We start from the raw sequence: 144,179 nt of genomic DNA, 5'->3' as shown, positions 1-144,179 counted from the left end.
ACGGTGGTACGAAATACAACCCGCCCGTTGGAACGGCCGGCGGAGGAGTATTTGTTCATTTGGTACCGCATTTATGATGTGAGTTAAATTTATCTATCAGAACCGGCACACCCTTCCAGTGCGTGTGCAGCTTGGCGAGAGTAAGATTTTCGCTTTCAATTATTGCCTTTATTTTTGTGTCGGGAATTAGCTGGAGAGCTTAAATAAATGAAGGGACCGAGTGGTAAACGATGGTACTAATCCGAGATCATTAATTCAAGCAGACACACTTTATTAACACGCAAGCGAGTGACAAGTAACTGATTCAAAGAAAGAGAAAAGGTTTGAAATAGTGTTGTGTCTGAAGAATCTCTTTCCGAAGAATCATTCATATGAATCTTTAGTGAGGAGTCATTCAAATCAAGAAAAGGTTTATAAAACATTCGTGAATTCTCGAAGAATTATAAAGAAGAAGAATCGATGATGATTCATTAATCCTCTAGATTCTGTTTAATTTTCAAAATTTATTAATCTTTAAGAATTCATGAATCTATGAGGCATTATAAATCTTTAGAATAGACAATCAGATTCATTAATTCGGTTCGAAGATCAATTGAGATTCATTAATTTAAATTCTTTAGTGTTTTTTTTAGTTATAATTGTAACGAAATTTTAATGAAATACAGTTAATTTAATGTACAAAAATACAACTTGTGAGAACATGGCCTTTATGTCCTTGATTTTCCACGTCATAAATCTTTTCCCACCCATACAAACATTGCGTGTTATTATTTTATCAATCATACCGACATAATTCCATAACACTTGCAGCATAACGCTGAAAGCAATGAATTGTGCTTCTGCTAGACCGAGCCAACCATGGTGATTGAAAACGGGCTCCCATCTTCACCCTGTTGAACAATGGCGCGAGCCGAAACAATCTCAAAACCAAACAATCAATTCACCGCAAAAGCTGCTCCATACTGTTCCAGTGGCGTAAATTGAATTGCCTCTTTCGATTGTTTCCCCATTCAGTGCCGTGCACCATCGTCATCATCATCATCAGGAACAACGTAAGGTTCGGGAGGGTGTCTTTTTGTTGCTTTCCGTGCTACATCCACCATTGCTGTTGGGCATTGGTATCAATTTCCAAACAAATCGCTTTACTCCTGTCGTCAATGAACCACCGCTTAGACACGGTCGCAGAGTGGTTACGCTTTCATTTGCACAATATTGCTTTTCTTCCACACCCTTGTCATCCACTCGGTTCCATTCTGCCTGCACCAACAGCACTTTACACAACATGCCATGTCATCAGGGAGGAAGAACGTGTATCTTCCAACCACAGCCCACGCACAAATCGGTCGCCATCTTGCGGCAGATTTCGGTTTGATGTTGGTTAAAAAGATTTATTATGGTGAAAGTGATGATAAGAGAGTTTTTCGATACAATGGCTTTCGATCCGTTCCGGGTATATATACACACACACACCCACCTCGTAGAACCGTGGGTTGGGTTCCTTTTTTGTGTGTATGTATGCTGGGAAATTACTTTTCTGTGAGCGGCTGTGAAGGGACGGAGAAAAAAAAGGATATGTATCCAGAACCACCACAAAACCGCCACCAATCTCAATCGAGATTCTAGAAAGAAAATGCTTTGTAACATAATGAGTGTTGGTTGCGCTGTTTGGATATAGCGCTTGTGTTTCGGTGCTCACCTGTCGCCAGAATGGGACCATTGCACCAAGCACGTTAGTAGCATATTTTCGTGCTTTCTTTCCCGTTTGAGCTGCCGAGCTGGGTGTTTTTTTTTTCTTGTTGTCTTTAGCCGAGGCCAAAATACCTTTTTCGGTACCGCGATCAAGCAGGTGAAGCTAGATAAAGTGGAAAAGTTGGAGAAAAAAGAAACACACACCGTGGATAGCGTGGAGTGGTGCGTGATTTATGAAACCAAACAGAAGGGACATAATGAAAAATTGCTGCCCGAGGAAAAATTATGACCATCGTCGTCGCCATCGGTGGTGTGAGTCAGGTGATGCTCCGCAATACGTTGGCAAGGTTCAGGGAATGGAATTTTGGTTCGCTGCAGTTACAGCGCGTCATGTAAACGCTTAATTTTGCTGCAGATTTTTACTTTGTTATAATTTCTGTGCCTTGGGTGGGCCGGTGGTTTAGGTGGTGGTTTTACCCTTTTGCGCAAAGACAAAGAGTTAAATGATATGGAGAATGTGATATTATCCTTCACTAACAGGAATAGTTGCATTTCGACTAAATTATAGCTTGAGAAGAAACGAATGAACATCAAATGTGGTTACTTTGAAAGTTGCGCAAAATACATCTTGGTGAAGGACGATAAGGACTGCTTAGTTGAGAAGTTTGAGGAAACAGGCAAATTAACTAAAGGCTCTTATGTTAAGTATTTAAAAGATGAAGATGGATATAGTTTTTTAATATAGCTTGTCACATTTCTCTCAAAATGTCAATTATTTCCAGTGACTAATATATTCCTTTCCAACAATGCGATGGTCGAGTCATCTGCCAGACGGAAGAGTTAAAAGATTCGTCGTGTATAAAACGTACAACATCGTGGTCTGAAAGTTTCCTTGACGAACATTCGATGTGGCAATGGTATTTTTGGATAGAAGTCCTAAAGGAAATCCAAGACCGAGAAGCGGTTGTACTGCCTAACAAGAGCACTGCACTACTTCAGAGTGTTCAAGGGTTTCAAGGACTCATTATTTGGACAGTGTAACATACAAGTATCTCCTTAAATGCAAAAATACCGAACAACAACAAGGAATTTGGTTTAAGGGTATACTTTCTCTCGCGCTTCATTCTTTCGTCCCTTCTCTCCCATGAACGCTGTGTTACCATTTCACTTAATCCTTGCGCTAAACAGCCAGAGGCTCTTCCTGTACGTAAACTTCAATTATCCGACACTACCTTACCGGGTGTGTTCTTCAATAAAAACTCACACTTACGCAGTGCTGTGGCAGTACTTGCAGGACAGGAGCTTATCATGCAACACAATCTCTTCATCGATCGCACCTCAAAGGGGGAAGGGACGGGACGCGACGGGAACGAAACGGGACCGGACTTCTCTTGCACAATTGGTGTGCAATTTAATGGCAGAAAGGGTCCCGGTCGGTAATTACCATGTGCCCATTGCATCGCTTTCGCCCGATGCATCCTGATGCTTTGTGCTGCGTTTGCCTTCTCCTTTTGCAAGTAAAGTCATTACACGCGAACGAGAGACAGGGAGGGGTTTGCTGACTGGGTGCAAACTTTCCCACTCTCCACCGCTAGTTTGCGCTGTCTTCAATAAGGAGCAAAAATAAGATAATTAATACCTACCGGACCCGGGTGACTGGGTTATGCGCGATGCGAGCGAATTTACCGAGGAGCGTTGAATGATGAGCGGCAGGATGATGCAAACATATACCGCCAATCATCGGCATCGGTTGCCATTGATGGGGTGACGTGGCTTATAACTTAACTCCGTCGAAACGACTCCTGGTAGAAGCCTTTCCAGATTACGAATGAGAAAAAAAAAACATTTCCCGTTGAAAGTCCTATCAACTGACCGTTTCTCGTTAACTGCAACGGTGCACGAGTGTTAAAGTCGATCGATTTCTTCCCCCGGATCCGAAGAATGGCTACAGTTGCCAGAAAAATGCCACCATGTGCAAATGAAGCAAAAATTGCATCGATTTCAACAGTCTCTCCATGAAGTGAAGCGAAGAGAAACCCGACGTGTGGGGGACACACTCAAACACTTCGGCTTAAACGAGCCAAGATAAACCAGTGCTAGAAAAGAGCCTGTCACTGATCGGTAGCATCGGTACGAGATTGCATCCACAGACAACTTTATGCACTCAGCAAAAAGGAAAGAAAAGATGAGCAAATTTATTACTCCCGTTCTTCCATCGCATCGCTTCCAACGCAAAACTGGTACCGTTCACATGCAAATCGTTGGGCAGTCGAATGCCGGCTTGTGTGCCCTGTGCCTAGCTTAAAACGCATCCACTCAGCTAGCGCACCCTCAGCCAGTCGGAGCGGGATGAGGTTGTAAAATTGTCCGATCATTTTATTGCAACCTTTTTCCGAAACCGGGCACCACAAGGGTGCTAATTGCGGGTGGAGAATTTTAAAACGCAAATGGTAGCGTGCCGAGATAACGATGGCAGTCTGCGATGGTGTCCGTGTGATTGTGAGTAATTGATTGCAAGGGAGGAAAGGGGAGGGAGATGCCACTTTGGTGGAGCCGTTGCGTTAATGGTGTGCTGCTGCAGATGGCTAGGAATGAGCAATTTTGCAATTAAACGATCAATGGTTGGTCCTGAGAATGGGATAATTAGATCGTTTGTGTGCTTTAGTGGCCAGTGATGATGAATCGTTTATATAGGAGATTGAAGAATTTGCATACGGAGCTGAAAGATAGGGACGATTTCAAAGGGAATGTGGATAAAATCAAGACGATAGAATATTTTGCTTAATTGAGCGACTTGCTGCATGCAGTCAATTAATGGTTTGACTTCACCATGCTAGTTAGCTATTTTAGTGTTCTTTTTTAGTGTGTTGCTTAATGACTCTTTCGAGAAGATTTAATCGTCTGAATATTTCATGTTAATGAATGACTTATACATCTATTTTGAAAGGAATAAAGCATTTCTAAACCATTGATATAGAGAAGACTGCTTCTAAGCTGATGTATGAATTTTTAAAGTATTTTTAATCCAAATCGTCTTAAAACTTCTAAATGGGTCCTTTGACCTTTGATGAATAATCGTTAGAGCCCAAAAATGCAGTTTTGAATTCTGACATCTTTCGAAGACCATAGAGCTTTCGAGATGTTTGAAGAATTCAGAAAATCTGCAGAGAATCATGAATTTCCATTCACAAGTTTCTGAACTTCATATATATTCTGAGATTTACGACTCTGTGAAACTCGGTGATCTTTTGAGGAATACGAATCTCTAGAGATCTTCACAATAAAGATTCGCAGTGAATCATTCGGTCTAAAGATTCATAGAGGCTCATGAGTCGGAATCAGATTAATCGTTTTAACTATTCTACTTTATCGTCTAACTAATCATGACCTCACCTGGTGCATCGTACAACTCCTTCGCCCTGCCACATCCACTCACATAAGCGCACCTTAATCTCAACTTATTAAGCCATCAATGAACCGTGTCGCTGCAGCAGCATCATGCCGGTTGTGATCGCGGGGAAAAAATATTAATAATTTAATCCATGAATTATTCCCAGCCTATCGGATTACGCACACCCATTTCGCATTCGGCCGTACCCGGTTCGATTACACCGTGGTGAAAAGTTCAACCACCGAATTATGCATCACTAGAGCTTATTTTCTGCATGCTACCAACGCGCTTAACGCACGGTTACACTCCGTACAACACGCCAAAAACCGACACAAACGAGCGCGGCCAAATAAACGAACCCTTCGACCAGGCAACCGAAACTGCAACGTGAACGTGAAAAAACAAACGAGAAATATTTTTAAACTGATTATCGGGACGAAATCTGCAAGACGAAGCGATCGGCGAACAATCGTCTTGTTGCGGCTTCTTCGCTTCGCACTGTGCCTGCTTCTGCGTCCGCGAGCGCGATCATTTGCTGTTGCGTTCGTTCACCACCGCCCTTTGCGCCATCGCGTACCAAACCCCCGCGAAACCCGAGCCACAAAACAACATGATTTGCTGTGACGATCATCATTCAACGCGCCGGTATGCGGCAAACGAGCGAGCGAACGTTTACGTGCGTGTGTGCGTGTGTTTATGTGCATGCATGCATGTGCTTCAAATTATTTAAATGTTATAAAATACGCTCAACAAGACGAGGACCACACACGTCGAATTTCCCATCGCATCCCAGGGGCCCCGAGTTCGCCGGTTGCAGTGCTTTCGGGTGCTCCGTTTTGTGTGCTCGTCCTGGATGCGTCTTCCGCTCCTGGACAGCGAAGTACCGAAACCAATGCTCACGTCGGATGTTGCCGCTTTTTAAAACGATCTTCCTCATCCCGTGCACCCAGCGCTCCCCAAAAGGCGGCGCAGCGACTGAAGCGAGACGCACTGGCAAATGATTGAGAGCTCAGGAAAGGTAGAAAAGGATACAGTGTGCGAGCACGAGAACGCAACTGCAACTGATGCACGGATGCTAAACGGTGCACTCCACTCGCCACGTCAACCTTTTGTGTGTCAACTTCGAACTCGCGGTCACCGGCGTGTTGGAGAAGGCATTCGGAAACGGCCCTCGGGTGGAAAGAGAAACACATCCGTACACGAAGGTGCGCACGTTTTCAAAGGTGAAACATAAAGGCAGAGACGCGTCTTCTCTGATACCGGCATGCAGATAAGTGCGAGCCCCAGTACTCCGGAGCAGCACGATCGCTGCAACGGCGAAGAGCAGCATGATGGAGGAGGAGGAAGGAAAGGTTTACGTGTGTGTGTGTGTGTTGTTTGCAAGTGAAGAAGAAATTGCAACAAAATTCGCCAACCAAGCGGTGCGAATTGAAACGTGTATGATGTTCACGACCGGCAAAGGATAAGCGAACAAGCGGATTTTTAAGCAATAAATGAGTTTTTTAAAGCTCGAAGCGCCTTAAAAGTCGTGGTTCTTAAGATGTGGCAGAATCAGTGCAGGTTTTTGGTTTGATCTAAAGAAAGAGCAATGAAAAGCAGATGAAGGTGGAAAAGGTTTAATAACGTTCGATCATTCAGCCAGATTGGCGCCCTTTAGAACACTGAGGAGAATGAAGATCGCGCCAAGAGAATATGGAAGGATAGACTTTCTTACATATTCAACATAAAAACAGCTTTGAATTGATAGAATTCCTGTAACTCAACACTCAAATGTTCATTTAGTTAATATAAAATCATCTTTAAGTTCCAGAAATTCAACACTCTTTCAGTTATAGGAATCCTAGGATCTCCAGGAACCCTATAATCTCCAGGAATCCTAGAACTCCTTTCCGGGAACTCATGCAAATAAAATAATGTACCATACCCAGGGCAAGCATGTGGCTTTTATTTGTTTGCTATATAAAAATCGTAAAAATTTCGCCCAATCAAGCATAATAACCGATAAAGAGCCCCGGGAAATCCATCATGCCGGGTTCCGGGCGATTTGATGGGTTGATGGAATATATCACATTTATTGCTTTTGCCATCTTTTTTCAAGCTCCCCTGCTTGCATAAACGCTTCTTTAGAGACGTTGCATAGCTCTCGCGACCAGCGCCACAGTATCCTTTTGGTTAAGGAACAATAACACCAAGTACCTGCCTGTACCTTCCCGGACATTCCTGTCAGTTGCAATCGACCCACACAACGGGCACACAGGACCATCAAAAAACTGTTTACCGAAGCAATGTCAACCGATGCGAGCAACGCAAGGGAACGACTTCTACCCTGTGCGGAAAAGCCACCGCCGTACGATTACTGCCGACAGTACTTCGGTACTTGAATGTACTTATTTATAATAAATATACATGTACGAACTGTCAAGTGAACAAACAGCCGAACAAACTTCCATTCCCTCCCTCGGGGGGTAGGTCTTGCAGAAACCCCGAGTCCCAACCAGTTTTTCCTCACCTTTGCTTCGGTGAGTAAGCTTCTGCAACGGGTTCGACCCTTTTCCTGCACAATGGCGCCATTTGGCCATGGGAATTCCATAGCTGGAGGGTTGAAGCGAACGCTTGAGGCTCGCGGAGTGTGGTGCAAAAAAAAAATGGCAATAATAATAAGAAAATAGGGTCCACTTACTCAGCAATATTCGCAGATATTGACAACAAGCTGTTTTGTCGTTCCAGCGTTACCCCCTCCCCCATCACACTAGCCCACAGTCACATCCCCCTCCAGGAGAAACTGTGAGTTCTGAGACGATGAGCGATTATGTTTGTAAAGAAAACATAAGAGAAACCAATCCACCCACCAATACCCTTTGGCGGGGGAGAGAACGGAATCTGGACGAGGAGCTGGAGGATCGCGGCGGTCGTTGTTTCAGCTCGTAATAAATCCAATTCCGTTTATGTCGGTCGCATGCGAAGTGAATTGCACACGGGGCACAACAAAACTTCCCAATCGGTGCACTTTTATTATATGACTTTGCCAATAAACTGCGCATGATTGACATGCGGCCAATTGTATTGTAACGAGATGCGGGGACTTTGCGCTTTACGCTTTGCGGACGGGTTTTTTTTGGGATGGATCGATAATAAACTTGCTTGCGTTTTTGAGGTTAAGCATTGTCGCATGGGAAGGCAACGATAAACTAGATGACAATCGGCACGGCGGAAATGCGGGATGCGGATGGGTGTTGTATAGCAAGCGCAAGCATAAAACATACCCAAACATGGTAGATATGCTCATTAGAATCGATTGAAAACGTAAGCTGAGCGTAATGAAATCGTTAAATAGCACAGCACAAACTGTCAATCTGATCGTGCCTGGAACGAATTGTATTTACAATCCCTTGCGCGACAATGTAATAAAATGATCAACAAAGCTTTTCCATAATTTAAGCATGATTAAACATTAAATCAGTTGCTACATTAATGAAAATGATTATAAATGTAGTCTAAATTTCGCCATACTGCATGAATAAATTAGAGCGCTAATTTTGTATGGCTCGAATATGATCACTTTCGATCACTCGCAGTACATTATGGGGCGTTCGGTGCCTATGTCACGCAACAAAGGGCTGCCCGTAAAATAGTCCATTTCATGACCCGTAAGCTCACTTTCATCCACGTAATAACGACGGGTGACAACAAGCCGCGACTTCCACGGTGAGCTCACGATCGTCGATCCCCTTTACCCACGGTCTCCCTCGTGCTGACCCGTGTTTCAATAAAACCAACCGCCGCCGAGGTAGCATGGGGAACCATAAAAACCCATCAGTGGAGAGAGACAACAGCGCAAGAGGAACAAAACAACTTCCTCCACGCCAGGGCCAACACCGAAACCGTGTCATAAAAATCGGTCTAAAGTGCGCGACGACGCACCACGAACGAACTGGTGTCGATCCTAAGCGCGCCGGCGATAAACCCGCTGCCGCTTACTTAGCAGCCATGAACGGGTCGGAATTTAAGCCACCACAGACACCGCTTTGAGAAGGTTTCGGGACAGCATTCGAGGACACTTTATTGCGAGCCGCCGCGGGTGAGTGCCGGCGTGCGTCCTGCGGTGCCGATCAACGGGGCTCGCGATGAGGTGTGTAATCTTTATGGTTTTATGGCGTCGCGATCGAGCGGCATCGGGGTTTTCATCACTTGTGCACAGGATCCAGCGTACGGGTATTGGGTTTTCGCTCCGAGACCACCGACCGGTTGACGGTTGAAGTCGCCGGTACCGGTAGTTGTGACAGGATAAAACGTCAATTAGCGGCTCACGTTGGATGACGATCAGCTTTCGGGTTGTCGCGCGGTTGGATTTGTGCGATAAACGGTGATCATCGAAAGGGTCTTGACGGACGGGATGGGCGTTGAACAATTGGACCTATCTTTATGGGATAGGCAAGAAAATGAACGGCGCACCCTCTGAGGGAAGCTAAACAATTGCTTGTGTACCGAGCGCCCTCAGATAAGGGTTGGGTTTTTGGGAGCTATACCATAGACTTATCAGACTGGAAAGAAGTTTTCCTATAGCGTTGGTTAAACGGTTGTTTTATCATCTTTTAGGAGAGAGTTGATAATGTATAAGATGCTCGCTTGTTTCATTTACTCCACTTGTGTCATGATCTAGCCACAACCAAACCCTACATTAAGGTACCTGCTAAACGATCGAACACACCGCAACCAAAAAAAAAAGGACACCGATCTGTTGAATGATCTCGTTTACGTGACGTTGCGTGGTTGCGGTTTTCGAGGAAGCGCACGCTAAATTGTTGCACTACACACGCCTGCCCTACGAGCGCAAATTGAAGCTGTCAGGAGGACAAGTCGTTCGTCGTTGATTACCCCTGGCATGTTAAATGCGAGCAGACGGTTGAGCAGATCGTTACACAAATGGCACGTTTTTTTGTCTCTACAGTGTGGAACACCATCGAAGTGCGTCAGAAGCTTCACCCCGGAGTTCGGGTGGTTTGCGTTTGTTTGATGAAATTATTTCAAGGATATAGTTTTTTTAGCCTTCAACAGTGCCATATAAAAGTTGCTTCCACCACAGTAAGAACATCTTCTGTCTAGACTGCAACTGTTGCCGAATGTGGCTAATGTGTTTGTGGAGAGAAAGATATCTTTTATTAAGACAGTGGGAGAGAATGACACTCCAATGTCTTCAATTTTTGAATCCTCAATTTCATATGTGAAGCACGAAAATCTTGATCATGAAACCTGAACCCCTGGAGAATTTTGTATTATTTAAGAAAATTTAATTCGATGTCAGTACGAAAAGTAATGTGGGTCTTAACATTTACAAAGAATTGAGACTAGAGAGTAGAACAGAAAATAGAATAGATACACAACATAACACTACATAACATGTTTGATTTCTGTTTATGAGTTACATTGTAAATGTTTCAAAGTTCTTTAATACAACTTTTCTGTACCACAAAAAGTTATAAAAAACTCAATATAGTTTAGTACCACCATATACAAACTTCTATACCTGTTTGAGAATAAAAAAGCCGTCTTTATATCCGAGCATAATTATGTTGCATCGTTTCTTGAAGAAGCTCATTCCCTCAGCATAACCTAACGGGCGGTCTGCCGAACGATGGCCGTGCCAAATCTGTCCACATTCGCTCGGTGCATACTGCAACGATACTGCACCGCACCACCACAGGAACCTTTCGGGCTTGGATGCGTTCCGTTCTGCATACGAAGGTCAACCGTAAGGTGTACGGAGCGTAAACGTTCCATCCCGCCAGCATTTATCCTTGTTTCCTGCTTCTTTTGTCTTGTTATCCAATTTAAACGTGTATCGGTTACAAGTCATTAGAAGCCGGGAACCTCGGGATGAATCTGTTACGGATCCCAATCAACTTCGCTCCGGTGTGTGTTTGAGGTGAAATCTTCCTTCGCATCGGAACACACGGTCTGTGGGCAGTACGGGCATAAATACCTGACTTCTCCGGACAACCCCATTCGGTACGCATCGGTGGCAATGTTTCACCACAGTGATGGAAAATATTTTGACTTTTTAATCGGATCTTGCATTTGGGTTCTGCTTTTCTTCTTTTCCTTTACGCTGTTTGGGTTGGGATTTCTATCGGATTCGGCTGCAAGTTTTGAAACATCCAGCAGGACTTGGTTTCACCGTTCGGTTCGTTCTGCACAGTTGGAAAATGAAATTTAGAAGAAGTGCAGAGGACCCAAACCCAAAACAAGATCGTATGCCGTGGAGTCTCTGTTTGGGCAGAAAGATACACAAACAAATAAAAGCAGTACATAAATTGCTAGCACAAAAAAAAAACAGGGCGTTAAAGGATAATCTCATTGGATGCAACAATTTGCGCATGGGAGTCTGATCGTAGGGATAAGCGTCAAAGTCAAGGGATTGTGCCAACGACAACAAACATGGGCTTCGATGCATTTTAGGGCTACGGGGTAGACATGAGGCAAAGGATCAAATTTACTTGCATGTTGATGTTCTTTTAAGCGGTTTAGTGTAATTCGACATTCAAGCACGTTAATGCGTGTGCTATTCTACGGAAAGGCATTTATGGAATTATTTAGCATACGGATAAGCGCAACAAAATGCTTTCAGGGTTGTTATTTATAAGTGAATCTGATGTGATACCAGTGCGTTAAGTTTAAGAGCTTTAAATTCATTGTCTTAAGAAATGAAGTTTTGTAATTGTTGATCTAATATAAATTATTCTTTAACTCAATGTCATGGAATATTCGCTAGTCGTGAATGAGACTGGAGATTTGTGATGCAATTTTGCTTTCACTAAATATTTATAATATAATTCTAAACTAAACAATGTAAACAATAACTCTAAACGAAACTCGTATACCTCCAAAAAGTCCAATCGAAAAACGAGCAACTTAACAGGTTATCCAATTAAACTTTGCTAATTAGCACATCTCCGTTTGCCGTCATCAATCAAATAAGCGAATGAAATTGTCTTGACATGCTCTTCTAATGATATAGACGAATCCCCCCCTCAACCAAGCTGGAGCTGTTGCAACCTTTAAAATAAATACAACATCCTCTTCACTGCGCCATTTGTATTTTTGATTGCGCTCTTATTCTCGCGATCGCTTTCATGCCGTCCGAAATGTTCCATTTTACAACCCCCGATATGGCGGTCTAAGAATGCTTGCTTGATCGAGGATGATATTTCGCCCGCCTTTTCGGTTTTGGATCGTACCTTCTATTTGCCAACACTTGTTCAACTGCGATGAAGAGAGCGAGAGAGAGAGGTAGAGAGAAAAAACGGTCCAAAGTTTGAAATCAACCATCCATAAATTAAACATTCGACCCGGTCCCATTGTACGGTGACCGCAGTGTTTAGAACATCCTTGCCGCAAACCACCTGCGCCGCCGGTACCAGCGGTACTCCTGGCTGGTTGTCGACCAAAAAAACCGAAAACACCATCCGAATGTGGACCACTCACCCCGCCCAGCCAGCTCGGGCCCGTCTCCGGGATCCGCGGGGTTCTTTTTGATAAATGTGTCCGCCGTCGTTCACGGGAGGGCAAAGACGCAAAGAAAGAAACCTCAACCCAAGCGATGGGTAACCACAGCGGGTTCGATCTTCGAACAATAACCTTAGCAGAATACGGTGGCTTCTGCCTGCTGATAGCATTCGAGTCGGTTTCGTCGATTGGTGAATTTTGTGGTCGGCAAATAAAAATGTAACAAAACATAAAACAAAGCTCTATTAAGAGTGAAGAATGTGAAGGTTTCGCATGGAAGGATGATGGCTGTTGGGAAGGATCTTGAAGAGGAATGCTCAAAAATAGAACCTTACATTGGAAAACATTTCCATCCAATATGGCTTCTGCAGTTGATTACTTATAGAAAGGAAACTAAAACCTTCTAAAATGACCCTTTGCGTTAAACCATTTTCCGGTGCATTTTCATCCTGATTGGTTCCAAAAGAAAATCAATAATCAATTTGCTTATTGGCTTGCCGCAGTACTCACTTCCTTTCCCACCTGGAGATGAATAAATTACAAACAATATCCATCTTGTAACCTTCCCAATGGCGATTGTCGTAATAGGTTCCATAATTCCTGGAAGCTTGGGCCGCACTGAGGGAAATTCAATCAACCAAACGGCGAGACAGTCTGTGCGCCACTCAATTATGAATGATTTGGTGTAATTTTTATCCCTAAATTGTACTGCTCCGATGCTTCTGGTCCCTTGGGTGGTAGAATAAATATTTGCTAATCAAAATTGTATAAGCACCGCACCGGTACTAATGGAATATCACCGGGCGCTCACTGCTCACCGAGCTTGACCGAGCTTCGTGCATGTTTTTTGTTGATGTTCTCTTTCCCTTACACGAAGCCTCAACGCCTCCTCCCCGAAGGATTAACTCAATTACTTACTTTTAAGCATGCTACCAATGGCCAATTGTTTGCCGCACCGAAAAAAAAAGAGCCGATATGCCGATGGTTGCATTGCGATCACGCAAACATCGCTTTTGTTGGTTTACCGCAGGATGCATTTTTTCCCGGAACTCATCGCATCGTCAGCACATTGGCCAAGCTGGCCGAAAAAAAAATGCTAAAGACAAACAACACTGAGCATATGGTACATTGTTGTGCTGGTGTCTGTGTGTGTTTCAAGATGCAACTGTAGGCTGTGTGTGCATCGGTTAAAGCGACCTAATGAGATATATTAGTTCGCTTTGCAGGACCACAATGCTTACCTAACGAGGTCCTAATTGTCCACCATGCACGATGGTTATGCTGCGGTGAAGATAAGGGTTACTTTCGGAGGGCTTTTGTTTGGCGAGAGAGCTGCCCAAATGTGTTGCTGATGAGCAGTTCCCCACTGCGGTCGATTCGAATGATGAGATCCAACAATAATGTGTGTTAGCGGGACACGGAACTGAAGTTAAATGAGTTTCTGGGAACTGATCAAATGTTGGCTTTAAACCAACTAAATTGTTGTACTCTTCAAGGATTTGCTCAGGATGGTTAAGCATATCCAGTGGTACTTTTAAAACAATAATTCCCTGAACAACGATTCAAATGTGCATTTTCGGAACATTGATTCATATCTGATATTGCAGTGCTTCTTACATTCCTGTTCTCCTTACATGCCTATTAGGTCGTCCTCCAAACCTTTAAACAAACTCCCCGAGAAGCCCTTTACCGTGCCCGAGTTATCTTGTAAGTTGTCAGTGTCCGCAAGCAGTAAAATATAATAAATTGTTCTCTTAATTCAATTTATATATGAATTTATTCCCGATCTGCTTTCCCCATCGCGCTTCTTCGCGTCCAAGCAGCACTCAACTCCTAAAGGTCTGAAAGGCTAAAGAGACAAAAGCAAAGCAGACAACATCGAGGCTCCCTTCATACCGGGGGCCCTCAAACTGCACTTCCCAATGAAATCAAACCAAACGGGCGCGATCCAGCGTGACCATACGTTTGGTGCCTGCGTACCGAAAAACCCCCCACCAGAATGCTTTATTGCTGGTTGCGCTGGGCGATCACATTTCAGGAATAAAATTTATTTCTCTTCCCCGTCGGCAAACGCGCCCTCACACACGCGGTCGCATCGAACAACGGTCGCAACCATCGCGCTGTCCGACACAACGCCGCAACCGTAAACGGCCCCGAACGGGCAGATGAACAGCTTCCAGTGACAACGACTACTACTACTACTACTATTCGTACTACTTCTACCACTATCACCACGGAGTGGGACAACTTCTTCGCCTTTCGGACGACAACATCGTTTGTTGGTGCTCCTTTGGGAGCATAAAAGTGATCAACTATCCAAGACCCCCGATCCCACTCCGAGCCGCACGCCACTGAACGATCACATTTCGTTGGCCGATCCCGTGTCGGGGATGTAGAATTGTTTGTTGCTGTTTTCTTAATTTCGTTCGCTGCGTCGATCGCTGCTCGCTGCTATTAAAATGGCAATGACAAAACAAAACATACATTAGTACACGCATTACCGCAAGGCAGCCATACACACATACACGCACGGTTCGTGTCGCGCTTGAAGAGCAGAGCGCAGCAACATCGCTTTTGTAACGAAAGACTTAAAGCGACGAACCCCCGTGCTCGATGAGCCGTCTGGCGGAACCACGGAGGAAAGATAACAAGCAGTGCACACACACACACAGACAGGAGGACATATCTGTCAGAAGGGGTTAGGAGAAGGGTAGGAGGAGGGGAGGGGAGGTAACGATGGTAACAATTCTGCTCCGCTAATGGGTCCCAAGCATTGCGTCGTGCGTCGTCCACATTGCGTCTCTATAAGCCAGATTATTAAATTGAGCGTTTTGTTCACTGGCTCGATCAGCACCACCGACCGTCCCAGGCTTTCAGTTGCATTCTGCTGCCAGTCTTCTATATTGCAGCCGCAGCCACGGCTATGGCTCGGTACGATCGCGTACGCTTGTATTTATTTATGTCTCTGCACACTGCCTCTCCGGTTTCGCATCGATCGGGCCACATTATGCGCCTACATCATTTTCCGTTTCGTCCCCACCGCTCGTTTCGTGTCTGCGCAAAAACGGTCTACTACGTGGTCTGATTATGCGTCACTAAAGGGTTTCGATATATCACCCGATCGGTGTGCGCATTTGCGGGACGGGCGCACATTGATTCGTGCGATCGTGTGAAACGAAAAGGGTGAAAAAGCGGCTTTGGTCCCAGCATTAACTCCACGCAGCCGACAGCCGTGGCAAACATCGCGCTGGCGTTGCATAACAGCGTAGGGTTTTCGCCGCTAAGATATCTCGAGCATGTGACGGCGATGAGGCAGAAAAAGCAGAATCTATTGAGTGATTAGCTTGCAGCGAACATTACGTGATGGCGATCCGATAGCGAAATGGCGATCATTTAATGGTACTTTGAGCTACACTTTCTCGCTTTTTGTGTGTTTGTTTGTGGGGCACTTCTTGCTAGCTTACACGCTTTTTGATTGGGTAAATGTACGACGTGCCGGCAAGAAACGAAACAATTTCAACATTGCATTGCTGCTGTTGGCTTTAGCGATTCGATTGAATGATGCGAGAGAGAAATTAATATGTTTGATCGTGCCTTGTTTGGTTTATCTCGCAGTATAAATCAATTCCTTTCGCAAATCACCCCAATAACTTTGGCCGCGCTGAGCGAAGGAAAATTGGCACGTTGTTCTTTGTTGCTGTTTCCACTGCTCCGCTGCTCCATGCGTGCTGCGTTAATTAACGTCCAACGGTGACGGTGTGAAAAATGTTTGCCTCGTTCGAAACGCAGACTCTTCCGAACGAAAGCGTAGCGTCTTCTCCTTCCCTCAGTTCTCATTCCAAGTAATCAATTTGTAGTGCTGCACGAGTAGCTGTTCAAGACGGGGCAAGATTTGGAACACACGGACCTTAACGCATCATGAACTCTGATCACGAATCCCTCCGATCCGATCGAACAATTGAGATTGCGTTCGGGTGTTCCCGCTTCCGGAGCGTCTCATGCTGAACTCACGCCTGCCCTGTACAAACACACGGTGCGGAGTGCGGGCGCGGGTAGTTGCCGATGTCTAAATCGATCATAAAACTGACGAGCCATTCGTGCCGTCTTGCAAAACCCGTTGCGCAAAGTGGCGTCCTGTTGTATTCTGCGCCGTCAGAAAATAAAACATTTTACTTCCAAGAAGCGCACCTCTCGTCGGTGCGATCGACGGAGGGCGAGATGAAATTCCGTCATCAAGACGCAACACGGAGGTTGGCATTAAAACGCATAACCACATTCCACCGTTCGGTTCGAATGGTCGACAGTGGTTCGCGCACATTTTGCCGATCTGCAGCAGTGCTTCGTCTGCTTGTGATCGATCGATCGACCTCTTTCACTGACCTGTCCAGTTGCGCGTGTTGGATACGGCATCGCTTTGGACGGTAATAGCAATTATCTCTCGGGCATTCGCGCAATGTTGCCCAATGCGACCGGGGACGATAGTCATAATAATAAGCCACGATAGACACTAATTAATTCCGACGCTCACCCATGCAGCTGACGGGGCTGACGTTCCACGCTCAGTGGGACTTATGAGTTGATCATTAAATCAATTATAATTACCACCACCAACAGCAGCGGCAGCAGCAGCAAGGACCGGTTTAGATAACTCTCGAAAATCACACATTTTCTTAGCGATTTCCTTCCAAACGCATCATATCCGTACGCATCGTTACGATGATTGATAATTGCGGAAATATCTTTAGCGGTGCGCTATCTCCCATGGGAGGATTCACAACTGAAACACTGCCTGGAATGCTACTCCGCCCCGCGGGATGGGGAGTTCTGCACCGAATGGATCACGCTGTGCGCCTGCGGACAAACGCTCCGTACGCCGGACTGTTGATGAGTGCCGATCAAGATTCTATCCCGGCAGGAATCTACTTTACACCGGCCAGTTTGGCCAGTTTCCAGCGCTGAAGAGAGCTGTGCGATAGTTAATACTGCTCGTTTTGCACTGGCCCTGAAAGTGATTTGCGGTGTAGGAAAGTGTGATCCACTCAAGTAAATGAACTCATTGCACCTTTTTATTACATCGCACATTAACATTGACTGCAAACTGGGTGCCCGTACCATCTGGGAAGCTGCCATTAAAAGTATCTTATCATCTGGTTATAATTCACACAAACGACCTTAACATTTTGCTATCAGACGAGTAAGCCAGATCACCAGAACTCGCTTTTTTTGAGTGATTAACTTAAATGACATTTAATCCATGGATATTAAATACCGTAAAGTAGCTTAAGGTCACTGTTTTGAGAATCTGTACCCGTTCAAGATGCTTCAAAATCAGACGAAGTTTTAAACTAATATAATAAAATTGTTGCGATTGTTGTTATTATATTTTAAATAATCTTTCATTAGGAAGAAAAATGCGTAATACTGGGAGTAAAACATATGTAAGGATAATTTAAAAAAGGACATTTATTATTCTTCGTCAATATGTTGGGTAACATTTACTTCATTATTTTTAACCTGCAATAAACAAATGGTCAAATACAATTTTCCATAATTGTTTTGGCACAATGTCATGTTTGATAAGTAAAAATATCGTGATAAATACAATACAAACCAACGATAATGGTACAATTTTTCAAACGCAAAGAAAAAAATGCATTTTGTTGCAGAATCCTGGCTTATCGCTCACACGCATCGACCTGCACGCAATGTTTAATATTAAGCCATAAATTACACTTGCCCTATTATTCATGCCGCACATAATAGCCTTAAAATGGACTGGAAACCCCTGCAAAGCAACGCTCGCTGTACAGTGAAAAGCAATAATTATTTGCTCCCCAGCGCAGCGGTGTGACATTAAAACATTAAAAACATCATTAAAGACATTAAGCATCGCACACTGCACTCCGGTGGCAATTTACCGATTATATACTAAACGGAAGGGAAAATTAAATAAAACTAAAGCTTCACCACGGTTCCGGTGTAATATCGCGCGCTGTTGCAACGCCGAAAAGCAATGCATACTTCTGCTTGCAGCATAGTTATTTGCAATTACCTGCAAACATTCTCGACTCTTTGGCGGACGCTGTAATACATAATTAAGTGACACTAAATGGACGCCCATTCGGACAAACTGCAACTCGGATCTTGGGGTGCGATCGGGCGATCCGATAGCGGGGTGGAGTTTGTTGGTAGTTTTTCCGTACCAGCGTGACCACTGCGTGCCGCCAACAGCGGACTTTTCATTAAACGTCGTGCCGCCGGGACCAAGGCACAAGGGGGAAAAGCCGTCACTTAATGGTAGCGTCAACGTCATCACGATCGTACATCCGGTGCCTCGATAAAGTGGCTGCTATGTTGACAATATGCGGTGTGCGTTGCTTAACATTTTTTTCCTTTAAAAATCTTAACGTTTGTTTTGCGGACGTTTTCATTAGTTTCCCTGTGGCAGCGCACTCTACTGGCCGGCATGATAATGATAATCATATTTACCATCAGCGAAACCCCCGGTCGACGATGACGACAGTGTCGGGATAATGTGTAAGAGGTGCACGATCAATGCGCCCCTTATCGTGCAACCGGTACGTTGGGCCGGTTTGAAGTTTCCCCTCGCTTTTTGCGAGTTCCACGCGAGCGGCAACGGGTGGCTTTACTGCACAGCCCATTATGCATTCCGATCAGCGTCGGATGTGCGGGAACACGTCTTTATCGTCGACGGCGAAGTTGATCGATACGCTCGACGTTGATATCATTTGTTATTTTTCCATCGATTTCCAGCGCGAAGGTAGCCAAACAAACCGTGCCAAGGATCATTTTTCATGTATTTATTTTAATGCTACTCTTTTTTTGCTGCTACTTTGTCTTCTTGTTGGAGTAACGTGCGTTTCGCTTCTTAGCAATCGCGAGATAATGTAATAATTATGATAAACATGTTTATTAAATACTGCCAACAAACAAACAAAAAACCCCACACACTTTAACTCATGTGTTAAAAGTAAATAAAGAAAATCGATGAAAAAGAAAGAAAACGACAATCTCATGTATTATTTTGCGTTACGCTCCGCCTTCTGGTTGGGAAGTTTTCCATCCCCTCGTATACGCACCATTTCGGAGCAGCGCTTCCGATATGTTGCTCCGCCTTTTCCTCTCACGCGGTGAGAAAACCATCTCACTATGGAGCTTCTTTTTCAGGGGTGAACATTACAATCGTGTGGTTTTTTGTTGTTGTCAATTTTCAACGAACAAATTCATTAAAACTATCCCGGCGTGACACAGCAAGCTGCTCATTTGCATTAGAATAACCTGCGACACATTAATTTTAAATGGATGGTTCCGATTTTACGTTGGAGATATAGCAACCACGAGAAAAATAACCCGTTCAGAATTCAAGAATTGATTGCTTCGCTATGTAGACACGTAGTTAGAGATAACTTTTCGAAACAGCAGTTTAGAATTTTAAAGCTTATATCCCATCAGAACTCATATAAAGAAACAATGTTTCCAAGGTCTTCAAATCTTAAAGAATCTTGAAAACAATCAACAAGAAGCCGAAACACAGAAGAAACTTATACATTTCCAAGAAGGTAAATATCCATTTCTTCGAAAATCTTACTCTTGTTTCCTCCAATGTATCCGGTCAACTTTAAACTTCGATATGCTTGCCTGTTCGCTCTGAGCTAATGGAAAGACCAAGATTTTGATGAATTAATTTCCCATCACTTCCAAACCAAATCGAGCCAAATCGTGTGCCATCGTTGGGGTTATGAGACGGTGTGTTGTTTTTTTTTTGCCTAATCTTCCTGAGCCTCTCCGTCCACATCCGTGATCGTCAAACGATCGTCAGTTGGCGTCTCTAAATCGGTTTCTCGTTTTGTCTATATGAGTGTGCGTTGATTGTGTGTGTGTTTTCTTGCTGAGTGTCTGTTAAGGTGAATGTTTTAATTATTTCATCAAGATGAAAATGACGCTGCTAAGGAATCGCGCTGGCATTGATCGTGAAATTAAGTTCCCGGCTACGGGTTCGTGCTCACGTAATACACGCCGATTCAAACCAAACCGGTTTAAAGGTTAATGTGTAACGGAGAAGGATTTCGTCGAAAATCTTCCGAATTTTTTTCTTGTCTGTGTGCCAGTCTCTCATCTCACAATGCTAATGGCTCGTTGTTCGCTGGAAATTAATTTGAAGGATAAAACAATTCAATCAACCAACGGCTAACGCCATAATGCCATAACGCGTCTCATCTTCATCTTGTTTTTGCTTTCTTTTTTGCCCACACACCGACCAGTTCAAGGTTATCGCCGATGGTTGAAGGAATCCCGACAGACCCGATCCTTCCACATTTTCTTAACACACCGTTAATTCACTTAAGACTGATCGCGCACTGATCGCGAACCGAACGTTTCATCTTTCTTTCCCGCCTCGAGAAAGGAGCGATTGTTTTCAGACTGTCTGCCATCCACCACCGGGCAATGAAACGCCCGGTTGCATTCTTTGTCTTCGCTCTGAGCGATGGACAGGCAGGGGAAGGGATCTGGCATGAGGTGCGGGAGGAAAACTGCCGGAAACCGCGGCCAAGCTTGATCGTTGTCTCGTAAATTGAATTCACTCATTTTCACCGCAACCCCGGCTGTGCGAGCGCATGTGTGGTGCGTGGTGTGTTTTGTGGTGGATTTACACGTGTAAAGTGCCGCCAGGCCTTTGTACGGAGGGTTTTTTTTCTGTCTCACTGTGGCGTGAGGTACGCAAGACTTCATCGATTAATCGAGGCCGATAAATCCGTTACCAATCGGTGGCATGATTTGTGAGCGGTGGAGTCAGCAAGCACGGCCTGTCTGCTTTTGCTTTTGTTCTCTTGCCGCCCTCCCGGCCACTGCGATCAACACTGCGCGCTCCGATCGGACAAAGAAGGCAAAGGCGCAAGAGACTTTCCGCTCCCCTGCACTGTGTGAAGTTCGTCCTTATCGAAAAGGCCATTATTTTATACGCGCAACTCGCGAGGAAAAGCCCACAAACAAAGCCATCGATTTCGCAGCACGCAGGGAAATGGTTTGAAAATGCGCTAACCGTCCCTACGGTTACAGCCCACCAGGGCCTTGTTGTTGTTGCGAGATAATTCCATCCATTCCGGTTCGATTGCGATAAAGACCGTGCCTTCTGCGCTGCCAACGCCAGCAGTGTGCGTTGGGCCGGTGGCTGGAGCTTGCGAAAGCTTGATAAAGAAATAATTTAATCATTATTTACACAGCGTGCAAAACCGTGAGCATCATAATGGTTGGAAACCGATCGATGGTAGGAGATGGAAATAAGTGCGATTTTGAAGCGTTTTGAAATTCTTTCAATAGGAAAATATGAGAGAGATCACTTGAAAAAATGTTTGTTTAAACTATGGGAGGCTCTTGAACAAAGATCGAACATGATGAAGTTCCGGCCAGACTTAACCAGACTTCTTAGGACGATTGATTTTGTTGTGCGACAGAAAATCATAATTACGGCTTAAATTGAAACCAAAATCAACCAAATGAAGCCTTGCTTCATAATTTATTCGAAATATCAAATTACAAATGCAGTTGTGAAATCAATTTCAAAACCTTTTGAGGTGCTTTCCTTCATTTGCAGATTCTAAAGGAGGATTTTTTCTTGAAGATTCGTCCCTTAAGTTCATTTTTCACTTAACTTTTCCATCGGTATTCCAATATCCAGCCAAAGACTGGACATTTTACTAACAGCACGATCTGCCAAACGATTGTCCTCGGAAGTCCTTCCATTCCGGTGCCGACCTTCCGACAAATGGATGGCACGCTTCACGCGCTATCACCAATCCGTCAAAAACCTCCGAATCCCGAAGGCTATTGATCTCCAGCTGATCGCCTCGGCCGATCAAGAGGCCACATTTTAAAGCTTCCTAGAACTTGTTCGGGCAGGTCCTCCTGAACGGTAGCATCCTCGGGTGACATCTTCCCAAACACTGCAACCTCGTTCGTTCCGACGACAAGACATCCCGTGGGTATTCGTAGTTTTCTGCCTTCTTCTGGACATCCTTTCTAGACAAATGTTTTTTTTCCGTTCTGTTTTTCTGTTGCTCCTCTTCTTCGTATTCCATTGACACAGTCAACTCCCATGAGATGCCTACCGTCCTTGCCTAGACAAAATTGGCCTTGTAGTTGCACGGTGAAAATGAACCATTAGAGACATGAAAAGTTGGATTCGCTTAGCTAAGCAAAGTACAACCCACAGGGAGCCACACTCGTATGCAAACACTTCACTTGTCGTCATTTAATGCGAGTCGTGCGACTGCTGCTCCGTCATTGCCGTCCTCGACTTCAGTCGATCAAGGTTTAAGGCGAGATTAAGCCGAAGGTTACAAAAACATCCGAATGAGGCGTGGAACTGTGGAGTGCAAACGACTTGCGCGTGGCACACATTATGCGTGATCGTTCCAGTCGTCCATGCTGGCTATTTCAAGGATGTTGTTCGTCCGAACTGTACGCCTCAAACTGTCAATTGTCACTTGTTAAGCAAGATGCGATTGGTTGTTTGGCAACCATATTAGACGCTGCTGACATAAATATCACCGATCGATCGGGAATGTGTGAAACGATCAATCTATTAGCACTCGGGCACAATTGCACGATCGATCGGAGCTATTTCGGGGACGCTAACAGAAATTGATTGATGCTCAATACCGATCGTTCACATAATTGATCGATCAGGGACGGTTTGTGGGATTGGGAAATGACTCGCCAGATCCAGTAGACGAATTGAACGTGGCAATTCACAAATTGATTTGTTTGGTTCGAAATATTGCACCGGTGTGATAAAAGTCTACTCTATTTTAGCGTGGTAACAGGAGTTGCTATAAAAGATCCATTGTAAGAAGGTTTAAAAATAGCTTCACTTGACGATCACGTTTCAGGTGCGACTTTTGGGGGGGAAATCTTGGGGGTTTTCACAAATTCTAGCTTACAATCTCATGTCGTCGTATTATCTGCCAAAATTGGGTGTAAATTGAAACATCATGTTAGTATAAGATCGTTCATGGGAATCTAAAATAGCTCACCACACACTTGGCACCGCATCTCAACCACGATTGATTTAGCTCCAGATGAAAGGTATTTTTCCCTCTTTGAAAAATACCCCATTTGCAATGGCAAATTTAGAAGCAAATTAGATGAAAATCAACCCTTATTGCTTTTTAATTCTTCTTGCCATTACACCATAATTGCTCCAACAAATCACGAAACCGGCGGCCCCGGTTCGATACGCCTTGCTGCACCGAAAATCATTGCGAGGTGTAATTTTCAAACCAACAAATGTTTCCTCCGCGCTTCCGTTCTCATTCTCGCCGGGGTAGGTTTTTATGTTTCTTTATTTGGGGGCAGCAAAATGGAAGCACTCCACGCCCTCGGTCGGTGCGGTCATGATGGCGCACAACGAATCAAATTCTAATCGGGTTAATTGTAGACCATTGAATTCATTGAAGCTGCAATTACGCACCGAACGGTCCTGAAATGGGTTTTGGGGCATGTGTGGCTTCCCATTTGTTCGGGGGAGGATCGCGGGTAGTCGGGCAGTGCTGGGGATGAGTTTGAAAAAGTTTAAATTACACATGAAGGTTTCAGTTGGTTGGTTGGTAATTTTCTATTGAAATTCCGTAACACAACAACCACCAAAAAAAAAAAGAAGGTAACTGACGTCCCGCTCACTGCCAATGCGCTGGCACTTACGCAGGACGGCTTTAATTCCGACAAAAAATAAGGGTGAAAAGAAAAATCGATCCTCCTTCATTGCGCAAACGGGTTAGAAACTTGCTTTGGAATGTTGCTGGTGGGTAGCTGTGGCCGCACCGGGGGTTTTTGGGATGAGTCTTACATTCTTCTTGCCCCTTTTCCATCTTTTCCCCAAACATGTGGATGGATTAGAGAGCAAGTGTTTTTGGGGAATTAGGTACGAAGAAAAAACACAATTACACAAGTGAGCGGCAAATGAAGGCACCAGCGCCTCAGAAGCGGCCACTCAACCGGGGGGCTTTGCAGTGAAGTGCTTTGGAAATGAAAATCGAAACGAAGCAAACCAACAAATAAGCAATAGCGGAGGGGGGAGGAAAAAAGAAAAAAAAGATGAAACTTAATTTTCCCGGCCGGTGTTAATTGAAGAGTCCAACGTACCGCCATCATGATTGGCCGCAATTAGGTTTAATTGTTTATTTATTTACGGTTATTGTTTTTCCCGATTTCCGTTTCACACTGATGGGGGGCGCAGAGCCTGGGAGAGCTTAAATTACAGTATTAGGAGCAAAAAAAAAAGATGGAGTCTTGCAATGAAAAGAAGAAACCTTGCAAACCTAGCGAATTCCTCTCGATGCAGGTGCGTTTACAGGTAGCGAAGGGTTTGAGGCTCCACGAAACGTGGAAAAGTCGGCAAAAAAAGCTTTCCTTTCGCAATAATCTACCGGATATGAAGCTCCGGGGTGGTAGGTCTGGCCGGGCAGAGCATGGTCAGGATTCCAGCGATTCTATTGCACGTGGGGCAGTAAGGAGGGTGGGTTGAATTTTTGGAGCGCAAAACCCCAACCGCGGCGCAATTATCGCGGACCACATTGAAGGCGCAACAACTGTGCTGTGAAGTGAAGTCAACGAATTAATTAGAAAAAAAGCAGCGGTAATAATGATACAGCAGGAACAACAAAAACAAAACCTCAATTGCTGTACCTTGGGTGTTTGATGGCATGGAGCATGGACGTAATGAATTTTCAAACGGCCACCGACAGTGAAGGCATGCATTTTGGGGGGGCTTCAATGTGTATTGCCGTTTCGTGAGAAGGAATGTGTGTGGGATATTTCTTGTTGTTACATGTGGCCTCTTTTGGGGTTGGGAAATTTAACGTTAGTTTGTTAATCTATTTTATTGTTTTGTGAATTTTGTTGCATCAAATGAAGGAAAATTCAACAGAATACCCATGAAGATGGCCATGTTTTGTATGATTTCTTAACATAATATCAGTTTCAAATAAAAATAACTATTCGATGTTAGTAACATATAATAAAATTTGTAACTTATTTAGGTACTACTTCCTGCTCCCGTGTCGTGCGTTTCAAATCTTCATCGTTTTGCAGACGACCAACGAACAGGAAGATTTTTTTTAAAGGAAAAACATTAAAAAAAGAATAGACCACACACCTTGAAACACAACCCACAGACAATGGGCGCCATCTGTTTCAAAAGTTATTTTTAAACACCCGGCGCTTTCTACTGACGCGGATTTCTAACGGGGAGACCACACACATGACGGAAACATTTCGCAAGGCTCCCCTGTAGGAAAAGCCTGTACGTCTCGTGTCGCATTTTTTTGTTTTAGTTTTAACTCAAGCCGAAAGCAGACTTTCTTGCTGTGTCTGGCTAGGAAAAGCCATCTGCTTCCACAGACAGATGCGTGTAACTAGACTCACGCTTCTGAAGGACATGTACAAAAAAGCCAAACACACAGCATTGCGCTAAAACCTTTTCAAAGTCAGTTGCAAGTTCGTTCCGAAAACAAAACAAAAAAAGACGAGAAAATACAGAAGGACAGTAAAAATCCTTCCCGTACAGCAGAAGCAACAGTACGTACGGATATTTCACCCAAAAGCAAACCAACACGGTTGGCGGCGCCGAAACACGTGTGTGCAGTCACATGTGAGGGGTTAATTTCGAAAATTATACAATTGAAAAAATAACATCTCGATTCTGCGGACGACGACGACGACGACAGCGACGAGGACGATGGTTCTGGAAGCGTTCGGGTAACGCAAGTTGAACCTTGAAAGGGGTGGGGAGGCGTGGGGTTGAAAAACACAAACGGCAGCGATGGGGTTGTTGGCGCAGGAAAAACGCACCCCCTTTTCGACGTGTGTGGTCCGGAGCGCGAGCGAAAGAGACGTCTGCCTGCCGCATATATATATGCGGTAATAAAGTTGTATACCGTGCACACGCACACACTCACACCGTTTTTCCCCAACCATTTTCATCTTTTTCTCGCCTTCTTTCTTTCTCTCACACACGGTACGGGAAACACGCCCCTTTTTCCCTACCTGTACCCCACCAACACATGCACACGGTTCGTTCTGCTTCCCGTTCACACCACCGGAGCACTCGGTGTGTTGTGCTCTCTCTTCCGTCGCTCGCCGTTACCAACACTACCGCAAAAACTACCCCTTTGCGTAAGGGAAGGGATGATGGAGGCGCACATGCGAGAAAAAGATAGCACAAGAAGCGACGAATTGTTTTATTTCTTCGTGTAAGGGATACATGGGTGCACGACGGGGGTACGGGGTAGAAAAAAAACAGGGAGTCTGCGAGATTGAGACTGTCAGTCAGGGTGCGTTTGACATTTCATTTCATTTCATTTTCAGACATTGTCACATCACAATTTATCTCGTGCGTCGGTCGAGTTCGGTCCGGTTTCGGGATATTTTCGAACGCGTGATACGACCAGTCGAGTCGGTGCGGCACGCACACGGGAAGTTGAAGAAGCATTACGTGGTGCGCCGAGAAGCGCGGGCAGTGATTGAATATTGTGTTGTTGCTTTGCGCCCCTGTTGTTGCAAAAGGGTCCACACGTTGTGCGGTGTTTTGCAGTGTTTTTGGTATCCTTTGCGAGAATCTCTTCGAGTGACAGTGAAGATTTAAACATTGTTTGCGTGTAGTGAGTTAGTGAGTGGTTTTGTTGAGACCTTTGAGACGAGTGTGGTTCGAACGTTCGGCACGAGTGTATAGTCGGCAAAGACCATGGCCCTAGAAGACCGCTGTAGTCCACAGAGTGCTCCGAGTCCACCGCATCATCACCACAGTAGCCAGAGCCCGACGAGCACGACCACGGTTACGATGGCAACGGCGAGTCCGCTGCCTACGACGACCACGGCCAGTGCAACTAGTTCGCCTACCCGCGACGAGATGTCGCTAGTGGTACCGATCTCTCCGCTGCACATCAAGCAGGAGCCGATGGGCAACGATGGATTGATGCAACCGATGCAACCAATGCCGCCTCTACCTCCGCACCATCACCACCACCACCATCACCTGCCCCAGCAGCAGCATCAGTCCCCGCACCAGCCACAGACCGCCCCTACCGCCAGCATATCGTTCTCGATCTCCAACATTCTGAGCGACCGGTTCGGTAAGACACCGGGCGAACAGCAGCAATCTTCCATCCGGGAACCGTGCAGTCCCGGACCGATCCATCCCAGTGTGCTGCTGCCCTACCCGCAACACATGCTGCATCCGGCCCATCCCGCCCTGCTCCATCCAGCCTACCATGCCGGCCTGCACCATTACTACCCCGCGCCACAGCATCAACCGATCGTGCCACAGCCCCAAAGACCTCTGGAGCGAAGGGACAGCCTGTTCCGGCCGTACGACATCAGCAAGAGTCCACGGCTTTGCAGCAGCAATGGCAGCAGTTCGGCCACTCCGCTACCGATGCATCCTTACCACACGGACAGTGACTCCACGCAGGACTCCACCTCCGCACCGAGCCCCGCCACGTACGGTGACATTGCATCGCCCTCGTCCGCATCCTCCGCCATCACCACACCGGCCACTACCAGCAGCCCAACGGGCAGTGTGTATGACTTTAGTCGCAAAACGAGCGCCCTCGACCATCGGGCCGCGCTGCTGAGTGGGTTCAGTGCGGCCGCCAGCTATCCCAAGCTGCACGAGGAGATCATCAACAGTCACCGGAAGTTCCAGGCGAAGCTGATCGAGTCGCAAACGAAGGCGGCGTTGGCTGCGGCCGCTACAGCAGCTGCTGCCGCTGCCGTCTCCCATCCGGCTCATATTCCGCCACTGGGCAGTCTCTGCAAAACTGTGTCCCAGATTGGACAGCATGTGGCCGGTACGGCTAGCCTTAATGGAGCGAGTGCAAACGGGATTCCAAATGGCAGCTCGGCCACCACCACCAAAGCTACCCCAAAACCCATTCCCAAGCCGCTGAGCTCGGAAGCGAACGGTGCGGCTACGGGATCATCCTCGCAGGATACTGGCATGGAGTCGTCGGACGATGCAAAGTCGGAAACGAGCAGCACAAAGGATGGCGAGAACGGTAGCAATCTGTGGCCGGCCTGGGTGTACTGCACGCGATACAGCGATCGTCCAAGTTCTGGTAAGTTTCAAGACTAGAAAGAGATAACAAAAAAGAGAGAGACAAGGGTGCTGACAAGTCATTGGAACATGCGGACAGTTTGTCATGACAGGCGAGGTGTAACAATTTGATTACATACTAAACTAAGCAAACGATGTCAACTAACGGATGAAGGAAAAATCAATAACCGGACCACCTTTTTTTTATTTGTCCAATTCTCCGTGAGGGTGTTTTTAGTTGGCATTTATCAAGAAAGGGCCATTAATTGGTGTGGTTTCTTCCACAACTTCTTCCGATGTCAACTGTTGGGAGGGCAGCAAACAGAATGTGACGCACTATAATCATAAAGTCAACGGTGGAAAACCGCAACCAGGACGTATTGTGCAAACATCGGACGAATGTGACATTTTCCTTTGGTCTATGGTGGACAACAACAGCGACAACGAAAAAAAGGTCAACGGAATAGTTCTAGATCGATCGATTGTTGATTGTCGCTTGTCGCTGGATAATTGAATCAAAGTGAACCTTCCCCCGCGGGGGATGGGTGGAAAAGGGGCTAATAGAAAGACACTAATGACAGTGACTGCGAGTCAGCAGTACAATATTTATAGGATTTTAATCACGGGGGTCTTCACACGAATGCTGCGGGCCCTTTTACGGATGTAGGGCATGCATAGAACAGCGCCGCTGGCATGTGATAATTTATTCATAACCCTCATATTTCTGTTATCGCCTCCGCGAGCATCCGATAGCGTTGCGTTGCGGACACCCCGCGTTTTATGCGCACGGACAGGTCACACATACAACCAATAAAACAGGAAAACCGGCGGCCCTCATTAGCACCCGGACGCCCTGGAATTTTGACGATAATTTATGGCCCGTCGTCGATAGACGCCCGCGGAAATACGTAAAGGTTTTTAGTTTTGCTGTTGGCCTGCGCCTCGAAACCCAATCACGCATCAATAGATCGGAATAGATCGCAGCCGTGAAGAGACTTCCGCTTTACGATGTTAGCAGCGCCTTTGCTGATGCGATTTGAAATATGGAGTTCAAGCTAATAGGACGCATATTTTTGCATTTGGCGCTCAATTTGGTGCGAAATCGTGGGAGTAATTCGTTGCCGATAAGCCTGCGGACGATTTAACGCACCATTAGCAGACACAATAATGTGTTCGTATCGGAACGAGCGCCCCGAGTCAGGCACCGGAGTTGAGCGCTTCATATTTCCCTTTTTTGTCTTGGCAGCGATCCCTAGAGCCCGCCAGCCCGCAACAAACAAGTTGTTGTTGCTAGCACGAGCTTAATGATCGTAGCAAAATCAAGATCGATCGTTTAATTTACTTAAACATCCCACTGCAGCTCGCAGGGAAGGATTTATTTTCTCTCTTGCTTTTCTTTGCTCGTGTGTTGTGGCGTTACTCCTTCCTGTTACGATCCTGTTTGCTTCGCCATTCTCGCGGTTGGATCTCGGGGGAAAATAAAACCCAAAGCATGCTAGCCACACCGACACCGATCGCGGTACATTAAGAAATAATAAATGAATTACGGGCTCGAGATGCACAACGCCATTGGGCGCAAGAACACACTAAAAACTCGCCCGTCGATTCCCGATGCGAATAATGATGATGATTGCAATCGCGTCCATTTTGACTGTCTCTGGTCGCCGGTGTGTACGCCGGGCCTTTTGCCTGCCATTTGCTGTCGGGTGCAATTGCACGGTTACGATAGCCATCGCCACAAATGCTGCGCTTCTTTTTGCCCTCGGCCGGTCGATTAATTGAGTCGAAAAACATAAAGGTACGGTGTGTTCCCGGTGCTGAAAGTTGCACTGGAATTGCTTCATTTCGCTAGCCAACGACTGCCGCAACGTTGTGCGCAAACGTGTACAAAGAAATGGGCTAGTATCCGCTGGGAAGCCCCAACCGAACGGCATGAAGTTAATTAATTTACTATCGACCAGCTTTCCTTACGCGCCGAGGAAAAACACAAGGCACCCCCGTTTGCCCTTTTCAGGGACGAAGTTTTATGTCCCACGGCTGGGTTGTTCACGAGGGTGAAACTCCAAGATCCGGATACTTCAAGTACACTTTTATGCTCCTGTACACAGGTTTGCATCAGCCAGCCACCGAAAAAAAGGGCCACCAAGCTTAGACCAATAAAGCGGGCTGATATTTCAATTTATTAGAAGCAATTAGAAAAAGTTCCACCCTGTTGGCGTTCGGTGGAATTTAACGCTAACGTATCGTAACGTCGTCCATCAAACATCAAGAACTTTAGCGAGCCGCTGTTACGTGATAGTTATGTACACGTAAACCCCTTTTTCCCCCGACGAGCCACGATCATTAAAGTATGAAAGCAATAAAGCGAGGTCGTGAAACATTAAAGTAGCTTAATAGAAACTAATTCTTCTACAAAACTCTCACGGAATGTTCGGGCGTTCAGTCCAGCTATGCGTACTTTAACACGCCAGAACATGAAACAAAATCGTCTCTTACGATTCGTAAATCAGGGGAAAAAATGTTACCCTTCGATCGACTGATCGGCAGTAGTGGCAGTAGCCACCTTCACTTGTCAAACACATCGTTCGAACAAATTAATCCCCAATCGTAACATCCCTCAGACGACCCTTTTAAAAGTGTTGCCCACAGCCCTCAAATACACCTCTCAAATAGTAGGCAGCTTCAATGCAGCTTCTAAGAAGCATTTTGTCGACAGTTCATCTGTCAGTCGTCGCCTGCTGCGTTTTTCGGGCCTAACAGTGTTTTTTCGCTTCTCACCCATCTCGAAGCAGTCTTTGTGTAGCAATCGTTCGATTTCGGACCGATTAGACAAACGCAGGGCATCTCCCCCGTTTTATTCGGCGTTTGTCTTCGCTGTGTCTTTTTACTAGCTTTTAATGGGGTTTCATTTTTCATCCCAATATTCCGATATTGGATGACCCTCGGCTTTTTTTGTTGGTTTTGTTTTTCATCGGTAGCACACCAAACGGGGTGACACATTTTTCCCTTGCTCCGGGAAGCAAACATTGTCAGCTTTCGTCGCCCGTGTCTTTTATCGATCGGCGTTAAGTGGATAAGCGTGCGTGCTGGCCGTTTTCATTTAATCACTATCAACGATGTTTCCGTACGATTGTGTGAAAGAATGGGGTACACAAACACACACTGGGCGCTCCTAACTGGGAATTGTTTTATTTTTGGGAATGTGTAAAAACTACACAACTAGAAACAAAATGCCAATCTTCTAAATCACACACAACAGGAGCAGAGTTAGTTAGTGAAATTCCACCTCGGCACCTTACAGCGTGCTGGATGAATTTCTTCTTCATTGAGTTCTTCACACGATAGCCGTACCTACCAGGATGCCGGTGTTAAACGGACGACTAATTTGTGGCATCTCGAACTGTTTTGGTTTGTTGCGTAGACAAAAATTGCGCCCAACAAACCGGCCACAGAAAGGCCTAGCAAAACCCCGAGTACCAACGGGGTCCCACCACCCGAACGATTAAGTTCTTTGTTTATGGGAATGCGTCGTCCGTTTGCGTTCATCAAAATTTTATTTCCATCCATTTGTGACGATTTACGCCGTCATATTCGGGGTGGACCTCCGGTTTGTGGACGTTACGGGCAAACAGGATGGAGTTCCCGCAAACGCACCCCTTTTGTTTTTGGTTTCGCTTCTTTATAAGTTCTATTAAAATGTCAAATTATGATAAACCATCGAACCGTTGTGGAAGGGTTTTTTTTTGTTGGTGAAACATCCGCGAGGTGCACAATGGCGTGAGTGAGTGAGCTGTAGCGGGCTTATATCTCCCGTGGTCACTTGCAACAAGACGGGCATTAATATTCATCCGGCAAACCTCCGCGGACCTCCCGAAGAAAGGACGAAGAATTCACGTACATTCTAGCCGTGTTGGTTGGGGCCCGCAGTAGGGCAAAGAAGAACGCCAGAAGTTTGGCTCGAATTAATTATCGAATTAATATATTAATTAACCTTCTATTCCCGTAACGCGGGACCCGGGAAGTGTTGGAATACCCCGGTGCGCAACTGACCCCGAAGGAACTGTACGCCGCTCGCCGGAGCTCATTAATTAGTGCGATTATTTATTTCGACTAATTTAAATGAAGCAAACCCCAGGCGCGCAATAGCGACCAAGCAAACGCACCAGCCGCTAGCGATTGGGGAGAAAAGTAGCGAAGAAAGCGTCGTGTAAAATTTATGAACCTCGGCGAATGGAAATTCGAGTCGCCGGGACTGGGTGGGTTCCTAGTCCTAGGTTTCCCCCCGGGTTCCACTGGGTAATCGTAAAAATGGCTCAAAGTGAAATAAACACATTCTTCTTGCAGTTCTTGCTGAGGCTGACGAGCAAACCCGGCAGTGAGCGGGAGCTTTCTTCCTCGCTTCGAGTGTCTTTCGAGCTCTTTAGAAACGGCCATTTTTATGCCAACGAAGCCAAGAAAACCGAGGAACCGCAACGGTGCTAATGCAAAACAAACAACACCCGCCAGCAATGCAATGACCAATGTCTCGATCTCGTACGCTCGCACAAGACATAAACAAGTACGATCTTTCGCTTTCACCTCTCTGCCATCACTGCAACTCATCTAGGTCCCCTCGTCCCTTTCTACTACCTTCATTTATCTCATCCGACGGTTAATTGAATTAGATAAGAGCGACAGTAATGATTATTTATTCACCAACGTTTGTGCCCCAACCCCCGTGGGGGGGAAGAGACTTCTTGCCTGCATGTGCTTGCCGTTTTGCCGCGTCGTTAAAGTCGGGTGACATTTTTATTAATTTTCTTCGGTGTGGTTGTGCCGTTTGCTTTTTTTCCCTCCAGGTCCACGGTACAGGCGCACGAAGCAACCGAAGGAGAAGGGCGAAAGTGAGGAGAAGCGCCCGCGGACAGCCTTTTCCAATGCGCAACTGCAAAGACTGAAGGTAAGCCGGTCCACCATTATCCCTGCCGAAGCCATATCCCGCCCCAATGTCCGGAAGTCACACCGGGAACGTTGCAGTTTTGGTTTTACTGCCCACACCCGACTTCTGCCCAAGTGTAGTGCATTTGTTCTAATCGTAGCCATTTGTTTCTTCTCCGCTATCTCCCACGCCCCGTTGCTACCCTAGAATGAGTTCAACGAAAATCGCTATCTGACGGAAAAGCGGCGGCAAACGCTAAGTGCCGAGCTGGGCTTGAACGAGGCACAGATCAAAATCTGGTTCCAGAACAAGCGGGCCAAGATCAAGAAGAGCTCGTCGGAGAAGAACCCGCTCGCCCTGCAGCTGATGGCCCAAGGTCTGTACAATCACTCGACCGTGCCGCTCACGAAGGAGGAGGAAGAGCTCGAGATGCGCATGAACGGGCAGATTCCGTAAAAGCGAAACAAGAAACAACTCCTCGGGAGAAACACGGACCTGAATCCATATTTCTCCAAACCCCCTAACTCCCACTCACAGGGTACAGGTAGCGGCCCCCCCCTTTTACCCACCCCGAAGATGGCACCTCGCGAGGGGATGATGATCCACGGGTGCAATAACTAAAGAAGGATCTTCTCCACAAGAAGCACAAATTCATCGCAAATCCGATCGTTGAGATGTCCTGCAGGTGTTTCGGGTGGAGGCGACAAAAGTTAAAGCAATACTATGTAGCAGGCTAGATGCAAAGCGAAGGAACGACAAGGATACCTTTTAAATGTTTAAGCACACATATACTGTAAATTATTACCTTTCTCTCTTAGCAGCTCTCTTAGTCGTGTCCTTTTGGGTAGATTTGCACAAAGCAAGCGGTGTTTTTGGTAGTGTAGTGAAGTGTATATACAGGAACCATTCTGCTTGTTTGCGTTTGTACATAAAATAGTTCCGCAGTTCAACGGTAGCGATCGTTCGCTCTCTTGCTTTCGAGCAATTAATGGCGGTGCTTTTTAGTTTATGGAACTCTTCAACATGTACACGTGAGGCAGAAACATCAGAACCAGTTATTTTCTTGACAGAATCATGAAGATCATTGAAGAATTTAAACAGAATCGCAACGAATGCCTCAAAACGGTTTCAATCGCTTGGAAGGAAGAGAGTTTTTAAGGGGGGAGTATAGGTTTTAGTCGAAATGCGTCCAAATATGTTTCTACTAGTGAGTAAGAGCACTTTTACCGCTACGCAAGCGTAATATCTACATTTCCTACAAGTAAAAGGTTGCAATTTATCGTTCTATTCTGGTAGGACCCTGTTAGCACCGTAAGACACAGCAAGCAAGTATTATTATATTATCTATAATTATGCTATTCTATTGATAAACCATCCACCTTCCCCCACAGTCCTTTTAGCAAGTATAAAGAGAGTTGTTTACTGAAAAATGTGTTGTTTAGCAGGAGCGGTTAGTAGTGGCGTTTAGCGTTCAACACAAAAGTTATGAAAGCTCGGAAGAGGTAGAGAGAGAGATATATATAAATATAAATGGAAACCTGTAGCGTATAATGAAACGTATATTGTAAAACAAAACAAATCCACCCTCGGTAATAGTGCTGTAAGACGGGAGCATTTGCGGAAGATGAACGCAGAGGAAGAAAAAAACCGATGGCATCCATCCATCCATTCATTACACACTTTTGCACACACTCTCATGTGATATTGCGTACGAAGAAGTAAATTAAAAGTATGAAAATCTAATATTCAAAACAAATACGAACGGCGTGGTGTTTCTTTCTTTTATTGAGCGTAGAAATAACGAAGCAAACATAAATATCACACCGGGGGCGCATACAATAATTGACTTTTCAAACAGATGCTGGTAAAGATGCTGCTTTATGCGGGAAGCCTTCGATGGAAACACACTTTGGTAAGTGAATGGGTTTATGACTTGAGAATGCAAATTTCGGTTTCGGTTTGCCATTTTCCATGCGTTGTTGTTACTTCATTGCCTAATCGTGTTTTCTTTCCTTCCCATTTTGTTCTGCTACCGTTTTGTTTTTGCACCGAATGTTACTCTTCAACTCTTGAAAGTCTTGTGAAGTGATCGACGGTGTTCGTGTGTTGCCCAATCGCGTCGGATCGGCCAGCGAGTTGCTACCGTTTAGGTTGATGTGCTGTAAACGGCCAGTCAATTCCAGTAGCAGCCGTGATTGAAAACATTCACCGGCGAATGGGTGCAGCCGCGAAATGGCTGCCCCTTTGAAGGAGGGAGGAATAAGAAATTTGAATATAATATTCCAAGTGCGCCCCATTTCGTAAGCGACGGGAGCATCAATTAATCACAGCCACAAGCACGGCTCGAGCGCCACCACCATGGGCTATGATGACCATCGATTCCACCATTCCAGAGACAATAGTAGCGTCGACGTTGAAGGTGCACACTTCAACCCACTCCCAGCAACCTCCACGAAAGCTCCAAGATGGACGCAACGTGGAATGCGGTTTTTGCGCAAACAAAAGGCACCCTTAGCACCGGTAAGCTGATCCTGCTGGGAAGTGGGAAAACCTTACCACGGTAGCTTCTGTTTTTCTTTCTTGTGTGTGTGTGTGGATACGAGTGACTTATGAAATTAGTGTTTTTCTTTGATTAGTGGCAACATTTCCAACACCCCTGAACATGAAGCGCCCCAAGGTACGAAGGTGCTCCGAGCGAAGGCTGAAGGCCCGATCGATGGTTTGGAGTGTCTAGTGTTTCACCAGTTTGCAATTAATAGGATCACTCTGGTGGTAGAGGGCATAATTAGCATAAACACACATTTACGGTAGCTCAATTCGGGGAGAAGGTGAGTTTCGATCAAAGCGAGCTGATGATGATGATCGAGGTCCCGTCTATTGGGGTTCGTTAAGACAGTGGGAGATCTTCAAGATGGCTCAAGATCCTTGCCGCAGCAAAACGATTGCATTCATCAGACTCAGTAATGAGATCATGATAATTTAGTCAAAAAGACATGCTTCTCTAACCTCAGATCAGATGTATGATTGAAAGATTTCTTCCTAAAAGAGTGTATTTCAACCTCTTTGAAGTTCTATGTAGATCACACAGGCAACGCGCCTAGATGCGCCGCGATATGATCGAACACATCCAATGTTCCAAGGTTTCTTTTTGTCTCCCTCGTTAATGATTTACTGTTTAATTAACAAAAAGTTCTAATTGGACCACCACCATCCAATGTGGGCCATTCGATTCCGGGACCGTGTTCGATGCTACCGGAAGCAAGGCAACCCGAAGCGAGTGGGATATTTCGACGAAACGATGGCGAACGGACATCAGATAGGTTCAGCGTTTGCCATTCACCTTGGTCCATCCTCCGAACCGGACGATCGCCGATGGTCTAATGCTTAACCGCACCCTAAAGCATCAAGCGGGCCAAACCCTTGAGGTTATGCCGAGTACGAGCGGTGATGACGACGATGATGATGATGACGGCAAGGATGATGAGCCGGTGCTAAACGGTTTTCCCGTTTGTTGCACCCCGGTAGACGAACCGCACCGCGGGGTCGGATGATTAATGGAGTGTAATGGTTTATTCATGGTGGACATAAGGCAGAAATTTGGTTCTGATTTAATTAATTGGACAGCATATTTAGCTGCCCTTTTGTTTTTTTTTCTCTCCATCGTTTGCCACGCAGATGCGGAGAGATATGATGGTACTCCCTCCCTCCGGTGGTTTGGATTGATTGAATTTCATATCGAGTGATGATAATGTGCGGCATAAATCAGAATCAAATGATGTTTCTTTTTCATTGTTGTTGAGTGAATGAAGTTACATAAACGAACTGTTTTTAAGCAAAGAAAGAAGTTGAAGAGTGTAATAGCAAGTAAATTATGCAACAAACCATTTTTATCCACTGTATCCGTGTAACTTTACTCATATTACAGAATCTATCACCCTTTTCCTTCATTAGCATACTAGAACCAAGTAGTAAACACTTCGCTTACAATTATCCCACTTCAGTCCATCAAACGACCATATTACATCCCAGGACACGTATCAGGAGTGTCCCAGTTTAAAGTTCGTCTCTCTTGGACACTGTCGATTCTTGCAACTCCCAACGCGTCCAACGCGTCCAACAACTTCCAATCAACGAATGAACGAATGAATATGCAATCCTATATGACATCCTTGCTGCTGCTTGAACTGTTTGCAAATGGGGATTTCGTTACCTGCCGGGCTCGATGATGTCCTGTCCAATGTCCATCACCGAAGCCTGCATCCTGCGTCGAGGGCTGTGTGTTGTGGAGAATTTCAATTAAATTGTTTGAAATTTTAAACTGCAACTGGGGCGATTGATCCTTTTTGCGAAAGTGGACACTACCTTTGGCACTGCAGCCGCTGCAGCGTCATGAAGCCACGGTGAGTCACGGTATAATGTGAGCGAAGGTGTTTTAATTCTGGTGTGTGTAACGCACTGAACGAGGAAGCGATAATTTATGCCGCTGCTATTCTCTTCAATGCCATTTTGCCGCGAATCGAACGTAAACGGTCGGTAAATTTTCATTTCGTGTGTTTGGGTCTCTTACCACTACGTCCTACACATACACAGCAGAATGGTTAGTTCCTTTTGCAGACATCAATAGTCATGCGGCCAGTGTAAACCGCTGCACTTCCGCTTTAATCTCTATTTACAACTCCCTCGATAAGAACGATTATGATCGTTTGCAACCTTCGGCTTGTGTGAATAAATCCGTAAATTCTATCACTGCACCCGGGCTGCACTCGACAGTGGCAAACGAGCGAAGCAGAAAAAGGCCCGGAAGGCGACGGTCAACACCAACACGTCGTTTAACACACCATTCCGGGCACCGACGGTTCCGTGCACCTGATCCGCAAGCAATCGCCCGGATTAGAAAGAGACCCACCGAGACGTACGGGTTCGGACGGAGTAATCCTAATTTATGTGCCCGCTTCCTATCAAAATCAAAAACCCATTCCCGTCCACCAGCACGAGAGAACGATCTGCGAAAACAGGCTCCAGAAATGTGATCATTTCGCATCGATAATCTTCTGCGTTGACGTTTCGGGCCTGGTTTTTACGGAGGCCACGGAGGGTCTGATTGGTCTTCACGGATTTCCTTGATCCGATTGCTTGCTACCGTATTCAGTTGACGATAAAGGGCAGAAACAGTGAGAGACAGAGCGAGAGAGACACCCGGTTGGACCACTGGTGATGACTTTGGATCCGTCCCGAAGCGCTGCCAAACCCAGTAGCCAGTCGGTACAGTTGTTCCACTTTGCATACCACCCAGGTCGTATCGCAGTCGGGCACGAAAGGTTTTGGAATAAATTTTGCCTACCAGGCTGCGCTGGCACTTGTCCTCCTTTTGTGACGAGATGAATCGAGCCAACCACAGCCGTGCAGCCCGAACAGGGCCCTGGAATGAGGAAACTATTTGCAAAGTGGACCATCGACAGATGATAAACTTCAGGCGAAATTCATTAGTCGACGGAAAAAGGGTTTCAGAGAGCGAGTCCAACAGGAACGGATCGAATGATCAACTTTGAGGATTTAGCTGCAAAAACAAGTTGTATTCATTTACACTCAAATTATTAGAAAAGTAAAGAGTGAAAACACTTTTTTTGGCTTGTTAATTAATCATGTTCATCCGTTGGGTTTATGCTTCATTCAAAATATTTATTCCCCAGAGTGTTCAACGTCGTGTGGCATTGCTTTATAATTTTGCTAGTGTCCATTTTGCCAGTCATTTTCCAACTCTTCTCTTTGGTGTCCTTTCTTACAATCCTTCTTAGACAAAGCTCACTCTAAAGGCAGGTAAGGAGATTTATTTTAGAAATTAAAGCGAAAGGGTTTTTTGTTGCTTTAAACGAGATAAATATTTGCTTGAAGAAGTGATTGAAGTTATAACCAAAAAAGGCTTAAGATATGGATCACACCCTTGAGAAATTGGCAACGAAAGCAAACATTTTTCCATTGATATGTCTTTGTGGACATTAAAAATATAACAATTTGCAAGATCATTAATTTTATTTGGGTGAGAAAACTACATCATTTTTCATTCTATTCTGTTTGTGACTGATATATAAAAAAAATGTAGAATTTTATTTAAAATTTTGTGGGAATTCTCTAGAGATACGAATTTAAATACAAAAAAGATAGTTTTCCCAAGCAAATGTCTGTGGTTTGTATCCGATGAGCCATCAGAACAATAAAGAACATTCTATCGATTGGTTTCCTAGCCGTTGCTTCAACAAGAAACCCCATGAAAGGCAAAAGCAGAGGAACTCAAACGGACATAAAGCGTTCCAGCTGACATAAACATCAACGGACAGATTAATCATACGTTGCCATGATCGTCCGGAATTCTTTTCATGTTGTTTCGGTTTGCTTCAATCGCTAGCGATTTTCTTCCAGCAAGCATCTCCCACAACCGGCAACATGATTAGCCGAGACACTTAGACTAATTAGTTTCTCTACTCCGTAGCACAGAACCCGAGTTCCCCGACAAGCGCCCTCTCTAATAATAAAGCGCACACGGTGACTTTTCACGACTTTTGTCACCAATTTCCATCGAATTCGGTAGCGCACGTTTTCCGTTTGATCCTCGCAGTTATGATCCCGCTGGAATGTGACGGAAAGATTAAGTTTGTTTAGGGGTGATGCGAAGCTATAAAGGCCTCAGAGCTCCTAACCGGCACTTCAAGATCGAATCACCCTACCCGCGTTTTTGTTGATATTTGTTGTTTCTAAATTAATTATAGCCGCTTTCCAGCCGATTTAGTTGGCCCCTCGGTTCGGACTCGGAAGATGAAAGCAATCAGCCAGCACAAAGAGCGATAAATACGCGCGGTGACAGACAAAAACAGAGCGAGCGCTAGCGAGCGAACGCACTCACGTCTGCGTTCCGAATTTCCAAATTCGGCACCACGAGACCGCGGGCTTTATGGATGATGAGTGCGACCACTCGTCAACTGGCTTCTCATTAAGTGTGCACGATTTGTCTCATTATTTTCCGCCGCTTTTCCCGCGTCGCTCGCCACCCGAACGTCCTTTCTTTGGTGTTTTTTTTCGGTTCAGCCGGGTAGCTGACGCCAACTGTTTGCAACTGTTGGCGTTTAGCGTCTTTAGCGATCGTGCCGCACCGTCTGTTGGCGGCTCATTAGTGACAAAATTGTGTGCGTAGTGTAGTGTGCTTTTTTTTCGCCATTTTGCTTCCTTTCCGTTCGTTGTTTTATTTGTGCGTGCACTTCAAACGCGCGGAACTCGTGCTAATTTCGCCTCCGTTAGGTAGACTTTTTTTTGGGTAGGAAGGGGTCCGTGTATTTACTAAACGCCAGCTAATTCCTTCTCACGCTTCACGGATGGTTGGCAATTCAATCGTCACCTCACAGCGAGGAATTACGACCCCGGCCGGCCGGCCGAGGAAGTGAAAAGATTCGGGTACGGAGAAAAACGGGTGAAATGTACTACGCGCACTTCCGTCACCTGTCGGGTGAGATCCAACGGTGGGCCTACAGTCTAAACAAAACAACAACAACCGGCCAGAAGCATTTTCTCACCGTGCCGTACCTCCTTAGCCAGCACAAAATGTTCCGTTAGTAATCTGTCATTAATTAGTCAGCGCACGTTTCAATTCACTCGGCCACCGGAGAGCGAATGCTGCGGGCGGGACGAAAAAAAAGCGGGACAATCTTAAAACACGGCCAAATACACGACACTTGGCTCGATTTTTGCCAAAAAAGGAACCTCCCCGGGTGAAAAAGAAACCGATCGACCGATCGCAATGCCGATTCGAGGACACCGATAAGCGGCAATCAGCTATGGTCATGACAGTTTCCATTGCATTTTAGTGCCAAGATCGTGCCGTATTCTGCACCAGCCACCACCACGCCGCCACTGTCAGCGAAAGTGTGAAGAAAAATTCCGTTAGAAAATGCACACACCGTCCGCTGCCTTGCCACCTAACTACCCCCGTTTACTCGCGGCCACCTTGATGCTTGATAAATGATTTCCCGGGAAAAGTGCTTTCCACGACGTCTCACGGCCTGTACGGTGCATCCTTTCGCGCAAGGGTTGAACGCGAGCGTTTGTCCGTGCTCACGGCACAATCATTTGCTTCAATTAAAATTACATTTCATTTGCGGTGAGTAGTGCTAATTAGTAAATCTATATCATAACGAACGTACGAAAAGCGCCGAAGGATGGGGGCTGCTGGGGCATGGCGAACGGGCTGGCTGGCTGGCTGGCGGGGATAGGAATTTTATTCAATGAAATCTAAACGCTTAACGCACGCAGCGCAACTGCTCAATGATGGGCCGATGGGAATGGAGAGCGATATAGATTTCTTGTATGCGGTGTGTTCCAATTTACGCTAGCGTGATGTAAGTACAGCATGATGGTCCGATACACACCCAGAAGCTCAAAAAACACACACAAAATCTGACGTTTATAAAGGTGTTTCTGCAGAGCGTTTTAGCCTGGTGGCCTCATATCCATGTCGAACTATTGACATTTTATAATAAAGTAGCCTTAATCAAGGACTAGACGTGTTAGAAGATTAAAAAAACGTATGACCAAAATGGTCGTACATAATTTTAACCAAGCGTTGACTAAAACATTGACAAGATTCCGGAGCTTTAAAATAAGAAAAAATCTATTAAGAGAATTGAGTACTCACCAAATACTTTTAAATTGAAACATTGAAATGAAACATTGCATACAATAGGATCTGTTTGGATCAATTGGATCAATTATTGGATCTGTATTTTCAACCCTCAACGTAAGATGATGTTAAAAACCTCAGTTTCAGAGGGTACTTCTGTTATCATAAAATAAGTAATAGGAAATAGCTTAAACAGATCATTTCATTTAAGGCAAATTGTGTTTGTAATAAATCATACTTCTAGCAGCTATCGTCGAAACAAACCAAAGAACTAATAAATTACTTCCCTTCTCTTTTCGCTTCTCTAATCATTTTCATGGTGCAAATTTGCAAACCACCTTCATTTGTCTCAATTTTCCGGTAATAAGAGCTTGGAAACAAAATTGGAACTTCCACACTGCCATCCAACCACCTCCAACCATATCGTCGGCCGTCAGTTACTCACCATACATCAATGATTGCCATTAAAAGGCTTCGGTATTTTGGGGCGCAACTCAAGAGGTGCGATCGCTCGCGGGATGATCGCCCCAAATACGCATTTGTATCAAACAATTTTTCGGGACCATTTTCTCACATTCCTTCGGATGACGCATCTGCAACTGAGGCCAGTGGGAAGGGGCCCGGGAATTCTGCCTGGATCGTTCATCAAAGATGCAGCCACACGTTTAACGCCATCCACGTCAAACCAACCATCCATCCATCGAACGGAGAAAGAGACCCCCAACAACAACCAACGAAAAAAAAAAAACATCCCCGAAAGTCGATCCCGTACGATCGATGGCCGTAAACATAAACACACAACCATGCGCGCGGAACAGCAAGGGCACCATCGTTTGCTCGCGCTTTCTAACGCACGGTTCCAAAAACGACCGAACGGGAAGCAAACACACCGGGAAAAAGGCCAAATGGTTTTCTTTTAGCACTGCGCTCCACCACACAACCATCCGTGGTGATGGAAGGGGTGGGAGTGGGAGATGAAGGGAGGGAATTGGGGTGGAGTGGCGGTGAGAAAAACATCAACTCTAGCGGGGTTGGGTTCGTCGGCGCGGGATGTTTGGTGCATGGCTGCTGGCACGCTGGTGGCGCAAGACGGTGTCGAAGCAAAGCAAAGCAAAGAAGCAAAAATCGACGTGTGTGGTCCTCATTTCTCTCACCACAGAGCTGGCGTGTGCACGAACGGTCCGGGGGAAAACGGAAAACGGGAAGCTGGCGAAACGGTGTAAGCCTTGGCGCAGCTCGCGATCGCACTCGCACGGGGGACGCGGCGATTTATTCCTTTCGCGGTCTGATGTTGTCTGTTGTCTTGCTTTCGCCACAAAAAAAAAAAAACGGTGCCTGGGTTCATGCTCCGGTTTTTGCCGTCCTGTTCCTTCGTGCTGCAGTTTTGGCGAACTACCCTTCGGGCAGGTTGGTGTTGGAGGCCCGTGGAGATTGCTCTCGAAAATGCTCAACTCGCCCTGGCCGGGATGAAAATGACTGGGCGCACTCATGAGCGTTCCTCTTTGGCGTTGGGCCGGTCGGACGGACGGGTTCAAGTGATCGTTGGGAGTAATGTATGCATTAGTACAATGCCTTATAATCATTACGCGAAAGAATAAATAAATGATCGCATAGCATATTTCGAGTGATTTACGTGTGCCACAGTACGGTAATTGATTCGAGGTTAAAAGTGGATTATTTTATCGAGTTTGTCAACCAGCGAAGGGAGTCATGAGCGATTTGGATTCGATGTCCAATTAATTATTGAAATATTTTATCCGTTCCTTTACTATAAAAGTATTTATTTCAGTACTATTCATCATTTAAAACCTCATTTTCTGTGTACTATCGTATCATTTCCTATAATTTTCCACCGACCATAATACCACCAGTATCATAACCAAACAACAATAATGGGCATCGCTTAGTCGATTATGATCGAACTCATTACACCTCGGCATTATTTTATGGTTGCCGTTCCTCCTAACTCGCAGGCAGTCTATTTCTGGGCGCCTCAGACCGCAGATAATCACTGTCGCGTCCTCTGCTCTCGCTCTACCGCCTAGAGCTCATTATCGATAGCGAAGGTATTAGTGAGCGATGGGGAAGCATTCATCAAGCCCCCGTTTCCGTTCCCGGCCCAGGCAGTGACATGCATTCCTATGCTGACTGATGAATGGCCCACTGATAGACCGACTGCTAACGATGGCCAGATGCATCAATTCGAATGTGCAGCCAGAAGCATGAACGATCAACGATCGTCGTTTATTTTTATCGCCAACGTAAAATAAATAATAAGTCCCTCTCTCGGTTCCATTCCAAGCCGGCATGGATGAATTTCATGCATTTGGACGTAGGTAAATGATGGAATATCGGTACATCTTACCATGAAACGGATCTTACATCGTGTCAAAAAAGGTCCCAAACATCGGTACAGTTTGATCTATGTGTTTCAGTAGGTCAAGATCAGAAGGCCTGAGACTAGTTTGTCGAGTGACACTTCCGGTGGTAGATCGGGCTCACTTTTCATCTTTTGAACCAAAAAACCAAAAAACATCCCAAAAGAGTAATGTGTTTTCATTAACGCATCGTTCTAGTTATCTTCGTTTGAAAATTTTCGTAAAGAAGAGGTTGAAAATTGCCTCCAGATAAGCATAAATGATATATTCATCAAGCAGCCTATTGACAACTTCGTCACCGAGTTCCGAAAACCTTCTACCAAGTAGAGACATCCACCAACATCGAAAAACAACAGAATATCTTTCGCACTCAGGTCAAATAAAAAGGTTTACCGAAAAAACCTTTCCTGAAAGGTACGTCCCTGCCAGTTATTCGTCACTGTCGATCACAGTTTAATGGTTTTTCAAGGTTTTTTCATGGACGAGAAAGATTGAAGGATTGCACCGGTGGACAACAATGCTCTCGTTGGTAAAGATTAATTGCGACCCAATCGGAAGGCAAACCCTCAATGAGGCATCAAACTAAAGTGATCTTTGTTCTAAGTAGTTACAACACTGCGTTGGTTTATGCTGTCACATTGTTTCAATGCCATCGATGTGTTTAGAAAGATAGACCTGTATGGAGCTTATGTTAAGCTTTTGGTAGATTAGCACCCGGTCACGAATCGGAACGGAGTAGGAACGATGAGCAACTGCTATCTGGTCTCGCTTCATCCTTTCGTTAGGGTCGATTGAAAGGAACACATTTGTCAAACCTCCAAGAAAGGTTTGTTTTAATCAACGCTCAAACTTAGTGTTTGGGATCGATGAATTTCAATGTAACAGAACGCAATTTTCTGAAAAATTCAACATATTTCCTTTGCAGCCATAAGACACCTCAATATCTTCCATCACTCTGTAATGTCTGCTCAATGATTTTTGAGAGAGAAACCACATCTTACTCGATCCTCACCATTCTCCAGCATTGCCAATAAGCCATGCTCGTTCGAGCATTAAAGCAAAAAACGGAATATCAACAGTTGAAGGGAAAGTAAATACAAGTAAGAGAGAAAATTAAGATAACGAGGATTGTAACGGGAAAATGGACGAAATTGACCACACTCATTTCGCTGATCCCCAACGGGTTTGTTCCGATTGCTGCCATTTTGTCGTTTAAAATAAAATGGGGAAGACATTTTGTATAATAAAATGCAAATAAGTTAGTAGATCATTGGTTCCATAAATAAATGAGACGTAATGTTCTCATAATACGGCAAAAGCTTTCAAGATCGTTCATAGCACTCTGATTTCCGACATAATCTTTAAACCCACTCAAACCGCCACCATTTTTATTCATTCCATAAATGAGCGTCCTGTCCCTTGCCGATAGCTTTGTAAGTCATATCGATGTTTAATTAAATTGACCAATAATTAACAACTTTATACCGTTGCTGTAAAGAAGGAGAGAAGAAAAAACCCCAGCAATACATCTCACAACGTCTTCACCGATTCGATTCGCGTCCAGCGATAAGCTCCGTAATGATATATTGTACGTCGCCCATCTTAATAAGTTGTCATCTTGGTCCCGTATACGACCGCTGCTCCAGAACAGTCACCGCTCGTTTGCTCCTATCTGCACCACGTAGAACCGAAAGGCAAGATGCGAACGTGCGATAGCTCTCGATGAACCCGGGGCTCGGCCGAAGAAGAATTGAAGATACGATGTCCGACCAGCAGGAGAAGTTCGGTTGGGCTCGAACTGCTGCTCGCATCATTCCCGGGTGGTTTTTGTTGGGGGTTTTGGTTAATTAATAATATGTTAATTAAAAGTCACCTCTCCGATGTCACACGATTGTCAAAACAAATTCCCATCCCTAATCTACCCGCGAAATGACCGAGAACGGTGGTGAATGCACCACGCAAAGGAACGGTCATCGTACAAAAGGAGAGGGAGAGAATGAACGATAAACATGCACACATTTTGCACACATAACAAATGGAAAACGATCGTAAATGGATCCTGGGAAGGAATCGATCGAAATGCGAACTCCGAACACGCATCCATCCATTTGCGGTGTGGATGATCTTCGCAGTTCATTATTCTTGTGGCGATGCGACGTGCTTTTTTACGGGTTCCAAACACTGTAGATGGTCATCGTCCGTATGGACGTGCGGTCCGGCCGGTCGGAGGTGTGTAGGAGTTGCATTTACACACTCAAGATACCGAATGCAGATACGGATGCAAATAATACGGCCTCAGCTTCCGTCCGGCAAATTGTGCATCCTTTCCCAGGTGTGATGACGCCCATTCGCCCATTAATTCTTCGAACGGGTTGATGATGAGGATGATTGCCCGATGCCGACGACGACGACGACGACGACCACGCCAAAGATGTGGAGGATGATGGCGATGATGATGATGATGTATGATTATTTTATACGTTTGTCCCCAGCGAATGTACCGAAGAGTGCCGAAGAGTAAGAAATAATTTTATCTTCCAACAATTATACTACAACTCACTTCAAGATACGCCCCGCGTTCGAGTGATTCGCGAAGTAGAAGGATCCGGTTGCGGTCTATGGAGCGTACAGTAATACCTTTTTGTATATCGCTTCATTGTGCCGTGGTAGAGCAGGCCTATTCGCTGTTGCCTTAGGCCATCGCACAGGGTTTTACCATGCTTTTAAGTACTTCAGATGAATAATTCTGATAGCGTGTAAAAATTAATCATGCACGCCATTTATTGCCAATCGTATTCGATCGTATTCTGTATTGAAGGTCGAATGGTGGACGACCTACGGAACTGCTAGATCGAGAATAGTTTATTTTGGGGCTTATGGGAATATAACAGATATGTTGGATTCATACCGTGGTTATTAAATTTGAAAGCATATTTTGCATAATGCATAAATCTTTCAAGATCAGTCATGTCTTCCCATCACTATTAACATCTTTCGAACAATCTTTGCTACCAATGGCTCATCGTTGTGCAGCATGTGACTTAATCATATATTCATTTAAAGATTTCGAATTCAATACCTACCTTCCAGCGGCGTTTTAGACTCCCATGCACCGCAATATATCTCAATTAGTGCATGTAAAATAATAATTATTCGACAGCTCCACCTCGTGAAAAGAATAAATAAAGCTTTGCCGGCCACAATCCACCAAGCACGAACGATCTCATCGCGGTGGGTCGCCGAAGACGATCGTAAACATTCCATCCGCAAGCAGCTCCTTACGCAAAAGGATCATAAAAATGTCCAACGAAATCAAATGAACCACCGCCGATTCCTCAGACACCCACACACACAACCATTGTGTTGCTAAACAGCAAGCGATGGGCTATCCAGAAAACCCTACTACACGTGCACCCACCCGTTTCCCTTCGGGTGGACGATGAGGCGCACAGGGACCATAAACCTAATACCGCCCGATGGAGCGTACGGCTGTTGATGAATTGCTGTCATTAGGCAGCTCATTTTCGTTTTGATGATCGCAAAATTTATTGGCACGAAAAATCAATAATAATCCAACCGCAAGGAGTGGAGCGTTGAGTGTGGCAGAGAGCTTTACCTGCGAATCCGCACCGGTGGATCGAGTGAGCCGATGAGCCGATGTGGCAATGCAAAATCACAATCAATTCTACAACGGCCCCGGGGGACGGTGGCGGCACAGGCAACGCTGTAAAGACTTATCGCACGATGAGAGCAACACAGCGAAGGCAAATGGATTTCTTGTCCCTCCCAAAAAAAACAAGAGCCAATCAAAGTTATTTATTTGTGTGGAGCGATGATTCAATCTGCTCGCTTCGATGAAGCAATCAAATTCGGCTCAATCATTAGACTGCAACGAGACGATGTTTGAAGACGCATGAAATAAAACTTATCTCATATTGCCAGCTTATACGATAAGTGTAGCATCGTAAAACCGAAATCACAAATTTGAAAGTCTGCTCAAGCTGACATATATGGATCACATGGAAGATCGCGTGCGAGTGTGTGCTTTCGGATGCTAATCGTGCCGATTAGTAGCTTGTGTATTCGTATCCAGAGCAATTGCATTAAATGTAAGCGGTATACTTAAAGAGTTGCTAAATCAATTAAATGAATCGTTACAACATGTTAAAGTTGAAGGTCTCAGAAATGCTTAATATATTGAATACAAAACCATCGACTAGTAGCGAAGTTAAAAATGGACAAATGGTTGTTAAAACTAAAATCAGAGAAGCTGAGAATCCCCAAGAATTTCATCTTATGTTCTTCCCATAATTTATGAATACTTCGCTCCGATTATGATTAACCAAGAATTAGTTGCTACGAAAGCAAGTTAAAATGAGATACTATACTAAAGATCATCTTGAGAGCATACGAGGCTGGAACTCTAGTATGTATGATGTATTTTCGAACGTGGCACAGGAGATGAGAGCTTCTTCATCATGGAGGAAAGTGTCCCACTCAAGCAAAATAAGGAAACGAAAATGAAGTATAAGATATGAAATGAAGTTTGTAACGTAAATGTAGTAAAAGAAACAAATATTGATCTCTTTTAAAGCATATCAATATCTTTATCTCCCCTTCAGTAATATCAACAGAATGCTCAATAGATTGCCATATTCAATAGAACACCATCTGTTTCTAGATTTCCGATTCGCTTACTCATCAACCTGATGCTTCTTCTCTGCCACATAATGTACACAAAAAATCCACACAAATTCAGTCGGTCAATCGACGCAACTAGCCGCATCCGACCGAATAATTGTCTGCTTGATTAATTATTGAGAATGCATACACGTGAACCGGGCACTGTAAGCTGCACCGTCATCGGGCCGCAGAACGGTTTTGTTTGCTTGTGTGTGAAATCACAAACCTCTCCCATTTCGCTCAACTCACCCTCGACTTACGCGATGCAGATGCAGATCTTGGCCTGCGGCTGCGAAAGCAAAAGGGACCGCGCGAGAAATGCGCGCACAGTCTTCCGTTCGCGCGTATGGCAACGATGGCCTCGGAAAGGAAGCGAGGAAGAATGGTTCGAGGAATGAATTATTCACTTAATTAAATGTACATGCACTTTTTGATTGTTTGCATAAATATTTATTATGTGTCTTTGTAAACAGCCGCCATTAATTAGCCGCCCCATGCTTCATGGTGGGGAGGGGGGTTAAAACAGAGCCAAGGGGAGAGTAAGGGGATTGTTTGGGAAAGTGGGCTGTGGGTAGTAAAGACACAAGTAAGTAATGCTGGCAAAATGTTCTTCCACGGTGTGTGCAGTTATGTGTGCAGGAGGGAGAATGATTTTCTCGGGAAAACTTCTTTCCACGATGAACCGACCGCGTAAATTCCTCCCGGGAAATGAAGCACCACGTTGGGCACGATCAAAGCAAGCGTTGGAAAAGCGGTATGAAAAATTTATCATATTCCGCACATTCCGTGCTTAATTAGCCGCTGCATACTGTCGCATAAGTACTAAGCTGTTTAAAATGTTGCTTATATCATCGTTCGAGATTTATGAGTGCAATAAATCATTTTTATTTGTCTCGTTTGCTCAATAACTCGAGATGCTACCAAAACTTTCATTTTAAAACCATTCTTTGCACAACTATGTTTTGTTTAATTGTTTAGCGTTTCTTTTTTCTTACTTATGTCACGAATGATCTAGATCGAATCGTCCTGAAACGTGATCATTTGCATTAGAACACGTTCGTTCTGTTTGCTCCCTTCACTTCCCTTCTGGTTGCACAAACTGTCGTCTCACTTTCTCTACTACGAGAAGACGTTGCAGTTTTCTTACAACGATACATCCCACAAGGCACAAGGCAAGCGAACGGTCGGCGCTTTACTACTCGCGATCGCGATCGTACTCGCTGACGATGTAACTCAACTCCCAACTCCCCAACGTTATAGTTCCCTTCTCCAGGTACGCGACCACACCAACCGTCTGTTCCAGATCAGCCTAACTGCTGCGAAGATTCTGCTCACCCCCTTTTGCACTACTTCGTTCCGCCCCACCCAGAAGCACCTCCACCAGCTTATACGTTTGCAATATTACGCCCCGGTGCCAGTTGCGCTTAATGCCGACTGCTGTGCCTGGTGGTGCTGCTGTTTCTGCTGCTGCTGCTGCTGCTGCTATGTCGTGTAATAAAAGAGTGATGCCCGCGGACCACCCAAGACGCTGGCAAACTCAAGAGCCGCTTGCTGGCTTGGCGAAGCAGTTGGCGCATGACGCGGGCCGTACGAACCAACCCAAGGGAACGCATGGTGATTGGGAGTGGGGAACACCCGAAGACGGGGTGTGGCAACGGAGCAAAACACTCGCACGGTGAAGGAGCAGCATAAGATAAACGGAACAGAACTCAAACCCATGTCACTACGCAAGGGAGTTCTTTGCGCTCCCATCGGGAAGGGTGTAGTAACGCGGGGGCAAAGTGACGCAGGGGACGGTCGCGCGGATCGTGCCAAGCATCCCGTTGCGACGGGATCGGATGGAGCACACGGTAAAACGGTGGGCAAATGCATGCGCAAGACGAGCACACACCGTTAAAGGATTAGCGTCGAGCTTAAGCCGTTTTATGAATGTATTTATTTTATCGGGAACTTTGGAACTCGAGGATTTGATGCTGGCCGAGGTGGATGAATATAAGGGACGGACTGGACACGTTGGGTTCTTCAGATGGATGGATGGATGTTTGGTGAAGCGATACCCTTCCGAGGGGGCCTCTAGAGCATGTTTGCATCCCCCACCCAGCAAGCCGTGTGGAACTAGCCGGTGGCCATAGGATTGTGGTGGACAGGTTTAGCGACAACCTTGTGGTTGTTTTATTTTGCGATGACGATATTCCAGAGTTGGTCCCGATGGATTGATTCTACATGCGTGAACAAAATAATTGCAGACTGTTAGATACGAATGAAAACAGTTTATTTTCTTCACAATAAAGGATCTCAAGCTTAGTCTTTCAACTTATTTAACAAAAAATATTATTAATTTATAACAACTACTAGTAAATCACTTAAATCACTCAATGCAATATAATTGATTCATGAGCAAACTGAAGCAAATTGTATGAGTGAGTTAGACTTTAGAAATGATTACAATCTCATCAAAGAGTTGTTGTCAGTGGCGGATCAAACGGTAGGCGAAGTTGGCGGTCGCCTAGGGCCTCGCCCCATTTTTGGCCACAAACAATTTGTGCCGATTGTGCGATTTTTGGGAATTAAAAAGCAGAGTTAATTTATAGCAAAAAATATGATCAAAAAGGTAAAAAATTTATCGAAAATATCTTCCTGGGTTATATAATACATTTGTTTCTAAGCGATTAAATTAAATGCAGAGCAGAATATCGACTTTGTGACTTTAAAGTACAAACGAAATTGCACCAGAACCAGGACACTAATTTTCCCGTTAGTCGAGAAAAATTTCTTCGAAAACTACTAGTTTTCGAATGTATAGTACCAGGAGAGCATGCACGGAAGAGGTAACACCTGGTAATTTTTCCCGCCTAAAGGTATGCAATGTTTCAACACTAACTTTCCCGTTGGTCGTGAAAAATTTCTTCGAAAACTACCAGTTTCCTAATGTATAGTACCAGGAGAGCATGCACGGAAGAGGTAGAACCTGGTAATTTTTCCCGCCTAAAGGTATGCAATGTTTAAACACTAACTTTCCATACAAATCAGCTGTTTTCAAATTTCCGTTACCAGGAGAGCATGTTTTTAAAGAGGTAACACCTGGTATCAGCAGAGCAAGATGGCGCGCAAGATGGCGCGCAAGATGGCGCCCAACATTTCATGAAATGTTTCATGAAATATTTCATGAAATATTTCATGAAACTTTTCATGAAAATTTCACGAAAATTTCATGAAATATTTCATGAAACATTTCATGAAATATTTCATGAAATATTTCATGAAACATTTCATGAAATATTTCATGAAATATTTCATGAATGAAATTTTTATGAATGAAATTTTCATGAATGAAATTTTTACGAATGAAATTTTTATTAATTAAATATTTATGAATGAAATTTTTCATTCATGACAATTTCATTCATGAAAATTTAATTCATAAAATTTCATTCATGAAAATTTCATTCATAAAAATTTCATTCATGAAAATTTCATTCGTTAATTTTCATTCATAAAATTTCATTCATAAATTTTCATTCATAAAAAATTCATTCATGAAAATTTCATTCATGAAAATTTCATTCATAAATTTTCATTCATGAAAATTTCATTCATAAAAATTTCATTCATAAAATTTCATTCATGAAAATTTCATTCATAAAAATTTCATTCATGAAAATTTCATTCATTAATTTTCATTCATGAAAATTTCATTCATAAAAATTTCATTCATAAAAATATCATTCATGAAAATTTCATTCATAAATTTTCATTCATAAAAATTTCATTCATGAAAATTTCATTCATAAAAATTTCATTCATAAAAATTTCATTCATGAAAATTTCATTCATAAATTTTCATTCATAAAAATTTCATTCATGAAAATTTCATTCATAAAAATTTCATTCATAAATTTCATTCATGAAAATTTCATTCATAAAAATTTCATTCATGAAAATTTCATTCATGAAAATTTCATTCATAAAAATTTCATTCATGAAAATTTCATTCATAAAAATTTCATTCATGAAAATTTCTTTCATGAAAATTTCATTCATGATAATTCCATTCATGAAATATTTCATGAAATGTTTCATAAAATGTTTCATGAAATATTTCATGAAATTTTCATGAAAAGTTTCATGAAATATTCCATGAAATATTTCATGAAACATTTCATGAAATGTTGGGCGCCATCTTGCGCGCCATCTTGCTCTGCTGATACCAGGTGTTACCTCTTTAAAAACATGCTCTCCTGGTAACGGAAATCTGAAAACAGCTGGTTTGTATGAAAAGTTAGTGTTTAAACATTGCATATCTTACGGCGCATTGCATTGCAAATTGGTTGCAAAGTTAGTGTATAAACATTGCATACCTTACGGCGCAGTACCAGGAGCTACCTCTTCCGTGCATGCTCTCCTGGTACTATACATTCGGAAACTGGTAGTTTTCGAAGAAATTTTTCACGACCAACGGGAAAGTTAGTGTTTAAATATTGCATACCTTTAGGCGTTCTTCGGGAAAAATGGCGGTACCAGGCGCTTCCTGCATAACATCGCTGCTGCTCTGCATAACATCGGAACATTGCATACCTTTTGGCGGTTATTAAGCAAAATTGCTGTACAAGCTGCTACCTCTTCCGTGGATGCTTTCCTGGTATTGGCAATCTGAAAACAGCTAGTTTGTATGGAATTTCGTACCAACCGACGGAAAGTTTGAACGAGATGAAGGATGCTTTCCGTTTCATCCATCTTCCTTACACTTGCGGGATCGCTCGCACGGGTTTGATAGTATGCAATGCAAAAGTGATGAGCAAATTTATCCCAAGCTGCAGATTTCACCTCTTGAAAAACATGCTCTTCTGGTATCAGAAACCTGAAAACAATTGTGTGCGCGGCAACGGTATAGTGGTTTTTCGCAGTTGACATGCTGATTTTGTCACTTGACAAATTTGTCAACATTTTGTCAACTTTCGTGGCCCTGCACCTAATGATTTCAATAACAGTTAATGAGTTTGTTTGAGATTTTACTCTCCAAGATGACGAACAACTCGCTAATAGTGAGTTAATGTTCTCCTAATTTAAAATCCTCACGAGTGAGTTGAATAGCGGTGAGTGGAGATTTTACTTTCTGCGGCGATTGACAACTCACTAACAGTTAGAAAATAGTTCATTATCATTAATCGTCAAGAGGAAATTGCACAATAGTGAGTGAATTACGTTGATATTTAATTCTCAACTGTGAGGAGCAAGGATTAAGTTCATATTGCAACACACTACTAAAGCATACTAACTCACTCCAAACTAATATGCTACAATAATATGTTATTCCCTACAAAAATTCCTAAATTTATCGCCTGCGTTCATTTTGCACTCGACCGTACATTCCTAATTACCAGAGTAGAATGTTTGCCTTCGACGGTTTCCATTTCAACATATTTAGATGTTTATATTATGTTTATTTTGATTCCTGTCTCTTTCCTTGCTCCGTTCCTACTCCACCCCGGGAAGCGAGGGAATGCGAAAGGAGGAAAGGCCAAATTATTCAAACAAAATCCTCAAACGTCAGCTTAACCGATCATGTCCATCTCGGTGGGTACGGACTCACCAGTCACCTTTGGTAATGCAAATTTCTGCATTCTGGTACAGTTTTGTACCTTTTCTAGCCGGATCGAGTTAAACTTCTCCATTCATTATGAAATCGAGCCGGTTATTCATTATGCCGCCGTTGGATTTAATGATGAATGTACTTATATTTGTAAAGCGGATTATTAATAAAGGCCCAATTTGCTTGTTTTGCGGTTTTGTTTTACGCATTTCATTTGGAAGAGTGATGTGCCACGGCCTGACTTCGAGCGAATGGATTTATTTTCTGTTCCAGGGAGTGGGGATAAGTCATGCAAATACATAAAATTAAATACATTGAAAACATAGAAAATAACTTATTTCGTTAGTAAATACTTTTCTCTTTGGACAATTGTATGCACATTCACACACACACACACACACCTTAGGGAGAATTTGTTTCCCCAGATGAACGATCAATCTATTGAATAAATAAAATTACAAACTTTCCTTACATCCTTAATCACCTCCTTCCGGACAGGTCGCGAGACGTCTTCTTAAGTCAACAGCACATACGCATCACGGCGGGTCACTCATTAGTTGCGTTTCGTGAAGTGTGAAGTGAAGAGCAAACACTGGCCACTTGTCGACGCCTGGCCGCTCGGGTTGACCGGGACCGAAGCCGTTTATAGCTGACCGGTTTTGGGTGCCACCTTGAATTATTTACTCGCAAACAGCGCCAGCGACCCGGGCGTCCGGGCGCAGACCATCGCAAACACTCACCATTCCGTACATCACCTCGACGACTAATTGGCCCCCGTGCTCGGGTGGTTCTGTGTGGTCACAAAGGGTCACCATTGCCATTAGACCGTATCCCGTGTACGCCGTGTGTGCTTATGGTAGGTTTGGTCCGTTGATCTGGCGGTAATCGTGCGTAGAAAATTGTCTAAATAACCACCCTAAAGGATCCTCGCTCGCTCGCTGAAAATGATCACTAATTAACATGTAAATGTGGTGGCCACCGGACCACAAGGGTGGTCACATCCCGGGGTGGCGTCGTTGTTCGTCTTGTTTGGAATGGTTTATCAAGCTCTCAGCGTTGCGCAGTGTAATCGGTAGCAAAGTGACACCTAAAAGCTTACAAACAACTACGGGAAACAATCGCGAGGCTATTTCCGGCTTGTGGACACTTATTGGATAGAAAATATGTAGGCAGAGTCGGTGGGCCTGTGGAACTTTCAAGCATTAAAAACAAATTTAAGACGAATGATCAGTAATTTTACGGTAAAGATCAAACCTATTGTCATTCAAAATAATCTTTAATGACAAAACTATGTTGTATCTGAATGGTCCTTGTTGACTTCGAGGTGGTGGCGAGTTTTATAGAAAGAATACTTCTTGGCTCCTTTTAGGCAATATTATTTTTCCACCTTCAATTTCCATGGACTTCTTGAATATAGAAGTCTTTATGAACAAAATTCGTTTTTAATTTTCTTTTTAAGGTTGATCCAACAGAGTTATGAGAATACTAAGTCCACTGAATACATTCAAACGATAAGATTCGACTATAGAAAGTCGTACACATTGATTCTTTAGCTAACAATATGCTTAAATTCGCTCCGATCTTGTATAATATATGTATGCTATCGCTCCATTTTTGATAAAGTGTGCGTTAATAAATAAACCGAACCGATTCCAGGTGTGTAAACACTGATGTAACATGCAATGTATGGCTTGAATTTATTGTGATCCTAAAACATACTTCCTGGGGCCTCTTTTATTACTCACACCGACAGTCGGCCTGAGTCGGCCATACATTAGAGCGTGATAAAATTATTAGTCATGATTGTATTTAGCCTCTACCGGCTGCATGGTGGTAATTTATCACGACAACATTCTCTTCTCGATCGGTGATTTACCTAATCCTAATCTTATGCAACCCAAGTTGTGTGCCGCTCCCAGGCGTGTGTCCGAGTGCTTATGGGTCCACATTTCTGTCTGCTTTTCAATTAGATCCAGAATAGGAACACTCGTGACTTTCTTACCGAAATGCCGCAACGCCAAGCGAAAGAAAGGTCCTTTTGAACAATATGTTAGCCCGGTCGGTTTGGCCGGCCGGTCGGCGTTGAAATATGACTTTGTCGTTGAAATATGACGGCGTTGGCTATGAAGCTTTCCCCGCTCTGCGGAAAAAAGCGCAATGGCCACCGCCGTCTGCCTTCCATTCGGAATCGAACCAATTAAACGTTCCCGAGCGGTGCCTGATGTATGGATTAGCTTTTGAAAAGGGAGGCTGAAAATGGAGGTTGGTCGATGGAATGGCCAGCAAACGGGCGTGTCGTGTGTGAAACGCAATGCGAAACACAACAATTATCCAACACCCGCACGCCAGCACCAAGCTCGAAAGGATCACCGACGCAAAGGGCATATCTGTCCTATTGCCACGACCAAGGGTTCCCACCTCTGTTCGGTGATATATAACTATATCACGCGCAACATAATCACATTAATATTCAACTTAACAACACACTATTCCCACCGTACTCCCTTTCGCTCTTTGTTGCAAGTTTACTCCCACGATGCCGAACAAATGCAACAATCTGGATCGTTGTACCGTATCTACCAACCAAAGCCACACTTTCAATAGCTGCAGTTGTTGCATCTCGTCCGTGGTTTGAAGAAAACGCAACGCAGAGATCACTCCACACAAAGACAGACGAATCGGGCTGAGGGGTGGTAAAAATGAACCCATTGGCTCATAAATAATTCGTTATTAAATTAACGCCTCCAAGCGTTATGATTTAAACAATTGAATCATATATTGGCTAAATGATTACATGATTTTACTTGCACGTTTACATTTACATGGGTGCCCTCCCGTTCCACCGCTCTGGCGAGATGGAAGACATTCCGTTTTGTCGAACCGTTTTGCATTAACCTATGTTTATTTAGCCAATGGACGTTGTTTTGGACGTTCCCACCACCGTGTGGTTACAGTTCCCCGGCCCGATATAATTCATTCTACTTAGATTGGCCGCGTGCGATACCTTACGAACACATTCGTTTTTCACTCTTTCTCAAAACATATTTTATCATTGATTTTATGTTGCTTTTATCCTTCCTCGGGTCCGCAAAAATGTCTCACAGAGTACCGGAGCGGAGCATTTTTGCGGGCCGTAGGGCAGCGGTTTCGTTGTAACGCAGTGAAAACTGTCCATTTGTTATGTTTAATGTGGTGTTTCACATCGATTTCACACCGTGTATCGTTGACGATCGTGTCCGCAAAACGCGATCGTGTGCTTGTTACTCGACTGCGTTGGTTGTCGTACCCGTGGAATAATAGGTGACGAGACCGCCAGCGCTACAGTGTCAAAGCCGTCGTCACTGTAAGAGCTCGCTTTCGCTGACCTTTTGCCATTTTGGTGTCGGTTTGCTCGTGTTACAATCGATCGCTCGATCGGATGGTGATAGGTTATGATTGTTTTGGGGAGAGTTTTGAACAGTGAAACAATGTAGTTCGTTCGTTGCTAATCTTATCGTCGGAAGACCAACATGGAGATGTAGGATGGAGTCCGTAAGGCAATTGAATTTAGCTGTATCAAGAATTTGTAGTTATTAATTTGATGAGACTCTAAACAAGCACAAGGAAGTAATTTCTTGAGTAATTTCCGCGAAAACATTATATCCTTCAAATTCATTTTTTTTATTAAACACATTTCCCTTTATTTAACTTTTTCTCAGGAGGAAAACAATCTAAACTGTAATGTATGGCCTACTGGTTTGACCAGTTTGCATAAAAAGCTAACAGCGATTGAAGGTATCGAAGGCTCCACTACAATCATTGTCGCTAATTTTTTTCTGTACCCGAATTATCCGAGTTTATCCGAATTTTATGTCGATTAAGAACCATTTTTCTCCACAATTGATACTAATAGGTGTACAAATTTATGCATTAAAAAGTATGCGAAAAATAGTAAATGGTAAAATAGTAAAAATAGTAATGCGAAACTATGACTGAGGTGCGATAAGAAACGTATAGTAAGTAAGTTAATTTAACTACACCTAACTGGCAGAATAGGAAATTAAGTAATAAATATTAGCTCACCTAATATCGATCACTGATCGATGCTGAAGGAATATTTCAGATAAGCGTACAGTACTTTCTACTACCATTTTTGCTACAGAGGACGGATATCGCTTTCTCTTGGGCCCGATTAAAACCAACCCCCGGAAGCATACTGCGCGGTATGGCACGGCTCTACGCAAAGCATAATGAAATCGTTAACCACTAAACGCCAGCCATAAATCGACCAACAAACAATCAAAGCGACTGTTTCGGTAAAGTTATTAACCCGGTGGTGAGAGTCTTAAGCAATGGGCACAGCTAACACTGTGCTGGCCTTACATTCTTGCAGGAGTAGCAACACACACGCACTTGTACAATCGCTCCCCCGCAACAGCAACGCAAGCATTACTTCGTAATAATTAATCACACGCACTGATTTCTGTTCAGCATCTCGTGCTCGGCAAGTAGAAAAATGTCGTACCTACACACCGGGAACAGTGGGATTTTCAAACCACCAACCAGCACCCCAAAATTTATGCTCCAACTCCCACCCACGGCCATGGTGGTGCGTTACGATTGCTATCGAAACATGGATACTCACGCTGCTCGTCGTTTCTACACAAACAATGTTTCGCGCTTCCATTTGCATGAACTCACCGAGTAAAAACAGGGAGTGGATGGATGAGGTGGCAAACCGACGGTTGGGGGAGGGTTGGTAAAAAAACAAAATGGATTCCAAACGCGAAGGTGGCAAATGTCCACCGGATTCGATTCCATAAATTCATAACTTAATTTTGCGTCCATTTCCCGCTTTTGTTTTACGAAAGCTCGATAATACCTTTTGCCTACATGGTGGTGTTTTTTTTCACACCCTAATGGCTAGTGAGCACGAGATCAGCACGAAAAAGGTCTTAGTAGGTCTGAACCCTCTCGCAAATGAAACTGTTATTGGAATTGGAATATTTTCACGTCACTCCGGAAGATCATTTCTTGGGTTAGGTTAAGTGAATTCCAGAAGAATGCCAGAGCTCAACGCTTATCGAACCAAAATCGATCGTGCTGGAAAAGACCTCCGTCGGTGCGAACGAGTCCATCGCGTGTTTAGTGATGCTTTTAAAGCAAGTATTTCGAAGGCAAACACAAGAAACGAAACGAATGCTATAAACCCGTCGGCTTTATAGCGTTCCTCATTTGTATGCTTAGATTTGAAGATTTTCATCCAACCCCTAATCTAACTCTCTCGCTGTACTTCTTGAAGTCTCTCTCTCTCTCGATTCCTAATGTATTGATGAAGCAATTCACTTATCAGAAACATTCCGACAAGCGTTCCAGCGTAAAGCCAATTTCCGAACTGATCGATTGCTTTATTAAATAAACAACACCCGGCACTTGCACTAAATAATGCAAACAAAATGGAACGCACCGAAATTCCGCTCGATCAACAACCTCACGGCTAATCACTTACTTACGAACCTTTACCGGGCAGAATAATAGACTTTCTTTCACAGTTTCACTTACAGGAGCGCGAGTTCTTTCCAGCCATTTTTTGCCCCAACACCCACCATCATCAAATCAAACAACACGCAAACCGGCGTTTGAACAGTTTTAATTGAACTATGAATATTTTATTTCCCAAGTTTAGTTTACTCCTCCAGCTCCACTGCTCGTTCGTCCCGTGTCCATCCTGCGTCGCCTGCCGTGAACTATTTTTGCGCTCATCTAGTGTGCGTGTACGTAGAGTGTAGAGTGGTTCGTTCCGTTTGGGATAGTTTGAATCTTTTGCTTCTTTTGCTGGCTTGTTTGTTGGAAGTAAAAGGATTATTTACGGAATGAGCCACGAAACGAAACGGGGTTAGGCCCCGGGCCGGTGTATTACCAGGTTTTACGATAGGGTAAAAGTTTCGCACAAGGATAGATTCAAAAACAACTCGCTCTGTACTACTGTTTCGTGATAGTTCTAGCACGTTTCGGTCTCCTGTTCCACCTAGATATGACTTAATTTGTGTCGTTCGAATGGTTTACGTTTACTTCCCTTTTCTTTTGTCTACCATTTAGGACGATTTCGGTTTTAATAAGTTCATTAACGAGTGGCCAAGCGTGTCTGTGTCTGAGAGAGATAGAAGGAAACAAACCCAACAAAACACGACGCGTCTGGAAGTATTTGGACGACTTCCGACCTTTTCTCTGTTGGAATAATAAATAAAACAGCACCACTATTCTGTACATTGGGACCTTCTGACCTTTTGAACATAGTTTTCTGGACAATCGCGATACAATTACCAAATTAAAATAAAAAAAACATACATGCACATACTCACTTATACGGTAGTTCATTATTTAGTTATCACAGATATTTCGCTTCATTTCTCGTTAGTTTTCATATTGCCATGGGTTTTGATTTTTCCAATCCGACTGGGAGGGTCTTGGCCACACACTCGAGTGTGCGTGTAGACACGAACAATGCTATTTACACACTACACATTATGGGCATATACGTTTGTCCCTAAACCGAGCGCACACACAATTTCCCGCAATAAGGGCTAATAGTGAGCGGGAGAGAATGAGTGTGAGATTAATAAATATATTTTTCTTGATGGAGGATTTTGCGCACGAAATTTTCACAGGCCTCCCCCCCTACTATTACGCGTTGGCTACAGTGGCGGATGCCGCCGGTCCGGCTGATCCCGTGCGTGATTCGGCGGCTGCTGCGGCCGCCGCCTGCATCTCCTGTAGTTCCTCTTCCTCGCGGGTCAACGGGACGGTTGAGTGATTGTACAGACCCTGGGCCATTAGTTGCAGGGCGAGCGGGTTCTTCTGGCCGGATGATTTCTTGATTTTGGCGCGTTTGTTCTGGAACCAGATTTTGATCTGTGCCTCGTTCAGGCCCAGCTCGGCACTCAGCTGCTGACGGCGACGCTCGGTAAGGTATCGGTTTTCGGCAAACTCGTGCTGTTAATGAGAGGAGTGGAAAAAAGGTACCCATTATAGGAAAGCCAGGAAGGAATTGCTAAATAGACCTGAAGCGAGTGCGTAAGTTATAATCTTAAGTCAAAGAGGCTCAAAAGGTGAGAAATATATTTGAAGCACATTATAATCAATGCTCTAATTCGAGCATTTAACACATCATAAATCACAAGAATTTCCGAACCCCGTTAGGTACACAACGAGTGTCCAAAGTAGCCTCTGTTATGTCGCCAATAATTAGAGCACTTTAACCTGTTAACAATGTGCACCGAATTAGTACGACAAACACGACCTTTCACAACCTAGAACTTGAACCGTTTTCCACCCGATTGTTACATTTCACGTCGTTTAAACTAATTCTGAACTGGAAAAGCAACGCTTCTCGATCGAAACCGTACCTTTAACCGGGCCAGCTGGGGTCCACTGAATGCCGTCCGTGGTCGCTTATCGTCCGCGAGTGCCGATGCTGCCGTCTGTTGCGCCGCACTGCTGCTCTTTTCCGCCGGGCTTTTCTTTGGTTTGCGCGTTCGTGGACCTACACAAGGAAGACAAGGAGAAGCACGTTAGGAATCTCGTTAGTATGGTGATGAAATGGGGGATAAATAAAAGTCATCTTTTACGTAAAACCCCTTCTTGTACAGCGCGAACCCTTCGCCGGATCATTGTTGAGATCGTGGTTGGTTGGAAGAATAATCAAACGGTAGCGATGCGTAATAATTGATGTACAAATAGCCTCACCCGGGTGGAAGCGGACCGCTAGGGCGCGAGCGAGAGACAGATACAACGGAAATTAGCCCCCCCAAAATAAAAAAAAAAGCGTCGTTCTCGAGTGATGCGCCCGAGCAGACCACCGTGGTGGGTTTTTGGAAAGATTTTTCCCGCGCCTTTCGTCGAGTGAGTGGTGCCCTATGGCGCCAAACGGTGCCCTTTTTCCCGGTGGTACCATCAAGCATTTCCCAAGCGCCAGCTGGGAACGTTTTACACCATCTCCAGTACCAGAAGGTCTTTAACGTAACAAAAAAAAAAACGCAGCGTAAGGAAAAAGAGACAGTTTGAGTGGCCAGAAGAAACTAAGCGTTTGCGCACAAGCGGGTTCCACAAAAACCCCCATAAAAAAGAAACCAACCAACAATCGTTAACTGAACGGTGGAAGGAAAATCGGAAAGGCAGCATTACACATTGCCTGTCGTCATGTTTGCGCTCATGTTGTTATGGATCGTTTGTTGTTTGCTTTTCCTGAAAGATGTACATAGAGTAGGATGTGTTTTTTTTCTTCCTTTTTATTTCAATGCCCTTCCTTCACTCTTTCCCTCGATGTGTGTGTTTGTTTTCCCATTCCCACCCCCCTGGGTCAGCATCCCGGCTGGCCCTCACGAGTACACGAGGATTGCGTACACGGGAACAATAACTCGCCCATTTGTGGTATTTTTGTTTGTTTATCATATGCACTTGAGCCATGCCTGGGCCATCGTCAACCCTATACCTGGAGGGTGGTTCCGATCAAGAACGCTTCGATTCTATTACATCTGCTCTGCTCATCACGTGATTTCAATCTGTTCCCGCATGCCTCAAGTATCATGTCGTGCATTATTTTATGATCGCGATGATGATGATCGTACACACTCCGTGTGGAGGTAAAACAACATGCGCTTGATTGGAATGGACCTCCGGGACATTGTCAGTGCCTTACCGTGCGGCAGTGTGCCGGTGGCGGTTTTGAAACGGAGGGAATGAGATGATTTTTCCCGGAAAGCTCTCACTTGGGAAAAGAGTTCCCAAGGACTTTTCAACGAACATTCTACAGACGCCACAGATGGTGCTGTATGTGATCGTTTTTCGTGCCATACTGTTAAATTCTCGAGAGGATCTCCCATTTGGATCGCCGAGACTCCCCAAGTTAATACATATCTCGTCCACCATCATGAGGGGTTCGACTGAATGAAAGGGAAAAAAGGAGCTCTGTGCACAAAAAAAACGAGCCATAGGTGTGAATGGATCAAAACTGTGTTGTTGTTTTATGCGTCTAATATCTGTTTTCGTTTCGCATTTCCCTAACCCTTATCGTACCATCTAATTCGTCAAGACACACCACAGCACTTAGTCGTGTTCCATTTGATTGGTGGAAGACAAATCGAAACCTGTGTTGTCGAAGCTCGATCACAACTGACCACAAACGCAGTCCGAGGATTGAGTGCCGGAAATGATCGTCAAACATTGTGTGAGCGATGCATGAAGGTGATAATTTTACACCGATCTGTCTGATCATGTTCGTCACGATGGGCTTTGTCGTGATCGTGGTCTACGTTTAGCTTACGCGATGTGTATCGATATGTTGTGTAGGAGAAAACTTTCCAATATCCTGATTATCTTTCTAAATCAAGCATTACTATCGCTTAATGGCATCGATCGATATCATCAATATGAAATTTCCTTTACTAATTGCCTTTTATACATCTCCGACCGATTTATAGTCCTTCTGCTTAATTGTTTAAATAAACCAAATAAGAAGATCATATTTACACCTTCATATTAGAATCTTACTCATGGCCTCTTAGACCTAAACTTAGACGACTTAGCTTCGTAGAAACCTCCGTCTTCAACAAAGTGAAATAAGTCAGCAAAAGTGAGAGATTGAGCTTAAAAAAGTTTAATTGTTGTCTACTTTGTGTAATGTCTTGAGAATGAATATTGTCTTTATGGAGGATGAGCTCAGGAATCTTCGATCCTTGTTACGTAAGAGTCACTCAGTTATAGGAAGATCCACCTGGAAGGTTAATCTAAAAAAATGGTCTTTCTTCTTTGAATGGATTTTTGAAAAATTTAAACTCCTTCAATAGCGACTAGAAAATAATCTACAATAAGTGTAGCATTAAATGCAACAACGTAACAGCAAATAATTAAAAAGGAATTCGGATGACTCAGCTGGTGAACCTTCGTGCGCACGCAAAACGTATGTCTCTGGTCACTGGATATATTCAACCTAGTTCCTCGATGAAACAACCATAAATCAAACATCCACTACATTACACCCATTTGTCCGGTTCGCAACAGAAAACGCTACTCCGAAAAAGAAAACTGTTCCTGTGTGTGTAAAAACTGATCCCCCAACCCGTCCACGAGACATTGGGAAACAAATACAAACCGCCGTGTGCGTGTCCATTCCTTCAAGACCAGAAGTACTCGCACGGTACAGCGTGATCGACGCAACCGACGGACACGGGCCTTGCATCGGTTCGGTTCAAGTTCCTGGCCGTAGTGGGTGGTCTCGGATGGGACGACTGGTCGTAAAGTCGGCCAATTAGCATTTCTATTACCGATCGCGCCCCGGTGCACCGCTGGCGGGTTCTCGGCTTACCGAGAGTAATTAATTGTTTTTGATTTCATAAACGATGGTTTACTACTTCATTCAATTAAAATCCTTCCACGGCCCTAAGCCACCCCTGCTCAATCGTCGATTCCTTTCCAACCTTTATGTACCCCTGAACAAAGATGCATCTCGCAAGTAGGTGTGGTAATAGCTTCGCATTGATTGCTTCCCTTCGTGTGGCTTCTTGCCATTTTTGCGGCAGCGAAAGGAATGCGATAAAATCGCTTCCAGCATCGGGTCTGGACCGCGACATGGGAAGACAATCAATTGCCATAAGCCATCAAATCCTTCCCATTCAAGCATCGTGTTTCCTATTCTGTTCTGGATCATGTTCACAAACACTTCAAAAACGGATTCTCAACCCTGTCCGCATGTGTTTACTCACGTACTATTCCTCATTCTAAAACGCGCCTCAAGTGAGTGTTAGGAAAGCGTTTTTGTTCCTTTCTTATTCGGCCCTAACAACAACACGAACTACAACGACTTGTAGCTAGATGTTTTCATTTCACATTTATGATCTCGTTCTCGATGACGGTGGCGTTGATCGCCGGGAAAAGGTTATGTTTTTCTTGGTGGTTTTGTTTTTGTTGCCTTAGGTCGATTCTTTATCGAGCTAATGTTTGCGTTTTGCCACAATCGAAAGGTTATTAGAAGAATGATCGGTACGAGCGCCGCATAAACACTTCACCGGGTGACTCACGCTTTGTCGCTGGAGTGCTTGTTCTGAGGGCGTTGAGATGGAGCTGAAAGACGGTATCAAAACATCGATCTTATCTCTCGCAAAAGTAGTTTTCCAAGTGCGGCGTACGAACAATGAGAAGGAGAAGTATTTATACATGAAGCTAAACAATCATTCAATATTTATGAACATTATTCTTCATATAATTTATCTTTAAGCTTCTGCGTGCTTACATTATTTTATTCAAGACAAGAAGAATTCAAGTTAAGGCAATATTCTTGATGTAGCACATTTACATTCCAAAAGCGTTTTCCCTTGCCAATTCTCACATTCAAAGTATCATCTCTCATCAATTCTCCATCAGCCCATCCAATCCTTCATCCAAGGGGGCAAAAATAAAACCAAACCAGCAAAAATATAAAGTCAGAAGTAAAATCAAGATACATGCTCAGGACAGCATCCAACGGGCATTCCGAGCAGCCGGAGAACCGTCGTGGGTGGTCCCGCACATTAACCGGAATTTCTTTATATCGCTTTATTGTAATTGCTCCTGACGGCTGTGGAGCGTTTGCGCTCGACCGTATGCGAATGCGTTCCTTTCTGGTGAAGGGAGAAAGGATCCGGAGCGAACCAAAAAAAAAAAGAAGAAAGAAAAACCCCCTCACGAAAGCCCTCGAAAAAGGCTCCCATACTCCCATTCCGGTCTTCGCACTCTCGCTCAAGATCACGTTCGCAATCAGTCGAACCAGGCATGTTTGTCGACTGATTGTGTGCATCCATAAGCGGACGGCCAAATAAACAAAAAAAAAACGTGCACTCAAACACATCGCAAGCGCTTCGAAATGGTCGCACATTTTAATGCCAGCACAACATTGCAGCAGTTCGGGCTATGTTTTCGAACCCCGAAACCTGACTGTTCTACGCGCGACAGGTTGAAAACGGGGTCGAAGACATCCATTTTGTGTGATTTGCGTGATGGAAATGAGATTGCCGTCGGATTAACCGTGATCCTTGCCAATGGAATGATCCTCATTAGCGCGGGAACGGACCCCGGTCGGTAAATGGTTCGATTATTTATCAACGCACATGAGCGGCCGAGCGAAAGGATAATATACGATCCATAACTGAAGAATGTACGTGGAAAATGGCTTGAAAACACCGTTCGAAATTCCGAAAACCATTTAGTGACTCACGCTAATAAACTGTGATGGAGCAATTATTTCACATTTCAGTCTAAACACATAACTTACGCTAGCCTGCCCCGTGATTCGGTCTATCTCACGTGACGGTTTGGGTTGCTTTTATTTGCAACCAAAATCAAATAATCAATAGTTTATCGATTGTTTAAACCTGTCTGCAGGCGAAAGCTTTCAGCCCAAATAAGGGAAATAACATTTATATCACAGCCCATCACGACGACAGCTCTCAACAAGGCTCCCGCTAGAGGCGCCTGCTACCGGACGGTCCCGAAGTGATGGAATTTTCTAATTAAAACTTAAAACAATTAATTAAATCGAAAACTGTTCAATTCCCTGCTGGCTTTTTGCCGCGATGCCGCCGAAGAATGTGCAGCCTGTCATCGGCACCTTGGCGGCAAGAGTCGTGCACTGCACTGTCCGGACTAGGGAACGCTTTTACAGTGTTCGTACGGGGGACGTTCACTCTACTCAATATGTCTCAATCGATCGAAGTTCTAACCGAACGACTAAACTTGCCCTATGGCAACAAAGCAGTGTTATCGCCGGCCTGTACTACACCGAAAAACAGCCAACGATTCTACTCGACTGATTTGCAATCATTTAACTAACATTCTTCTGCCCTTCTGCCAGCAGACGAACTGTGCTTTTTTGCCTGCTCTCAATGGAGCAATTCGAACGACGCACAAGGGCGTCTGCACACGACAAACGGTTACAAATAGAACAATTTTAGTGGTGCTCCGTTGGGACAAGCTTAATGACATCTGCAACTGTCAAGCGGCTCGAAAATTGAAACCACAAATAGAAGTGTAAAGAAGCGTATCCTTTCACGGCATAGGCATTCGTTCAAGAATCCTCACCTCCTCGCTGGAACGGAACGTAGAAAGTTCGACAGCTAAAATGTGCAGCGAGTCGGGGGTTAGTCGGGAACTGAAGACGTTTCGAAAGGGAGCTTCCTAATAGGGTTGAGGCCCATCCTGAGGTAGGCAGGTAGGTCCGTGGGTGAGAAATTAGCTACACTTTTACGACATCCCTTTCGGGGAGCTCTTCAAGAGAGTTTCCACCGAAACAAAAACGAAGGCCAGAGTCTTTTCGACAGGCCGAACAGGAGTCTCAGTTATTTTAAGGCACTCCTTCCAACTTCCAAACCATGGCCAGGGAAAATGGGGGGGGGGGGGGGTCCCGACCTCATACTGACTCCCGACCAGTGGGCCGGTACTGGAGAGATGCCTACTTTTCCAGTGGCAATTGAAAGTAATGATACTCTTCGACGTTTCGTAGCCGTAGACGAGCTGCTGATTCATGTACCGGTGAGTTATTTGGCTAAAATTTAAATGCTTAATTGCTTTCGGGGTGCCCCCGAAAGCAAACGAACATCGACCGCACGGACGGACAAGAAGTAATGAGCAACATAAATCTTTCCACCGTAAAATCTAACAACCTCGTAAATGGGATCGGGAAGATGTTGGCAGACCCGCTGCCACCCGAGCGTCCCCGGGAAGGGGAGGGTTAACTTTTGCTGGTATCGAACTCCCGTACGGTACAGTTACCAACTCAATTCTGGCTTCTTGAGCCCGTCTGCCCTGTGGGAGGATGGATGACCCGCCGTCGTAAGCTATGCCCGGGAGGGGGGGGGGGGAGGGGAATAGTAAAAGTTTCAAATTTAACTTCAACCTTTTGCTCCAAGAGAGTGCTCTCTCCAACCATGAAAACAAGCCCCCTTCGAAAAGTTTCCATTTGCGTGCACCCTCAAACGGTGCTTAAGGTGTAGTTTGAAGATGTGGCGTTCTCGTGAGGTTTGAATGGTTGTACCGGAGCAGAAACCGTGTTCCGGTTGTGTGCGGTGATTGGGTGATCACCTCCGTAGGAAGAAGGCAATCCCGATCGGCATAAATAATCATCCCGAGCGTTCGGTACAGCAAACACCTAACTTGATGGTGCTTTGTTTTAAGCGTACCTTTACCTGTAACACGATTTCGGAGCGATGTTCTTCAGGTTTTTCTTTTCGGTTCAAAAACCGTCACACCTACACGCGATGATTACATGCACCCTCTGGTCGGAATCGGACCGCTCCTTCTTCGGGGCGGTCAGGAAATGGTGGATAAAAAAGAAACCTACACGGCGCACGCAACAGAGATGTCAAACAAATCACACGAATTAAGCCATTTTATGGCAATGCACACAATGGCGGCAACAGTGATCGGTCCACCCTTTTCGGTGTGTGCTGGGTTTGAAATTGATGCAGCCGGCGGTGAAGGTGTTGAATTTGATTTAATTAGCATTCGACATTGCACACAGCCCGCGTTCGCGTGGAGTTGGCAATCGTGAAGTTTCGACATCATGTCACCATTAGCCTGACAGGCCAGCGTACTCTCAAGCGTTAATCTTCCTTAACCTTAACCATGTGCACATAAAAATTCCACTCCCGTGTTTAAATATGTCAAATCTCTGTGTGCGCGGCACCTTTTGGGCAATCCTCTTTTTTCCCCCCTACTCCGAACCGACTAGGTTCGGCCGTGTAACATGCCATTCTTCATTTCCACTCTATCTGTGCCGCTGTTGGCAATCTCAAGTATCCACCGTATCCACATATATTCCACGCTCATCTTTCTCGCTCTTTAGCTCAGGAATGTGGTTCACCATCATTCATATGTTTGCCACCCCTTGGGGAGGAAAATTTCGCAAATCATTCATACGAAATGCTCGAAATTCGTTCGTTCCGAGCAGCAGAACCCACCGTTTTGCCATTCCCCACCCCACCTCGAGGCGAATTGCCGGCTAAAGGCCATCGTGACGACCGGCAGCACCGAAAACGGAACAGCTCTAGCTTTAATTAACATTTTAAGCAACGGCTAAATTGAGCGTAACAATTAACTCCATTTTTTTTTTTCGGTGCGCTTCTTGCCTGCGTGCTACTGTGTTTTTTCGTTTTGCATCCCTCCCCGGTCACGACGATTGAAACGGTGCACATAAACATCATGGTCAATCGTGACACGATGACACTTGGGGCCGAGAATTATGAAGCGTTGTAAAATGTGCACACCCACCTCCAAACTAGCGTTGTATGCTCGCAAAAACTATCAACTACGCTCACCAATGCTGAGCATGCGTGGTTTTTTTTTTATTGCTCCCGGTCCAAGAAAAAAAACACGTAAACCCAGCAAGGATTGCAAAATCTTCCATCCCTCCCCACAGAAGTCGCATCGTTGTAAAAAATGCGAAATTAAGAGCACCGGTGAAAATGGATTAATTACATCGTCTTGGCAGCACGACAACGATCGTGGACGCGGACGTTTGTTCGACTCGGCAACACACCGTGACACGAACCGTGATGATGACGCACTGCGACACATTCACCAGTAATTAAGCAAATGCGACCTGCCAACGCAAATGCACACACACTTCCTTTCGCCGGCCTTCCACACTTTACAGCGAAAGCTCCGTGCAAGGATCCTTACTCCCGGCACTAATTGCACGATCGTTTCGGACGGGGTCTCGCGGGAGTAAATGAAGGTAGAAAATACTACAGCAGCAGGAGAGGAGAAAAAAAAACAACATTTTCCTCAACCCCCGCGTATCCCACACGGTCATCCCCCCGAAAAGCAGGAACCGAATATTATGCTCCACCGTGCTCACGCACGCGGTGTGTGGTCCGATCTGCCTAGTGCCCAAACGGGTACGAACGAACGATGACGAAATGGATAAAAATTAATTGCGAAAGGAAGCGGCAATTATTGACGTTGACATTTTCTCTCCCCACATCTCTTGCTCCTGCGTAAGTGTGTGTGTGTGTGTGTGTATGCGGTGGAAAAATGGGAACTCTGGTGAAAAGTCTGTCACTGTCTTGAATCGGTTCGTTCACTGCGTAAGGGCATCCGATACGCACACGGGATGCGGTTGCAGAATTCTGTTTCCAACTGCACGCCGTCTGGAGGTGAGCAATCGACTGTGAAATTATCGCACCCGGTCCCGAGTACGAATGGGGTGTCGAATGGGTTCGAAAGATCTATTTCGTTGGTTGCCATTTGTTGTTCACATGAATTTGGCGCAAGAAGTGTATAATAAAGTTAGTGGTGGGTTAAATTTTAACAAAACACCCAAACCGAACCGAAAGACTCCACCTCCAGAAGGTAATAAAAATATCAAACAGGTTTCGGTACATCCGTTCGCTGTTCGTGAACACGTAATTACACGCGGCAATTCGTGATTCGATCTTTAGTGTGAAAGGAGCAAAAAAAAAATCGATCCCGATCGACAGTGTGCAGGATACAAAGAGGTGACAAAAAATTTACACTCTGCCCAACCGCACACCACCACCGGCGGGAAGGGTAATTCGATACGTTGACAATTTTGTGATGTATGACATGAAAGTGATATTTTATTTTTGCACATTAAGGTTTGCACACTTCTTGCCGCAGCTTCGGCGGAGTCCACTTTGCCGTACCACGGCCGGTGATCGAACCGGATCGTGTCCGTCAATAAATGTGTTAATGTACTAATTAAATTGGATTTAGTCTGCCTTCCCCGTGGCAAGAGTTCCCGCGCACCAAGAGTTTCGCACTGGCACAGGAAGGGACCGCAGGATCAATCGAACACACGGCCGACCTTTATCGGAAGTGACAACGGGATCACACGTTGGTGATCCGCGCCGGATCGGGTGACCTTCGCGAAACCGCAGCGAATCGATCGGGATACACGATGACGGTTGTTTTTTTTTCTGATCCAGCCAGGTAATCGATCTGATCCGGTGTTCATACGGTGGTTCTACCGTGGCGCGCTAATACTATTTGACAGCTCGCAGGTGATGGCTTGATTCCGCAATCAACACCAATTCGCAGCACTGGACTCAAGATGTACATGGTAGAAATGATTTTATAGTATACTTACAAATAAGCTTGAAACATCGATGATCTCATCGGGTACTTACTTCTTCCTGTGAACGAAATAGAAACAAAAGAGAGAATTAAGTTTTGAATTTGTAAATAGAAACTTTAAGCTACAATCATTAAGTTTTTACAGGAAGTTGTTTCAGCAAAATTTGATTTTAGATACAAACCATTCATATTAGCCCACTCTGAACCACCCTTTTTTTGTGCAACCAAAATCTTCCCCCAACCGAACGCCGAGTAAGAAGTCATCAAATCTCGCACTCTATTGAGCGGAAGGATATTACCGAACCTTCCCGTTTACACCCCATTCACCACAAATTGCTTCCCTTAAATGGAGAATGATAGCACTTTTGTGCCGCCCCCGGGGTGGAATCGTTTCAATTTGCCGTTTCTTAAAACTTTTCCTTTCCAAACCCCAGCGAAGAATGTTTCCCAACCTTCCCGAGGCGGCTCTCGGTGTGACCTTCAGACAAGTCAAAGAAGCCGGTGGCACATCCGTATGCTCGGTGTAATAAAGCAATAATAATCCTCAAATTAATCCAACAAAAATTTACTCCTGGCAACCGAAACCGGCAAATGATTTCGAAAATTGCCATTCCTCTGTGAGGCCGGACCCGGCGACGACCGTTTGCTTTGGGAAAAACCTGTTAGCAGTGGGCAAAAGTTTCAGCGAGCAAGAAAACACATCCGAAGTTCGTTTTGCCAGGCTGGGAAATGGGGAGGGGAGGGGAGAATATCGTTCTTGTGAACACGTGTTTCTCAATGTCTGGCTGGGGTGGATAAACAAACAGATCGAGGGGATTTAAAGTGTCGTCAGGATCTTTCCGTCGTTGCGGGATGGAATTCCCCGGCGAGGAGTTTCCACCAGAAGTGTTTTAATCTTTATTGAATTACACGGATATAAAGTGACATTAGTGTGTGTGGGGTGGATTTTGCCACTAACCGAACAGGTCCCTGTCAACTGGCAGGCGAAAAGGGTCTGATAATACACACTCGTTGCAAGGGGCTTTTATCACAATAATTTCACACCCTCATCTCGGCGACATTGTTAGGGTTATGATTTTCTTTTCCAACATCCCTTAACCGACAGCGGCCAGGATGCGATAAGCCAATGCAATGCCCGGGAAAGGGGTTGTGCGCTAATAAATCAACATTCGATGCGCCCTTCAAAGCGCAACGCTGGCACTTTATTGGAATCCGAGTGTGTACCATTCCTTGGGTGACGTCTACGGTACCTTCTACCGAACTTCAATCATTTGCTCAACATTTTTAAAGTGTCAATCTGTCCTTAAACCTCACCTAGAAATTGGGGCGCAGTACGTGACGGCGTGAGCGAAAAAAAAAAAACACCAGCAAAAGCGCAAATAAAACACATCCACTTTCACTAGCTGTTTGCGTGCGGGGTTTAAATTCCAACCGCCCCAGGTACGGTACGCCCTTTATTGGCGGAAAAATCAATGATCTTGAAGTGAGGAAAACAAAACAAAAAAGCAGACAATAAATCTTCGTCTCCATCTTCAGACTGACAGGTGGACGTACGAATCACTGGGCGATTGCTCTTTCTCCCCCAACGCTGTGCGCTGAACTTTGTCTGTTTGTGCGAGCGAATCTTATCTGCTTTATCGTCTTGCTTTTACCCGATTCGAATCCGATCGACTTTACGCCGAAAGGAGCAGAACACCATAAATGAAGCACGTCGACGATACGCTACATAGCCCTCCATTTCGGTTCAATAGATTTTGGTCACAGGCGCGGGAAGAATAAAATGGCGACAATCTGTGTAGGTGTTGATTTATTGTTTATTGATTTTATACGGGTAACAACGTCGTCAACGCCCCATCTTACAACACTATCAACGCGTGAGCACACGTGAATGCCGCATCGTGGCCTTTTCGGGAGATGCAAACACTTTCCAGGTGAGTAAAGTCTGCGTTTTCCCTGTGTTTTGCCCGGTGGTGAGTGAGTTTCAAGTGAATTATGTAAAATAGAGCTATAGACCCATGCACACGCGTACGAAAGATTTATGAACTCATGACAACACCTGAATAGATACATCCGTGAATAGATAAACTAAGCTTCTTACTTAGCATTTCATGTCACCTAAACTACGATGCGCGTGCTTTAACGAAACCCAAATCCCTATTGTCTGTTGCTTTTTAAGCCGTTTTATACATCTTCCTTGTTTATGGCATTCCCTTCGCGAAGCGCCCTTGCTGGCGGGGCTGAACGCTAGACCACAAATCGATAATCGTCACGCAATTTCGAGCCGTTTCAACCATCATCATATCGTTTTGGCAGCATGTCACCGTTTGACAACCAATTGATATATTTACTGCCGATTTGGTCGTAAAAAAGGGTACTTTGCCCGAGCAACCGAGTACGCTGCGTATCAACCATTCATCCAGCGGGCTGATCCATTATGCACATGCTCACCACAGGGTCTCCTCCTCCCCAGTTGATGGAGTCAACCACCAACCGACCGGGGGTCTACATAAACAATCGCAACGAACCAGAGTTCGGAACGTGACGATGGTGAATTCCTTACGAGACAGGTGGAATGTCTTTATGAGTAGCTACGGCCCGGAACGGCTCGAAACTGCTTCCTTCAGTAACGGAGGAAAGGACCCTCGAAAACCGCGAGACCCCGTTCTAAGCGCACAAAACAAACGGGGCCACCAACCGGCCCGAAACCGAACCGAGGGAAACAAATAGCGACCAAAACACCAAGGCGGTACGGCTGAGGGTAAATAAATAAAGCGCAACAAACATGGTGGAGTTTATGGCCCCAGGAAACGACCGATTTTTCGTATCGATTTATTCGAAGCATAAATCTGCGTTGGTGGATCGTAAATAGTATGAATTATGACTTGGCCGCGTCACCCGGTCTGGCGGTATGCGGGCCCGATTGGGATCGTGACGGAAGAAAACCCGAACCCGCGCACGAACGATCGATTTGCAAAGGGGCGAATCGAACCCGCGGCCATTAAAGGTCGTTGCGAGGGCGGCTTTAAGAAGGCCTTTTTCGACCTATCGAAACGAACAACCGGTGCGAGCGGTGTAATCGAACACTTTACGAAACACGGTACAATTGTTGTCGATCAGTGTGTCAATCGGTGTTCTTAAAAGGACGATTGAATGCAACTGGAGGAACTCATAACAAGAGCTAAGTGAGAGTTTGGACTCTACTACAACTCTTGAATCAAGCAAACCAGTTTAGTGAGATAATTAAGCGATTGTAATTAATGTGTCGTCTTTTGCCGCTAGTCTTTTGGTTGCCTCGCTGGAGAAGTTGTTAAACAGGAGATTTATTCGGGCGAGTTACGCATTTCGCTACAACAAAAAACCCACACACTCGGGCTGGCAGCCGTTGCCAACTAAATGCCAACCAGTGGATCATACCCGGCACAAAGATCACAAAACACGGATTCGAGTGCTCGAAACCAGGCGTTCTGGTGTCCTGGCGAATGGCGGCGAGGCGACGCCATAAATTTCATAATGACAGTTTAATGGCTTTATTTTTGGTCGATTTGTTATTATTTATAGTGTCACACCGTCGCAGAGTGTGTATTTTATTCTTCTTCCAGCCCAACACCTTCCGGGCGCTGCAACCATAACCAATCAGTATAGGTGGTTCCACCAAGGCCCTCACCTTATACACCTTCGAAAAAGGCTTAATGTCCGTGCTGCTCATATACACCGGACACGTGGGAGATAAAGGTAGCGATCGGAGCGAGTTTGTTTTGCAGCGGCGAACACTGAGTGCGATCATTTCTGGTGGAAGTGCGTTTGCTTATAAATCATGGATTAAGTGTATCGAATATCAAGCGCGTATGCGTAGTAGGGAGCTAATTTATGTCACCCGCTGTGGTCCTATTGTCGGACAACGTACGTGCGAGGCTGTCGTCATCGGGTAAACATCTTTATAAAACTCATTTAAGAACATCTCGATATTTACGTAAGACTTTTTTAATAATATCGATCAATTTTAGAAAATCAATCAAAATTCCATCCCGCAATTCAATTACAAACATTGCGTTGTCAATCAAAATGTTCCACAGTAGGCTAATTTCGGCCTACTCCACGTCCAACTCATATCAGCATCCATCAAATGAAAACGCTCTGCGGCGTACGCAAACAATGGGCAATGCTTTCATTCAAACGCAAGCATTTAACATCACATTCACTCCCATTAACAGCTAAAGTCCCGGTAGTAGCACCGTACTAAAAATACCCGACCCAGTGCCGAGATCATCTCAAGATATATGGCTAATAATAAGGAAAACCGTACCCCGTACCATCAACCATCCACAGCCTGCTTTCCCAGGCCGGGTGAAAAATCACTACCGAAATTCATCGTTTTTTGTTTTGACTAGCACGAGGGGGATGGGCCACCGGCATAACAACATCGTCAAAATCTTAATTAGACATAGTTTAGTAACTAATTATTTGTATTTTAAACCACTCCACTCGCTCGCTGTTCCCTGTTTGTCCGCATCCTAAGCTAAAATGAAAATGTTCTTGTTTCTACATGCACCGCCGCAAGGCGCTCTTTCTCTGAATAACGGAAAAGCGCCATTCCACGTGAATTCCTTGCGAGAATTGTGAGAGAGACAGAACCGTGAAAAACAGCCGTCAGTTAAAAACATTCAAACAAACACGGGATTCAAACAAGTCCGGCCAAGCGGGAAGGGATAGTGGGATAAAATGTAATTTCAAACGGAATCTGTCATGTTTTCCTCTCATTTTCCACCGCTTTCCACCGATCCCTGTCGTGCAAAAAAAAAAGTCACTATTGCAGATTTTGAACATTTAATCCTTGTTGTTCGCGAGCGAGAACGAATCCGGACCGTGTGGCCGGTAGCGCTCCCCCGGAAAGGTCTAGGCAAAATGGGGTTCGGACCCTCGTGAGCATCGTGTACGTGTGTGTGTGAGTTCCAACAACCGGTTGTTGAGGATCTCCCGTTCAACCGCGCGTACCCGTACTGTACTTCGTTTTCATTTCAAACGTCACATCTTAACAAACTGTCATGAAGTTAAATTTAATTAAATCCTTCATGTCGCTGTGTCTGTTCTGGTTGGTCCCGAAAATTGGTTCTCCCCTTTCCCTTCTGGCCAGGAGGTTCCTCGTACCGGGACTTGGTCGAATCGTCTCTCTCTCTCACTGCGCGTAACATTTTCAATTCGTTACGTGGAAATTCGTTCCACCGGGAACCGTGCCATCCATGTTCCGGAAGCGAGCGCATGATTGTTGGAACTTCAATGTTAGATGCAGTTTAGAATTCCCGGGACTTTTTTTGGGGGGTTTTCGTTTTGCAGTTTCATGTACTCGCCTGTTACAGTACAACGGGATATTATCACATTTCAAATGAGAAGTGCAAACAGTCATCAGTCAGCGCGAATGAATTCTAAGCTACCAGGTTCGGGATCGAGTTCTAAATTTACCGCCCAAAAGACACCAATCATTCTACTGTTTCATCAACGTCAGCACAACGCTGGACAACGGCTGAGCCGAACCGGTGGATGTTGTGTGAAAAACAATTAGTGTCGTCGTCCCGTTTGGTGACGCACTCCACCAAGGATGTAATTTAAATGTAAATTTATTTACTATTTTAGCCACACGTTACGCACGATCGTGCTGTTTGCTAAACATGCTCACAAACGATGTAATGATGTGGATGTGGACCCTTCTGCTTGGTTGGGGTTAAATGCGTGCGTGGAAAGTGTCATTTAATAATGTGACACAGTCCCACAACAGCACCACATATTGAACGCGCTATTTTAACGAAACGAAAAGGGATCGCTTTATCGGAACGTTCCAATCACCAATCACCAGCCGTACAATCCTTTGTCTAAACCATATGCCCTCTTTTCCAACCAAACCAATAGAGTTTAATTGAATAATCCACTCACACTTTTAGCTAAATTACTTTACGCTCCGTGGGTGGATCTGCTACCGATGATAAGGCTAATCGTGTCCAATCCAGCACCAAGTGGGGAGGGCAGGGAGAAAAACCACCCCAGCTTGCTTCTTCGATTCCTTCAGCGACTTCGAAACCGCTTCACACCACCGATAGGAAAATAGTCATATAATACCGAACTTCATGAACTTCTCGTGCCAGAAGTGAATCGATCCATTCCGAGGCACTCCTTGGAAGTTTTTCCGACCTATCATTTCAGCTTCGTCCAGCCAACCTACCCCCTAAATCCCCACCCGAAACACCCTGGAACTCGTACCGATTCCATTTAATGGACGATTGCTTCCGATAGAGCTCCCTCGCCAGTCACAACCACCCGCGTCCCAAATGTCCTTGCAATGCTCGATTGCATGAGTTTATCTTTCACAACATAATGTTTTCACACTTCTCGAACCAATGCTTGCACGGGGAGGGAGTTGGAAAGGATACTCTCGTTCCATGCCATTGTGTGAGAACGAGATGCACCAAGCGTTCGTTTTTTTCGCTTTCCTCCACAAGAAAAGCATGAAATCGTTTCGACACACCGCCTTTCACCGCTGGCCGACCTCCTCTCACCCCCTGACTACAACAAAAAAGGACGGTGGCGTGGTAAACGGCAATGATTTTCAATTTTCTCGCTCACAAACCCTCCCCATGGCAACCCGGTGGAGGGGGAGTGAGAGAGAGAAAGAAAAAAAAACCCCATCTCAACTCGGTCTCGGACGAACTGGGAAAAATTAGGGCTGTTTACCCTCGGACACTTTAGGGGCCTTGCCTCCACGCTCTTCATCCCTTCATCGCTCCCGGGGTAATCATCATTGTCAGCCACTGTTTCGCACTCGCACCCTCGGGGTGTGTTTTACTTTTATTAAATTTTTCCCGTACATCGCCTATTGTCCCGGGGAGTTCCGGACGAGAAATCGGTTCCGGAAGCGATGATGTTTGTTTTCATCCCTTAACCGATACCAGCCACTCATCCTCGGCTGTCGGTCGCCTGCAGAGGATGTTTTCGCTTTAAGTGGGTGGTGTGGTGGAAAATTAACAGCAATCTGCCACTCTCTGTTTATCGATAATTGAGAGCTAAATCTGAGTGCGGTATCGGGTAAAGACCCGTGGACCCGTTGAGGGCAATTTTTCCGAATGGACTGACCGATTTTGAGGGTTGTCTGAAAGCATATGCTTGCGTGGTTAGTTTGAGGCCAACCGACCGGTCGTGATTTTGTGCGATACTTTCGGTCCATTCGAGTTTCGCACAGTGAGCAGATCGCGGGTGGGGTACAATTAGCTTAGCAGGCTTTGGGATTTTTGCGTCATCCTGAAAGATGAGCATGACTTCAAGGAAAAATTAAGCGAATGAATAACTCCGGCTTGTACACCATTAGCGTAATAAAACGCTTCGGAATTTCCCCGCCTTGTATCATGGTTTAAATTCAACGCTCACCGTGTTTAGTGATTCATTACTCTTCTCATTAACACTTATAAACCGCCACTCCTTCATAGAAACACATTCCGCATCAGACTCTTTTTACGACCGTTTTATGCAACCGATCTCGGTTTGATGGCTTTTATTAGTCGGCAAGTAAGGCAATAAAAAGATGCAAACGTGCTGCGACAGCAACAGATGAGCATTAGTGTTTTACAGCTCATACGATAATTTCTATTGCTTTTCCTCTTGCCGGGGAGATTTTATAGGAAACCGAATGACTCGTTAATGAATAGCTCATCTCTCAGTAATGCCAGTGTCTATGGCAGTGCAGAAATATGATTATGATAATCAGCTGGGGATCAAACGGTAGACGGAGTAGGCGGTCGCCTAGGGACTCGCCGTGTTGGGAGCCCCAAACAATTTGTGCCGATTATGCGATTTTTTTGGAATTAAACAGCAGAGTTAATTTATAGCAAAAAAATTTAACCAAAAAGGTAAAAAAATTGATCAATAATATCATCCTGGGTTATATATTACATTTGTTTCAATGTAATAAATTAAATGCAAAGAAGAATATCGATTTTGTGACTTTAAAGTATAAACGAAATTGCACCAGAACCAGGACACTAATTTTCCCGTTAATCGAGAAAAATTTCTTTTAAAACTACCAGTTTCCGAATGTATAGTACCAGGAGAGCATCCACGGAAGAGGTAGCACCTAGTACAGCAATTTTCGTCGAAAACCGCCTAAAGGTATGCAATGTTTAAACACTAATTTTCCGTTAATCGAGAAAAATTTCTTCGAAAACTACCAGTTTCCGAATGTATAGTACCAGGAGAGCATGCACGGAAGAGGTAGCTCCTGGTACTGCGCCTAAAGGTATGCAATGTTTATACACTAACATTGCAGCCAACTTGCAATGCAATGCGCCGTAAGGTATGCAATGTTTATACACCAACTTTGCAACCAACTTGCAATGCAAGTTTGGTGCATGCAAGAAACTTGCAAGATGGCGCCCAACTTCATACTTGCATGCAAGCTTGCATGCAAACTTGCATGCAAGTTTTTGCATGCAATTTCTTGCATGCAAACTTGCATGCAAGATTGCATGCAAGTTTGCATGCAAGATTGCATGCAAGTTTGCATGCAAGTTCTTGCATACAAGTTTGCATGCAAGTTTGCATGCAAGTTCTTGCATACAAGTTTGCATGCAAGTTCTTGCATACAAGTTTGCATGCAAGTTTGCATGCAAGTTTGCATGCAAGTTTGCATGCAAGTTCTTGCATACAAGTTTGCATGCAAGTTTGCATGCAAGTTTGCATGCAAGTTTGCATGCAAGTTTGCATGCAAGTTTGCATGCAAGTTCTTGCATACAAGTTTGCATGCAAGTTTGCATGCAAGTTCTTGCATACAAGTTTGCATGCAAGTTTGCATGCAAGTTCTTGCATACAAGTTTGCATGCAAGTTTGCATGCAAGTTTGCATGCAAGTTTGTATGCAAGTTCTTGCATGCAAAAACTTGCATGCAAGTTTGCATGCAAGTTTGTCGCATGCAAGTTTGCATGCAAGTTTGTCGCATGCAAGTACGAAGTGGGGCGCCATCTTGCAAGTTTCTTGCATGCACCAAACTTGCATTGCAATTTGGTTGCAAAGTTGGTGTATAAACATTGCATACCTTACGGCGCATTGCATTGCAAGTTGCTTGCAAAGTTAGTGTATAAACATTGCATACCTTTAGGCGCAGTACCAGGAGCTACCTCTTCCGTGCATACTCTCCTGGTACTATACATTCGGAAACTGGTAGTTTTCGAAGAAATTTTTCTCGATTAACGGAAAAGTTAGTGTTTAAACATTGCATACCTTTCGGCGGTTTTCGAGCAAAATTGCTGTACAAGGTGCTACCTCTTCCGTGGATGCTCTCCTGGTATCGGAAATCGGAAAACAGCTGGTTTTGTATGGAATTTCGTACCAGCCGACGGAAAGTTTGAGCGAGATGAAGGATGCTTTCCGTTTTATTGTTATTGCTTATTAGCGATCGTTCTCACGTGTTTAATAGTATGCAATAGCAATTGTGATGGGCAAATTATCCCAAGCTGCAGATGTCACCTCTTGAAAAACATGTTTTCGTGGTATCGCAAATCTGAAAACAATTGTGTTGTTCATGGTCTTAAACATCAACATGAGCGAAACAGGTTTCTAACAAATTTCTCTGATTGTTACCGTAAAGTAAACCGATTGAAAACTGTACCTTGGGCGAAAAATCGTAGAAGGCGTTGGGCTACTCAGGATTCGTAAATGTACATAAATCGTAAAAAATGTGCTCCAAGTAGTGGCGTTATGGTTCTCCTTAGCGCATACAAACGTTTATATATAGACTAGCTTACAAGGGGATTGATCCTCCACTGATAATAATCCATAAAGTATGAAAGTGAAAGAAGTTGATTGAATTATTGCTCGTAAAAAGTAGCGTTTGAGATTTCTTTTTGATGCCTGCAATTCTTTAAAATTCTTTTGTTTGATCGTTTCATTTTGGATTCATTTTATTCCTTTGTGTAATATTCCACACAGGACACTCTTTTTTCTTTTGCCCAAAAAGCATCCAACCGAATCAGTCGAGATTGAGACATTAAATGGCATCAGAAATACCCCGTCTTTAATTAAATCCTATTCTGCGCCACGTCGAATTCGACTGTTGCATAATTTAGCCGTAACCTTGAATTAGCATTGAATTAAACTCTTATAGCTGCAAAATCCATTCATCATTGTAAATATGCTGAAAGGAAGGGAGGAAAAAAACACACACACACACAGCACCATCCCATGCGCTCCCAACGACCCATTGTTGTTTGCGCACGATGACGTGCGTCTGATGTTCCGATCAAGCGACGTAATGTGTGGCGACGACAGAGCCATAAATAATGCTTTCCAAGCGTTAGCCGCGTGTTTCTTTTTTTATTTTCCGTTGAGCTATTCCATTTCCGCACACCTTCAATCAATTTGCCCGCACGCAGGAGACAGTTTGCCGAAACGGAACCTCCGGGGTCTGGGGTGGAGCATCAATCCTATCCTATAAACTTCCTTTTTGGGGGGTTTTGGCGCTCATCAATCATCTAATGGTGGGTTCATGAATTTGCACAAACTGAATGCAAGTTCGTGAAAGGTGAGTGAACTTGAACCACTGCACAACGATGAGTGCAGTCATCGAGGATGACATTTCATTCGCGCGCGCGCGCTCTCGCACTCTCGCTCGAGGCGATTCCGGACGCAACTATCGATCCCGCGACATAACCATTCAAGGCATCCATTACAAAAGCGCAAAGAATGTTAAATTGTGTTCCAGGAAAACACATGATCGTGCCCGATCTGGCCTATAACCCGTCTCGAACCTCCGAACGAAACGATCCCCTCGAACTAATTAAGACATTAAAGTTTGGCTCCAAACATCAATCAAAAAACGTGCGGAAGAAAAGCATCCCAAAGGAGCGACGACGACGCAACCGAACCGATACGGAGGCGAAGCGTACACAACACAAATGAATACCAAACCGACCGTACCGGCAAACCATTTTTTTCATGCCGTGGCCCAGATCGTGGAAAGACAGGGTAGATTGACGCCGGTTTCATCGCGCACACGCACACATATGCCGCCCAGATTGGGGAGAATTCCACCGAAACGACGATTTCGGGTAAACGGTTCCTAAAAACTGCTTCCACAGTTCCTCGAACCATCGTCGCCGGGGCCGGGAACGCCAAAAAGGCCCATTGATCAAGAACCAAATCTCATCATCGACCGTATTCATTGCATTGTTTTGCACCCATCCCCGTCTGCCAGTCATTCCACCTGCAGCAGCGAAATGCACCGGGTGGCGCAAAAACCCCGACTCCATCATCTTATCGACGATGCAAACTTCATCCACACCCCCAGGGGCAGTACGTCGGGGCCGGGGTGACTCCAATCGAACTGTCCGATCGAAGGTTCGTCAGAGTCGGATATTTATTTACGCTCTCCACGGTGGGGCCCACGATCTGCAGATGATCGGTCGGCTCAGTTTCGATCGATGGCTTAATTGATTTATTTTACAAACAGTTACACTCCAGCGCCTCCGTCACTCCGGCTGCATCTTCCCGCTGACATGGCACGGTGCATGAATGACGCATCGAAGGCCGGCATATGTGCCTGCTGGGTCGAAGAAAGACGGCGCAAACACACGAAAGCAAATCCATTTGACGGATGCATACCTCCCAAGACGATGTTTCGCTTGCGGTGGACACATGGTGCAAAAGAACGTGAAACATTGCTTCGTAAAATCTGTAAATTGGTGTTTTAATAGGTTTGCGACTTAAAAAAAACTAATTTAATTAAAAACCTTTCAAACTTTGCTAGCATAATTTATCATCACCCAAGGTTTTTTTTGCAAAATGTTCTATACTACATCGGAATTATATAATAAATAAATAAAATGGAAAATGATTCATCGATTAAGCAGAAAAACAACAATACTATACTATACTATACTTATACACTGAACAAAAATTTTGAAACAAATTCTAACATCCATGACAACAAGGTACTACTTAATTGTTTTCAACAAATCAAATTCGTGTGAGCGAAGAATAAAATAACAAAACAAAAGTCTTCTCAATGAGACCAAAACTCAACACATGACTGAATCAATCCTCCCAAGAAAGCCAACAAGGAAGGGAAAGAGAAGCAAACCGAAACGCCCCTAGGGCTGGGAGGTTGATTTTTTGTTTTGTGGATCAAACGGTAATATCTTCATTTTCCAGCGTCTTCGGGTGGCCCCCGAAGGTGACCACATGCGAGGATTCCCGGTCGAAAACGGTCCGAAACGCACGATCGCGTACGATCTACCGCAAAACCTCATATGCCTGCGAGCGGCAGTAGCGATGCGATCCACATATGTTATCATAGAAGCATAACATTCGGCTCGAGATTAAAGCGGGCTGCGAGCTGCGAGTGTGTGATTTTTATGCGATCGTTGGAATGGCATACCCGAAAACTCTTTCTCTATCTCTCCAAGGTGTTTACAGTCGGTGGCAATTTTTCTCTACACCTTCAGGCTAATGATCCAAACTTTAAACTTCATGTTCATTACATTGTTTTATTATTAAGTAATATTTTCTAAATTTTAGTGAAATTATACATTGTTTGATGAAAATATTAATGCATTCAATTAAACAGGAATAACAGTCTGCAACGTACCGTAACAGTACGGGATAAGGTCCGAAACAAATCCAACTTTAGGCTACTTCCCGTTCGAAGCCCCGCATGCTCCCGATTGTAGCTCCAAATCATCGCCCCAACATTCAACAGAGGAGTGGTACTACCCTTCGTTCCCTTCGCCTCCCTTTCCGCCCAGCGATCCAATGCAAGCCTTCCGGACACGGGTCTTCCAGAGGGACCTCACACATAATCCAACACGGGGGGCCCAATTAAGCATGTTCACGGCATTCATTCCGCTCGTAATGCTATAATGTTCAGCTCTTATGTGAACCGTACACCATTTATGTGATTTATGTATGACGGCGAGTTCAACATTCGCGCGCGCTTTCCACTGGTCCGGGTTTTGGTGGTGTCGCCGCCTCCCGTCCACCTGTTTTCCACCTTCCCCTCACCCTCTTTTCCCGTACGTTTATTTGGGCTGGCTTTATTTAATTTCTGCTCCGTTTTTTGCCTATATTCGACCCCATCTTTCGGCTCATTATGCAGTGGCCTGCACACAATCGGGCACGCGGGATCGTCGGATCGGATGCGAGGATTTTTGCGTGTTTGCTTTATTTGCATACGCATCATCGTCGTCGCCCTTGTCATCGGTTGCGCATGACTGATATTCCGTCGTTCGGTGATTCCGGGACGGGTGTGGATCGGTGTGCTGTATGCGGTGCGCAAGGAAACCCTTCTCATGATGGATTTTATTTCCAAACCCGGGCTTGATTCCAAGAAACTACAGCTAAATTATCCGTCAGTAGTGCATCAAAGTGACAACGAAATTGATCCAGCCGTTCTATCCATCAACCATTACAAGAAGAACTAATACGCATGCGAGAAGATGTCATCTTAAACAAACAGATATTCACATGTCCCTGAAATCATATTTCATTTATAAAGTTGCCATTAACTTCTTTAGTCCCAAACGCTGTAGATCAACAAATAATACCCATTAAAATCAAATTGAAAGAAAATCCTGTCTTCTAGTGCGGTTTCTTACTAAAACCCTCTACTATATAGAAGATTATAGCTGCCCTTCGTGCTAAAAGTTGTGATCCTCTTGAATCAACACAGACGATCAACAAATCTCTAGATCTCTTCCAATCCCTCCCCAGCGCACCCTATCCAGTCCAGCGCTTGCTTGGCTGCTGATTATTTATCACAACTTCACGTCTTTCGTATTCCGCTTCGCAGCAGACATTCGTGAGTGTGTATGCTTTTTTTCCTTTCCTGTCTTTTTGGTTTTGCCATTCCTATCTTACCATCGTTTCTCGATTCCTCGATCTCGCGAGCCACCGACGGGCACCGCCGATCGCACACGACGGAAAACCGAAACCTAATGAAGACATCTTAAAATTCAAATGAATATAGTAATCATTTTAATGCCCCCATGAATAGTTTTCAATAAAGAAAAACATATATTTATTAAGTCGGAGGCGCGCAACCGCGGGCCATGCCCCGGTAGCGAAGCTCCCGGGGAATGAGGGAATGGTAAAACGAATGGAACACAGAATCCCATCGACCACCGTGCGCAACGATGGAGGTCTTCTGGGATGACCGCCTTCTGTTCGCCTCCCCGGTTTGCTTACACGCTGTCGATAAAAGGGGGGGGATTGAATGGGAATTTTCTGGCGAAACGCAACGCAAGAAACTCCCAAAAGAGGATGGGTCACTACGTCCGAAGTTGTTACGACCATCCCGATGCTGCTCTATATAAGCCTTGCAAGAGCTGGGAATTCGCCGCTGCTTCTCGAAGCAATTCCAGCAGAGCTATGGAAAGAAAACTAAGCACACCCATCAGGTAATGATATTGTACTCTCAATGTTCCCGGACAGATTAAAAACCTACAATCAACGCAGCTCAAGAACTGTCGCTTTGGTACAAGTGATGCCACATCCTCCGCCTTCCTGCTGACAAACACAGGCGTACGTCAAGGTCGTGTCCGACGGTCTGACATCTTCATTCCACCTTCTTAAAGCATTCTTTTTTTTTGATTCTCTCTTCTTGGGCTTTGAATCGCTTAAGATACCTCAGCAAAGTCTGTTCGGTCGATGATTCATACCATACAGCGAGGTTAGAACGTAAAGAGATGGACCAGCGTTTAAACATTTGAAGACTACCTAGCTCCAAAATCGTGGGTCATGTTTGATGGATTTACTGAAGAATATTTTGACAGGTCACACCACACAGGTGAGATGATCGGGACGTCTTTTTTGCATCTCAAGAGCATGTTAAAGTTAATCAGGTTAAGGAGGAAATCACCTTAACCTCGCACCTTTGTTGTATTTATTGAAAGTTATTTCTGTTGCTCAACAAACGCCACCGTTCAAACCAGTACTTCTAATAAACAGGAGATCTTCTAAGGAGGGCCTCAAGCATGTGGGCTGATGAACCTTGAAGATCGGTTACCAAGGTGACGCTAATCAATTTGATGGATCGTATGCCCCCCTGATTAGCTTACGCTTATGTGCGTGTAAGTTTAATCATCTGGATGTTCGGTGGCTTAATTTTTGGCCAGCTCTACCCGCGTCGTCCGCGTCGCATGCTAGCGATATTTAGTTGTGTTTCTGTTTCTTCCAGAACCAGTGTCTCGACAGACTGGGCGAAAAGCCCACCAACGAAGCCACTCGAGACGGTGGCGGATTCCAAAGGCGGCTATGATCAATGCTAGGCGAAGAAAGCAAAGAAACGACACAGAGATTGGAGAGAACGAGAGATTGCGCATAACTTGACTTCTATGGAGAAAACAGGGCAGTTCCGCGATCTCGCTGCCTTGGTGGAGCTTTTATCGTCAATGTTCTCCTGCGCGCACCAATACTTCTTTAATGTTATATAAAAAAAACTCCCCAAAGAGCAAAGAGAAAGAAAAATTAGCGGTAAATTTGATTCCCGTAAATGTCCACCAGCACGCAGCGACACGGCCCCAGAATAAAGGCCTCCCGGCCCGTACCTTATATGCACCGTTGGCCGTTCGAGCAGCGATGCAGCGGGAAAGAGCTCACATCAACATAAACGGTCCCACCGAGTACACAAGGAACGGACCGATGAACGGAAACGTGGAAAAATTTACAACTCAATTAATTTACACCTTCGCAATGGCCAATCGTTCGCAGGGTTTGAAGGCAGGAGGCACGGCAATCTTTAGCTGCTGCACATGCACACCGCATGCATATCGGGTTGAAGTGAACCTCCTTCGATGCAATGCCAATGCACCAGTGCACTGTGGCCACCCACGTCGCTTTGAAGCGATGGAGAACGAGAGGTGAGGCTCCCAGTTCCCAGCCAGCCCACCTCGGTAAGGGCGTGCGGGTGAACGAAACGCAAGCAAAGTGAATTGCTGAGGCAAGTCCCGGTCGGAGAGTTGGTGCTTATTTCTTCACCAACCCCATCACACACGTACCAAAGCCCAACCGGTGCGATGCAAAGACGATGGTTTTGGCGAATTGATGTCCACATGCATGAGATTTGTGGCCGATTTTATAAACCGTAATAAGCCATTTGTAGGGACTCGATCGTGACACATTTGGCGAAGGATTGAACTCCGGCAAATGAGGTGATAAATCTTACTCACGCGGAGGTATTATGTGTTGTTGTCGTTTCATTACTGCACCACACTCCATTGGGCAACAGGTTTTTTTTTATTTTCGGAGAGGAGTGGGTTTGTTGCGAGTACACAAGGAAGTCATTGTACCGTGCGTCATTAGCTTGTATGCAAACAGGGAGCCGGGAGTTGGATGGTTTGTGTTTAATCGTCTAAATGTCATACGACAACTTCGAAAAGATCAATGTCATGTGTGTGTTTGAAGACATGCTGGTCCAGCGTTTTTATCTCCCTTCCGTAATTCTACCGAATTGCAAAGCTAAGCTGGAGCTCACAAATATCTCAGGACGTTCTACCGAGTTTTATGACATATTGCTGGAAGTTTGGAACTGTTTATCAAAGCTCATTATTTTTAGCTTTGTTTTGGTTTTATTGGGACTGCAAAACTGTCCGTCCAGACCATTCCAGTGGCGTATTGCAATACGTTGTGAGAGGGCTTTACCATTCCTCGGATCTTCATTCTCGCTTCACTCGGCCAGAACGCGAGGTTCGTCTTAATTATCATCTCACATTTCAATTAGCAAACTCAAAGCAAATCTAATAAAAACTCCACCAGCACCGTTGCCAACGTCGGCTGGTCATAACACCGAGGCACGTTATTATGTTGTAAATGAAACGATCTCCCCCACCGCAGTTCGTCTCCGCTCGCTCATAGCCTATCGGGCTGCAATGCTGCATGCAGTTTCCCACCGCAGACGCAACATCAAACACCATTCTCACTCGCTGCACTACCCACTCGAGATGCCGCCCTTCCTCCTCACCGCGCCATTCGGCGAGGCATTGACGAGCTTCTCAACATCGCGCGCGGAGATTCGTCTGATGTGTTTACGATTCAATTCCGCTCGCTCGCTCGCTCGGACGGGAACGCGAGCTTGCGCTTGGCGAGGTCTTGGGTGCTCGATTTGGGTGGTCCCCAAAATGGTCTCCATATGGTGGCTGTTGTTTCGCCCCGGCGCGCTCTGATCGCGCCCTCCGCAGCCGGTGTTGGTGTTGATGTTTTATAACCCCAACAAAGACGGTAGCGGCGATGAAGCGCAGCGACCGATGTGAGTTACGCGTACGAACGCGTTGGCAGTGGTTGCCAGGCTCCGAACATGGGCAAACCTTTTTAACCAGTGCCCCAAAGCCCTAGATAGGGAGAATCCCGATCCGATCGTCCTCTAGCACCGGTGGAAAACTGTTGTTTCGAAGCAGATAAGCAGTCACCTCACTTTACGGCTAAAAGGCGTCATTGTGTGATTGATTTCTACCCAACGCATGAAACAAAATTCATAATTTGTCATCATTTTCTGACAGCAGGTAACGAAACGAAACGCATCGTTCCTTGCTTCTAACCCACACAAGGCAGGGGGACGAAAGATCTCAATCTATTTGTCTCTATTAGTGTCATGCCTGGCAAAGAGAAAGCGTTCGTCCGGGTGGAATGTCACCTCACGACTTCGATCGCCAATGCGTCGCGCGTTTGACGCGTGCACTGCAACGAACCGGCCGCGTTGCATCGTGTGCACGTGACCGCGATTGAAGGGTGCGATACTTGCGCCAAATGGCCGATTCGCCAGCACCAGTGGCGATGTGTTTGTGCGTGAGGCCCTCTCACCCCCGGGGGAATTGGACGAAATGGAGGCGAACCATTCGGTGGGCCATTTGTCCGTTGCTGATTGATGTTGGTCCTTTGCTGATGAACCGTTCGCTTGAAGTTGATGCAATGTGCAGTGATTACGAAATTGTCCTATATTCGTTCGACACGCTTTATGGCGTGCACGAGAGCGTTTGTTATGGTGGTTCCTTCTTGTGCCATCGATTAAATACTTCTTCAGCAAAACCAAACCCATTAAAGACACATAAAATATTCATATTCATAGTACAAGTACAAAACATTCAACATTTGAAGTTTTATGTTTTCTAGATGACTACACGACATAGATTGCTGTCCGTAACGCAACGTACAAATTGATCTTTGTTGATGCGTGTAGTCGTGAAATAGGTTGATTGGATGGGTAACGTTTAGCCTCATCAAATACCGATTTTGTTTTATCGCATCGCAAAACCCCAAACGCCCTAACCACCTGAGCCTGAGCGCACCGGAGATAAATTATAAAATAAAAAAGGATCGCATCCGTCAGGCCACCCTGCAACGGATTGAAGAATCCATAATCTACCCCATCCACCGCGATCAATCGATCATTCCCCTTTTGCTCGGATCGGCTGCGAGGCAGATCAATCTTGCCAAGCGCATAAATGAATAATGTAGGAGTTTGGCGACGATGTTTGCCCGGCAATAAAACGCACAATAAAATCAAACGCATCACGGGCAACACGCACACCGAACGCAGCCCGGGCAGTCAATCAGTGCGATCGGGTGGATCGGGATTTTGCCCCGTCGCTATCCCAAAACCCACAGGATCCACTAAAACCGCCGTAAAATTGTGACATTTCGATCGTAAAAAGTATCAACGCAAACGAGCGAGTGTAAGAAATTTGATCCCGAACCCTTCCCCCGGGGGTGCCAAACGGTACCGGCTTTCCTTTTTGGTGCCGTTACGGGCTGCAGGCTTTCACCTGTATGTGTCCTTGGTAGAACACACCCGGTCGGTCGTTTAGTGGCCATTAAAAACACATTTAATGGTTCTTTGCAAAAAAAAAAAAACGGGTAAGATTTCACCATTTGATAACACCTGCGATTATCCGATGCCCGCCAAAATGTCGCTGGGGTTGCGGGTCAACGAACGGGACCAAATAAAAGATGGGTGAGTTCGAAGATGAGTACCGCTTTCGTGCAGTTTGTGGCATGTTTGCAACCCTCGGAGAATCGCTGTCATCACCGTCGTTCAAGCAACCACAACGAACTGTACATGATTCATTAGCCTTAATGAAGACATCATCTTCAAGTGATGCGCGACAGACGATTTCACCATGTTTTGTTGTTTTTTCCCCCTTATCAGTATGCAAGTCTAATTAATTCGCTTGATTAATCAACGCTCGCTTTCCGCAAGGCTTTACATTCTCACGCTTGCGCCTCACGGCTGTCAACGTTTTTCATTTCCTTTCCAATTAATGTTTTATCATTGTGCTGAAAGCAAGCTCACACTTGCGCGCTGATGAGTGGCAGCTGGAAAAACAAAATATATTCCACGATGTATATGCAATGGAAAAATAAGGCACCTTAATTTGGAGGTTCTTGTAAATGTGATCTACTGAACGCAGCTTCTTGATGTGTGAATTAAAAGAAAAAATAGAAGTAAAGTCCTTGCTCTCAAGCGTTCTTTTCGGTTCCAAGGAATTTTGAGTAGGATCACTTTCTGAGAAGAGGGGTTGATTCTATCTATCATATGGTCTGGCTCACCAACAGGATCAATTAGAGGCGGGAAAATCAACGTCAACTCTTCAACAGGAAGGCGATCGCAGAACAAGGCAACAAGAGCATGTATTGACACAAAACCACAGAAGGACCCGAGTGGGAAACTTCAACAATTCTGTTTCACAATGAAAACCCACACCAGCTCGAAGAGACAGCGAACCGTCCCACGGTTGATCGTGGCATTGGGAAGTGGGAAAAAGGATTGTGCAACGGTGGAAACAATACCAAACAACAAACAAAAAGTAAAGCAAACGCACACTGCCACACGAAAGCCTGCCCGTGACTCTTCGCCGCGCAGTACCGCTATCGGCCAACATCTTCGTTCGGCCGTTTTGTCGTCCGTTGTCGACGGTCACTAATTAACTCATTAACATTTCTATTTTCCACACCGCACCTGTCGCGAGATCCGCACACCGGGGGTGACACGGTCCCGGGCCGGGACGACCGGGGATGCAACATTCTCAGCTGGAAGGAAAACATGCCCATCCGATGCTACCGTTTGATACCGGTGGCTAGGTTACCGGTTGTTTTTTTCGGTACGCTATCCGGCACGCCAACCTCCTGGCGCTCGGTTCGCGCAACTTTCATTCCATGAATTTTGGAACAAAAACCACCACCTCTGTGACCTCCGGCGCGATGGATCGCTGATGTTTCTGGTGACACTCAACGAGCGTGGCCGGAGTCGAAGCGCTCGGATGACGCACCGCAAGCCGTCCGTGAGAATGGAAACCTGTCGCCAGTGCGAGGAAGAAGCGGAGCGAAATAGCGATCACCACCACACGGCGGCACAACGCACAACGGGAGTGGTCAACTGCGTGCGACAAACGAGACAACAATTGGTGTAGCAGCACCGCTAGGACGTTACAGTTGCAACGAAAAACATCAACAGCTAGCAGGCGACGAACCCGCAAACCGGTCACCGTACACCGCGCAACCATCTTGTGCAGCGTTGTTGCAGCGCAATGGTGGATCGCATTCTCCACTTTGTGCTGGAGTGATGCACCCCAGTCATGCAAAGGCGGAGTCTCTTGGTCGAGTTTCTTTTGTTCTCATAGTCAAATTTTGAGTCAAGTTTCTTTCGAGTAGACAACCGACAGGAAGACGAACTTCAACCTTCACGCACACACTCTCACCGCATGGTATATAAAGCGGCGCGTAACCACGCCTGCTTCAGTCGCCCGGCGGCTTTTGCAGCGTGTGGACCTACGCCGGGTCGTAGCAAAAATATGATTCTATGCAAAAAAAAGGGGGGTGGGGGACCTAGCACCACTCTCTGGCTCTCTCGTGAGAGCCGTTATCAGAGAATGATACTCTTTTTCCCCATATATTTGCGTGGCGATAGTGCTGTAATGAAAGAGAATATTGGATTAAGTCGGTCGAGCAGCAGCAATAGGTACATCCTTCAGGGTCGCGCGAGTAGCTTGGCTCACGTGCGTTGCTAACGGTTTATAAACAAAGCCTAACGGGAAGGATTTTTGTCATTGAAAATTTTTAAAAACATTCAAATGGCTTGGCGATTGGCTGTTTTTAAATAAAACATAAAATTTAAGGCATTTTGAAATAATTTTTGCATTGAAAAATAATGAAAAAAAATTTTTGGTATAAGTTTTAGAACTTTTCAAACACCATAGAAAGTTGTATTATTTTATTCTTTACATTTTTGTAGAACATCATTTTTATCTATCTCTGCTACTTTTCTAGTTATTCTTAAAAATATGTAAAAATTGTGGGAAAATCACCACTAATATGTGTAGAAAAACTACATTTCTTATTCTTAACCACTTTGTAGAACAATGTATGTATCTAACACTTAAACTTTTCCTGCTATTGTTAAATACTCCCGTGTGTTACCGATCGCCACAAAGCAATGTCTTCGAATGTATCAAATTATACCTAGTTTTGATCATTGAATTTGTGCGCTTGTCCTTCAAATATCTTAGGAAAAAGTGTTCCAATTGTTTAGTTAAAGTGTTGCCAATACTTTACAACCGATGGTTTATAAATAAATAATAATTTAAGTACGATTAAATGCAGAAATCCACACACGCCAGTCAGTTGGACGCTTTAAATGAGAGGTTGAATATGTGGGCTTCGAGCCGCATATGCTGAGCTGCAAGGCGCGTAAGCTGCAAGGACAAAATTTTACTCTAGGTCGGCAGACGCGAGCACAGTACACAGGTACCTGTCGACACACGCGTTATCGGTCCGTCGCTTTGAATGTGTTCGCCTATGCGTACATAGGCGCGTAAGCTGCAAGGACAAAATTTTACTCTAGGTCGGCAGACGCGAGCACAGTACACAGGTACCTGTCGACACACGCGTTATCGGTCCGTCGCTTTGAATGTGTTCGCCTATGCGTACATAGGCGCGTAAGCTGCAAGGACAAAATTTTACTCTAAGTCGGCAGACGCGAGCACAGTACACAGGTACCTGTCGACACACGCGTTGTCGGTCGGTTGCTTTGAATGTGTTGGTGCGTTGCGATATCCGTATACGCGCGATGGAGGGCGTGGATCGCGTACCGTGATTTTGCGTGTGTATCACGTGTGTGTTCGATTTTTTATCTCGCGTCGCATGTAGGCCAGAACGAGAGATCCGAATAAAAAATGGGTAGGCGGAGTCCATTTGCTGTTTGGGACACAGCAACAAAAAAAACAGGGGTGAAACATAACATTAAAATTTATGAAGTGTGAATCAACCGGTGTGCCAATCCGCGACCTGTCCCGGACACGATAACTACCATTTCCTAGTGTGGAAGATGTGTTTCACGCACAAGATGCTGCTCTGCTGTGCTCAAAACTTTCTTTGTTTGGTGTACTACAAGCCCTCTCCCCTTTTAAAGGTGTCCAATTAAAATAAATATCACACAATTTTTTATCTTCATCCAACCCAAAAATTCCAGCGCAATTTGCATCGAATCACAATTTCTAATAAATTCGTTCCGCAAAGTTTACTTTCCAAACACGTGTTACTTCCCGAATGTTCTTCCAAGTGTGTGATTAATCGATTAATGGTTTGCTCGTAGCTCGTACCGCTAAACTTTGCTCGCTCGTGATCGGTGCTTCTGCGCCTACGCGACCAACCCACGAACACCGCGCGGCGATCCATTCCCGCGGGGGTGGTTGGGGTCCGGTGACTTCATTTGGAGGATTTATTATCCGGCCGCCCGGTGTGCGGTGCTGGAGCGAGGTACAACCCCACATCCAAAGCCATACCGCTGGACGAGCGCGATCGATTATGTGGGTTAGCGTTAATGTGGTGCGATCAATTCGATTCTGCCGCCGACGGGTTTTTCGGCAGTGCGGAATGCGCTCGTGTGGCCATTATCGGGCAGAGGAATCATAAAGTGCCTAATTCTGCGCACAGAGCAACCCCGAGCTGATCGAAGCCGACGTTAATGTGTGAGCAAATTATCACATCAATCTGGCCGGGAACGTTGAAGTGCTTCATTCCGCATGGTGTTGATGCCGATCGGGGGGAAACGTTGCATTTAAAATCTGAAAGCTCTTACAAATAGTTTTCAGAGACAGTGAAGGATCAATCCCCTTGGAGGCCCAGGGCGGAATTATAGTTGGGACCTCTAACTTTAAAAACGATGCAGAAGGGAAGGGGGACATTGAGGGAACTTGAAATAAGACAAGGCAAAAAGCGCAGTAAGAAGGGGCCTACTTCTTCGATCTTAACTTAACTTAACAAAACACTCAAGCACCAGTAGTTGGTGGTGAACTTAATCGCTATTGTCTATCCTGTATCCTGGGTATTTATCATACGCAATCCACTAACATGGATGTTCAGTCGTACGTATGAACGCATGTCTGTTCGCGATGAGCTGCGCCTTTGCCTTCTTTCACGTATACCAGGTATTGACCAGTGCCGGAACAACGCACCGACTGCAGGTGAGGTGGGTCATGTGTGTTTGTCACGATATCACCGGTAGCACGGAATATACACGGGAGATTGTGCTGCAACATCGTGCTAGAGGATCCTTAAGGAGAGCATTTTTTTCAAGAGGTGGAATAAATTTGCGCTGCAGGTGAAATAACCTGCAGCGTAGAATAAATTTGCCCATCACTATTGCATTGCATACTATCAAACCCGTGAGAGCATTCACTAGCTTAAGGAAGATGGATGAAACGGAGAGCATCCTTCATTTCGCTTAAACTTTCCGTCGGCTGGTACGAAATTCCATACAAAACCAGCTGTTTTCAAATTTCCGATACCAGGAGAGCATCCACGGAAGAGGTAGCACCTTGTACAGCAATTTTGCTCGAAACCGCCGAAAGGCATGCAATGTTTAAACACTAATTTCCCGTTGGTCGTGAAAAATTTCTTCGAAAACTACCAGTTTTTCATTGTATTGTACCAGGAGAGCATCCACGGAAGAGGTAGCTCCTGGTACTGCGCCGTAAGGTATGCAATGTTTATACACTAACTTTGCAACCAATTTTCCGCCGTAAGGTATGCAATGTTTATACACTAACTTTGCAACCATTTTTCCGCCGTAAGGTATGCAATGTTTATACACTAACTTTTCATACAAAACCAGCTGTTTTCAGATTTCCGATACCAGGAGAGCATGTCTCTCAAGAGGTAACCCTCAGACACTCAGGTACTCAGTCACCCAGTCACTCATGAGTGCCAGTCACTCATGAGTGCCGGTCACTCATGAGTTCCGGTCACTCATGAGTGCCGGTCACTCATGAGTGCCGGTCACTCATGAGTGACCGGAACTCATGAGTGACCGGCACTTATGAGTGACTGAGTGACTGAGTGACTGAGTGCCTGAGTGTCTGAGGGTTACCTCTTGAGAGACATGCTCTCCTGGTATCGGAAATCTCAAAACAGCTGGTTTGTATGCAAAATTAATGTATAAACATTGCATACCTCACGGCGCATTGCATTGCAAGTTGGTTGCAAAGTTAGTGTTTAAACATTGCATACCTTTAGGCGCAGTACCAGGAGCTACCTCTTCCGTGGATGCTCTCCTGGTACAATACATTGAAAAACTGGTAATTTTCGAAGAAATTTTTCACGACCAACGGAAAATTAGTATTTAAACATTGCATACCTTTCGGCGGTTTCGAGCAAAATTGCTGTACAAGGTGCTACCTCTTCCGTGGATGCTTTCCTGGTATCGGAAATCGGAAAACAGCTGGTTTTGTATGGAATTTCGTACCAGCCGACGGAAAGTTTGAGCGAAATGAAGGATTCTTTCCGTTTTATTGATCTTACTTATTAGCGATCGTTCTCACGTGTTTAATAGTATGCAATAGCAATTGTGATGGTCAAATTTTTCCCAAGCTGCAGATGTCACCTCCGGAAAAACATGCTCTCCTGGTATCGGAATTCTGAAAACAATTGTGTGCGCGGCAACGGTATAGTGGCTTTCACAGTTGCCCAGTTTATTTGGTCATTGGACAAATTTGTCAACTCTCGTGGCCCTGCACATATTAATGTGAATTTCGATCGTTCGCTTGATATTCGCGTATTAAGTTTGATGCTCCAAGTTTAGATCGGTTGTCCGTGCGTCAAGAAATCCAAGAATTTCTGGGCCGATCTCTTCGGTCGTTGTGAAGACACTTGCGATCATTTCGTCACATTTACACTTGCACATTTACATCAGTATGAAACACACTATGTGCTCCTCAGGCACAATTTGATAGTCAGTAGCCAATTATAGGGATACAACACCACAAAGCACTCACTATTTTTTCTCAAACAAACTGAGTTTTCAATGCAAAAAACGAGACCACTTTCAGCACGCACGACAATGTTTTAGCAAGACTACTATGATAGGTTCTTCACTGAATGCATCGCTTTTATATCAATGCATACTAGATTTCTTCAAGTATCTTTTTTCATATTCTTTTTTTTATTTAGATGAACGATTTCGCGGTGATGATCTTCAACCGTATGGATTTAGAATTGGAAATTTTGAACCGTTTGATCCGCCGCTGTTCAGAGATAACTATATTTTCTTAAGTAAAACATTTACGCTTTACGCTAGAAGGTAATTTCGCAACAGCAACTTGATTTATGCTACGTCAGAACCTGCCTTTAGCAATCTCACCTGATCTCACGCAACACCGACCGCAACGTATTGCGTGAGGTTAGCGCAAAATTGCACTCGAACCGACGATCAGAAAGGGCATCGGCGTTGAAGCTATTTTCCTTCCAAGCCAGCACATTCATCAGTCCCGGGGCCCATCAATAGAGCCGGTGTACATTTTTTTCGTCAGGAAGGGTTTTCCATTCTTACGGACAGGTTCGATTGATGCTTGTTAGCGCAGGCGCTCTGGCACAAATGCTGGCCAGGGTCGAAGGGAGAAGTCGCGCCGCGTGCTAGTTAAACAAATTGACATTATAATAAAAATGCAAACTAGACGCGGATTCCAATCGCTGTCTAGCGAAACTGCTAGACAATCCACCGGGGTGGGGGGGCAGGGTTGTTTTCTCGCAGTCGCCTTCTTGCTTTCGCATCGCTTGGAAAGTGTCTAGATGTCGGTTGGGAACTGTGGAAGAAAATTAAACCACCAGTCAGCCTGGTGGCCTGGCTCCAACATCCAACACGGAAGGGGAGTGCAACCCCGCAACGAGGAACGGTGAAATGGACAGTTTAATGTCTCACGTGACGTAAAGAAGACGGGTCAAGCGGCGAAGAAGCCACGAAACGAAAACGAAACCACTCAACCCGACGCGCCGTGTCCGTTCGGTGCATTTTCGCGCGCTTTACTCGAACGCATCCGGGACCGGGTCTTATGCACCGGGGGAGGTCCATGAAACGGATGAGAATAGTGCTCGTGGTGTCCGTGGTCTGGGCCGCATCGCGGATACATTCAATTGTCAGAAGCTATTACTGGGCAGTTGGATTGATTAATTTGCGAGCAGAGGGGGAAAACCGAACGCGAGCTTTGTTTGTCCGAGCCAAGAAGTTGGTGAAAACAGTGCGAGGTTGGTTACGAGTCTTGCCAGCGTTGCCGTAAGCCGGAACGCAGACAAGCTTCCGCACGGTGCATTTAACGTTTGCAAAAGCATCGCAAAATTGCGGGTATTGGAAGATATTTTACGGGAAAACAATTATATCATGACGTGGTGAATGGTGTACAGACGGGTGATGTAATGAAGGAAAACAAATGCAGTTTCTTGAGGTTTAAAGTCAGCTTGAAGTTCTACCAACATAACACGATCTTGCGGTTTTTTTAATGGAAAAAAGATCCGATATCCAAATAAACTCTTGATTAAAAGGCTGCAAACACCTCTCATTATCGATCAATAAATTACCAATTACTGACTTGTAGTCAACCATCGAGATCTCCTGCTAATCACAACACCGGTGCCCAATTACCGTTCCTTCCAGCATTTACTAACAACACACTGGCACACACACGGCATCCAATTTGCGTCGAATTCATTAGCTCCATCGAACAAATGTGATAATTCTTCACCCCGGCGCTTTCCATCCAAACCTAATCCATCGTCGGTTGATACGTGCGGCGAAACCCTTCAATTCAGCTTCGCCGGCCGCACGGATCCAGCTCACCTTCAAGCCTTCGCCAGCTAATTAGTGTCGTTTTCATCCTCAATAACTTAACCCCTATTTATGGTTAAGGCCCGGTACGATACAAAACGGACACCCGGGACACCGACTCGTCACACAAATCAGCATCATCACGAAACGCTAACCGTCTCTTCCCAGTGCACAGGTGACCGAAGCAATGGGCAAGTGTCCTCGGCGAAGGCGAGACATTCATCTAAACGAGTTCCTTCCCCCTATTTCGGTGGCTCCCGTTGCTGTCACCTTGTGTGCAGGTGTCGCTGGTGTTGACATTCACCGAAACGCCGTGAAACTGTTCGATCGTTGAAGGGCTCGCGCAAAGAACGGAAGGCAAACACACCCCAGTTCGATCAACACAGTAATGGCGGGGGGGAGATCGCAATATAAAACCGCAACAGTTTTCCGCCGGTGCGCACACTTTGGTACAGTGCCGACGGTGGTCTGTAAGTTGTTTCCGATAATAAATCCACCCGATAAAATGTCCAATAAAACATTCGAACACGATAACCGCGACACACCGTTAAAAACCCTCGAACCGATCGCTGACTTCCGATCGTGCGTTTTTACCGTTTACCACATTCATCTTGCGAACTTCGTCTTGGTTTTCTTGCTTCTGGTTCGTCTCTGACCCAGAAAGTTTAATTTCCTACACCCTGAAGACACCGAGGGACATACGCACCGTATCGTTTGGGTTGAATGCTTTATCTCGACATTGGACCGATCGCCCGAAAACGGTCCCGATGCGCTACTGTGCTTAATTAATTAATAATTAATTATAATCCAGTCGTCGTTCATCTATGCCCCAAAGTGGAAGCCCGTACGAGCCCTTGGCGGGTCCGGTGATGGTGGCGCTTTTCTTCATTGTTCTGCTTTCCAACGGCGGACGGGGTTGAAACCATTCCGCTTCAACCTGTGCGAGCACTAAATTGAGCCCTTAAACGGTACCCGGCGGTAGGTAAATTGATATGTTCCGATTATTTGGTAAGGTATCGCGCTGTCTCCCGTCTCTTCCAAAGAGCTCTTTCCCTTTCCTGCTACACTCACACACTCACAGACATCCTCCCCAGCTGGCTTGAGCCTTTCCGTCATCAATTTCGTTTCGCTCAACTTCATCGCCTCATTGACCTCGGAGCCGCACCGCTACTTCCACGCCACGTGAGAGTAGCCTTTGAAGGTACGGGATAAACAAAAGAAAACACATGCGTGCCTAACATCGGCGCAGCGAAGATAAGAACGAACGAGCAGGGCCAGTAATTAACGGGATAGACGTGTATAGCAGCCCTCAACATTTCGTATAGCCCCGCAATCGTTATGCAGAGCGGACGGGCGTGCGCACTTGAGCACCCAACAACATAATTAATTAAGATGTCTCGTACGATAAGGGATGTCACCGAAAAAAACGTACCTGGTTACGTTTTTTTTTTCATCGTGGCCTTGCACTGGGAAACCCTTTCCAGGAGGTCTACCGATTGTTGAAGAAGGATTTCCGCTCGAAATCAACTTAAGCAAATGTTGACACCTCGCATGGAGATTACAGACATTAAAGGCTCTTGTTGTTCTGTTTGTCTAGCATTCGCATCATAGGGGAATTCTTGCAAATATTTGCTTATTTATGCGACAACCCAAACAAATCGGTTACATCATCAAACTAACTTACTTCGTACAGTAATAAGCTTCAACAGACGTTTCGTTTCCGCTTTGTCCACAATTTTCGCATCACATTCGCAACTCTTGCACTGCCCTCCCCACAACTGTCAAACTTTGCCCGGTTCTTCTCAGGTTTCCCCGGTTCAGGAAAGGGAAAGTGAGTTCCAGCGAACACTCCCTAGAACCGGTGGACAGAAAGAGCTAAATGCAAGTGAGCTCCAGCCAGCTCCGTAAGCCCACCGAGGGGGGTTTGGGGCGAAGGCTTCCCTCGGGGGTCGCCCAAAGGCTGGAGCCCGAAGAGCTCTCGGACACACATCTACCAGGCTGGCACGCTGGGTGGTCCGAGATGTCAGATGTGTGGTCTTTATTAATAAACTTGTACCACAATGCTTCTCGATATCATTCTTCGTCCGGCGCTGGTTTCGTCGGTGTTCTGGTTTTATTTTTTTGATTCGGCCGATGGTTTTTGGTTTTGTTATTGTTTTTTTGTTTGTTTGTTTCCCTCTCTTTATCCTTCACTCTCTTAGTTTTGTTTTATATTTGCTATATTTATGCTCCATCTCTCTACCCCTGCCTTGCAAATGGGCTCCAATATCTTATGTTTTTATTTTTTTTTACTCCTGTTTTGTTTGCTTGTTTTGTGCCTTGCCGTGTGCATTTGCGAGTGTTTTCTTAAGTTTTGTTGTTTGTTTTTTTGCGGAGCAGTTTTATAACTGGAGCTATGAAATACGAACTCGGCATCGACATCGTGCATGGTTGTGAGGCACTGAGAGGCAAATGGAGATTAAGCCTCGCGGACTTCCTGATTCATGGGATCGTCTGGAAGGCCTCGAAATTAAGTAATTATTTGACCGCTTTTTTGCAGCGCTGCCGTTACAAATTGTTAACAAAACGAAGGCACATAAAGTGCCAATAACATTGAAACATCATTATCGAGTTTGTAGTTAATTTTCGTTTTTTTAATATCTATTACTTAGCAGCGTTTTTCCATTCATTAGGATCACTAATATATTTTTGACATTTGAAACTAAAAACAATCATGAAGCCTCAAAGCAAAACAAGCATCAACAACTAAATCCACCCGAATGCTATGACTCACCAGTTTGCTACGGGAGATTCCCTCTACGAGTCTGGCCGGTTTTCGTTCCGAATGCTTTTCAAAACGGAATCATCAACAAGCGTTCATCCTCCGTCCTCGGAGGAAATATCAGACCGTCGAATGTCTGCCGGATGAACGAATATGTTTCATGCTAACTGATATCAACTAATTCCATCCGTCCATTTAAACTGTCCGAATTAGCTCTAATGATCGGTGGAGAACTGAAAATCAGACGATCCACCCATGTTGATTACTGGCGGACTTGGCTGACTGGACTTTCGGGACTGAAGTCTTAAAATGTCTCTTTTTTATTAAATTGGGTGCCAAATTGTTTTTAAAACAGTGGCAAAATTTGTGGTAATTGTTATATAAATCTTCAAAGTTTACGAATCCAAACATGACGAGTTCATGTTTAGTATTAAATTAATCTTCCTCGATCAGTTTGTCGTACAAGGCGTAATTAATCCGCAAAATTCGATTAAGCTTTTCCGAACACAAATCGTTACATGGTTGCCACTGCTCGTAAATGTTCAACGATTTAAACACTGCTTTTAATATATTATGTACTTTTTTGTCTTTAATTTGCTAAGTGTACTTAATGTCGGTAGCTTGATCACGGTACAACCGAAACTTACACGGTACTAAATTAAGCCGAGTACACGATCACTTTGATGGCGCAAAATGAATCCCTTCGATAAGGACGAAAAGGCGTCCACAAAACGCTTCCCAGAGACCGCAAAAAAAGGAGAAGTAGAAAGTAACTCATCCAACATTATCGATCGTAATTGTTAACAGCAATTAATAATAATTATGATTATTATCGCACTGATCACACATTCGTTCATGCGCGTCCAGGCTACCGAAACATCTACCGGACAGATTTGAAGGGACGCAAACACAACGTCAAGACGGTCGGCATGTGTGTGCACGCAAAACGTGGCGTGAAAGATAACAGTTTACCCGGTGAAACCTGTCCACCCCATTCGCTCGGACATGATGCTCGGCTCGGGTGACGCAAGCGACGGGTTCGAGTATCCCGTATGCGGAAGACGAATTTGCCACGTTTCAGATCGCATCGCCCGAAGCAGTCCACGCCTAGGCGTTACATTTCTCTTCCCATACTGATTGATTTACAGCAAAACCTCGGCTAGGCAGACCCAGCGGCATCGGTTAACTCGGGGCTATCTGTTGGCCATTTATCAACCGGAACCGCAACCTGTAAATGGCAATGCATCACTATCGATCGATAGTACATTAGCCGTCGCCCGGGGTTGGTCACTCGGTGGCTAACAAGTACGTTATGCTAATTTTGCCGCTCCTCGGGTGCGTGCATCTTGGGTTGCAACTTGCCGTGGCCTAAAATGGAGCACGAGCACGACTGTGAAGATAAATGACTTCTCCAACCCTAATTCGCATTGATCAATTGCAGTTTAGTTGATCGAGACATCAGCTAATTAATGTAGACCAATTATACCCCGTGTACCGTAGTTCCGTTGGCATATTAAGAAGGAGTGGTGAACTCAGACTTCAGGTTTCAGACCATGGACTTGGGGTAATATAAGTGTCCTCATTTTAAAGGACCTCATATTAAATTAATCTGTTCCAATGAACGTACCATGTCAGTGATCGGTCCATACCACGATTGCTTATCAACTTTGACTACATTTACCAAACATTGTAGCTAATGAGCTAGACTTTCGACTTGCTTCTAGCTCAGTAAGAGTAAAAGTGAATCTGATTTATTTGTCACCTCTATAATTTAATTCCTCCCCCGACAGGTAGGGCCCGAAGTTAACCTGACCCGAATCTAAGCGCCTTATTAGTTATCTTTACTCATATATTTAGCAACATTCTTGCACTTGCCCACAGCCAAGACCCGCAACAGATCGCGCAAAGTGATAGACGCTGTGAGTGTCATATTAACACGCTATTTAGATTGCGAATGGCGGGTTGGTCACTGCCGTACTCCGAGCCCGTTCTACCGAAACCGCTTATTAAACTGTTGCAATTAAATGGCTTAATTACCGTGTGCTTCTAATCGACCACAGTTCATTTTGTGCGCAACGCCTCTTGAACGAAAAAAAAACAAACCACCCCGTTCCGAACGAACGAACTGGTCGAAATGGTGGACCCACCCCACGTTATCTAAATTGATTTCTCTTTGGCGCGAGAAAAAGTAGCCCTACGGGTCAGCTTCCGGCAGCTTCGCGCACGGAGAACATCGGTGCCGATAAGCAACTACTACTACTACCACTACCACTAATAGCCGGTCCGTGGTGCAGGTCGCATTCAAGCAGCCTGAATGCACCTGAATCACACTGAGTGCAAAAAATACGAATCGGCGATTGCGAGTGTGGAGGTATGATTTAAGCTGACAGCTTAACATAAACCAGCTGTGATCGGGAAGTATCGAATGAATGAATAGCATGTGTAGAGCGTGGCACTAAACCGCACTTGGAAGCCCTCACACTCTGCCACAGAACGTCCATCCTCCCAGGTGGGGCCGGTTTTAAACCTATACCAAGTTTGTCCACCTTGGTGGTCAGCGGAGCATTTTGGTGCGCTGTCTTCTACTCCCAATCTCGTCTCCACATGCCAAGTGGATTACACTCTGCCAAACGTGCCTTGTCTTGTGTGCCATGCCACTCAAACCTCCCCCCTCCCCATCCCACAAATGAGGTAGTGGGGACGGACTGTGGAACTCAGAACCCGCCAGAAACGAGTTCGATTCGAGCGGATTTTAATTGGAAGATGAGAAATGAGTTTATATTTTGGGGGATTATTTAAATTTATTTTCAATTTCCGCTAATTTGAATGCAGCCCGACAAACGGGGGAGGGCGGCACAGACGACCTACCACACCGCAAAGCGAACCCGGGGAACCGGGGATGGCGAAGAAGTCAAATAAAGTAAATAAACAAACCGAATAACAAAAAAAAAACAAGAACAGCAACAAAACCACGTCCCCGACACAGCTACCGAACCATGGGAAATTTATAACGCTAATAAATTGGCAACACAGAAGGATATGCCCTTGGGGGCCCCCCACGCGGTTTCCACACCCCCTCCCGGGCCACAGGACTGAACGTCTTAGATTGGCGATTAAAAATTATTGTTAATAAAAAATGATATCTTCAGCGGTCAGTATTCTTTACCCCACACACACGCAGGGACACACGTGAAATTTGACCTCATAACTTCAGGGCCGGAATGAAGATGCGTGTGGTGGAATTGTTTGGCATAGTGGCAGCATTGCCGACTACCCGAATGCATTGCAATGAATGTCAAATTGGGAAGTAACAAGAAGGCATATAAAGCATATTCCAGAAAGACCAGAATGTCCATTTCCTTCAACAGGCAACTCTCCGACGTGACCAGCTGCTGTGTCCAAACCAGCCACCGGAATGTGAGCCGGCTACTAACCTGACAAAAACAAAAACAAAAATAAAAAAAAACGACCCCGGATCATATATTTTACATCTCATCCCGTAGCAATCAAAACTTGGTTTGAGAACGTGAGACGACGCCGTCACAAATAATCCAAAACGGTAGGCCGACCATTGGGAGGGCAGGTTTCGGGAATATTCAAATCAATGTGAACATAAATTGGGTATTTAAAACGACCCAGAGTATTAAATCATTGGAAACGAGCTGGTCGAAGCGAAAGGATAATGCTTCGGCAGATGGTTGAAGCGTAAGGGAAGATAAAGAGACTGAATAAAAGTATTTTTGGTTTAATGAAAAGGTTTATATATTAATTTCTTGTTGTGATGTTCTTTTTCTTTATCGTCATAGCAACCTCAAGGGTTCTAAAATTTGCTGCTCCTAGTTTTCTTTGACTTTATTTGTCCGTGGATAGTCTTAGCTGGATAGTCAGACCTTTGTACAAGAGATAGGTCTGGATGGGATTTTAGACCGGTCCTGTCGTATGAAGATCGGCGCCGCTACCAATACCAATTCTGTGAGTGTTAGCTCTTATTCTCTTATTCTTGCACTGCGTCTAGTTTCTTAGAGTCTCGTTCCTTTCCCAAAGGCTTGTTGCTAAATTACTTTAAAACTAAGCAAAATAGTAATTAAATTGTCCCTGCCAGTAGACATCTGTGGAGAAAAATAAGCTCCACAAAACCCCGTACACGAGTGCATGTTCATTAGCTCCCGAATGACATTTTACTAGGTCGACATTGTTGCCTTTAGCGCTGCTGGTTAATTGCAACTCCGCTTAATGTCAGATACGTTCCTGAACCACACTCCTGAACTCACACCGCCTTTGTACCGTGAGTGGTTGCAAACACACACACACACATTGAAAAAACCCCTCCAACGGCTGCCAAACCATTAAACAATAATCATCGCGCAGAATCCAAACATTAACCGCTTCCCAAAATGGTCAAGCGCCAGTGCCCGAAGAAGGGCAACATTTTGTCGTTCGTCTAGGTGGTTTTTTTTTGCTTCGCTGTTGCTGTTGCACATGCGCGTGCTCTTGCGAACCGCGATAAAACCCGAAGAACGCAGCTTGATGGCTGACGTTACGGAACGTCACGAGGCACCGCCGCAGCTGCTGCTGCTGCTGCGCTATGCCGAAATGCATTTCGATGGCATACTCACACGTTTCTGGTGGTGGTGTGCTGTTGCTGTTTGTTACGGTTTGCCCGGTTGTTGCACTTGCACTTGGCGAAATGGACGCACACGAATGCGGTCCAATTGGCATGGCCTATCGGCTGTACAAAACGGTTTGTCATTTACCACTTTCATCCGCGAAACCCATTGGTCGTGCGCGCGTGACAGTATTTCCTTGGTTGGATGGCTGGACGTTTTAGTCCCTGCTTTTGTATTGCTAAACGTTTTAATATCGATTTATAGTAGCAAAACAAAACATACTATAACAAAATATAAATAAAACTTCATAAAAGTCATCGGTTCTAAAAGAGAATAACAACGAGTACATCCTTCCATTGAACTTCTTTAAACTTTCAAAACCTGACCTCCAAATATTTTTCGAACTCTCAACTCTCAAAGAGTTATTGCATGCTTCATCTTCCCAGCACATTGCAGCTTGAACTGTGTGTCAGGATGTGCCTCAATTGCAAAAAAATGCTTCATTACACGAACGCGTCTTCCAGGGCAACATCTGTTCCACAAGGACTCGGTACTTCTACCGTAACATTGTTTGAAGTCAGATTTTTCACTCCGGCTCTCTGTTCGATCGTAATTAACCTCATCATTATCATTACCAGTCATTAGCTACCCTAATGACCGAATATCCCGCATAATAAACCATCCCTCCCTTCTGCTGGGTCCGATCTATATCATTCGGAACTTGTGGTCTCAATGATTCCTCGTTTTTTCTTTGCTGCTGCGGAACAGGATGAACAACAGAGTTTTGATGTGCAAACGACCGACTGCCGAGGGATATCCCCGTGCAATAAATGATGATATGAAGCGTCCCAGTTGCAAATCTCGGTACGGCTGCAAGAGAAGGGCCACAAACAGCAAACAATAACCATCATCACCAGCAGCAGTAGCAACCGCAGTGGAGGATACGGATGATGGTGTTTTCATTGACGATGACTGCATGTGATCATAACAAAGGTCCTGCATCTGCGGCTCACTTATGCGGGAAGATAAATAGGTGGAAGCCAATCAAAACACTGGCAACTGATGAAATGCAAGTCCCTTCTAGACACCGTAAACCGTTGGGCGAAGAAGAGACATCCAAGTTTGTTCCATTGGAAGTTTGTGGTAGAAGTTTTCCAACTTTCACAACGAGGGATCGATGAGATCCTGCGATCGATTTGAAATATTCCAATTGCGTGGCTGCGATAGGGTCATAAACATACAAATTGCTTACCATCAGCGGGGGGTTGCAAACTATTTTGCTTTAAACTGTGGTCGAAACTGACGTTGCCATTTCCGCGTGTGTCATTCGGAACACGGTGCAATATTTTGCCAAATCTCCTTTCAAAAATTCACCCGTGCCTTACCTGGAATGAAATAAGAGGAAAATTAAATTCCATTAGTAACCAGCGCTATTAGGGCTGCCATCAATTTAGTTTCGCATTAAACCCGACATGCACTCGCAACAAGTCAATCGATGGTGAAATGTTAATGATTCGCTTGCCACCGACGGTGACCACAGTCGCATAAATCCATTTACTCTCACCCAGTGCCGCAGTCCACCAGGTTCCGGGCCTGTTGGGGCCATTGAACGGAACGCCCGGGATTGCAGCTGCTGCAGTTGTTGGGCAGCCTGTGTCGGCAACGGCGACTTCCTCTCAACACCCTTGAGCCTTGTTAAAAACGCATAAATCTTGCCATCGAAACGCCGTGAAACGTCTCCCGTCCAACTAACGTTTGCCGATTATTAACAACAATCGTGTCCGAGCCGGCCAAATGTGGCTGGAGAAATGGGTGGCGTATTCGTTACGGGTGCCGTCGCGGTTGTCGGGGGTGATTTAATTAAATTTAGAACGAAAGCTAACCACAAAACCACCAGCCGATGTTTGGCATTTATCGCATAAAACGGGAGGGTTGTGCAGTTTAACAATTTCTGCTACAAATAGGAAGGAATAAATTTAAGGCCCCATTATCGTACTTTTCGCAAAATATTATGAGGGAATAATATTCTGTAAAATACATTCCTTTCCAATCGTGTGCCACTAACAATAAATTAAAGCAAATAACCGAGCGTTCAATAATGCCAGGTCAAGGATAAAAATAACTATCAACGTTCCACTGCCGAACGGTCGTCTAGGGCTCAACAGGACTCGCAGGGGAGAGACTTTTGTTTAACCCAAACACCAACACCAACACCGCACAGCACCAATTGAGGTCGATAAATTATTCAGCTTTATTTTGTTCAGCTGTCCCTCAGTTGAAACAGCGGTACGAAGTGTGGTTGCGCCGTATACGAAGAGTAGCGAAAACCCCACCCGGTAGCGAATACGCGGGAGACATTTTATCCGTCCACTTTTCGTGGCCCCCGGGAGTGATTGGCTAATCGGGCCGGCCGTGTGCATCGTACGGAAGGACGCACACACTCGCGGGGGAAGTAAGAAAAACAATGACGGGAAGGGATGGTAGCGTAGATTATTAAGCAATTTTTATGCGTGACAGTTCCTCGCTGTCGGTGGTCCACAACGGCACAACGGAACGGTTTGGTCTGCTGATGGGACCGGTGACCATACGCAGGAGGGCCTAGGAGAGTTGCAAGAGTGCGTTGCTAAATTCTATTGCACAAAGACTTGGTCTATGGTGATCGAACGTTAGGCATGAGGGTAGTAACTCAACGATGAGTTGGTTTGAATATTTGAAATCAACTTCAAGAATATTTAAGAATTATTTTTATGAGTTGACAACTCCATCCAATTGTGGTCTCTCTCTCTCTCTCTCACTGAACTAGAACAAAGTCCTCCACCAAATCAATTCCTCAATTCCATCTTCATTGATGATGTATCTGCCTCCAACTAACTCCAGGCCTTTATTCTCTCCCCCACTTTCATAACAAGACTTAATACGCTTGACCACTTCACCTAGCGCCCCGGGATCATTTCCCGCCGAGACTTTATTTATCTATCCCGGAAGATCATCTAAAACCGTTCGTAACATCTTAATCATCTAACCTCCACCGGACCCAGAACCCAGCGTCCCATTGATGAAGGCGCGGGACACACGCGTCCACGAGGTGGCGCGGTTGCTTACATTGTCGTGTGACAAACATTTCGTTTTAACCGAACCGAATGGATCGGCCCAGGAAGAAGAAGGCGGGAAGAGAATCGTTCCCTTTAGTCAATGATATCTCCACACAGCTTCCTCGCCGTACAGCTCGCATTTCTTTCCCAGCGGTGTGTGTACCGACCTACTCAGACAGCGCGCGCGATCGCGATCTCCACAGATGGCCGGTCGGATGCGGCCTGTGGGGAAACATCCCTTAGAAACAGACACACACACACACACGCACACACATACAAACAGCAGTGGACAGCACACCGACAACTGACGGCAGGCGAGTGGAAGCCACCGGACCAACGGACCAAAGACGGCAAAACCAAAGTCAAAACCCATATTCGGATCACCCAACGCGAACTTGCTGGGTGTCCTCGGTTGATGTGCGTCTTTATCTCGTTCTTATGTCCGTTCTCATTCGTTTTATGCCCGCAATAACGTCCGTATCTTGTTCCGACTGCCACTCCACCCCGGTCCGGCACCGTTGCACCCGCCACGCCTGTGTCTCAAAATGTGTCCTTTGCGTTGTTGCGCAACTCCTGCTGCGTCTCGAACTTCACCTTCGCGGGGCGTTCTTAATCTGGATAAATCATTTCCCTAAATGGTTTATGTCTGTTTTTCCTTTTCGATTGTATTTCACACCAAATCGAAACTACCGAATATAAAGCATTCAAACCCCGGTACGGTGAACGGGATGATGACGGTGGTTTGGTTCAGGTTTCTTGGCGTTTGGTCTCGAAAGTATTTTGGCACTCTTGGGATGAATAGAAAAAGCCATTCCGGACCGTTTCTCCATACCACTGGAAAGATCAACACAATGCCGAAAAGCACTTCTGTCCGATCCCTTCCCATCTTGCCGACGAGTTACCCAAATACCAGAAGGTGCCCAGCCTGCAAGTGCCCGGCATTAAGATCGAAACGGGACGAAGCGAACCCCGTCAAGACGAAACGACGGAACACACTCCGGCACCGACCGTCCGGCCCAAAAGCAAAACGGAATAGAGAACGGGCGGTGGTGGTGACTCATAAAAAACAATATTTTGACATTTCAATCTAAAGAAGATTATTTTTTTATGCTCTCTGCTTGCGCAGCCGAGAGGCGGTTCGCAGGAGAAGGGTTGACGTTCGAGGGAAGGCTCAGGAAGGCGGCCGTGTGCTATTGTTATTTGCACCGTGGTTAAGCATTGAAACATCAGCTTAAGTGAGGCAAGTGTAGCTGCACTCATGAAACATGCTGCACAAAACCGATCCCCCTAGAGAAGTTTTCTTTCAGTGAAAGAAGTATCCTTACTTACAGTGTTTCTTAGTTCAACTCAAAAATAGCTGTATGAATTTCAACACCGTTTCTTTCGAAATGTTTACATTGAATTCGATGGTGTTGAAATTCATGGAGACATTTTTTATTGGGTTGAGAAACACTGTAAGTAATTAAATAAACTAGTTAAAAAAGTAATACTGTGGTTCTATATTGAATATTAATAATAAGTAGCTAATTTTAAACAAAATAATTTCGTTATTTCCCTATTAACCTCTTGAAAAGCAACAGGACAACACAGCGGTGCCAGGGCATGCCAATCATCGGAACGATAACATCAACAGGGCAAACTGAGAAATCACTTAAAACATGATACGGTCGAGCATAAAACTCGGCAATAAATTAATTCTCAATTTTCGAGAGTGAAGCAGAAAATGACCGCGCAACGGCCGTGCCGTGCCGGGCCAAGTCAGCAGAACTTTCGATTCGACACGATATCGAGCAAGGCTGATAATGGGTGCTGAAAATGCCGCGAACAAAAAGGCGGGAGGGAGCGAAATACGGCGAATGCTCGGGAGACTAACGAGCGAAAAGCATTAGGTCATGAAACAGCATAGTTATGATCGGGCACCGTCGAATGCAAAAAAAAAAAAACACGCACCAAACCGTTTCGGCACTCTTTCGTTGGGGGTTTTGCATTCGAACTGCATATGCGTGAGTTGGTCCGTGGTCGTCAGTACTGCTCACACTGCTGCCCCGAGAACAGCGACAGTGTGTTTGTTGTGTGGGGTCGTATGCTCTACTCCTCAGTACCTCCAAATGCCCCCAGCAATACCCTCGCAATACCCCCTCCAAATGAGTATTATGACAATTCGTGTCCAAATATGACTGAAATGAATTTGACTGGAAACGCGGACCTCCGTTTTCTTCCGTCCTTGGCATGTGCGAGAGCCCGGTTTGACATTGGGCATTGTTAGCACATTCGCCGCTCTGCTCGTAAGCGCTCGAAACTTCCGTTCCGTCCTGAAGATACGGGGTAAGAAAAACGACGCTACGCTCGAACTGCAAAAGACCACCCACGAAGCGCTCCAAACCCCGGAAAGCGATGAACGGCCGGGCATGGCCGGGCGTGGGGAGAAGGGGCGGCTGAAATGTGAGACGAGCCGGAGCGGCGACATGGCAATACGCAGGAGGCAAGAAATGCAATACGATGTACACTAACTGCACAAGTTGCACTGCACACGGTCGCAACGGTTGTTGTTTTTTTTCTCTGCGCTCAGGAGAGTTTTGCATTCGACAACGAAGAGGAGAAAAAAAAACCTCCCCAGTGCAACCCTTTTGCCGGGCCGCGTGGAGTGTGTGTCGCTTTGTTTTGCGCTTTTCTTTGCCCCGAGGAGATGTCGCTCCACATGCGTTTCCGTGGGTTTGGCTCCTCGTCCATACGGCACCGGTTCACGTCAACTTTTATGAAGCAACCCATTAAACTCGTACGTCAGAGTGATCAACTTTTGATTCATATGTTAATTAGCGTTGTCAGAATGTGGGGGAATAGTTTTTTGGATTGTCCGCTTCTGCCTGGCAGTAAAACTGAAGATGCACACTAATGGTGATCCTCATCATTAATACCTTGTGTTCTTAGGATTGGGTAATTTCACTTAAGTCTACTTCATAAGCAAGAGTTCGTGTCCAAAGGCAGGCATAAAGAAGTATAAAGCGATACCGGGTAGTCGAGTTCAAGTTGGAGAGTTATTTCTGGATTCTGTTCAACAAGAACTGGAATATGTCCAGGTAGATCCTAAGTCCTCGAACTAATAGTAATAGAACTAATATAGTTCCATTACTCACATACGCTTCTGAGACATAGACCTAGTCCAATACTGAAAAACTGGCCTCATTCAAGAGGAGGATGGCTAGAAGTAGTGTTCTGCTTAATGAAGCTTTTGAAAATATACATTGAATCTTTAATGAGGAGTCCTTTAAATCAGGAATCGACTTTCTAAAGATACATGAATCCTATGAGCAGTGTGAGATGAAGGCCAAAAGTCTTGGATGGAAAATCGAATCATCTTAGTCATGCATAATCTGGGGGCTGCTCACGTCATGAGAATGATACCATACTGCCCAGCCCGGAAAGTCCTTTAACCCATCCATAAGGATAGAGGAAGCACGGTGTCCTACATTGAGATGGAGTTAGGATATTAGGAGTTCCACGATGGAAAAAACATTCCAAAGAGTGATGAAGAATTCCTCATCTTAAGAGTCATTTTCCTGTTGAAAATAATTCAGAATCGGTTCTAACTCGAACTCCCACTCGCTTCTTGAACGAAAAAAAACCCTCTAGCTGAACCCGGCGCCCTGAAGCTGATGACAGTTCGATAATCCTATCGACCCCATCAGGCCTATCTAATGCCCTCAACTACCCATATTTATCGTCAAGAGCATTGCCTTGGAATTGCGCTCTGGCGATATAACTCATAAAACAGATAATTAGTTTCAATCAACACCAACGAACCGCTCACAGCCATTGATTCATGCGAATGAATCATCGAGCAAACAGAGCACAGCTGTCCCTTCGGCGAGGGAATCTTTCCTCCAGAGCCGTGCGAAGTCATATCGCATATTTTACCCACCAGCACAGGCCGGTAGCCAGCGCGAAAATGTCAACCGTCGGCACGGTGCACGATCGATCAACGGTGCCCGTCGGCGGGTAATAGATTAATCATCGGCACATTCGTTCGCTAGACGTCGATTTTCAATTAAAACATCCGCGCACCAGGCTCACGGACCTGTCACCGCAGCACCGCAGGTGATCTCACCTGTATTAGAATTGGTAATCGCCACCACAGCACACAGGCCTGTTCCGGGCATTAGGTCGCACAAAACCCCGACGCTGACATAGTGCGAAGGCACACGGTGTTCACATGTGTTCTCCCCCCTTCCAGGGTTGGCTCTGGGGCTTATCGCAACCCCCAAAAACCCACCGCGAGTCCGTGCGAACGGGAACCGGATCCGTCGCCAAACCGATCCGCACATGAAAGAGGTGAGAAAAGCGACAGACAAATGGACGGACAAAAACAAAGACAGAACAGATCGTCAGCTCGGAACGGATGGTCCGGGGGGTTTTTTTTTCTGCAGCTACGATTGAGCAATTCAATCCCATCCAATCCCGAAGGCGGCACTTAATTACAGACGGTTGCAATTATTAAATTATTCCACCATCATCATCATTATCATCATCAGCAGCAGCGCGCGATCGGTGCGCACTCACGACGCTACTTGCGCACGCACACCGTCACCGGATGTGCAGCGTTGCAGCGGCGGTTTTTTTTTCGTACCTCGCCTGCTTCATCCTTCACTCGGTGCACTCAATTTTCTCGCATTTTCCGCGCCATTTTCCACCGCCAGCGAACGAGTCACGAGACAGGGACTGAGTTGAACCAATTGCAACTGGTTTGCGCACCGGGGCAGCTGCGGCTAGGCAATGATTTATGGATTAGAAAACGTGAATTAATCATCGTCGCATCAACACGTCGTGGCATTTTTGCACCAACCGAGACCTCACCGGTGCACTTTCCACGGTACGGCACTTTTTTTTTGTTGCTGCTGCTGCTGTTTGCCTGCACCATCGCGAGTAGCTCCCGATTAAAAGTGATCTAAACACTGATGATCGCGAGGGATCGAACTGGTCCCCGCCAAGGGGTCGTGGAAATATGCTGCCCCGAGTGGTCCGCGCATGAGTGGCACCATTAGCAGGTAATGATGAAATTATAACGTTCTGTCGCTACCGTCCAATCTCGTGCCTCAAATCGACCGCGCGGAGGTCATCCTGCCGAGATGAGGTTTAATTGACTTACGTAAACGAACTGATCATCGGTTCGGTGAGTTTTAGCGTGCCTGCACGTTAGACGATTAGCGAGGCGATCGGAAAAAGATCAAATGATGTCAGAAGCGTGTTCGTGTGTGCTTCGTTCCCCCATGTTAGACACATTTACCCACACACATTAGACACGGCCTTTGGAGGCGGTTGGTGCTAACAATTCACATATCTAATCGCGTAACCATCGCAGTGATAGCTCATTGTGATAATTGATCGACATTTCAATGTTTCTTCTTTTATGTATGATCGGATATCAGACATTCTTTGGTTTGAACTGATCGTAAAAGGTCGTCATCGGGTTCGCTTCCTCATGTGGCATTGAAATCGTTATCTAGGATTCTTGAGATTCTTCAACTAAATGACCTTACATTCAACAATATTACTCCAAAGTGTCTCTTGCTGGAGTGCCTTGTGACTTTGTAGAGATAAAAATGTCACACTGCCGGGTTGGCAGCAAATCTTCCAACACGACGGATTATGCGGAAAATAGCGCAAATTAAAACACCCCATAGCAGCAGTTCCCCGAACTACCGTGACGGAACTCGTAAATTTGAGTGCAAACAACAAAAAAAGGGTTTCGCAAAAACAAAAAAACACACACACACATTACGGCCCTGTGCACAAATTCCCGCTCCAGTTCGTCAGCAAAACTGCAACATGGAAGCAATTGCCAAGTGCGCGACCTGGGTGGTCCTGGTCCGTGCTCCGTTCGTTGACTCACTCGTGCACCGGGGGTTGACGCTTGTTGTCTTCGCTTCCTGTACGCCCGTGCATTATATCCGCACGGGATTCTACCCCAAAACTCTTCTCCGTACTCTCACACACACGCATCCAAAAGGTCGTTACCGTAAAGGCTGCCTTCGGTTTGGAGCCTTCTTGTTATTCATTGTTTTAGTTCGTTGTCTTTTTTTTTCGGGACCAGGAACTGCACTTAAAATGCATACATTCCTGTTGACCCGTCATCCGTTTCGGTGGGGCGGTTTTTTGTAGTCATTCACTGTTTGTTCCTTGGGATGTTTTTATGTTCGACTTTATTTCATGCCCTCTCCAGGTCCGCTCTCCAGCAGGGTTTAAGAAAGGGGGGGGAGTGAAAAGACGCACACAGTACTTTGCATTCCGTAATTGACAAATGAATCATTTGCGGCGTGTAACGGACCCGAGCAGATAATATCGGCCACGCTACGGGAGCGAGAAATTTGCTACACAAACACTACGCGCCCGCTCGAAGCTTACGCACACGCCGGTTGCATTATTCATTCGATTTATTAAGCTCTTATTTTGCGTTTTCATTTCGCTTATTTATCGCTTAAGCTTGTTTTAATTTTGCCTCACCCCGCTGTGGCGTTACGTTACGCGGTTTGTTCTGCGTATTCCCCAATTGCGGCTTGCGCACGCATCGCTTTTATTACATGTTCTGGTTCGTGCCGGTGTGTACTTTTACTATCCCCGGCCTTCGGTGTCTTCTACTTTCAGTTTCATTCACAACCGAAACCCACCTTCATTCGCCGCTCCAAAAAACCCTTGTACCGCTCTGCGGCCACACGTTGTTTTGATCCGTTCTTCTTCCCTGCCATCCCACACACACACACCGGGCCAACGGTTTTATGTCTCACTTAGCAAAACCCAAAACTGTCACGTAGAGATCCCATCAAAAACACGCACGGAAAAGTGACAAATTTAAAGTGTGCCGGGTGGGTGGGCAAACCACAGCAAACCTACCCCCGGGGCAGCAGACCGGTATTCGGGCTTTGGACCGAGTGGTACGGGTGGTACTGACCACAGCATTCGTTGATAACCGCTCAGCACGCCCGGCACGGAGAACCGGCCGATCCGAAAGAAAGAATCCTAAAATGTGCCCACCATCTCCGCCTGTTCCTTCGTTCTCAATTCGGAGTGGTCTTTCGGAGACTTGAGTGCGATTTCTGTGTGGTTCAGTTAAGTCGTCTTTGCTCGAATTATGTATATCTTTATGACATAATTTATACGCGCGCTTGAACGTTTCCTCAAAGATACAGCCAGCGAGGGACCGTATGCACCGCGTAAATATACCACGTTTTAAAGCTCAATGTAGAGCGCTTGAACGATTGATAAGTGAATGGAAAAGTCTTCTTTATTTTAAAATTTAAGTAATTAATAATTGCATTAAAGCTTGAAAATCGATTATGTACCTAATGATTTTTTAAGAGTAGCTTTATTTGGATGATTTTAATTCGAATTATGAGTCGATAATTAAGATAATGAAGAGTCTCTGAAGATTCATAATTCTTCGAAGATTCGTGTTTCTTGAAAAAATCATTGTTAAGAAATTCAACGTGGGATGACAATCACAAGTTACGGGTTGTACGCAATTTTTTTCCATTTAAATGAATTTCTGAACATAAATCGTCAAAAATTTTATAATGGACGTGAAATGATGATCGAAAACACATTCCACCAACATGCAATTGATTCCACAAACGTTTCACCTCACAGGCTCCCTGATAAAAAAGAGCCACACCGAAAGCTTGCCGAAAGAAAACTCCCGATCCAGAAGGCGAGAACTTACTTCCAAAACAAAACAACGAAAAAAAAAAACAGGAACCGTAACCCCTTGGGCGCATCATTCCGCCGCTGGCCATGTTACGGTATTTTCCCTATCTATCTTCTTCTCTTCCATTTGGACGACCAGATCCAAATATTGTCCTGCGCTTTGCTTCCTACCACTTCTCACCTTCAGGGCATGTCGCATCGGCACCCTTGCCTGGCCAACCGTTTCGATTCAATCGTCAAACCGCATCCCAATCATTCCCACCGAGGAACCATTTGTGATCGGTGGATTATGATAAACGAAGCGATTAGAGCGTGCTCGGTCCGCCGAAAAAACGGATGCCGAAATTATGCTGACGGCGTCATCCATATCCTTTCTGGGTGGTCACATGGTGGGTGGCCAAGATGGATATGTTTTGTCGTTGCGCCTTTACTTGCGGCTCTTTCTCTCTCTCTCTCTGCGTGCGACGCTTTCGAACAGGGGTTGTTTTAACCGTTGTGCCTTTTTTTGCCTTTTTGCACCACTTTTTTTTTGGCTTCGCTTTGCCAACGAACGACAAACAGTGCGGGTCTTGCCAGGCGGATGGAAGAAAAAACAAAACGATACCGCACAAGCTCCAGGCAAAGGAGTCCGTGAGTTGTAAACATTCCAAGGTGTCATAAAAAAAGTACCCTTCACACCTCGGCACCTTTTGGGCCTTTTGGATTGTTTTAGCAGCGTAGAGCGTCAAAACCCCACACCGAACCATCTCAACCGGCAGTAGATGGCCGGCTTGAAGGAAATGAAAAGCTGAAAAATCTTTCCTTTTTAGACCTCCAAACACCTCCAAACAGACCGCATTTTATGACAGCGAGAGGTTCTCGGTTCACTAATTCTGCCATAAATTAATCATAATCAATCGTCTCCGGTTCGATCGGCACGATCGGCGCTCGTACGGTGCGGATCGTTTATGATACATCTTCACTAGTCCGACCGGCGTTCGCACGAATCAACAATCTATTAACCGTTCTTGATTGATTCGTGTGTTTTTCCCAGCCGCTACCTAACACCTTAAGAAGCTGAGCCACGTGAAAAGAGCGCATTAGTGGAAGTGCACTTCACAAGTACATGACGATTTAATTGAAGACTTCTGTGGATTGGTTTGCCTCACCCGCTCCCGACCGGCTAGTGTACCCGAGCTGCAAGCTACGAGATTGATCGATAATTAATCTTAATGTGTGCTGCTGCTGCTGCTGCAGCGGAAGCACGGGACAGGATGGGAGGCTGGTTAGCGGTGACGCCACTAACATCCTGCTGTTATTATGGCTACTGGCTAGGTAGATATGCTTCGCACAGTTTAATTAATTCATCAACCAATTAATTACCACACCGGCCGGCCTAGAGCCGGGGAGAAGGACCCAACGATATCCCTGCGAGCATGTTTACCCTCTCGGAAACACTCAGCCCGCGCTGCAGCCACACAAAGGCGCATAACGTTAAGATAAGTCGATACGGGACACATACACAAAAAAAAAGCCACCCGATCAGAAGAAAATAGAGATAACCACAAAGGAAAATGCGTAACTTTTAAGGGACAAAAAAAAATCATAACTCCTGTGTCGGAAGGAATGTCCAGAGAGTTGTTCCATAACTCAGCGAACAGGTGCGATAAGATTAGCTACCCTTCGGGCGGTCAGTACCAAACCGGGAATAAAAGATGGAGATGAAATATCGTAATTTAATGCACCCGAAGACACTGAGCGGGCAGTGTTGTTGGCTAAATGAATTAATTCGACTTGGACTGGAACGGTTTATGATACGTCGGTTGGGAGTCATTAATTTAGTGTGCGCTATCGCGAAACTTTAAAGCGGTCGTTAACGTATGACGGCAATGGATTATTATTTGCGCAAGGATAGACGAGATTCGATGCAACTACCACGTACGTTACAAACAGTGAGGCGAGCTAATTTTACGCAAACAAACGCATAAATCTCTTATCTTATCTGCCAAACGGGGGGGTTTTGTTTGGGTTCAAGACCAATTAGAACGGGAAGTTAAACTAGAGAGCTTCGTAATAAGTTACATAAAACATTGCGGGCATGCTCATTTATTGAGGAATGCAATAAAATCTGGACAGTTATCAGTCATCATCAACGAATAGATTTATAAGCTAGCGTCATTCCGATTCCAACGACTCGAATAAAAATTGAATTAAACAGGCATCACTTTTACGTGTTCCTCCCACGAGACTCAACCGAACGACGGCCGGACATACACTCACAAATCAGCATTTTAAATGCACGGGAACGCGTGAATTGCTCCGGTTTAGGTTCACCTTCTTCAAGACCCAGCAAGAGGTCCCTACTCTCCACCCCCAAAAAAAACCCAAAGATCCTCGATAGCGAACGACCAACATAATGCAACAATTGCGTTTTTACTGCACCGAAGTGAAGTGTTCTCCCTACGGTGCTGAACTGAATGTTAAACGGGTAGCGCCATAACTCAATCGTTCAACTCTTATCGTGAATTTCACGCAACGCTCACGCCATTGGACATCGACTCCATCGGACGAGTACATCGAGCCCTCTCTAATCGCCAAGGACTTCTCAAGACATCTGGAGGAGGGAAAATCGCCACCTTCTTTCACTACAATTGACTACACATCCAGACTGTGCCAAAGCTCCCCGGGGCCGATGGAGATTCGATGGCTTCTGCACGTTTCGTTGACCACTCAACGGGAAGCATAGATAATCTGCCCGAGACTTGCTTCTTGGTTGAACGAAATCTTTTCCATGTTTTTGCTCTAGACAAAGCTCCCCAATGTTTTAGGCAACCAGCAAAACGAATGCTCCGTCTTTCGAAGACCTCCTGCCTCAGGGCGTCAGGGCACGATTTGATGATTGAATTAACCTTCCCATCTTGCCCGTGCGCAATGTGCGATTTGTAATCGGAGGACCCCCTGTGTTGGGGCAGGTTTAGTATGCCAAAACTCCCCCACAAATCGTCTCCAAGCACCGTGAGCCAATCCGTCTGCCGGTAAAAGGTAAAAGAACCGATTATTTACCATTCTTCGGAGTTTTTAACGCTGCTCCAAACAAGCACCCAAACGAGGCCACTGACTTCTTGGGCTGCATCTTGGAACCCAGAAAAAGCCACCTGGAATGTCGTCAATCGAAATCCGATTTCAAATAGCTTGGTGCATTTTATTGCACCTCTTTGGACGAGAGCCCTCGCGGGCAGAGTTGGCGAACTGCCTCTAATCGCCCTGAAGACGGTCGGCCCTTTTCTGGTACGATAGTCAAGAAGCACTACACATAAACACAATCCACCACGAAACACACCAAACACACACGCACACGCCGCGTAACACGGGTAGCAAAAGTTGGAAAACGAATCGAAAAACCCACCCCGTTCCAATGGCGAACGGGCGCGGGCTTACGGCCTCGGTCGGCTTCGGTGGCTTTTGATCAGAAAATCGAAGACCGAACGCTTCAACTTTGGCATGGCATTTCCACCTGGCATGCAGCGGACCATCCGCGGGGGAACGGGGGCCTTTCGGGGGGAGTCGGGGCAGATCGATTGGCGGTAAATTACGCTCAAACGACACAACAAAACGGCGACAAACGACGACATCACCCGACGACGATGGCGACGTGCGGCCTGAATGTGATTAGGTTTTATGTAATTGATATTGTAATTGATACGGTGCTCGCTCTGCAATCGCTCTCGATGCAATGTGCGGCACGGTTCAAAGCCGCGCACATTCCGCTGGCGTGCGGGCGGGATGACTTGATTCTTGGGCTACTCACGGAGCTGCGCGACGATTTTATTGGTGTGCACCCGATCGCAACACTCCGTCCGGTAATTGGTAATTGTCTAATAATTCTTTGGCAAATGTAAAATTAGTCCATTGCCTTTCCGACTACCGATCTAGGTGTGAGCGATCATTAGTCATTAAAGTTGCTATAATTTGCAATTATGTTACTGAGCTGCATTAGTGAGGTAATAGTAACACCTTTTAACTCATTTTGGAGACATCTTAAAGTTGAACAACTTCATTTGTTAACAAGTATAGTCAATATATTTTAAAATAATCATTACCTTTCTTGGGAAATCCCACCCTGAGCTTCATGCTTGCTCTGACGTATCGAACGGTTTCAATCTCATTTGCAAGATTAAGCTTCAAAGTGTCATTTAGAAATTTCTCCCCCGACCGATCGATCACGATACATTAGGGCCTAATTAACCGAACGCAATCGGCACGATCCTGCCGATCCTGCAAACCGTCCATCAAACCCCAAAATGGATGGCAATCCATCCTACCCTTCCCCTATCGGTGCCGGTGTGACTTCTGATTGACGTTTATGTACTACCATAGAAATGCAAATTGCTACTACCGACCCCCATCTACCACTTGGCAGACAGCAAAACCGAACAGCAAAGAAACGCAAATTCCCGAATGCATCCCGGGACGTCGGGCTGGTGGTCTTGGTGCGGCGAATTATCTGAAACACGCTTCCAAATGGACCAATAAATGACAATTAAAACGGAAACACGAGCAGACCACCACCACCAACTACCACTACTACCGGGTTTGGCGGGGCAAATGACACATGAATGATTTATTTTCAAGCTAATGAAATTTCCAATCGGCATCGGATTCGCTCTTTGCTTCCAACCCCGCGGGCCACCAGGAAGCGAGAGCAACACCATTGTGCACATTTGGATTGCCGATTGAGCCATTCGAGCCGCCGGGTTGTGCGCAGAAAATGCGGAATGGAAAACCGCAAAACTAGACACAAACCCCGATGATGTCTGTGTGCTTGAAAAGTGCGCGACTGCATCCCGAGCAGCAACGGATCCGATCAATGGGCGCAGCGGTGCAAAATTGCATACAAGACAGAACAGACAACACACACACACACGAGCGCGCGCGGGCTACACCTCTTCACCACGGGCAAAAACATGAGCTCCTGGCTGTCCAGGTGTGTCTGGGACCGGTAGGAGGAACCAGGCGAAAAACGCAACCGACCACGTTTTCCGACACACACCGACAACGTGCTGGAGTTGGTGGAGCGAGAGCAAAACAACAGCAGCACAAAAAAAAGGAGTTGTGTGGCGCTGTGCAACCGAGCGGCACGCAATGTCCTCCCGGAACGTGTTCCGAACGGCACACACCACACAAATGAAGTCAGCTGCCGTCTAATCGCCGCGTCCCGCCGCGATGGAGAGGCAGGGGAAAGCGGCCACAGCGAGGAAATACCCGTGTCGGTTTTCCATTCGCACACTTTTCTTCGATTTTCGAGCGGCTTTTGCACGGGCTCGGGGTCGCTCGGATGCTCATTCATGGTGCCTTTGATGTGCGCACACAACAAAACAACAAACAAGTACGAGCTGGTTTTGTTGTTGTTTTGGGTATGGAGTCGCTTGCTCACTCGCTTTCCTGATGTCCTACAGAAACGGACACCTCGTGGACTGCAGTTTGATGCACTAAATGCAAGCCGGTCTATGAAGGTATAGTGTTGTCCGCGGGCGCGGGAAATTGAACTTCGAGGAGTAATTTAAAAATTCGGTTTATTTCATCGCAAGCTATTAGCAATTGGTCTGTTTCATGAAGTAATATTTCCATAGAGCCCAAAAAAGAAAATCAGCCACGTTGAATCATGGAAACTCTCAATGTTCAAAGTCGTTTTTCTAAGATATCTCAGAACTTCCCAGATGCAAATGATAATTCTCAACCTCGAAGCTAATATTTCTAACCCAACGAGGAATTCGGATTTTGATTGTTTTACAGATTTCTCAGTGTTTCTAATAATTTCGGTAAATTCTGATCACCGATTTTCTAAGCAATTTTTTCAAGGAGTTTCTCGCCCAATTTTCTAATTGTTGATATCAACTTTGATTGTTTTATGTTTGTTTAATAGGTGTAATATTAACGAGACATTGAACCATTGCACTTTCTTTCCTTCCTACATATTGACAAATGTTGATCGAAAAATTAATTTTCCAACATTTTCCGTAATTTTGTAATGAATGCTTTCATAATATCTAGTTCACTACTTTACTCAATAAAACGCTTATAAAATCTGGTAGTTCTAGTGTTAAACACCATTGCCAATAAAAACCAACACTGCCAAGGAATGGGGAAAATTATTACTCTTTTAACCGGGCGCGTGAATCACTTAGGTCACCGGGAAAGCAAAACCTGTACTTTAGAATGCCAATGTGCAAAAAGGTGCAAGCAATATATCTCTCTGTTACCTTCCGCGTTCCGAGTCTTCAGAAGGAGGTTTTACAGTGCATAAATAAACCATTAAATTTTCCAACCGAAGGTACATTTAAACAAAAAAGGGTCCACCAACTGTCCTTCTTCAAGCACAATGGAAAAAAAGGAAAACTCTCCATACTAATTTCAATACTCCAACAAAGCTTCCTTATTACACCTCCTTCATACATCTTCTTGGGCAGGGCGCGGTCCACGGACGGCAATAAAATGGCAAAATTGACAATAATAACGATAGTTTCATTTTTCATATTGCACGATCAAAAGGGGAGAAGCATGGGTGGGAGAAAAAAAACCCATCGTGACCCATCCTGCTATAAATGATGCATCCCGCGTCCTCGCGACGGTGAGCCGCTAGGGAAAGCTTTCTCAAGTGCAAAATTCGCACGCCATCAAACCCCTCGCCGGGCGTCATTGTCCCCGCTTGTCTCATATGAGAACGCTCATCGTTTTGTTTGGCTTTGATTTGCCGCAATTTCCATGTTTTCTTTTTTTGCGCTTTCCCCCGGCCAACTATAGATGGCCCTTTTTTTGTACTTACTGTGCAATTGTACGGTGGTTTGCAAATAAAAGCAGCACCGACAACATGCACGCGCTGTTTCTTAATTGCACCAGCACCAGGCGTACCACTGCATGTGTTAATTTGTTTGCCTAGTTTGTAGGTTGGCCGTTTTTCTTTTTCTCTCCCCTTCAAGCGGTCGATCGGTCGATCAAACGCGTGTTTTGCTGTCCGGTTTTTTTTTCTTAATGTGTTGCTTTTTAAAAATCCCTTTGATTGAGTTTCTGTTTCTTTTTCTTTGACCAAGATGGCCCCATCAGACCCCTTTACTAGGGCGGACATTTTCTATCCGTCCTCGCCTTCGTTGGCAATTGTTGCTCTAGCACAATAGAGCACAAACAAGACAAATAAGTAGACTCATCTTGTATTTTTTTCCTGTTCTCTACTCTTCACGCTCCTTGTGTGTGATTCCATTCGAGCCGTGCCGTTGATAACATTCATCCGAGGAAGCCCACTTTGACGATCGGCCGACTGCGTCTTGTGATCAGAGCACCGCATGTGCGCTCCAGTTAACCTACTTCAACCATCGGTGCCGGAAGAAACGCATTCCCAAGGTGCGTGAAATAATGTCCGTCGGAACTTGTTGCAGAAAAAAAACAACAACCGGTAAGACAAAACAAACCCCCGTTCATCTTTTGTGCAAGTCCGGACGGAAATGAAATAGTTGAATAAATAATGTAAAATTGTTTGAACTCGTACAGCTCCCGGCCACAACTGTTTTGTTTCACAAGCGATTAACCGCATTTAAACCTGTTGCAGAAAGGCAACAGATTTATGTATAATATATCACAGAAAATCACACCGAGGGATTAATTAGCGATAGTGCAACAGTTAATTGTTTTATGTGTGTGTGTGGTAGAAAATTATTTCTGAATCAAAAATTAACTATTTGCGACTCTTTCCTCAACAGATGACCTCGTTTTCTTTCCGTTTAATACACGTTACCACTGAATTTCTTATGCTGCTGTATTAAACATTCAACTGGTGCTTCGTTACCTTTGGGTTTGACCCAAACGATACAAATAATTGTTTTCTTCAGGAAGAAATCAACCTTCCAGCCCTTCCAGCCCCGATAGGGTATCGACTTTCTGGATCTGGTGCGGACAATTCATTTCAATCGCATTTCAACTACCATCACAAATGCCAATAGTTCTCCAGGGGCACATCGGAAGAAGCGCAATCGGGACGACTTCTTCTGGATGTGAACCAAACTTGGCACCAAAATTGACCACAAATTCCCCGTGCGACCGTTTGTTTGACTGGAGAACTTGCAGCATTGCTGCAGCGGACGATTGCAGGTGATTCTGAGAAATGCTGCCGAATTCCTTTCGTTTCCAAAAAACAAGGTTAAAGAGAGGACAGACATTCGTGGAGTTTGACGAATGAAATTCTTCTGGGCTCTGCTGAGGACACTGAGGTACTTGTGAAGACCATGTTGACCATGTGAACTGCAATATTATGTTTGAAGAATTAGCAATTCACATGATAACATAAGAACGGAATAACTTCAAAGTGACATCTTAAATACGGAGCATGTTTTTAAATGAATATCAGCAATAGCCTTTAGGTCCCCTTCGTGCTTGAAGCACAAAACTTTGAAAGAACACCTACCTGAACTAGGTCGATCGCTGTACCGGGTGCAATACACCCAGGCGGGCCAAACCATCGGACCACCGGAACCGGATCCCGAGCTGCCCGAACCGGAACTGGACCCCGCACTACCACTAGCACCACCCCCGGTCGCACCCGAACTTCCCCCACCGGCACTGGAATCCGCCCCCTTCAGCGAACCCGTCGACGAGAGGGGCGAAATGGGACTCACATCCTCACTGCCGACCGAACCGACCGAACTGACCGAACCAGAACTTGCCCGGCTGCTGCTGGTCGTGGTGCTGACAGCCGTACAGAACTGCTTCACCGACGAAAGGGCGCTCGCAATGCTGCCCGGCACGGTTGCGGTACCGGCCAACAGTGGCGCAAGCGTCGCCGAGGAGGTCGTTTGTTCCGACCCGATTCCACCGCTGAGATCGATTGCCGACGGGCTTTTGCTGGCGGTTTTTCTGCTTCCCGATGGCACATGGTGGTGATGGTGGTGCGACTGGTGGCCACCCTTCGGTGCACCACGCTTCAGCAGCAGCGGATCGGTAATACGACGCCCAAAGTCGGCTTTCAGGATATTGTCGATGCTAAACTTAAGGCTTTGGTCGTTCAGGGCCACGGCGATGTTGTTGTTCAGGGCGGCCAGCGCTAGCTGATGCTGTTGGTGTTGCTGATGTAGTTGCTGCTGATGCTGCTGCTGCTGTTGCTGCTGCTGCTGCTGCTGATGGAGCTGATGCAGACCGTGCAGATGGTTGGGAACCGTTGCCGACGGTGGTGACTGGGAGCTCTCGCGCGACGTACGGAACGCCGTCGGAGACGTTAGCTTCGAGAGGTCGCTGTTGAGATTCTGCGTGATCTGCGATATCGCGCTCAGATGGGAATGGATGCCCCGGAAGCTTCCTCCAGCCCCGCCAGCTCCCTCACCCGGTGAGGATGCATCCTGGCGGTAGAAATCTCCCCGAGTTCCTGCCGGCCGAAAACCCATCCTTGGTTCACCTGGCGTTGGGCTTCGCTCGGATTGAAGCCCTCCCAGGGAACTTTTCGCCGGGCTCATCGTAAGCCCTCGAGCGGCCGCCACTATCTGCATCTGTTGACGCATCAATTCTTCAGCGTACAGCTGCGAATTGCGCAGGAACTCCTCGTGCAGCCGGGTCGGACTGGGCCGCATCATCGAGGGCTGTAACCGGGCGGCAAACTCCAACTCCGATGGGGTGTCCTTCGAGTAGCGGGACGAATCGTTGCTCAGCTCATCGGGCGCGTTGAGCAGTGTCGGTGGGGCACGCAAATCATCCGCGACCTCCTGGCCCACGGACAGCTCGCTGTCATCGCTGCAGCAGCTCATCCGGTCGAGATCTTCCTCCTCGGCCGGGGGTTTCGGGCTATCTCCCGCTCGTGTCGCTTCCGGTGGCGTGGAGGACGATTTGCGCGGCTCGGGCACGGCCGCAAGCCCGAGCAAACCGGCACCGGGCAGCATCAGACTAGCCTTGGCCAATGCCACACCCGCCTTCAGCGGCAGTGGTATTAGGGGTAAGTTATGCGACATTATGGTGGCCATTTTCACACTACCCACTGCCAATGACCGGGAACGCACATTACAACCTCAGTCCCGACGATCAGTTCAACCGTTCTTCTCGGTGTGTCCGGGTCTTTCTATAGCGAAGTTCTTCACTCTTTTCTGTTTGAGAACTCTTGCTGAAGTTCTTAACGACTTCCTTCTTTTCCGACGCTACATATCGGATTTCGATCTAATCACTTCACTTGTTACACGCACGATTGATTTCGCTTTCCTTTTTTGAAGTATATTTTACGCACAAAACTCTTAACAGAACACTAGTTCCATTATTAATGCCCATCTGATGCACACTGCATTAGGGCCACTGCATCACCACGGAATTGCATTTGTCGCAACAAGCCAAACACCTTGTTTCGCGCCAGCAGAACCCTTTACCGTCCCCCCGGTGGAAAACCCCCTCAAACAATTCGGAAGCAAAACAACAACACTCACAAAACGCGCTAGGGTGAAAATTAGCTAACTCGTCGTAGCCCCGTTAATCGTTTGTCCCGCACTCGTGTTCCGCAACGCCGTCGTTGTTGCGCTTCCGCCTATCAAAACCAAACTAACGGCCCACGCGGGATGGAAACGAAATCCCTTCGTTCGGGAGGAAGGGTGTGCTAGTGAAAGGGACGGGAGCGGTTGGGCTCCTATGCGAAGGATCGAACCGGAGTAAAGCAGGGACAGAGCTCGCGCGCGGCACCGGTAAGCGCGAAAATCGTACGCGAAAACAGTCGTTCCATCGCGATACACTTGAGCCAACTGAAAAGCAATTCCAATAAGAAATCCCCACGAGCGGACGAACCGCGGCACATAGTAGGCGTCGACCGAACAACCCCGACTGCGTGGCTCGGTTTGGCTCGGTCTATCGCACGCACTCGAGACACCACCGCACAGGCGGTTCTCTTTCGCGCGATGTTTTGTTTCGATTGCTCCCGCCGATTAAATTTATATCGCGCCACTCACCCAAACAGCGCGGTCTTTATACGCATCTCACCAACACCACATCGGAAAGCGGAAGCTGCCGCGAACGGGAAAAGGAAAAAAACAACCCCCTGCCGTTGTTGGTAGGAGTGGCATCAACCCCTATTTCGAGGCGGAGCATAAGCATAAATCTAGTTGGAATTATGCTGCATACGGTCGAGCAACATCATCAACACATGCGCAACATAAAACTGTGTGTGGATTTCCCCCCACCCCATCGGATCTGATACACACACACATACACACCGATGTAGCACGCATGCCGATGCGATGATAAAAGCTCGCAATGGAAGGAGAAAAACACCGAAAAACATGTGTAAGAACGTATGCGTGTCGGCGATTTTTATTTCACCGCCTGCCCCTTATGTGTTGATTTCATCGTTTTTCGTTATTGGTTTTGCTTTTTCTCTTACTCTCCTTCTCGTACAATGCTTTTTTATGCTTTTGTGCTTCCCTCTCATACCCCACACTCAACGCGCTCTGGAGTAAAGCGCTGGCGCTGCAAATTCGAACCCGCGCAACTGTCTTTTCCCCGACCAGAAGTCACCCCGGAGGCAGACGAGGCAAAACAGAACCGCAATTAGAGGCATCATGTTTTTTTTTCGCTGCGCTTTTCCTCCCCAGTGCGTCCCACTCACCCCCGAAAAAGCTGACTTTTAAGCTTGTACGGCGTTGGTATATAAGAGTTTTATACTGTAGCCGTTTTGGTGCCGCTGCTCGGTTGTATATTCTCGTTGAGATAAAAATGTCCTGCCGGGTGGATGGGGTGCGGAGAACCTTTCACAAGCTAATGAGCTCTTCCTTCTCTTCCTGCCTCACGAAAGCTACAAGTAGGCTCTCCTCACCAAAAAAAAAAAAAAAAACAACAGAAGAACATTCAGCCCTGTTTTCAAGAGCTTTTTCATTTATATAGAAATTAAAGCCTACGAAATCAGAATCGAAAAAAAATTGGGCAAATAAAAATGTTCACTCCATACATTTACTTCCAAGCATTATGAAGCATTTATGCTGCCTGGAACGAAAAGCTGCCACTCGGTGGGGGGGGATTCGTTTCAAATTACCTCTGCTTTGTCTTGTTACTGATTTCGATCGTTTTTGCTGATTGTGAAATGCCCCGAATGCCGCAATCAAATGCGAGAATGTTGAACTGGCAAAAGCTTTTCGTAAAATCTGGATCTATCGTCGGAAAGGATTGCCCTACATTGCGTCACAAACATAAGCTAACAGCATATTGCATAGATTTAGGTTGAAGTTTAACTTTCTGTAAGTATTGATAAGTAAAAAACTCTTACAGTTAAGGTTGTCTAACAGTGCGTCACAAACATTAGCTAGCAGTACATTCAGGAGATCTGTATTCAGTTTAAGTCTCTCCATCAAGAATAGTTTTTACTCATGATACATTAAGCAATCGAAATTTCTTATAAGAATTTTAATTCTGGTGAGATAACTCTCAGACGTTCGAAAGTTCGACTGTTCATAGAAATAAAATTAAATTGAATGTATTCATCTAGAAAAAATATATACATTTTAGAACATTAGTAGAAAACATAAACAAAATTGACATTTCTATAGCATTTTCTTTGGAGGGCTAGAAGTTAACGAATTACCACAGGTTTTTCGTCACAATTCATCAAAAAAAAATTGATATGCTTTTCTCATATTTGGAGACTATATTTTGAAACTTTTTCTTTATTCTGAAGAGACGGTCAGGTCGTATTACTTAACACTAGTGGAAGCTTATAACTAGAGGCTTAATCTAATGTACAATTCACATTCGTTTGAAGGCATTTCCTCCTCCAAACAGTGAAAGGTCACCTTATCCCGGGAGTACTCGGCCACATTTTGAAACTTTCAATTTATTAAAAAAAATGTTAAAGCAATTGCTCTAGAAATCGTCAGTACGTTAACCAAAGATCGGGAGTAGTTTCAATTAAATCGAATGCTCTCATGAAGTACCTGTAAATGATGTGAAGAACATCTGTTAAAATATACCAGTAAATCGAGAAAATCTCCAAAGAAAATTAAAGAAAACCTGTATTTGAGATCGTTGAGCGTATTCTTTGAACTTTTGGAAAACAACTTAATACCTGTAAATCTCTCTTTAGTTGTTAAATTCTTGAGAAATTTAATCTAATTGAAAGATCCTGTTGAAATGGAGTAGGCTCACAAAACTGCGAGAAGCTGGATATGCTTCTAGAGTAACTCTAATTAAGCTTATTTCCACCATCGATAATCAAACACAGGAAAAGAAAAACCACCCCACACAAAACAAACCAACAAAAACCCACCCCAAATGAAGGCTTTCCTCCTGCTACCGTCGCGATCACGGCAACAGTCAACTCTTTATTTTTTTTGCCCAATTCACCACCTCACGGTTTGCGCCAGGAAAAGCGCTACGCCTTTGTGCGCGGCCGCGTTTCCATTCAGGGTCCCCGCGGGGTCCAATTTTCCCATTCCGTTTTACCACCGATGGGAACGATGTCGAAGATGATAAAACATGCCCATGATCATGATTACCATCATGTGCAACTATTATTGCAACTCAGTTTGTTGCCGTATGCCATTGCTCGGTTGTACAGTGTGCCCTTCTCTCTCTCACGTTCGCTCGATCTATCTGTGCAGTTCCTTTTCATCCCGGCTGCGGCACTAAATTATCGTCCGCGAGTCGGTAACAGCGTCACGACGATTGCGAAACTGATGGAGATGAATCTTTCTGCCCGGCTTTAGTTTTTTTTTCCTGCGTGGTGGATTGCTTTCGAGCTCGTTCCGAACTTATCGGATGAAGTTTGATATACAGATAAATGTTAACAGGCGGGATGGAAATCGGTTGGCGTACACTCTCCGTCCGAGCGAGCGGTTCGATTAAGCAAGGTATTTGCACATTAGCTGGAATGTTAAGTAGCTGAGATAATAAACTACTCTGGGGAGTGCTCGCTGAGTGAACTAGATTCTAGGGTGAAGTAGCGATAAGGAATGCGTAAGATCAATAAGGGTAATAAATTAAAGAAGGTTTCTGATATACGTTCGCAGGTTGGCAACTGTGTAGGATGCTTCAATATCATAATAAACTGTGGATCTCTGGGATTTATTGATCCCACAACTATCGCAACAGTCAGAAATGCTCCGCCTGAAGAGCTCAAGATCAAGTCGTGAGCTTAACGAAGAAGAAGCTCCATTTCTCGCCTTTCATCCCTTTTCCGTTGCAGAGTGAATGTTCACGTCCATCAACGTTGATTCTTTATTTGCTTAAATGCAAATCGTACCCTGCACATCACCACAATGTCAGATGGAAAATTCCTCGCCATGCAAATCGTCCGATTCCAATCCTCACTTCTAACACCATCACACTGTTTTCGGAATGCGACATCTTCCTTGGAAAGGAAGGAGAGAGGAAAAACAAACTGCAAATCTCATCTACACTAACCACTGCTCAGCCGGCGTACAAGCGTAAAGGCATCGATCATATTGTTCCCATGTAAGGTCACCATCATTTCGTGCACTCTCGACCACCGAAAACTGCAACCAAGATCGCGATCTTGGTTGATCTTGCATCCACCCGGGGTGAGACGATCAGCGTACGAACACGCTGGTAAAACACCATCTCACCTGACAACCATTTCTGCCTCATTAGACCAAACATGGCCAGCCTTACCTTTCGGCTGCATTCGGGAGCCAGTTGGGCGTCAAGGTCTCCCGGCTTCCACGTCTGCCGTGGGGACTCCGTCGGTGTCGTGCGCTAACGAAAAGTAGTAGTAGTAAGAATAATGCCACCAATAGACAGCTTGACGTCTCCGAAACGGAGGCAAATTGTATTAAACCAAAAACAGCAACCAACTCTGCCTTTGGAAACATTTTTTTGTCATTCCTATATCTCCCACACAGAATCCTTCTCCTCCATTTTCCTTTTTGTGCTGTGAATAAAGAGGATCAAATATCGTTCCCCTTTCCTCAATTCCAAAGGGTGACTGCAAATTTGTGTACGAAAAAGCTTGAAAAGCAGGCAGAAACAATCCTCCAAATGTTGTGAGACACGATCCTAGAGGGTAGGAAAATGCGGGGGAAAAGTCACAAAACGAATCATCCCTGCCACCCCCTTTTTCCTAACAATTGTTCTCCTCTATGCGGTACCCATTGTCACCTGGTTCTGGAGATCCTCTCAGTGCTTCGATCACTTGGCGCAAGTTCGCTTATTATTGTGCACGGAACGCGCAAACCAATCGACTGCCCCAATCGACATCATGAATTCGATTAACGAATTTTGCATAAAAACCACATCACGCCTCTTGTTTCGCCACACCCCTTTGCGCACCCACCCGGTGCATATCCCGCTGCTGCACCAGCCGGGAGGGGTTCTATTCGGAGGATTCGCTTAACGATCGTGTTGCATTGTGTTTTGCATCCGTGCCCGGCGTGATTATGTTTTGCGCTTATTATTTGTTTGCGCTTCATGTCGAATGTGGCATTGTCCGCGTTCGCGTTGTCGCCGCCGTCCTGTTGCTGTTACTGACCACGCGGTGCTTAATCTGTCCCGGCCCGGGGCCATACATTACACGCGCCAAAAAGGCATCGCGATTCTGTTTGTTTGCCGTTTGCTCGTGATTCTGAGCCATTTCTGACCGCTACACCGATTCGTTGTTTGTTCTCTCCTTACGAAATTTATTCACTCTGGTGTTCTGCTGTAGTTTGCTGCTTCTGCCATTTGCTGGCTAGGACTCAAACTGTCGTTGCCTCGGGCTGCCTTATTTTGTCACATTTTGGAACTTGTTATTTACCAGATTGAGTTTTTCAAACACAAAATACTTCCCACAAAATACGTCCACAATATCTCAACAGAGAAAAATACACTCATAACTCTCTCATAAGGAAACTCTCTAATAAGATATAAGATATAGAGCATTCCAATCAGAAAGTACACATATTGAAATATACTTAAAAATTGTTTTAAAGAAACAAGTATAAGTTGATGTAGCTGACGAATATCTTGCGGTACTCAATGGCGTTAAATCCAATATCCTTGCAAACTCAAAGTTTGCAAATTATTATAAATGTGATACTACAATCCGAATACAAACATAAATTTCCAAAGTTCAATGGTAAAATGGCGACTTGCACACTGAACTGAAAATTTCAGAATATTTCACATTTCCTCGAGAAAGTTGAAGAAAAAAGACGATAAAAACTTCTTTGGAAAAACTGTGAAATCAATCGGATATTTGGTCTTCGAGAGATTTTTTGTGTAACTTACATATTTGGGTATTGATTTTCATCATTACAAAATTGGCAGAGTCACAAAGTTTTTTGTCAAGATTTTGTGTGTATCTCCTCCTCCGTACCCGTAAGCATATTGCTGTCTGCCAAAATATTTATACGCCTTAAACACATGCCCTTTATTTTCAACCTTCCGCCTCCGGACGGCTTACAGCATTCAAAAACAATAGATCGTTCCGTAGGATGTTCCAGACACGGTGCAAATTGCCTCAAACACCACAGGGAATCGGAAGGTCCTTTCTTTGATCCGTCCCACCGTAGGGCATTGATTTGTGTCGGTGTTTTGACAGCAGCACCTTTTGCTAATGGTAGGATAAATCGTACACATTTTCGAAATATGTTGTGATGGTATGGAAAAGGAATCACTTGGAACCTGAAAAGGACATAGAACTCCAACACCTGTACCTGCCTTCTACGACTCGTTACTCGATCAAGCGCATCATCAAGGTTAAGCAGCTTAAAGTTAAAAGCAGCCAAAGACAAACCAAACATATTTAGGCATTTGTTACTTAAAAGGACAAAAATACTCACCTTTTTATTGAATTGTGTAGAAATGTTTTCACAAACCCACTCTTATGCAGAGTGAGAGCAAAAACCACCAGTTTTGCTTGCGTATTTTGCACAACTGCAGGGACATAGTGTTAATCGCATTGCAATCATCATTTTCACTAACCAAAAACACAAAAAATAGAAGATTTTCAAAACCACAAAACCGCTTGGCAAAAACCAAGATCCGCTCCAATAAAAATAAGATAAGTAAAATAGTTAAAAACAGAGGCGCCACCCGTGTGTCGTGTGAAAAATCCTGTATAAAGAAAAAAAGGTTGGTGGCATTTTTACCTGCTTACGGAATCAGTTGTTTGTTCGCCCTCGGCCTTGCACAACAGCAACACCAAACCTGGTGGATTTGGTATTTGATTTATGTTACCATTTGTCAGCAAACACGCAAACCACAACAACGGACGCTACCATTGCCGGAGTTCCACACCGAGGCGCATAACCATTTTGCTGCAGTTTAGAACATTTGCTATCCAGTGTCCCATACCCAAAATGCCGGCTTGGTTCGTATGACCCATGGAAAGGTATTTTGTGCTGCTGCATAAAGGTACAATATACTATCGGTTTGTTGGCCACCGGAATGGGCACGATTTGCACAAAGGTTTTAAATAAATATTTGCATAGCATTGCGACTCGGAGGTGCTATTTTGTTGCGAGTTTGTGTTTTGAATCGCTTTTTGTAAGCAGGTTGTAGAATTCAAGTGTAGAATAATAATTACTACAACATTTGACGATTATTGGAAGAGCGGGAAATAAGTCCAATGAAAGGATTTCCCATATTAAATTGCATGGCGCTGTACAAAAAGTGACCATTAAGATATTCTCAGTAAAAGAAGTTTAGAGCATATTGTCTAAACCACTTTAAAAGCTACACCGCTAAAATAAGGTCAAAAACTTACTAACGGCTGGTACGTTAATTTTAAAATGATAAAAAGAGGTAATTTTCTTCAGCGTTACCCCCGTGATCAATGTTGATGTGGGACATTAAAAAGCAATTTTTATCGCTAAACTATAAAATTATAATTTACAAAACATTCAGGTGCAATTATCGTCCTTACTCCTGCTAACAAGCGGCCATTTTGATCTTAATTTCCAACCGAATCCCGCCGCAAAGGCCACATGGCGTGAGAAAACTCTATCCATGCACAATCAAATAAACTTATTCGTCCATCCTCGCGGCGGGATGCCTTCCTGCGGGAGCTAGCACACAATCGCCAGTCGGTGAATGGACACTTACCGCACGATCGAACTATTCCCGTAAAAGGACCAATCGGCAAATCATCAGACGAAGCAAATCAATCTCAGTTTGCCACCCACTTTCGTACGACTGGGAACACATCTAATTAATGCCTTATTTCAATTGAACGCCGTCCCGTCCCAACCTACCGTTGGGGCCAACACATTTGCATAATCTCGTTTCGATCGGTTAGCAAACCAAGCATCATCAGGACACCTTTTACGTCGTACGCACTGGGATGGAGAGGAAAAAAAACCGCGAGTCAACTCCAGACCACGACCGCCACAACGGAAGCGGCGCCAAAAGCGGCCACTCAATCGAACGAACGAGCACCATCATTACACGTCCGCTGCGGTCACGTTCGGCAAAGTGTGAAGTAGCGAAAATCTTTGCTCCCCCCCATCCTGTCCCAGGACCACATCCGGAAGCATCTCGGGCTTTAGGTAGAGGCCGGCCAAAGCACATGTACAAAGTCGGAGCAGAATACTGAACGATCGGACTTGTAATGAGATTTACCTCACGCCGCAGCTAGAACACTCTCTGCGCGCGATTTCCAACAGCGACAGTAAATAGGAAATTAACTTCTTCACGATCAAGTCCGGTCCGACCGGTGTGCACCGCTCCCATCGACACTTTGGAACAGTTGAAGATCAGGGCCATGAGGCCCTTGAAATGAGACAAAGCGAAAAGCGCAGTAAGAAGGGGCCTACTCCACCTACCGTTTGATCCACCGCTGGGCCGCCCCTAATCATCTTCTTCAAATAGTCCGCCAGGGCCATCATCATCTTCGAATACAATATCGGAACCGGCTATATCACCAGCAACACCAGTTACCACTGTATCTGTGCTCTTCTAAATGGAGCTACAATCATACGTGCGCCAATTTCGAGAAGCAGCACGTGGTGGAATTTACAACTACAGCATCTAAGGAGCACTTTGCCATCGAATTGGTTCGCTCGCTGTGCTTTCGGGAGATTCGCCATGCAACACTCAGTTATACTTCATCGATCTTAACTTAACAAAACACTCAATCATCAGTAGTTGGTGGTGAACTTAATCGATATTGTCTATCCTGCATCATCCATATCACCGGTAGCACGGAATATACACGGAAGATTGTGCTACAGGAATCTTAACCCATAACCCAGGAATCGGAGTTATCAATTTTTGAACAATTTTTAATTATTTTTTGCTATAAATTAACTCTGCTGTTAAATTCCCAAACATCGCACGATCGGCACAAATTTTTTAGGGCCCCCAACACGACGAGGTCCTAGGCGACCGCCTACTCCGCCTACCGTTTTATCCGCCGCTGCTTTGGAATATGGTGTTACGCGTGCATATGGAGCTCCAAAGGAACTCCAACAAATGATGCTGGAAGAGATAGAGAGAAAGAGAGTTGATTTTGTTAGAAAAATAGCATCCGTTTGTGTATGTTATTTTTTAAATTCACTATCTCACCTCGCCTCTCATGAAACATAATTGATCCTCATCAATGCGCGGATCCGCGCTGGAAAATGGATGCCGCGAACGCCAACAATTCTTCCACGTCGTTGAGCATCTGTCGCGCAAAGCAGGCGGTTGATTTGATGTTGTTGCGGTTGATGAACACCGGCTTGCTGCGATGGCGGCTCGTTTATGCTTTGATGCATCTTAAGGCTTTTTTAATTTACTAAATCAGTTTTTTGTCTTTGTTTGAAAAAAAATCTTATCTGAAGTCGAGTTATTTGAATTCTGGTTTTTGCATCGAGTAGGATGCAATGGACTTGTATTCACACGAACATCACTATTCCTGTAGTTGCTGATCGACACGTTAATTATTGATCACGTAGATACCTCTCGGGATAATTTGCGTCGGTACCACATATGGACAATATATGTACTGTAAACTTTAAAACAAAAACAAATCTACAATAAAAAATTAAGAGGGGCGACAATAAGACGAAATGTCACTAGTAAGTGACAGTTATGCGATCAAAAATTCCTCAATCTTTCGACATGTGTTCATTAGCGTAATCTTCCGGTGGAATTTGTGTTCCGCTATTGCAACAGGTTGTGTCTCCGCCGTTGATCGACGAATTGTCTCAATCCAAAGGTAGCAGCAGTCTGTTGTCCTTTTAATGTCGCTTATGAAACGACAAACCATCTCGTAACCCCGTAAATGGTTCCATTAAGCCCCGAGAATCACGGCACTATCATTAATGTCACTCATTGCTACCAACGGAATTGCTTCAGCCGCTCGGACTGACCGCAGTCGATCGGTGGTAACATGTTTATGATTGATTTATGTTTCGGGTAGCAAAACGGAACGATAAACTAGAGCGACCCATTCCGGTATGTTGTGCCGATCGGGATCGGGATCCCGTTCCAAACCTCAAAACGTCCACATTTGTGGTTGCTAATGATCTTCGCTGGCTGTGGTGATGCTGAAAGGGCAAAGGAAGGCAAACGGTTGGGCATGATTAAAAATTATTACCGAATCATACCCACCACGGCATCCACTACTTCCGGCATTCAGACATCCGAGACGTTTGAGACAGCATCTGGCAGCGACGGCATGTCACGGTTCTGAAATCAGGTGCTAAACGGCAGTAGATGAAACGAGATGTCCCTAAGGATGGCGCCATTAGAGGCAGGCAGAATTTAAGATCGAGAGACACACATCGACAGCCCTTTGAGTCGATCGCAAAAAGAGACCGCAAGCAATGAACGTGCAATTGACGGTAAACGAAGCATTTAAAGCTAAGCTGTGTGGTTGGGGATGAGATTGAGATTCTTTTGAGGTTTAGAGGAGCCGAAAAAAAACTTCAACAGAACATCAATTATGAATATCTTATTACGCTTACAGATGAGTGGTTGCATGAATATGTTTCTTTTTTTCTTCTCGGGGAGTCAACGCCATGTAAATTGACCGAAACCAGTGGATTGAGAAATATTATTTAACACGACAAGAAAACATATGCCAATTGAGTCGATTACTTTAAGTTTGAGTAGAGGTAAAATCTAAATTGAAAACTATATATAATGTGATCGTAAGTAGATGATTTTTTTAATATTGGAAGAGACGAGAATAGATAAATAATTATTTTATTAATAAGATAGTACTTAAAGTTTTTCTGCTGAGTTCAGATTTCGAATCAATTTCACCTCCTGCACAATAAGACACTAGCACAATGTAAAGACGACACACATGCTTTAACTGCAACCAGTAGCAGCCGTTTAACACACAACGAATCAAAAAGCAACGAAACATTCCTCATTAGTGTTAGTAATGTGTGGTGAGGGCAAAGCATCTTCCTTTAATTACCGACATTCCGACAATTTACACTTCCCTTCGCATGCAAATGTGATAATGATGGTAGAGCAGCACAATAAAGCAAATCCGTTCCACAGCGCCCTTGCCGATCAAGCACTTTATTAACGTACCAGCAGCTTCGCAGCACGCCATTGTTGGTGGGGGTTTTGTTCCTGCTTTTTGGGCTACAGCGCACACCGGATACCTCATCGTGCTACAGCAGCAGCACACGCTTTTCCAGCGAGACTCTCCCATCTGTTCCCACACCCGAATGATCCCATTTTCGGTGTAACTTTTTAGTCGCTTCCCGCCTTCCCAACCTTCTGTCGCCACGGAACCGATAATGAGGCTTACATTAATAAGTTCCAATCGACAACTGCTGCACGAAGATGCATCCTGCACTCACCGTTGGTGGGGGGAGGATATGTTCGTTCCTCCATACCGGTCAAAAGGAATCGTCGACACGCCGACACGATTCGGGCGCGAAAAACATGCACCATGTCACCGTACGGGAACGCACGACTATGTTGTTGCTTCCTGGTGGTGTAGTGCCTCCTCACCTCGAAACCTGAAGGAAGCCTCTCGGACTACAATTGGGTCCGATGTTATCATTAGCATTTAAGGCAATCAACGCCAACATAATTGGACGACAATTTGGATTCGCGATCGCGCAAACCGTACGCTCGGTGGAAATCGTTTGCAGCTAATAGGGTGCGAATGGTGGGATCACGCATATCAGCATCCTAAATAGGGTGTCACACGTTAATGCCACATGAAAATGGTGCGATGTCAACGGTCATTAAATGTATGCGCTACGAGGAAAATATGAGTCACGTTTGTTAGTGGCACCGTTCCACTATGACTGGGAAGTAGTGAGAAAGAAGATCATTTTTCCTAGACAGCATCGAGAAAGTAGAAAGAGCTTTGCAACCTTTTAAAACAATCAAATTCATTTAAATTGCTAACATGAAACACAAAAAATAGGAACATATCGTAAAAAAACACACACACCACTCATTGTAACGATTGAAGCAATTAAGGAACAAAATAAGATACCGTTCCACCATAATTACACTTTCTCCTGTAATCGTGTACCTTTGCCGCGCTATTCGCTCAACCTGCAATTGTCTAGACGTACTTTAATTTCCTAATAATAGTACACTAGTATTAACTTCAGCTACTACTTTCCTGTTCCACAGACTCGAAGTTCCCCAAGTTCCAGCATCAATGAAGCAATTTTTACCCTTTATATTCCGAGGCATTTCACTATAAAGCTATTACTGTCCACCCTCACGCATCGGGCCCAACAATTACGCCTGTATGGCACAACCCATCCCAAAACAACGCCCAACCGCCTGGCGGGCTGCGTATGTTCCCCGATCTCCGATAGACCATTTAAATTTTATGTTTCCCTTTTCCGTCCGTGAAACCATTGCCGAATGGCCGTGTGCGGCACAGTCACAACCGCTGGTATCGGGTGGACTAAGACCATTCGGCCATTTGTGGTCGATATATTAAATGCACTCCCTAAGTTCCAGGTCCGACTCCGGGAGCTTATGCGATATTAAATAATAAAACTCCCCAACGGTTGTGTCCGATTGTCCTCCAACCGGGGGTAAGGGTCGTCAGACACCCCCTTCCTCGATAAAGAAGATGTGCCCTCACCGCGAAGTGCTTCTGTTGGGTTCCCTGAGAAGAAACGCGATAAATAGATGGTTACAACAGTTCCGGGATGGTCAGTTGGAATATTGTTACGACCACCCTCCCTTGTTCACGTTATGTTATGGTACCCTTTATGGGAGATATAGCGGCAGACCACTTACGGGACCACCACCACGGAACGACCAATTGAAGTATGAGGGTAATTCCGGTAGACACCTCCTCGTTTTTCCGTACTCAATTGTTTCGAACGGATAATGAGGTGTGTTGCGCCATGTGAGAACACATGAGATGGGGTGTCGCACAATAGGGAGTTGTTGGCCCAAGTATCATCATTATTATACAGGCGCCATGACATAGGTTTGACAGGTGGGTTTTTAAACTGGGAAATGTGAAGGTAACGAATGACTTCATACTGAGCTGCGAATATATATTTTATGTGTTATATTATTTTAATACTTTTATGCCATCCGATTTTCCTTTCTTTGAAAGTGTTATTTAAAACAATTCCTATGGTTGTTATCAAATATTGAAGTAAAGTCCTACGCCTTTCCATTTTCAGCTTCAATTACCATTTACGATGTCCCACTGTACCCTTTTTCCGAGATCAATTTGCAGTTTATTGTCTAATAGCAACAAAAAATTAATCAAATTGAATCATAACTATCGTCCGGCCCGGGTTGAATTTGCAGAAAAGGGTCGTAGTCCAAAGCGAAGTCCGCAGGAAAACAAAAACTCGCCGAAATTAGTTTTCATTTTGAGAGCAAAATAAAATGTACCTAAATTACGTCAACCAATTCGGGGATGGGTGTAGATTTTTTTGTCCTCCTGCCGGGAGTCTTCGAGTCACATTAAAACCCGTAAATTTACGCTCTCCGTCGCCATCTTGAGAATTTTATAATCGTTTACCTGCTTTTTTTTTTGTTGCCAGGCGTTTTATTTTTTGCTGTACAAGACTCGTCCTTTTTTGGAATTCTTTCCGACGATGTGTTTGTTTTGTTGTGCAAATGTCTATACCTTACCTTCCGGTTTGCCGCTTCTTTTAATTATTGCACCGTGTCACGGGCATTCTTCGCATAATTCTGCTGGACACTTCTAGCAGCCAGTCGCGCAAAGGGATTCTTTCCATTTTTGGCATCCAAGATTATCCTCGCCACCCGGTGGTTCCATCTTCTGGGGTGGTACGAGGTTTCATGACCACCACCAAGGGGGATTCACGTACCAGGCCTACGAAACACATTCTCTACTCCGGTGTCCGGCGTACTGGATGAGGTTTTTTTTTTTGTTATTATTCGACCGTTTCGTTTAGTTCTCGCTTTCGCACCATTCACTCCGCACCACTGACTAATCAAATAAAATTTAATTAATTGCACAACTTTACGAGGGTGTCAAGAAGGAACAGGCGAGTTGCAGAATGGAACGAAATGAGTCAACTCTGCAGTGAGATAAAGAGAAATAAATTGAAGAATGAAGTATGTAAAATGGGAGTTTTGTTCTACTTTCTTCTACTAACATGATGTAGAGGTTGATTATAAAGTTAAAATATGTTTCGACTCGAGCTTAATAATCAACATCGGTTTAAACAAATCAAATTTCTAAGATATGTTATACTAATTAGAAAAAAAAAGAAAAGAACGTAAGCAATTCTTAATTTGAACGCTCATTAGTAAGCTCATTAAGCAATAGGAAAGAAAGAAACCCCCCTTTCTCTTACTAAATCACTCACTGCTTCCAAAGACACACAAATAATCAGCAAACAAGAGATGGAGCTGAGCAATCAATGTCACACACGAATCCAGCAAATAGTACTCAAAGCACACAGCAAATATTTAACAAAAAGATAAACATAAAACAATTTAAACCCCTCAAAGATCTCAACACAGAAGGGGGATAAAAAACAAGCCAAAAAGATGCACACCATTAGTGAACATTTTTCACACCATCGTTCATATGGAAATGGAATGTTTACCTCGGTGGTGGAAAACCTTTTTTTTCACGTGACACTTTTCTCACTTCTCACCGGTTGCAATTGATCGCATTAGCTATGCTTTTCGTCACGAAGCTGTTTCATAGCAACAGTAGTTTTTTTATTATTATTAACTGCTTTTTCCCTAAACTAAAGCGTACTTGTCATCGCTTTTGGATGAAAATGTCTTTTTTATGTTATTTTAAATTTAAAAACATACTTTAATTTTTTTTCTTTTATGTTACGAATAAGTCTGTGATGAGTTATAAAAACTGTTATAAATTTATCTAGTCTAGAGCTTACTTAAAGTTATTTAAATGAAATATTTCACAATCAAATTGATTGGTATATGTTTTCTTCAACTAGTAAAAATAACATTTGGATTTATTTGGATCATCTCTCTCGTCCCTTCACACCTTACCGGATTAGATTTTTTCCCTATTCTTGGATTCCCTTTCAAAACAGACTTTGAGATGTACACACACACATACAAACTCATAGCGAAACTAATTTGTCCCCGATCAGGCAGAAAAATTAAAAAATTCTTCCACGCCGACCGAAAAAAAACGATAGAAATTATGTTGAAAGCAATCAACACGGGAAGATGACCCTGCATTTGAAATTTATTTAAAAGAATTGAACGAAAAAAATGTACTTAAAATTGTGTTAGTAAATAGCGCTGCTAAAGCACACACTAAAGGTACAATTAAAACCAAACAATCTCCCAATCAATAACAGGGCAAAAAAACGTTCCCTTTCCTCATTCAATTCCCAACCATTCGAAACGAAAAAAAGAGAGAGAAAAAAAAGGCACAAAACTTTTATTGAAAACCCGTGTTAAATGACGCAGAACGATAGAATTAAACGATCAAATTCTTTATCAAACTTTGATTAACATTTGCCGCCAAACGGTGTGCAATCGTTTCGTTCGTCCCACACGTCCCACCGAAAAAAGTGCAATAAGTGAAGAGGGCAGCAAACAAACAAAAAAGTGTGTGTGACGAAACCTACCGTAACTGGAGAAGAAGGAAACACACATAGAAAAAAAGCAATCCATTCCTCCGGTTGCTGAGATTGATTGCTTCGATTCGGTTGCCGCTAGCTATATAAACACCTTTCCGCGTGTATCTTCCACGGCTGTGCTCGATGCAGCACGACGAACCAATCCTCGAAACATCCTTCCCCCACCGTAGTAGCCCCACACCGAACGCCATAGTAACGATCCGATTGATGAATAGGATGACATTTTTCTTCAAACAATTTTTGGTCCGGATTCGAATTTCCCGCCCCCTGGAAACACTCTATTTCTGTCAACGTTGTAAAATATGTGAACTTCAACAGTCGTCTTTTCGCACCTTATATTTCTTACCATGGCCTCCTTCAAGTAACAATTGATGGGCAACTCATTTTCACCTGTCCAATATAATTTAAAAATACGCATGTAGCGAAATTGACTATATTATGCATAGTCAACTGATTTACGTGGTTAAAAGGTTTGAGTTATCTTACAACTCTCCGAATGGACATATTCGACCGCAAGGGAGGTTTATTTCCCCGCTCCTTATCGGTCTAATGACCCAGAGGTACATAGGTTTGAGTTACTTTCAGCAATTCAAATACTCTAAATTATCCTTATTCACAATATCCCCTTCCCTACTATCCCATAGCCTTATTCTATTTATCCTGTAAATGATCCTGTGCAAGCTGCAAGCTGCAAGATCCTGTGGTGAACATCAGGTACGTAGGACAGCCTTAAACAAATCATGTAAATATGGTGTAAATGTATACGGCCCCAAAAGTATCCATCTCCAAAACACGGAGGATCCGCTCTAACACTAGGTTCAAGGTTTAGATAAGGCAAAGAGTGGATACTTTAAGTTTAGTGTAGAGAGGAGTTTGGGGACATAAAGCATATATGATAACACAAAGCACGATTGAGAAGG

The 144,179-nt window shown here is 45.0% G+C and overlaps 2 protein-coding genes across 2 annotated transcripts; one reads left to right on the top strand and one right to left on the bottom strand.

The window, feature by feature from the left end:
- Positions 1–27,344: 27,344 nt before the first annotated feature.
- Positions 27,345–34,068, top strand: LOC128300480 (segmentation polarity homeobox protein engrailed). Its single transcript, XM_053036551.1, has 3 exons — positions 27,345–28,716; positions 33,533–33,633; positions 33,820–34,068. Exons 1-3 carry the CDS (start codon positions 27,345–27,347, stop codon positions 34,066–34,068), a joined length of 1,722 nt encoding a protein of 573 aa, XP_052892511.1.
- Positions 34,069–61,555: 27,487 nt separating this feature from the next.
- On the bottom strand, positions 61,556–127,272 carry LOC128300479 (homeobox protein invected). The gene is made up of 3 exons (XM_053036550.1): positions 125,724–127,272; positions 62,314–62,450; positions 61,556–61,900 (listed from the first exon to the last, which is right to left on the bottom strand). Exons 1-3 carry the CDS (start codon positions 127,270–127,272, stop codon positions 61,592–61,594), a joined length of 1,995 nt encoding a protein of 664 aa, XP_052892510.1. The 3' UTR covers positions 61,556–61,591.
- Between the last annotated feature and the right edge of the window lie 16,907 nt (positions 127,273–144,179).

Source organism: Anopheles moucheti, chromosome 3 (genome assembly GCF_943734755.1).
Source record: "Anopheles moucheti chromosome 3, idAnoMoucSN_F20_07, whole genome shotgun sequence".
Lineage (NCBI taxonomy): Eukaryota > Metazoa > Arthropoda > Insecta > Diptera > Culicidae > Anopheles > Anopheles moucheti.
Note: the sequence above shows the minus strand (reverse complement) of the source record. Positions and strands in the feature narration are given on the sequence as shown.

Excerpts from the sequence above, each read along its gene's own strand:
- LOC128300480 (XM_053036551.1), top strand. The coding sequence starts at position 27,345 with ATGGCCCTAGAAGACCGCTGTAGTCCACAGAGTGCTCCGAGTCCACCG. Across the intron at positions 28,717-33,532 it reads CAGCGATCGTCCAAGTTCTG|GTCCACGGTACAGGCGCACG; the intron begins GTAAGTTTCAAG and ends TTTTCCCTCCAG. Across the intron at positions 33,634-33,819 it reads CGCAACTGCAAAGACTGAAG|AATGAGTTCAACGAAAATCG; the intron begins GTAAGCCGGTCC and ends TTGCTACCCTAG.
- LOC128300479 (XM_053036550.1), bottom strand. The coding sequence starts at position 127,272 with ATGGCCACCATAATGTCGCATAACTTACCCCTAATACCACTGCCGCTG. Across the intron at positions 62,451-125,723 it reads TCGACCTAGTTCAGGTAGGT|GTCCACGAACGCGCAAACCA; the intron begins GTTCTTTCAAAG and ends TTCCTTGTGTAG. Across the intron at positions 61,901-62,313 it reads CCCAGCTGGCCCGGTTAAAG|CACGAGTTTGCCGAAAACCG; the intron begins GTACGGTTTCGA and ends TCTCATTAACAG.